Here is a 144179-nt window from a genome sequence, read left to right on the forward strand (position 1 = left end):
AATATTTTCTATAATTACGATACAAGTCATTTTCAAATCGCATGAGATACCCTCCCCCCCCCCCCCCACCCCCCAGAAGGAAGAAAATCTCCTCTTTGTAGATATTTGTTAAAACGACCACTTCGTTTTCCAACAGCACTAAATATCACATTTTGTGCAAAATAAAACAAAAGGTAAATTAAAGTTTGCATAATCATGATGAATGGACGGATTCATGGAGGGAGGGGGGGGGGGGGTTCAGATTTCGTTTGGGCTGGGGCGTACGGCTGGGGCCTCCAGACCCATGTTCCAAGTGTAATATTAGGGCAAAATAGGTGAGGACCTTGAATGAAATAGCGCAATTAAAGTTTTCAATTACTTTTGCATATTTTGGGATCACACTGCAGCGAGAATATTGGTGATGTATGAAGAAAATATTTTTCAGCATTATTTTCGAACGTATGCAGCTCCAGGAAAAAGAGTATATAACTACATGTATAATAATTGTATATAATGCTTCGAATCTGTTTTGCAAATGTAATTCGTGCGTCACAATAATGTATCTAATTCGTTCACCACTCAAGAAGTTTAGAAGCTTCTTCTTCCAGGGTGTCATTTTTCACTCCAAAACTTCGCTGTAGACCAGAAAGTCTGTCAAACTTACACTGACAATACCGAGCTTATTGAAAGGCACTCTGTTTTCGTCAAGTCGGAGAAAGACACAATTTTCCGCCCAGGAATTCGAACAATGGAGAACACAAATTGAAAAGAGGGCATACACATTCTTTCAGGGCCTCGACAAAACGCGTTACGTAACTCACCCTTTTACTCGTTAGCGGTTTACTAATAAGCACTAATGCATTTCAACAAGTACCAAGGATTGGTGGATGGGGGGGGGGGGGGTGGTTACACAAGTAGGGCCTCGGTGAGGGAGGGTGTGGGGTTGGTGGGCAAGAGAAAACAAGACACAGACAAAGTTACATAAATTGATTGAATCGATGATTGGTACATTGGACATAACTGGCTGGTAATCACTAATCAAAATATGAGTTTGCTTACATATAGGAAGGCAGATATACTTTTTGTATGGGGCGGGGGGTTCAAATTTTACTTCCGCAAACAAATAATGTGTTCAAAAGTGCATTATACTAAATATATAGAAATACAGTATTGGGAAATGTAAAAATTCATATTTCCCCCAAACGTTACAATTTCCGACTGCTCACTGGCAATTTGAAAAAAATGTTGAAAATTATTGTCTGTTGACGTTTGAACTTTTTGATGAACAGATTACACAAGTTTTTATCACGATATTATGGAAATACAGGATACATTTCTAACAAAATACAATTCATTCTGATCATCGAATTGAACATTACTAGAGCTTCGAAGGGAGGTAAATATTTTTTTTTAAAACAGACAACTTGAGTAATAAGAAAGTAATTCGTAAAGCTTGAAAACAGTTTCGACCAAAGAACTTCGATCATAGAAGTATGATCTCCGAAGGCACGTCGCCCTCTTGTGGCCGCAGAGTGTCAAGGGGGCCGATATTAAGTGTCATTGCTTTGCTAGGAGGTTGAAACTAGTGAAACACTAATGTTCTATTGCAAAAGGATGAAAGGAGTTACCAAAATATGACTATTTGCTAGGATAAGAGCAAACCAAAGTGACTTTTACCTTAATCTGTATTGTCAGAGAGTTCAACATTTTCAACAAAACAATCGAAAGACTTTCCAAAAAATAATCACACGCCAATTTCATTAGCCTTGTCCATCACCTACCGAAAAATGCGTCCGTTACAATGACGTATTATGTAACCCGAACATGATCATATACTGGGAAATTAAATTGCGCGTGATTTGATTTCTCGAAAGTCTTCGAGATCGCGTCCATTTTAAAAGTGATATGTATTTCACTACTGTAGATAGTTCACAGTTTCTGCCTCAACTCGTCCCATTCAGCTGTGGATCTTCTATAATTTTGTCCCTCCATTTGAGGCTTCGAATCTCTTTGGTCTGACGTAACTTGTTGCCTTTCGGAATCCGTGAATAGGTCGCGAAAACCAATTTCGTTTTCAAAGAAAAGGTGCTAAGCTTCTCTTAAAGGACAACAAGAAACATAATGTTACATAGAAGACTAGACTTTTCATTATTCTGTCCAGACGCCGTGATTATTTGCTGTCGACTATCGAAAGTCATGAAAAGAAAATAACGTTTACAGTTCCTTTTATTACAGGAGAGCATGCCTGCAAGATAACGAATTTAGCGAGTCATTGAATGGGAGTGGTTTGTCATTGAGAGAAAGTACGCATTCATGTTTTTGTATTTTCACAAGCCTTTTATTGAATGATGGAACGAGGAAATTGGGCGAAACAATTATTATTCTGGAAACCGTTATAAAAAGTCGGCAATTCAGTTTACAGAAAGGGAAAGCAATAAAAGACATAAAGTCTACAAGATAATAATAACAGATTGTTAATGACCAAAAGCGCAACTTTTTCAGTATACCGCTGGTAGTAGTAGGCCTACTGTGACAGAAGATATTATATATCAAGTTATAAATTGCAGTATACTAATCTCAATTAGTTGCTGCTACCCCTCAATATCGTTAGGAACTCGTCTTTAAAATTTAAATTATACAATAAAATTATGTTTACAACATAATTATTGTTAATCATAACATTTTAAATGGAAATTAAGAAATCCTTGGTCATTAAAATACTTTTGCTTTTCAATGTTATTAATTAGAAATAAATAAACATAACCATATTGTTATATACAAACACAATATAATCTTTCTATTACGTCTATGTCAAATGAAGCAAAATCGACTTTAACAACAAGGAATATAATAATAGTCATCATCAGCACATCCATAATTGTAATTGTCCCAACTTTCTTTTGGGGTATATATACAAATCATAGCTGATCATGTATGATCGCTCACCACTAATTATTTGAAAATGAAAAGTCAAATGTTAAATTCGGTCAATGACCTCATTTGACCTCTCAAGAGTAATTCATGACATGTGTCTTCTTAGAGTTGGGTGAGTGTGTAGGTGAATATCATAAAAATTAATCATATCTAATATGATGAAAACAACTCAACAACATTTTGAGATTTGAGTTCCTTTTCACCTTCCTTTTTTTTGGGGGGGGGGGCGAGGGGACATCTCGGGGAAGAAACCTGATTTCGATTAGACAACTTAAGCCTAAGTATGAATCTAACTAAAAGATACTCAATATTTAGTTTACAAATAAATTTACCTGAAAATTCACTTCATATTTTGAACATTGTAGATGATGAACAGATAATCTAGAGGAGGGGGGGGGGGGGGGGATTTCGAATTTTGTGTAACAAGGCTCTCTTATGTTTTGTTGGTCATCAGTCTGACCACCTGCAGTGCTAATAGTCACGGGCCATTTCGGCTTGCCTGACCCACCGAACAGTGACCTCTGTTTCGACTCTTCGAGCTCCATGTCACCCATAACGACATCGTCGGTAATTACAATGTTTAAAAATATTAAAGCATTTTTCATGATTTTTCTGTTTTAATACAAGGAGTAGCTGGAAGGAGGAGGAGGAGGATGAGGAGGAGGAGGAAGAGGAGGAGAAGGACAATAAGTACATTCCGTTTTTAATTTCTCAATCACTAATAATACATGTTCGCACCATGCAATAGATAGACATAACAATTACTCAGCATTCATACAATATCGTTGCTGTTTATCATGGAAATTTTAATGTGGAAAACATTTATAGTGCTGTCATCTATAAAGCATAAGTTCTTTGAAGGTTCATAATTCCTAAACTCCTCTGTCTATCTACTATACTAGCCGCAACGTCACGAAGAAGCCCTTTTAAAGGTAAAGACCAGTATTGGAAACGCCCCAATTTCAAAAAATGAAATGGAAGCTCTCATTACCAATCATGTAAAAGAATATGTTTTGACTAATACATGATGATAAAAAATTTGCCGGGAAACCGCCTACTAATTCATATATTTGGTAAAATTGTTTCTCTCATGGTCTGTGAGAGATATAGGGTAGTCCCATATACATCTTTCTGTGTATAGTGCTTGTAACTTTACGAAGAATGGGCCAAATTTCTTATCATTTTGATGATTCCAGAACCTTACAGATGCTAGATGCTAGATGATCAACCTTTTCTGATGGATTCCACAACGTTTCTTTCACAATGCAATCGCATGACCATAACTGGTCTTTACCTTTAATTCATAATCCGTTTTTGGTCATATCGTCCCATTGGTTCAGAATTATGATGAATTCTAGTATTAATCTGTACCATCTCTTTAGGCTAAAATAATCTGCATATTTCAGAGTTTCTTCACCTTGGGATTGTTTCGCACGGTATCGATGCTTCGTGACCCTTGCCTGAGGAAATCAGATGCAAAAACAGGAGAACGATACCTACACGTAGTCTAAAATGATATTAATATCTTATAGCATAATATCACATGTTTTGTTGAGAACCAGAAGGGCGTTAATGCTATGTCAAATTATGGAATTTACAACGTAATATGAATTAAAGGTAAAGACCAGTATTGGAATCGCCCCAATTTCAAAACATGAAATGGAAGCTCTCATTACCAATCATGTGAAAGAATATGTTTTGACTAATACATGATGATAAAAAAATTGCCGGGAAACCGCCTACTAATTCATATATTTGGTAAATTTGTTTCCCTCATGGACTGTGAGAGATATAGGGTAGTCCCATATACATCTTTCTGTGTATAGTGCTTGTAACTTTACGAAGAATGGGCCAAATTTCTTATCATTTTGATGATTCCAGAACCTTGCAGATGCTAGATGATCAACCTTTTCTGATCGATTCTACAACGTTTCTTTCACAATGCAATCGCATGACCATAATTGGTCTTTACCTTTAACATCCTTCTTACTCTCAGCAGAGTACTGGTCGTACAATCGCACTTTGACAGAAACTGTGTTTTTTAACAACAAACACAAGATGGGCGAATTCAAACAAAGAGAAGGAGACTTCTCACGAAGAAATCACGAAGAAAGAGAATTACAAATTAAAGATCTATAAACAAAAATTGATTTTTAAAATATATCTAAGAACTAGAGGAAGGCGTAGAACTATATCAGAAGTAAAAGAAGAACTTAAAACGAAGAAAGGTGGACAACCCATCAAGTCCTTTCGTCTGAAGTCTGGAGATGGATGTTTGACGTGCGTGCACTGATCATGGACCGGGTCAGTGCCCCGACAAGAAAAATACGGTGAGAGGTCCCTGAGGAAGTGTTGGTATCGTGTCTATCCAGTCATCGTGTATACGCCCCACCGACGACGTCAATATTTGGACTTGTATTCTTGACAGATGTGTCTGATTGGAGGTAGAAGAGCATTAACTCTAGGGTGGCTAGGGTGGGGAGGGGGGGGGGGGGGTGTAGTATGTAGGTACAGGCTCTAGTTTGACATTTTTCCACAATATTGCTTCTAAAGCCTTGAAGGTCTATCGCAATATTTTGTTTCAGAGGGAGTTTGGCGCAGGGTATACAGTTTCAGTTTGAATGAATCAGTCAGATTTATTGTTTCGCGTAAAAATAAACTAAATAAATAAATAAGAAATAAAAATAAAAGATAAAATAATAAAACACTATCTGATTATTTTGATATGAGTCCTCTTTTTTTCCTTCACTTGATCTCGATGGGCTATTTGGCATAATAACGTACTGCTTTGCTGTCAAGTTTTGTTCATGGTTGAAAGACTACATGCTTTCTTATTCCATATTTCAAGTCAGCAAAAATGGTTAATTCCCCAATATAGACTCCTACCAGATAGTGTTTGTTGAGTGTTACAATAGAGTCATCTTAGATTCTGAAATCATCTTCGAATTAACAATAGTATGATTAATAAAAAGAGACCTACAACTCAAATGAGGAAGAAAAAAAAATGAAAAAGATATCGTAATCGGCAGGGATCGAACCTGCGCGGGAAGATCCCAATAGATTTCTAGTCTATCGCCTTAACCACTCGGCCACGATTACTTGATAGGAAATGGAGAACAAATTACATATTTATTATCCACGTTACTCACTGCTTTCATCATTTGCGTTTTTAAATGATTTTTTAATGAGTATAACACTATATTCCCTGTTCTTCTTACTTAATGACACAAAATAACGACTCGATACTTATTTAAAGACACAAAATATCAACAATAGATCCACATTCTGTGTGGAAATTGTGTTAGGCCAAGCGCCATCTATCGTCAACAATTTCCATAATATATTACAAGCGCCCTCTATCGCCAACTTCCACAATATATATACTGTATACATAACGCATTTTCCAGTTTTGTGTGATTCATCCGGATCATAGAGATATATACTACTAACTTATTAAGTATATATCTCTATGATCCAGATGTATTATGCGTCTGGAAAGTTTGTGTATCCGGATAATTTATTAAAATCGGTGATTTAAAGAAGTTTACATTACATGCAATATCTTATCAATCTTTTAACCCTTTAATTTGTAAGACATTATCATAATAGACAAATATGATGGTTGATGCTATTTTATGAACATTTTTTGCTAAATACAAAGACAAAAATGACAGCCGCTGTAAGGCTTTCAGATTTTCACCCCCCCCCCCCCCCCCCCCCCCGTAGTGCCAGCAAAATCAGAAGGTCACATTTCCTGAAAATTAAGAACCCGACCCCTAAAAATTAACTCTTGAACGCCAAACTTTATTACATGTTTATTTATGATTTTCAGAATATATCCGTCATAGACTAGATTCTGACGTGATCACACAGTTGCTTTGTCAGGGTTAGTGAAAGTTGGAGGAAATTCCAATGAACAAAAAAGAAATGCATTTCTTACTTCTAGTTTGTAATCGCTCAGATACAAGCTGGTATCTTTCATCTTTCTTTCTGCAGTGTATTAAAATTGAAGTTCTAGTTCTGTACTGATGATCATAATTTCATAACAATTGGATTAATAACATCCCATTTTTTTCTAGAAGGATCAAAACATCCAATCATATATTACTAGTACTAGTAGGCCTATAAAGGGCACGGTTCGGTAATAGTTTTGAGAAAAATTCGAATTCATGACATTTAAATAGTGAGTGAAAAGCTATGGTGGCCCTGAAGGGACATCGCGAATAGACTAAATCGTGAAAAATATGCGATAAAATTCACGATATCGTCAATTTTATCGCATATTTTTCATGAAGAAATTCACGAAATTGACGATATCGTGAACTTTATCGTGAACTTTTCACGATGAAATTGACGATATCGTGAATTTTATCGTGAAAAGTTCACGATATAAAGTTCACGATATCGTCAATTTTATCGTGTACTCTATCGTGTACTCTATCGTGTACTCTCCTGACGGGCGCTTCGTAAACAAAACCAGCCCTAGCTGGGGGAGACAGAGAGAAGGAAAAAGGGAAAGGGAAAGAGAAGATAAAAGGAAAGAAAGAATAATAAGAAGAAAAGAGGGAAACGGGGGGGGGGGCGAAGGGCTCTTGCCTCCTCCTCACTCCCCCCCCCCCTCCCCGCCAAAAAATAAATCAGAGAGAGAGAGAGAGAAGGGAAAGGGAAAGGGAAAGAGAAGATAAAAGGAAAGAAAGAAGAGGAAGAAGAAGGAAAGAGGGAAACGGGGGAAGGGCGAAAGGCTCTTACCTCCCCCCCCCCCCCCCCCGCCAAAAAATAAATCAGAGAGAGAGAGAGAAGGGAAAGGGAAAGGGAAAGAGAAGATAAAAGGAAAGAAAGAAGAGGAAGAAGAAGAAAAGAGGGAAACGGGGGCAAAGGGCTTTTGCCTCGTCCCCCCGCCCCCCGCCAAAAAATAAATAAGAGAGAGAGAGAAGGAAAGGGAAAGAGAAGAAAGAAAGAGAAAAACGAAAAAGAGGGAGAATAGGAAAGAAAGGAAAAGAAAGAAAAGAAAGGAGGCAAGAGCCCTTTATATCGTGAACTTTTCACGATAAAATTCACGATATCGTCAATTTCATCTTGAAAAGTTCACGATAAAGTTCACAATATATCGTCAATTTCGTGAATTTCTTCGTGAAAAATAGGCGATAAAATTGACGATATCGTGAATTTTATCGCATATTTTTCACGATTTAGTCTATTCGCGATGTCCCTTCAGGGCCACCATAAAAAGCTAATGGAGAGCTTGGGATAATAACTAACTTTTGATTCAGTATATTTCAAATTAAAGACTTCAATTTCTTTTTATCAGATTTTCCTTTGTTCGTCACTTCGGTGACAAGTAAAAATGTCTGATGTAAAAATGTTGCAGTTAAATATGTCAAAGGTAAAATGTCTTCCTTATGTAAATGAATCCCCAAGACATAAAGAATATCACATATATTACGCTTGTATTCTCGATTTATCTGCATCTTTTATTTTTTACGAATATGCGACAGACAATGCCATGACAATGGCAAAGAAGCCGTCTCACATGTACATCATTATCTATGTACACAAATAGTAGTTCATTCATTGTTCATACATATATTATTATTTACAAACAAAAGACAAATTTTCTGCTCATTATTTGCAGCTTAACAAAAATAATGCTTTTAAACAACAATAACAAAAATTCACATTAACATGCCAGTTCATCACAAACATACCGAAGACACTACATATCAAGGCAAATAACGAGAGAACATACTCGAGTATAAATCATAGCATCTAATTCCTTTTTACAGAATACTGTACACAAATATTACATCCATCTGTACAAGTGCTTCATAAAACTCGCTGGAGTTGCTACAGTGTTATCTTTACATAAATTTGTTACAAATTACAAATGACAATACCATCGGTATCCACACATACATTTTCACCAAATAAATACACATCTGTTAAAGACTAGTTCAACCAACTTTCTGCCACCTAATGCTGTTCACTATGTTCTGTATAGATGCTACATTTGATATGAATGTTATAAAAAATTCTCTCTGGACTCGTCAGTGAGTGATGAAAACCATACTTGTTATATACAGTCAACTCTGAATGTAACAAAATATTATTCTGCACAATATTCAATGACCTGATTCTGTCTGTGATCCGCCAAATATAAACTGGAGAATGAAACCAAGGTCTCCAGATAAAATAGAATTGCAAATTCATCATCAATTTTTTTTCCATTGACACAACCAGACATATTCCTCAATATAGTTATTTGCTCCTTCATGGGGTAAAAAAAGAACCTTTTCATAGTGCGAGCATTGCAATACAAGGGTGACAAATAATGATTGCATTTCACATACAAAACTAATCTTTCCAATGAGAATTTTGGCCGCTGATGAAGTTTCGTCGACAGTTTGTCAAGTGAAAATGTTGACAATTTAGGAGTGTCTTCTTTCCTTAGCCATTATATACACCTACGCTAAATCAGAACTCATGTAGCAAATTATCTTTCTTGTGAATTTACTCACAAATAGGAAAATTTGTAATGTATGGAGATGTCTTTAAGCTTGATAAAGCACAACTGCAAAAAGGTTTGAAGTTCAATAGATTTCTACAAAATATATAATTTTATTAGTGGAATGTGGAAGCATTTGGCATTAAAAGGAACTTTGTAGACACAAAATTCATAGTAGGGAAATTTAATTTTTGTTAATAATAAGGTTTTTTCTTCTTCTCGTTTTATTTATGTAGTAAATGAGATTAAATGTTTTAAACCAAACATAAGCACCATTATTCTCTTAAAGAATGTAGACCTAATACATATAGTCGGCTGGAATAGGCAAATTCTTTTAACTGCAGAGTAATTTGGTTTGTTCCGGGACTTTGCCAAAACAAGAGCAATACATCATTTTGAAACACCTGCAATTCTTTAAACACAGCTTGTATGGTAAGCTTCTGTGTTCAACAGTTGTAGGAAATTTATTACCATTTCGTATGATATCAAATATTTCTTCTTTACCTAATTGAACGCATGACCTTCATCGTAAAAAAAGTAGAGTCCTTTACATTGCTGTACCTTATTTGTCTACTACCATTTGTTTCATGTTTAAGTGAGAAAAGATCCTGAACAAAATCTGCCATTTTTATTCAAAAATTTCTGCAATAGCATATAATAATTATTAGATATTCAGAAAACTTGTAATTGATTCATGTTCTAAACACTGATACATACTGAACACCACATGTTTCTTTCTTGGCGTAGCAATGTTTGATTGAAAATACCTAATCTGTTTGTCACATAAACAAGACATCGGCACAGCAAGAGTGGAGTACAACACTTCACGTTTTGCATTCCCAAACAACATTACTATTGCCATAGTCTGGGAGTTCACTTAAAAGGCAGATTTAGGGTGTTTATTTTAAGTGTGCTGAAAAAGGCACATTTTCCCTTGAGCACGACAAGCCCTGCAAGGTCTAATTGCACAACTGTATTTTCTATATCGTGCTTCAAGAAATTGCAATAGCTCAACATGATTCACTTTGCTTTCCTTATCAAAATTAAAATTTAGTTTAATATCATTCCAATGTCAATAAGTTAATATATGAAAATAATTACCATGGCATTATATTTGGCTTGTTTTTCAAACTCCAATCTGTTGAACACACAGCATATCGTTTTGGCATTGATTTTCCATTTTTCATTGTATGGCAAGTGAAATCTCTTCTTCCCCACAAATGTACGATACATGTATAATATCCTTCCCAGAAAAGAACACTTTTTGTTTCCATCATAAATTTTCTCTCCCTGGTTATTTAAAAATCATGGGCAACTTCAAGTCTGTCCAAAGAAGTAATTTTGTTATTGGTTCCATTTTGTGACAGATTTTTTTTCTTCTTCTGATACGAATTGATTTATATATTTTCTCTTAAATCATCTTATTAAACATTAACCAATATGAATTGTAATACTGATAAATTGCTGCTTCAAATGATTGAACGAGTCATTTTTTACCTTACCACCAGTCTATAATTACAATTCTTGTTAGTTATCATTTTGTTTTAAATAACATACCAATAATAAGTAGGATTTGTGCATCTGTCACCTGTTCAATTAATTCCTTCATGCATAGAGTACATTGCAATATAAATTTGATAATGGTCAAAAACATTTTGCTTATTCTAATAACAGTACTAATTAAATCATCAAAGGTCATGTTGAATACAACAAAAGAGGGCAAATTATTGAACTACCGGTAGATAATTGTTCTGATAATGAACCTCCATTGAAATAGAAAAAAGGGCTGTTGTCATATATCATCTTCAAGGGATTACAGTAATCTTCAAACAACTTCTTTTAAGTATGAGATCTAAAATTCTCTGTTTTCAGAGACATTAGGAGCTAGGTAGATTGGCAAGTACACAACACTAGGGGGATGCAACAAACTAAACATGGCCATACACACGACATTCTCATCTTTGCTTATGCTATTTCATCGCTTCAAGTTACTGTCAATATCATTTCTGAACAAACACCAACTCCCAAAAAGGTATACCTGCATTTTCTTTAAGAATAGTTTCACTGTCACAAAGAAATATTGCTGTTCCACTGTCAGCTTCTGTGTATTGATTGAAATATCATTGCATGAATGTTATTAAAATTTAATCAGTATCTTTAAAACAATCAGATTGCCAGATATTTCAGTGTTGACAGTCTTTATTGTTTGCGTTTAAAATGCATATTAAAATGAATCTCATCGATAGCAAATGAATCTTGACCAAGCATGGGGAACAAGTGGTACACTCCACAAAAGACATACACTTGAATCGGGCTTTGAAACATCTGGCCAGGGGTGGCATAGCAAATTCAATCATTTACAAATGTTTGAGTGACAGAGTTCGACAATTATTTGATAAACACTATCTGTACAAATGTCCTCTTGTCATAGGTTATATTCAGGTCTGTACAACACAAGATGTCCTGGGCCCCATTTCACAAAACTTGTCATTAGTGACAAATGACATTTTTTGTTATAAGCTACTGAAATCCTTGCTTCTGATTGGTTATCAGCAGATTTGTCACTGATTTTTGTCATTTGTCATTGAAGAAAAAAAGGCTTTGTGAAACGGGTCCCTGGTGAGATAGTCTATCCTGTCCATAGAGTTATTTTCTGAGTATGATGATTTCTATTATTTGTACACTACATCGATTGAGACCAGATAATTACCCGGTCTCTTATCCCCATCTGTTACCTGGGGAGGTCTCCACCAGACCACAAGTCCCCCCTCCCCGCCTCCCTTCGATGGTGGTCGCCCCCTCCCCGGTCCACCCGATGCTGCTCCAGCTTTCTCTTCTTGGACTCGGCCGACTGTGACCTCTGGAAGTGGGGTGCCTGTTCCTCGTGGGCGTTGCCAGCGTCTGGCTTGTCGTTGGCGTGACGGCGGTGTTCATCCCCTCCTCCTCCTCGGTGGTAATGTCTGTTGTGATTGGACCCCTGAGACCCGTGCTCCCATTTGTGATCATATCTGTATCAGGTTTGTGGGGTAGATTGATGGGGAAAAATACAAATGAGGTTTGGGATATAACCTTTAAAAAAAAATATATTTTCATAGATATAACTGTTACACCTACAAATATGAGATTGTGTCGTAATTCTCTTTAATGCTCATTAAATTTTGTTCCATAGGCATATTTTATCAAATAATCACTTCAAGCAGTTTGTGTTAAAGCCTATCTGCACTGGTTTGGCCAGGAGGGATTAGACCTCCTTGCATGGTCACTGAGAAGTGGTTATCTCGTCAAATCAGCTCTCAATTAACATAAGGAAAAGAGGATCATGTGGAACCAACGGGTACCGCTTGACATTGTTTGCTATAAGGAGGGCGCAATTAGCTATAAGTAGTGCAGAGGGGCTTTAACTGAATGAGTAGATAACGGGCTGATGAGTTATGACTGCGTCCGAGCATCCTCACCTTCCATGTGAATCTTCTCTGTCCCTCGAATACCTGCTGTCACCCCCAGCACCGGAGTTGTACGTTCCACTAAACCTGTGGTTCTCATAGTGCTGGCGATTGTAACTACCCCCTCCGTCACTGGACCCATACCTGGAGACAAGGTACGTTTACATGACAAAGAGAGAGAGAGATAGATAGAGATAGATAGAAAGATAGATAGAGAGAGAGAGAGAGATAGACAGAGACATAGACAGATAGAGACACACACAGAGAAAGACAGATATATATATATATATATATATATATACAGAGAGAGAGAGAGAGAGAAAAAAAGAGGAAAATGTGAGAGAATCGAGAGTGAAAGATATGGACACAAAAGTGACGCAGAAGGGAAAGAGGAGAGAAAGAGAAAGAAAAACAAAATGAAAATGGGATACAAAAAGAGAACCAAACAAGGAAAAAGGGAGGGAAAAACTTGGTTAGATTACAATTACCAACTCTAAGACAATAAATCACTTGGTCAGTCGACATTTTTATGGCCACCCTGCACAAAGGTGTAGAAAGTAAATCAGATTTAATGATTACCAATGATTGATTGTTTGTATATGGCGATAAAAAACACTGTTGTTTTGCCCTTCACATGTGGGTTTGAACTTGAATGCGACCTTACAAACAAAGAACAAGTAGAAGTTTAGTGTGTTGCCTTGACACGCTTGATCTCTGCTGTTAAAGTAATAGTTCAAAGAGCTTCACGCAGAGGTGTGGCATTGGCAAGCTAACAGCGAGATGGCTATTCTCTTTAATAGCCTCATCCATGGGGTATGATGGTGCCTTATTAAAAACAAGCTCCTGTGGATTGTAGGAGTAATAAAATTACCTTGTTTTATTGACACCTTGTCATGTCAGAGAAAAATACAATTGGTTGTCACAGAACTGAACTTTTAATTAGGATTTGTTGTTTGTATGTTATCTATAACCAGGTTCCACCACGCATAACTCTGAAGGGAAAAACAATTAATTGACAACAGAAATGAAGCCCCTCTTATCTTTAAATCCGATTTCTCAACCATAGTATCCAAACTTCAACCAAACAAAAACTTGGAGTAGGTAAAATGAAAATCCATCTTCCATAATGTGAAGTGCAATGTGTCAAATCACCAAAATTCAGATAGTCCATCAGCTCCCATAATCTATTATCAGTACGATGCAATAGATCACAATAAACCATTCTTTGAGTGGCACTTTGAACAAGCTACACATACTCTCAACCATAAATTTTTATTTACATACAACAAATAAATAAAGAGTTTGAACAAAGTGACCCTTTCACTTAGCCTTCATCTCTTTGCTTGTCAACACAACACTTAATGTACAGTACCACATACATCCAGATTCCCACATACCACCATGCAATGTACGGGCCAGAGTGACTAGACTTGTACCTCTACAATCTCAACATGTTTGTTTGCATTTCAAAATCATATCTTCCCATAAAATATACATAAATAAATCCATGAAAGATAAGTGTTTATGGCAATGAGGAATGTGCTTTTCGTGAAAATCCATGTACCACAAGCAGAGATAGATGTTTTTGTGAAAAAGACACCATGAAAAATACAAAGCTGGCAGACGCCCAAGTAACCTCGTCATAATCAGATTATAAGGATCAAGTATCATTTCAATGGGAACATATCTTTCTGCTTTGTCATATTCATGGAAAACAAAGCATTCCAACACTTGTTGATCTCCATATTTGTTGTACATGGTTGTTAAATTGTAACAAGATTTTCATTGCAGTAGTTCATTACATACATGTACATATTCAAGTCCCAATAAGACCTTAAAAGGTGAATCCAACCTTGATAGCAAACTTCTCTATAGATCATAACAACAAAATCAGAGATGTAGTAGTCTGGTATAAGTTTGAATAAAATCAGACACAAAATGAGAAAGTTACGAATTTTTCAAAACTGCAATCACTATTCATATGGGCCCTTCAAATTGGCTGTCTCTGTGAATTAGTGGTGGACAACTTTCCCATTTCATCCAATACACAAAATAACTAAAATTTCAATTTAAAAAAAATTTATGACTCAAAGGAGGATCTTTTCTTTAAAGGACCTATACTATATATTTTGAGTAATGCCCCTAGGGAGAAGGCACTAAGGAGAAAAACAGAAATCAATGATATTTTTGTACACGACAACAGATGAGTTATGTATGCCGTTATGTCACATTCCACTGACCAATTTTGAAATTCGCATGGACGTAGTGATCTCCATAAAACATCCATAACGTTCTTATTATGGGTCCAATTTATTTCAAACTTTCACGGTTTCACCGTTCTGTTTATCATATTCTTCTGCTTTCATACAAATGAACTTAAAGGTAAAGACCAGTTATGGTCATGCGATTGCATTGTGAAAGAAACGTTGTGGAATCGATCAGAAAAGGTTGATCATCTAGCATCTAGCATCTGCAAGGTTCTGGAATCATCAAAATGATAAGAAATTTGGCCCATTCTTCGTAAAGTTACAAGCACTATACACAAAAAGATGTATATGGGACTACCCTATATCTCTCACAGACTATGAGAGAAACAAATTTACCAAATATATGAATTAGTAGGCGGTTTCCCGGCAATTTTTTTATCATCATGTATTAGTCAAAACATATTCTTTCACATGATTGGTAATGAGAGCTTCCATTTCATTTTTTGAAATTGGGGCGTTTCCAATACTGGTCTTTACCTTTAAGGGTTGGATTGCCCTTAAATATTTCTGTTTCCCATTCAAATTTTCTCAAATCATTAATTTCAGATGTTCATCTACCGGTAGTTAAAAGCTTCCACTTTGAGATTAAGAGTCTGTAAGTAATTCCCAAAAGAAATATGGACATCTGTCTCATTTAATCAATAACTGACTATAACTTTCTAATCTAATAAAATTAAGGACGATGCTAAATTTGAATTAGACACACTCAGCTACATGTATGATTTATCACAAACTGTTCCTTTAACGTGGGATGATAAATCTCTGAGCATTTCTCAACAAGGTGCTAACATTCTTGAACTGCACTTGATAGCCGAACCCCCCATATATCTGACATCTTAAATGGGGAAGGTGAGGGTTATAAAAACGGGCGTCAGATCAAGATGAGACCCTAAACCAAACCCCATAAACTAGGTGAAAGGAGGAGACTGGTTTTGTTTATTCAAAGAACATAAACACGGTTCCAATCCTTCACAACACTTTAAATCTCTGTGGCAGTATAAACCTTGTAGAACAAGATGGTAACTAGGAGAAACAAATGGGCGACGCAGAGAGATAAAAAAGTGCAATAAAGATGTTTACGGTGACAGGTTAAATGTGCAAAACTATAGAAATTTTTCAGAAGAAGATTTATCGTTGCATGGCATATATTGTTACAAGCCAGTGTGGTACCAAATACAACTGCTTGCGATTCCCATCATACTACATGTCTACACATTACAGTTCCCATAAAATACTAAAAAAATGTAAGGATGGCTAAAAAAAAACACCACACATCACTTTAATGAGGTGAAAATAGGCAGAGTACTTGATTTGTGTAAAATTGTTAAACTTGTTAAAATAGTTGTATAACAACCTCATATAGGTACAAAAAGATGGTGGATTTGTTTTATACAGACTGTAGCACCAGAGTGCATGTAAATCACTCGCTCATAGACCAATAATATATTTTGTTCTGAGCTTATAATTGTAGATTATCTTTTAGCCTCTACCTTATGGGTTATAACACCAGCGTTTTTATCACACACTATTAGAATGTTAATGACATAGTAACATCCCATAATGCATTCAATTAGTGATTACTTATCTCCACATTTGGACTCTTTAAAGAGTAATAATCCTTATTTACCTCCATTTTACATTCAAGTGCAATACACAATATTGATATACACCTAAACAATGTTTCTAATCAACCATATTTTCATGCTTGTGGGGAAAACCGGCAACACTTATCTTTACATGTGACATGCAAATATCCATTTAAAAATACCGAGGCAGGCTAGGAAACGAATGCAAAACATTTTGTGAAAGATATCCCTAATACCATATTGAGAGGAAACAACAAATTTCATTCATTACGAGACAGGTATGGGATTCATCAGAAAAAATAATATGTGAAAATTTAAACCTATTAAAACCATATTATAGGATAAACATGCACTGAAAGTAAGAGATACATGTGTATTTTCTATTTAGTTGGTTAAAAGACAGTAGTGCTACAAAATTGTGCATATCCATTATCCACCCCTGAAATATTGTCAATTCATAAGCGGCCTGAAACTTGAAGCCTTTCGGGGCATTAAGGACATTTCCAGATATTAGAAAGAATGTCATGTCATTTGCTGAGTATTATTTGGTATGAAATCTAAAACATAAAATGGAAAGTAATTTTCAAACAAATGAATGATTGTAATTGGTTGAAAGATGGATCCCTAAAATTCATAAGTAACCACCACCACCACCACCCTTAAGAAATGTCTTCTATAATTCATGAGTCTCTCTCCCCACCCCCCCCCCCCCTCCCTCTGCCCCCACAGTGAAAAGCTTGTTCATAATTATAGTCCCGACACCCATGGTCCCACCCTCAAAGAATGATGTGCATGGAATTCAAGAGAACAGATAAAAGAGCCTGAGCTAATTATGACTAGGATGATGTTATGATAGAATGAGTGAAGGGAGAGAGGGAGGGGGAGGAGGTAGGGGTAAAGTAAGTGGGAGAGCCTTACCTGTCTCGGTAATGCTCTCTACCATGGCCATCGACTGGCCCCCTCCGCTCTTGGGACCAGTCATTAAAACTGTGCCGTTGCTGACCAAAACTGTGCCACAATAAGTGGATGAAAAATAAATTGGGAACAAAAAATATTCAACAAACAGACACACAATGAGAAATAATAAGGCTGGCAACAAAGAAACAAGTCCATGGGGAGCAGGGTCTAAAACTCATCTGTTCCACAGTGTGTTTGTGAATAGAAGCCAGCTTGTATTAACCATTGTTTATGTGGTAATTACAAGGAGCTCAAAAAAGTGACATTGAATTTGTTGGAATCAGCAGCACTTTTCTAATAATGCAACCGGAGCACAAAACTACATGCAATTTAACACAAGTTGTACACAAATTGATCATGAAATTACCATATTTTCTTTTATCCATTTTGAAATGCAGATAAACCTGTCTTTCCCTGTACGCTGTATATTCTAAATTAACCTCTGCATGCATATTTTTCTTCTTCCTTTTGTGACCACTTTACCAGAAGTCAAAATTTGTAAAGAAAGCTTGGGATATACCGTATTGTACTGTCAACTGAAATGCCCAAGCTTGACATTGATATCAAATGAGGAAGACTACTTGATAAACCTTGGCAACGAATAGGAAGGACAGAGGGAAGAAAAACTGACTGATATATCAGTTCTTCTTTCTTTCCACATGCTTCTGACTATGAAATCACACATACGGTATAAAGCATAATACAGTCAAACCTGCTTTAGTGACCACCTGTCTACAAAGACCACATTTTTTGTTTCCCTTGAAAATGGTTTCTCATTGAAGCATGTACTGAAGGAACCTGTCTACAAAGACCTTTTATGTGTTTCTCCTGGGCGGTCGATACAGCAGGTTTGACTCTACCAATATTTCTTTACTCGACATCTAACATATAATTCCATATTGACACAAAAACATAATCACTTTCTAGTTTCTACAGCTAGTGCAACTGCTAGTGCACATGCCTCTTTTCTGACAACAGCTGATTCACCCCTACAAATGCCTGGAGAACATGGCTTCTCAGTAGGCCTGTCTTCATCAGCTTGGTATATTATCCCGTAACTCAAAACTGCATCTTCATCAGACCGATACGCTCATCACAAACTAGCTCGGACGGGCGCAAAGCAGCCCGCTATTTCCCAAGTCGCGAGTATTTTGGAAACAAGACCAAGATTTCTCGGGATATATTCTCGACCAAATATCCCGCTAATTGTAACTGTGGGCTGATGAAGACGCAAATTAACTGGCTTATTTACAATCGGGATAGTTAAAATAGCATGTTATTTGGCAAACTCGAGCTGACAAAGACAGGCCTAGGTTTCACATGACACAACATTTCCTCCAGTCTTTATTTCATCAAAAGTACAGGACTAGGGTTAGGGTTGCACTTGAGTGTTTGGTTAGGTTTAAGGTTAGGTAAGGGTTAGGGTTAGTTACAGTGTTGGGTCTAGGGTCCAAGTTTGAAGCGTCATCAATCAGCCCATAGTGTTTACACAATTACTTGCTTATAATATTGAAATACCACACAACTGTAGAAAACTCACTACCCTAAATTTCAATCTGTTACTTTATACCAGTCATCCAATACATTCTATAACGTACTGGAAAATATATATATATTTTTTTTGATGGTTTATAATTTATATAGTGCACTGTGTTGTTGCTGATGCATATATTTTGGAAAAGGACTTCCAAGTGTGCTTGGAATTCAACGTGGCTGAAACACAGAAAACACAAGAAATACTTGCTAAACTTGGGGTATGGTGCTTATAATAAAGACATACACCATTCCGGTATTTAACATTTATCACAAAAATAATGCACTAACCATTTCAAATATACAAGGGATGAATAACACAATTAATATCACAAATAATCAACAACAAACAAGGGTCAAATATCTTTGAGCACATGAAAAAGATAAGAGAGGGTATAACGTCACATACAGAAATTGGTGCCCAAAACGCAGGCGACTTTTTAGACGAAAAGAAAGAGACTTACCTGTCCCTTCCTCTGTCGCTATGACCATCAGCAGCCATTTGCGGTCTTCTGACGTTGCCTGGTCCACCCTGGTGATGCGGAGCTCCGTCTCGACCCCGCTGAATGCCTCCATCAGCCTGTCGCTTTTTGGAGGGAGCAGAATTGTGTGATTTTGCCTGTCGTCCATGCATGTTTGTTTTTTGTTTTGTTTTGTTTAATCCATTGCACATCACATATGACAAGGGGAGGGGACAAAATACAATAACAAAAAGAAGCTAAGCAACTGATGACACAGACACATATCAAATAATATATTCATGCTGGGAACTATACTAGTGCTGTATTTCAAAGGTTAACATAACTCTAAGTAATTGGATCCTTCATACTTTTCATATATAAATTTCTTTCAAATATAGAATATTATCGCTCTATTCTGAATATTATCGCTCTTTTCTGAATACTTTTGGGGTGATAATGAGCACTAAAAAATAAAAGGTTTTAAATATCTGAGCGTTTGCACGAGGCGTTAAAGCAAGTCATGGAAAAGGGGCACCTCACCCCCCCCCCCCCCCCCTCTACATTTTAACCCGATTTACATTGATCTCAGGGACTGCCTATTTTATTAAAGAAACAATCATGACTTGCTAACCACACACACACAACAAAAATCTGGAAATTATCAGGCCTGATAAGTATTGCCACCATAATTGGTGGAAATAACCAAAGTAATACAGCACTAATCTACATGAAAGGTTACAACTAATTTCATTACAACTTCTAAGACATTAAGCTTCTACATGTACATGCTAGGTCAGGTGCACACAAATATATACAATAAATGTATATGAACTTGTTTTTAAACGGTTCTCATATGATAAATATATATTGAATTAAAACAGCTTGTTAAATACATCTTTATTATATCGCTTTTTGTTGATTAGAATGGTATGCAGCAGAATACCCTCTTTAATAACATTGTAACATGATCCTTTCATTGTAATAGAAGGAAGGTTTCAATTATTTATCCTAAATCTTGGCCAATAGAACTTGGCATTAAAGGTTAGATTTTAACACAGAAAATGCAAACATCAATACTTCCAACTAGATCTATATCAGTCATGCTAAACACTGATAGTCAAATCATGAAATTATAAAAGTGAAGAATATACAACATTTTATACAAGCAATTTCAATCTCTATTTGTATGCACATAGTTGGGCATCAGTCTTATTTAGGCATCCAGTTCACTCTCTATTTATCATTATAAATCACAACAGAACGTGGTGACAAACTGATGAAGTTTTATTTTTTAACAAATTGGTAAAGAAAGCAATTTTTTTCTTCTGGCTTTATAATCTTTCTTATTTTCTATAATATTAACATCAATAAAAAATGAAAAGTCAGGAACTCTGTGCCGTACTAATGAGCTATACAGCACACACATAGAACACAACAGCGATAGAGTAAGATTTGTTAGTTACAAAACAAACAAAAAGGTCTGTATTCACATAGCCGTTCAGGTTCACTTCTTGTGTGATACATAATTACAACAAAGGAAAAAAATTCTTGTGGAAACTAAAGTGAATTTTGGCTTAAGTCCAATTTTAGAATTTGCTAAAAGAAATTAGTAGTAGCATTTGAAGTCTAGGTATGAGATGGGCTTCCTTTAAATACTCCACATGATTTTATTGATAGTGTTTTCAAATTTGTAAACTATCAGCCTTTATAGTACCATATAATACCACAGGAATAATCAGGTACCTCTTTTTTCCATATATTTCAAAAAATAGACTGAATAATTCTTCATATGAGCATTCAATAATCATAATGTTGTGGTCTCACATGTTCTTGTGAATTTCAAATGTTGTTTTTGTGAGTAAAGGAGGGTGGGGCAATTGTTAATGAAGCCAATTTTTAAATGTTTTGCTACAGACGTTTTAATACAAATCCATATATCATAAATTGACAATTTAAACCCCCAAGGAATTAACTAATTTGTGTGAATGCAGACAAATCTATGCTCATGCTGAAATGGACTTCTTAAATGAAACAGGATTTTCATGTCATTTCATTTTTTCCCTCAAAACTACTTTGTCAATACAAGCCACGAGGTTTAAAGTTAGCACACACTTCATTGATAAATCTTAGCATCTTTTTCCAAAATAGTGTACTGAACGAATCGAACTCCATTCCAAGAATTCTTTAAAAAAAGTTTAATGACTTATTAATTGGGGGAGGGGGGGGGGGGGGGCTAAATTTGGTCTTGAATTAAATATCTATTCATCCTAGTCTTACGTCTCTTCCTCTTATGACTTCAGCACGCATGAAATATAAAATAATATGCAACATTAGACAGTTTTGAAATGCATGAACGTAAATCAAACAACAGAAGTTCCAAGAGTCGGTACAAGCACACACATGCAGGAAGAAAGTTAGTCGACAGATAAGACAGTAATACTTTACCTCATCTTCCTCCCTCTTCTTATGTGCATGGCGATATAACCGGTAGAGCTTCTTAGCATCAAACTCTGTAAACATGGCTACAAACGTCCACAGGTCTCTGTCAGGAGAAAGATAATAGAAAGAACAATAAGTTATATTATGGTGTAAAATACATTGGGTACACTTCATCTTGAAAATTTTAAGATACAAGACTGATATGCAGTAAAAGGATTGAACTGAAATTTCTGTATTATTTGATAGTGACATTAAAAAAGTATATCTAAACTGGAGTCACTGGACCTTAGCTGTCTTTCTCTGGTCAGAACTGACTAGGGAGATAAGTTTGTACTCGAAAAGCCCGAATATTGAAGAAAAGACCTGAAGACATTCCTCTAGAAAATGGTGACAAGTCAGTTGCTCCCATGACAGCTGCTCTGGGCTTCATTTTGTCAAAGATACAGGGTTAAGGTAACAAATGGGTTTCACTTTAGTTTTAGGTTTAGGATTTTGGTAAGGTATAGACTTAGGTCCAGGGTTGAATACAGTTAGGGTAGGAAATTGAACCCGAAGCAATTGTCGCAGTAGCATGTATCGTACTAACCTAGGAAACACATCTGGGACCCGTTTCACCAAGCACTTTTTTCAATGACAAATGACAAAAATCAGTGACAAATCTGCTGATAACCAATCAGAAGCAAGGATTTCAGTAGCTTAAAACAAAAACTGTCATTTGTCACTGATGACAAGTTTTGTGAAAAGGGGCCCCACGTGATACACAACAACTCTAAAAGAGTTCTGTACTGATCTACCTTTAACAATCGCACAAAGGGAACAGCCATCAAACATTTTACTCGGCCCAAAACAACCATCTTCTTTCACAGCGCCCAACATTTTGCAGTGGACCTGGTGATTTTGTTCTTCTAGTCCTTCCCCATTCTAGCTTACCCTTTCCATTCTTGGATCTTGTCGGGGTCGTTGAACTCTTGGATGCATTCATTGATGCGGTCTCCAATCTTGAGGAGGCATTGTCTGGTGTGGTTGAGTTGCTCTTTCTCTGAGACATCTTCTGGAGGGTTGTCCAACAGCTTGAGAGCCCTCTTGACTGGTCTCATCCTCTCCTTGCACTGAAGATGAAAGGAGACAAAGGGAAAATGAAGAATGATCAAAACAAAATAATCCCTTTTTCCTTTTACGTGGGTTGTTCAAAGGTATTCAGAATGATTATCGTCTATTTTCCAATAATGGCTAGAGTATAAGCTGGTTTAGACAACTGGGAGTCTAAACCACATCTTCAACAATGCTAGGTCATAAACAGTCTGCATAATAATTAGGCTTACATTTCAATGTTTTACATACACTAATCAGAAGGAGACTATATTATTTTAGGCTCATTCCACAGCATTTTCAATAAGTCTACATCACTGTCATGCCATATTCAAGTTCAAAAACATATTTCCGAGATCTGTACAAATTTATAATTTTAAACATTATAAATCAGGGTCAATTACTTTGATCCAGTAAATGTAACTGCCAAATTTATCTCATGTCACAGGTGATGACCAGCACAATTTATCTTTATGAAAAATGTCTCCTAAATTGCAATATCTTCAGCTTGGTAAACTGTGAACGATCTGTCTGACATAATGTATACTTACAGCACTGAATGTCTGATCATCCAGCTCTCCGGTTGGATTGAAGACAACGGGCGTTTGCATGGACTGGATATTTCTCTTGGCAGCACCTTTCTTGTTTCCTTTGCTCTGTGAGTTAACATATAAAAAACGTGATATGGATTGAAAGTACAGGGGTCTTCATTCCTTAGAACTAAAAAAATGTAGGCATAATGATCATGGTAATGTGTTGAAGTTTCTAGGATGCCTGACACAAGCAGATTTGCATGTTGCAACTCGAAACATTCTATAGTGAATTTCTCGTGATAATGACAAGTGTATGTAGAATGCTTGAAGAAAATAAACTGCATATGACCATGGAAAATAATTGCCGCTCATTGTATGGAAAAGACTAATTTATCTGTTTGTGATGTACATTTGTATGCAAGTAGATTGAAATGCTAGAATCACCCAAAAATTTAACAGTTTTGAAAACCACTTCATTTTTTTAAAAAACTTTTTCTGCAACAACGTCCGGTTTAATCAAAAGCATATCCTAAAATGCCAGGCCTATCATATAAATCTGTTTGGGCATTGAGGAGAAAGTAGTGCACCTTACCTTCTTTGGTTCTTCAATTTCTCCCTCCTCAATCTCCCTCTCTTCGTCGTCGTCGTCCTCCTTCTCCGACTCCATATCTTCCTCCTCTGATTCCACTTCATCCTTGACTTGCACTTCTTCCTTCTCCTTCTTCGTCTTCCTCTCTCCCTTTTTCTTTGGTTCCTTTTTGTTCTCCTTGCCTTTCTCCTTCTCTTTCTCTCTCTCCTTTTTTCTCCTCTCCTTCTCCTTCTCGTCCATAGGTTTGCGGCCCCTCTTCTTTGGCCCCTTATCAGAGTCATTTTTGTTTGTGACTTCGCCATTGTCTTTGTTTTCACCCTTTTTCCTTCTGCCAGGCTTTTGTTTCTCCTCCGTTTCATCTTTCGCTTTGGTCCCTTTCCTTGGTCTGGCATTGTGTGTGACCTGCAGATTGTAATGAAATATTATAAAATGAAAGAAAATATCTTACAAAACTGCAATTTCATGACATATCCTTTAGAAAAATACACCATTTGAGAAACAGCATATGTAAATGTAAGAAATACTGTAACAATCAAACACATTACTTGGGGCTAACTTAAAGATACTATGTCCCTTTTGCAGCCAACATCAAATTCTGTAGAACTTTGCAGGAATTATGAATATGTCATGTATCTTTGAAATTTAAACGTTAGCAGTGTCCTAATATTCAAACTAGATGGAACTTCGACTGCGCGCAGTCGAAATGATGCCTCCGTCATAGAGCAATTTTACAAACCAAAACAGAAGAAATTGTTCAAATTCAAGTTCAATTGTAATCCATTAACAGGTTCTCAGAATATCGTGATTACAAGCAATTTCTCATATACATATATGACCCTTTGATCTTTGACCACATGACCCTAACATCTACTCAGTTAATTGGCTCTGCAAGATGTCCCGAGTTAAAAGTAATCCATCTGTCAGTTCTAATGAGAATGCGTTCACAAGCTATTTTTGCATGCATAATGAGCCCATGACCTTTGACCTTTGACCTCATGACCCAAGAATCTACTCAGTTCATTGGCTCTGCAAGATACATACATGATCTAAGTTTGGGAGGAATCCATCAATCTGTTCTAATGATAATGCGATCACAAGCTATTTTTGCATGCATAATGAGCCGCATGACCTTTGACCTTGACCTCATGACCCAAAAATTTAATCGGTTCATCGGCTCTGCAAGTAACATACATGACCTAAGTTTGGCAGGAATCCATCAATCGGTTCTTGAGATAACGCGATCACAAGCTGTTTCAGCATACATAATGAGCCCTGTGACCTTTGACCTTTGACCTCGTGACCCCAAAATCTAATAAGTTCATCGTCTCTGCAAGATACATACATGACCTAAGTTTGGCAGGAATCCATCAATTGGTTAATCAGATAATGCGATCACGAGCTGTTTTTGCATACATAATGAGCCCTGTGACCTTTGACCTTTGACCTCGTGACCCCAAAATCTAATCAGTTCATCGGCTCTGCAAGATACATACATGACCAAAGTTTGGCAGGAATCCATCAATCGGTTCTTCAGATAACGCGATCACGAGAACGGGACGTACGGACGGACGGACAACCCGAAAACATAATGCCTCCGGCTACTTCGTAACGGAGGCATAATTATGCAAGGAAACCCGTTTACTTGCTAGACCTAACTGTCAGACACTATCGAGTGACTAAATTTTTTTTTTTCTTCTTTGGTAATAACATACATAAAATGAGCTGCAAAGGGTACATGAGCATTTGTCTACATCAATAACCCACTTCTTGTAATGGCCAAAATAAAATGATTGATTCTTTGCGCAGCATGAAACATACGACCATTCGGTACAATGGTCTGAAAATCAGACTTACTTACTGGCTCTATAGCTCTTAAGTCGATTTGACAACTAATAGTCGTTATTTTCCCACTTTAAGACATTTTCAAGCCCCCATTTTTTTAGGGAAGTTCTAAATTAGTATTATCTCTCAAATGCTGTTGGAATTTATCCTTTTCATTTTTTTGGCCTGCAAATGGGACATAGTACCTTTAATTGTGACAAAAAAGATATCATCGATTAGGTAATATGACTTGTTCACAAGTATAGCGGCCCATAAATCATGCTTTGTTCAGGATCCATGAAGACTGCAAAACCAGGGACCTGTTTCACAAAGCCTTTTTTCAATGACAAATGACAAAAATCAGTAACAAATCTGTTGATAACAAATCAGAAGTAAGGATTTCAGTAGTTTATAACAAAAACTGTCATTTGTCATCAAGTTTTGTGAAAGGCCCCCTTGGCAGGAGTATTTTGGAAAGCCATCTATCATCATATCATTACCTTTTCAGCTGCTTTGTTTGCTGACGTTTCTTTCCTCAGCACCTTGACCAGGTTCTCAGCTCTGGTCTGTAGTTGCTTGGCTTGGGGCTTTTTGGTTGGGTCTGCTAACAAGATCTGCACAAAAAATGAAACAGGACATTTGAACAATCAACACTCAATTATATATAAAAGCCTGTCTGTACTAGTTTGGCCAGGGGGGATAAAACCTCCCTGCAAGGTCACTGACAGGTGGTTGTCTCATCAAATTAGCTCTCAATTAACATGAGAAAAAGGGGATCATGGGAGACCAACATGCACTGATTAGGCATTGTTTGCTCTCTAGAGGGTGCAAGTAGCTATAAGTAGTGCAGTGGGGCTTAAGGGATCTGTTTGGAAAGAAGTATTGCTCAAACTCCCAGTGTACTGTGTTTGTATCTCCCTAGAAGGTTCCTATAGTTCCTAACATTCAGGGATTTTATACATGGCGTATGTTCAATGGTAGCTTCGTCAGATGGTTGATAATCCTACAAGATTCATGAGCGGGAGGTAAAGGATATCGCTAAGATGACACTTTCTCATGAAGCTTAAAAAGGATAAGTTAGCATACGATTTGCAGTAATATACATAGTTAGGTAATATATCAATAGCACTTGATTCCTTCGAAAATAATAACACAATAGCTAAATATAGAAAGTTGTTACTTGAACTTATCTGTGCCATTTCCCCTCCATGCTATCTCATCCACTTCATATTACTTCCAATTAACTTATCCTTTCCTCCATTAAAATCTTTACCATGATTTTTCTCCACACACATGACATAAGGGCTGAAGTGGCTTGCATTATTAAGGCCTCAAAGTATCTGAATCAAGACGTCTAGGACCGGTTTTACTAAGCCTTTTTTCAATGACAAATGATAAAAATCAGTGACAAATCTGCTGATAACCAATCAGAAGCAAGGATTTCAGTAGCTTATAACAAAAACTGTCATTTGTCACTGATGACAAGTTCCGTGAAACGCCCCCCTGTTACATACCTTATCATGTAGGTTGAGAGATGGGTCCATCTTGATTGCTTCCCAGCTTCCCAGGCCGTACTCGTAGATCCCGATGAGAAGATTGTGATCATCATCCTCATCCCACTCCACGTCCCAGTGGACGATGCGTAATCTGGAATGCAGCTGAAATCTATGTCGATGAATCGAAGGAGGACAACAAGAAGAACATGAATAAACCATTTTGATATAGCACTGTTCACAAGTAGTTGCGTCGTAGTGAAGCGGTTAAAAACACTAGTCCTGGAGATGCCAAAGACGTGGGTTTGAGCCAAGGGGTATCCAATTTACGTAAAAAGACCAGGTTATTTGGTTGGTTTTCCAGCTGGGGAAGGGGGCAGGGAGGAAACAGCCCCCCCCCCCCCCCCACCCCAGAGTTTCACCAGGGGGTGGAGGGGTGAAAAATGTTAAACTTGGCATATACATAGAGCATCTTATAATGTATAAGCCTATGAAGTATATGTCAATATCTCAAACAGCTCATTAATTAATCATGCATGGACACCTATTTACCTGTTTAGCCGATGGTTATTACACCATTACCAAGCTCTTTGCTCAAATAAATTCATGTTTCTAAGAAGCAAATTAAAATGTGAAGAAAGTGTTTCATGTGTTCTATTACTGTAAAATCATCCACTCACTTTTTCCTCTTCTCTTTGCTGGCAGGTATTGAGGCAAGGGGTTCGTTCTCTTCTTCGTGCTTGAGCACTGAAGGTGCATTGATGGTCACGTTGGACAGCTTGAAAGTAGCTCCTCGTTTCTTACCTAATAAAAGAAAAATATCAAGACAAAAAGAAGACAATGTTATCACCACAGAATTCATTTGATTTTGATTATACAAGCATGGAAACATGATAAAGGCAGGCAAAATAAAAATAAGTGATGTGACAGATATGGTCCCTGAATATGACAGCTTTATGGACAGCAAACCATGATTTAAATGACAAAATACAAATTATCCAAAGTTTTAATAGGTTATGATCAAGAATAAATTCTATGAAAATGCATCAAAAACTATCACAACATAATTACACGTGGAAGTAAATAGCATCTGCATACTGAATCTGTATGAAAATGTGTAATTGCTGAATACCTCAACATTTCAGGTCATGCATATTTTGCTATTTAGTTTACATCTGACTAGCTTAAACTTTATCACAAAGTATAGTTACTGCATAATAACAATGGCGATGATTGTTTTACCTGACTGCTAAGAAAGCATGTACATGCTTGTAAGTAAACAACCTGGGAACGGACGGCTTTAAGTCCTCTCTGAGGGACTTGGCAATGAGAATTTATGCCTTACAAAAGGGCACGAGCACATTGAGGTGTCGTGGTATAGTGGATATGTCACCGGACTGTGGATCACAAGGTCCGCGGGTCAAGTCCCACCGCAGCACTAATGTCCTTTGGCAAGACATTGATCTACATTTGCCACTCTCCACCCAGGTGTTAAATGGGTACCCGGTAGGATGCGAAAGCTAATGTCGTTGGATTAGCAAGTGTGCGCTTGTAAAAATGACACCTGGCTGGAATGCTCCCCAGGGAGTGGAGAATGTGCATACATTGTATGCAGGTAAGCGTGAATCCAATGACCGGGGTAATAATATACTTATCTGTAAAGCGCTTTGAGAGGGCCTCCGGTCCTGAAAAGCGCTATATAAGAACGAGCTATTATTATTATTATTGACTTGGTTTCGAACCCGGTTATGAGACCACTGCTCTACCACTTAGCCATCGTGCCTCCTCTCTGCACAATGAATTTCTAAAACTCTGTGAGCTTCACTCAAGTAATCAAAATTGGCGTTGCGACTAGACTGGCTGGATCACTCACCATCAAAGTCATTGTCAGCCTTGAGCCTTTCGTTGTAGTCCTCCACAGCCTTGACACAGCTGTCATGGAGTAGGGTGCCTAATCTCTTCAGGTCTGCTTGGGCCTTCTCCTGAAGCTCTGCATCTCCTGCTATTGCCTCTAACCTGGAGTGAGCAAAAGAAGTAATGTAACTTCGTCCACAAATCAATGTATGGAAAGTCGATTGACTTTTCTGTTTCCTCTAGAGTAGTGTGCTATCAAAGTTGGATTTCCCTTCAAGATACTTGTGATAGTTTTAAATAATTTGAAATGAGTCATAATGTAACCTTTAATTCATGTTACACCACAATGCACCATGCATTTGAACTTCTAACATCATTTATATGTCATTATAGTTTCCTACGTTGGGCCCCAAAATCCCCTTTCTAACACAAGGAAATGGACTGTGGACTCTACAGAGTGCAATGTACTTTTGGTTAAAATGGTCGAGATAGCAACAAACTTCGCTTTAGGAGTCAAATTTTTGTAAGGAAGATTTATGATGTCCATCACCTTTTAAATTCAAGAAAATGATGCTAAATTGCAATGAAGCATGGATGAGAACTCCATACAGATGTGCATGAAAATGAAATCGAAAACTATTCGGAAGTAAATTGGGACATTATTACATTGTTAACTGTATGAGACTTACCTTGTAAGTGGTGCTCCGAACTTCTTGTAACTTTTGACAAACCTACAATAAAAAAAAAGATAGCAAGGCAGTAAAATAATCGTTCATATGAAGAAAGTTAACTTGTAAGTACACACAAAGAATCACAAATTATTTTGATTGTAAATAACGAGGGAAGTTTGTATCAAGATGTAGTGCTAATTTTTTCATGCAATAATGATAACTGTATCTATTTAAAGGTAAAGACCAGTATTGGAAACGCTCCAATTTCAAAAAATGAAATGCAAGCGCTTATTACCAATCATGTGAAAGAATATGTTTTGAATAATACATGATGATAAAAATGTTGACGGGAAACCGCCTACTAATTGATATATTTGGTAAATTAGTGTATCTCTCGCCTGTTGAGAGATACAAATGCACGTGTCGCGCACGTGTGTGTAGTCCCATATACATCTTTCTGTGTACAGTGATTCTAACTTTATGAAGACTTGGCCAAATTTCTTATCATTTAGATGATTCCAGAACCTTGCAGTACATCTATGCTAGATGATCAACCTTTTCTGATCGATTTCACAATGTTTCTTACACAATGCAATCACATGACCATAACTGGTCTTTAGCTTTAAGCCTTGAACACTGTGAGATCTTTTACACAAGCATCCTTAATATACACATCTCCACAAACCACAATGTCTTCCCTAATACATTAGATCCCTGGAATTCTCAATACTATGCGATCATATACAAATAATACACCTTCGAAACAGTCCAAACACCCTCGGCTGTCGCCTTGGGTGTGATAGACTGTTTGAAAGGTACCATGTGTGGGTAATTCTTACTAATGCCTGAACAACATGATGTGTATTATTTGTTTCATAAGATGTTTTATTTCTTTAATAAAATGATGTTTTATGACATGATTTTACTTACAACCGGTCATAAGTATTTACTAATGACTGGTCATTAGTAAAATTATGTGTTAGGCAAAATAAATGCTTGGTCATGTGTACGCTCTCAACCAATCACTCGATTAGGATCCACTTCATATCTTATGATCACTACTATCTCACCTTCTAATATCACTATCAGAGAATCCTTGCACAGTATCTCTTGGTACTGTCCGAGGTCTGTTAAGACTTGCGGTTGTCATATATACAAAGTACTAGGCACTGCTTTCCCTGCTTTAAGATTTAAAAATTACTCAATACCACCCGACCATTACTACCATCTCACCTTCTAATATCACTATCAGAGAATCCTTGCACAGTATCTCTTGGTACTGTCCGAGGTCTCCCCCTAGGTCTCTTTGACTTGCGGTTGTCATTGTCGCTGTCATCAGAGTCACTGCTTGCACTGGACACCATGTCACGCTTCCGCTTTCTACTGAACGAGGCTTCAGAATCGCTGTCATGATACGTCATCTGAAACAGGGAAATTAGCAAACTTGAGAATTGGTATTTTGCTGCATGATTATACATTTAAAAATTGTATAATTGCATGACTCAGTTGTACCACTTTATTTTCAATTGTATAGATATTACTGATTTTGTGACTTGATGACTTGGGGCCTACATCTTTTCCTTTAAACTCTCTTGCCCATGCTCATCTAAACTTAAGGTAATTTCATCTAGTGATGATACAGACTATGTCTTTCCCTGTTATGGTCTTTGTTTTGACCTGTGAACGCAAACCACATCCATTTCCCTTTCACTCAATGTTCAAATGTTCATCCAAACCTGGGGCCCATACATGCCAACATTTGAAAATCAGAAATCTGTACAAATTATGCTATTTTTAAAAAAAAGAGTAACAATCCTAACTCTCCTATTCAATACTACAGACAAATTTGTACAGGAAGAGGAACACCTGCATTAAAATGATAATTATCTTCTCCCAAAAAGAGGAATGTTCCTCTTTAATCTGAACAGTTGGCATGTATGGGGGCCTGTTTCATGAAAGTTTTCATCAATAACCAGTTAAACTGACTGTTATGAGCTGCTGAAATAGTGGTATTTGATTGGCTGAGAGGAGATTTGATAACGAGTTTCTTGAAACAGGGCCCTGGTTAACAAAATTAATTCCAATCATCTCAAAAGTACAATGGTATCAACAAAAATATTCAAGATATAATAGACATAAATAAACATTAATCCCTAAGCAATAACAAGTTTGAAAGATTTTCAAATATAATGAAAAAAGCTCTGTGGTAGAGGCATTTCCAAAAAATTCAATAACTTTCATACAGAAATCATCCTTGACAACAATGACATAGCAGTACCACACAGACAGACAAAGACTAGACTAGGCTAACCCCCTGTCTGTCTGTCTGTCTCTCTCTCTCTCTCTCTCTAAGAGCCATATCGATTGACTTTGGCGATCACGCTGTTCCACAACCCTCGGTTCCTTGTCTTCTCTATTAGCACCACTCCCAGTTTTTTCACTCCTCTCTCTCTTCCAACAATCTCTTCAGACTGTCGATCCAAAGTATCCTCCTTCTTCTCCTACTCCTTCTTCCCACAATTTTCCTTGTCAAAGCAAGATTCTCTAGGCCTTTTTTTACGTATAATGTGACCTGTGAACTTCAACTGCCTAATCAACATCTCACATATCATTTTCCTTTGCACTCTAGCTTGTCTAAGGCTTACCCTATTGACTTGTTTTCTTATCCTAGGTGGTAGATAGAGAGCCATCTCTTCCTTCTGTTTCTCTTCCTCCTCCATCTTACTCCTCTCTGATGCTGGGATGATGTCCTCCCAGTCCTTGCCCTCATCCTCCTCATCGGGTTCTTCCGTTGCATTGAAGTTGGCCACCTGTTTGTTATTCCATAAAACATGCAGATAAAGCTCATTGATATTGAGATTAAACCATGATTGTTCATATCTATAATGAGTCTATATGCCACAACATTATTTGTTATATTTCAAGTGGAGATTGCTTTAAAAATGCCCTCAAAACTCTATGTTTAAAACGACTTTCCAGTAGATTTACTTTCACATTGTTGTTGTTCCATTTTTGTGTACTTGTAGTTTTTCTTCACCACTGCGCCTCAAACATATTAGTCATGTGGACTTGGCGCATTACAAATACTCTATATTATCATTATAATTATATCATTTGTCTTCCAGCAACATGCATATTACATATTACTATTTAAGCAATAGCTATTTTTATTATGACTAGGAAATATGGATTTGAAAAAAGTAGAAGTTAATTTATTGAATTTTATGATCTTTGTTCCAGGACTCCCCCACTTTTTATTTATTTATTAATTTTTTGGCAAAGATATAAGCAGATCTTCCAAAATAATATGCTCTGCAAAGATGAGAAGAGAATGCTGTAATTAATTGTGTAGTTCATTTTCACTATCTATCTTTAAGAAAGAAATTGTACTATTCAGCTTAACAGCTTAACAGATTTTCAATGAGCGTTCCATTATTATTATTGTTACTCATGAATTTTTCCTTCTTTGGACACATAGATGTACAGAACATATCACAACCATAGTCCATGAAGTGTCAAACAAAACCGCTACTCTCTGTGTCCCTCACAAACAACAACTCTTAATCAACGACTTGGTGTTGGTCCCTCGGCATTGTTTGCTATATAGAGGGCACAAGCAGCTATAAGTAGTGCAGTGGGGCTTTAAAGTGTGTATTTTCTAACCTTGAACTGTGAGAGAAGCTCTTCTCCTGCACCACCAGGCTCTTCCTGTTCTCTCGTCTCTGCTCTCTCTAGGATTGCATCAATGTCCATCTCCTGCTCATAAAAATAAAAACAAGAGTAGTTCATGATAAAGAATGGAAAATATAATTAAATGTTATGATCTTCATATAGGTAGTGAAATAAAAAGAAATTCTTTATGAACGATGCCACACTTATTACTTAACAGCTTGAAACTTTGAACGATACTAGAATGCATTAGAAATTATGAGAACAATACTTCTGTGGTGGGAAAAGTCACACAAAAACTAAACAAATGTAGTATCAGTGAAGACTATTAAATCAAAACTAAATCAAGCCTTTAGTTAAATTGACGAGATTGTGCTGGATTGAAATAAATTGAAATGTACAATGAAACACCATTATTCTTGTGTAGAATCACAAATCCCTATCAGACAATACTATCTTTGGAAATGTCACAACTCTTTGCATCTCATTGTTGTTTCCATTTAAAATAAGCTCCCTCCCATCTCTTGCAAATTTTTCGATGAATAGCAGAATGTTTGGAATTCTGTATATCGTTAAGTTCACACTTGCCTAGACAATAAAACAAAGGTATCGGACTGAAAAGATTGAAGGTGAATCTTACCGGAAGTTCCGTCTCCTCTCCGTCTGGTTCCTTGAAGAGTTCCTCGGCCCTGAACTTGAGGATAGCTGTCAGTTCTTCCTTGCTGAACGGGGCATCTCTACTGATGGAGTAGTTGAAGCATAGATATCAAAGTTACTCCCGATAGTTAACAGGAAAATACCTGGGTGCCACATTCATTACCAGACGGAATCATCATCCAACAGGTAGTTAAACAGACATGCAGATATTTTCGTAGGAACATTATATGTATATTTTGTAGGAAAATTGTATGTGTCAATGGCATTGCAACGTTGAACTGTTAAGAAAGAATGATAATTTCATGCAAAAATGGATTCTCAAAAATGGGAGTTTTTTTTTTTCAATCTGAATTGATGCATAGATACAACACTTTATGTCTTTCAATCGATGAGATACCTTACATTGTTTATGCAATATTTCATGACATGAAATAATCATCACAGAAGGGTGCAACTTAAATAAATCTTAAAATATTTATTTCTCAGGGAAGAATATATTCTTAAACTAATAAACTGCATGAACAGTCATCTCAAACGTGTGTATGTTTATTCTTGATATTATCGTTTAGCAGCCATGCAAAAGCCGGGGTAACAGCAGTGGAACACCAGGAGTGCCTAGTGTGACAGACATGAGCATTATACAAGAACTCACACCACTACTACTCTACTACTACAACTTACTACTACTACTGCTACTACAACTACTACTACCATCACCACCACTACCACTACTACTACTACCCCACTACTACCTGTATTATTACTACCACCAACACTATTACTACTACTACCAACAACGGTGGGTATAATCTATCCTGTATGTCCAAACCATCCTATTCCAAACCATCTGTATTCCTAACCTCAAGCAAGTTTATCCTAAGTACAGATAATATGAAAAAGAATTTACCTTGCTTGAGATGATGACTTTGATAAGACTGTTCTTCCGGTAGTGTCCATCCTTTGTATCACCAAGTGATCTAGCACCATCTTCCTCTTGGCTCTCTCTATGATCTCCTCCTCTATGGTATCCTTGGTAACCAATCTGTAGATGTTCACCTGAATGAAAATTGAGAGATTGAGAGTTAGTTGGTAATGTATTCCAAGGACTGGAAATGTCATTGAAACAGAAGAGGAATAATCATCATTTTTAATAGTTTGCTCAAGATTTGCAGAATAATAAACTAGATGTCCACATCATGATAGATTATTTCTCACACCATTTGTCTCTATTTCCCAATTTGTAAAGTTCAGGATAGTTCCTAATCATTATGGGGATCCAATTTTTTACCCTGGAGACATTACTCTGGATACGATTTCATCAAACATATAGGAGTTTATGCAAGCAAGTGATCAAACCAAGCCTCTGCAACATTTACTCTCTCGATATAAATCAAACATATTGTGACCATTTTATAGAAAGATACAATTCATTTCAAACTATTCAACTAAGTGTGAGTCATTGGTTATGATACAAAGCCCAAGACAGTTAGCAGGTATACATCAGTGTGGCAAGCAGCATTCTAAACAAGGACCAATCCCCTGCAACATAAATTGTATATAATTTGTCATCAACAATATGAACCGGCGAATTTGTACAGTAATATATGAGCCGGATTCGTCAGTTCATAATGATGCAGATATGAATCAATCATATCTTTACCATACTTTAATTATCACATTTATGTTATAGAAAGATACAATGATACAGAGCCCACGATAGTGATCAAGATAGTTAGCAGGTATACATCATTGAGTGTGGCAAGCAGCCTTTCAACCGAGGACCACCTGCCATCTGTCTCTTAACCCATCGAGCAGGGTGGACCCTGTATTAAGCCTATGGGAATGAAAGAATCTAGTAGTCAAGGGGTTAACATGACGGCTCACCTGTCTCCTCTGCCCTATCCTATGTGCCCTGGCCATGGCTTGGATATCATTCTGAGGATTCCAGTCAGAGTCAAAGATGATGACAGTGTCTGCTGAAGCAAGGTTCAGGCCGAGACCTCCTGCTCTCGTGGACAGCAAGAAGCAGAAGTCCTAGACAGAAGAAAAGACACTGCCAATGTTAGGGTATGATTAAAAATCATATTATCTATATACAGAGATAACAACCTTATAGGATGGTTGTCAGGAATATTTACCACATTTCCCGGAACAAATGGGGGTCTTTCCGGAATACAAGACAACACAGCATATTTTTTAGCACAAAAGACGCACACACACACCCAATCACTGTTATTACTGCATTTCAAACCTAATGGAGCCCCGTAATCCCGTAATCTATTAGTTTTTTACTGTAACGCCGGAAAAAGAGCAATAAAACTGGAACAAATACGGCAAAACCTTAACGGTTGGCACAACTGTATATAATCAACTTACTAGCATGGTATTAAAGACACAACATTTTGATACAGAGACATGATGTATGGATATTGAGAACCCTTATAAGAAATAAATTTTGTAATATATTTGCACATCGGATATTGAAATTCCATCTCTCAAAATTAACATTCTCAATGTAATGAAACTAAAGTGCACAATGTGCATATTATATATGTATTTAGCCAAATGCAGGAACACACAATCATCTTACATTTCAATTCTTCTTTTCTTCCCAACAAAATCAGTTTCTACTGAACAGTGATCTGAATTAACACCTAGGTTCCAACATGTGCTATCCTGTGTTCCCTTTGAATATCTCTACATTAACTAGTTCTGTGCACAACAGCTTGCGTTCAATCAACTAGTTGAGAAACATGGACTTACCTGAGATCCTTCTGCATTGAAGTGATCCAAAGCCTGCTTTCTGATCTCACCGCGAATCGATCCGTCCAATCTCTGTAAGAAAGAGGTACGACATGTTATCATGCTCATCTATCTGTTTTAAATATTATGCAGGTTGTAATGGCTACATTTCAGGCATTAAGGCTATCATCACTTTACACAATTCTACTGCCTCAGTCATTTACATCTCCATTCGGTGGAAATTTTATATTGTGTTAAGCCTTAGATTTTAATCAGGACATTTTCAGGATATTTTATGGAAACAAGTACTTGTTATTCCTTGCTCTTTATCCCATTATTCCTAATAACCACTTCTGTTTACAACTTGTGCTAATTGTGAAAAAAAAAATAACATTCTCTCAGGACAGATGTCAACAAGAAGATGAAACGATGAGAACATGCTTTTACCTGAGCATTTTCTCATATTATGCATTTTAAAAGATTTTCTGCTATGGTATGGCACAATAGAGCATGATGCTAACTTTAATTTTCTCTCTTTTTCTAATCCTCCATGGACCATGTGGCAGATTGGCCCTGTGCTAAACAAGTTATCCATTAAAGTCCACCACCACCACTACTACTTCATAAAAAAACTGTTACATGAATATAGATAACACGAACATTTTCAAAAAAGAGCCCTCCTATTCCTCTCAAATAATTTTTTAGACAGAGGAGTTCTAAGATAGCACCTACCTGATGCTGGAAATGTCTGTACTGGAGGTATTCTGAGAGGATGTCCAGCATACGGACCATCTGAGAGAAGATGAGCACCCGATGACCCCTCTCCTGGAGTCTGGTCAGAAGCTTGTCCAGCAACACCAGCTTACCACTACCTCGGATGATGTACTGTAGAGAGAGAGAGAGAGAGAGAGTCAGTTAAGGAATTAGAAGGCAAGAATAAGTGAGAAAGAAAGGGGGTCACAGGGAGAGAGAGAGAGAGAGAAAGAGAGAAGGGGAGGAAGAGGTAATGAGGAAAGGGAGAAAGAAAAGGAGAGCGAGAGAAAAAGGTAGACAGAGAGAGATAGAGAGAGAGAGAAGGGGAGGAAGAGGGAATGAGGAAAGGGAGAAAGAAAAAGAGAGCGAGAGAAAAAGGTAGACAGAGAGATAGAGAGAGAGAGAGAGAAGGGGAGGAAGAGGGAATGAGGAAAGGGAGAAAGAAAAAGAGAGCGAGAGAAAAAGGTAGACAGAGAGATAGAGAGAGAGAGAAGGGGAGGAAGAGGGAATGAGGAAAGGGAGAAAGAAAAAGAGAGCGAGAGAAAAAGGTAGACAGAGAGAGAGAGAGAGAGAAGGGGAGGAAGAGGGAATGAGGAAAGGGAGAAAGAAAAAGAGAGCGAGAGAAAAAGGTAGACAGAGAGATAGAGAGAGAGAAGGGGAGGAAGAGGGAATGAGGAAAGGGAGAAAGAAAAAGAGAGCGAGAGAAAAAGGTAGACAGAGAGAGAGAGAGAGAGAGAGAGAAGGGGAGGAAGAGGGAATGAGGAAAGGGAGAAAGAAAAAGAGAGCGAGAGAAAAAGGTAGACAGAGAGTTAGAGAGAGAGAGAGAGAGAAGGGGAGGAAGAGGGAATGAGGAAAGGGAGAAAGAAAAAGAGAGCGAGAGAAAAAGGTAGACAGAGAGAGAGAGAGAGAGAGAGAGAGAAGGGGAGGAAGAGGGAATGAGGAAGGGGAGAAAGAAAAAGGCAGACAGAGACAGAGAAAGAAGCATGCGAGCACATGGACAAACAGATGGAGACATAAAAGGGGGAATATGTTTCTTGCTCAGTATCACATCTGTGGGTGCCAAAAGCAAGTTTCAACCTAATTATCTTTGGCATATTGACATATTTACTGTGTTTTATCCTAATATTATGGCTGGACTGTGCAAAATAGGAATAAGGATCATAAATAGAGAAATAAATTGCAATTGTTATTCATAAAATAGAGAAGTATCACTTATACCAGGAGCACATGCATCCAAATCACCACAAACTGGGAAGTTCTTAATTTCAAATATCTTAAATGGGTGTGTGCTGATTTCTGTCTGATAATGGTATGGTATTTCTAGAGTATCCAGTAGGCTTACGTTTGTACCATATGAGAGAGGGGGAGGATTGGGGAGTCTTGAAAAGGACTGTCGGTAATCTTTCTTTCTTGAGTGTGTGAAGAAAGATTACAGAAAGTTCTTTTCAGGACTCCCAAATCCTTCCCCTCTCTCACATGGTGCAACCAAAAGTCTACTGTATATCTAAATCACCATGCAAGCCGATATTTATAAGCAGCATCTATTTCCAGAGTGTTCATTCACCTTGAGGTCTGGATCAGACTCATCTTCTGGAGGTCTAATGAGTAGCGAGTGATTGCAGCATTTCTTCAGTTCCATCATGATGTTGATGAAGGAGCTTGTATTCCCCTTCAAACCTTTGCACAGGGCCTTGAAGTTCCTTGTCAAGATAAACCTATGGAATACAAGATGAAATACAAGATGAAATTCCATTGAAAGAATTAGAGTAATAAAAGACAGAAACTCATTCCTTCTAATAAAAACTACTATAAATTATAATTGCAGCAATAGAAAGTGCGGCTTTAGACATGAATCGATAATATAACATAACACTAGATACAATTACAGACATGATGCTGCTGTTAATATGAGATCCCGTACATTTGATCTACAGTTGCTCCTTTTTCCTTTCTCCTTCTGCTTCAACACTTGTATATGTGTATTGTGTATTTCCCACATCATAGCCTGGATAAAGTGTTTCAAAATCTACAGCTTATTAAAAATTGGAACATTCTTGTATTGCTGTTTCTGTGAGGAGCTCTATTCAAATGTTAAAATCTTCAAGATGCGGTGCCTTAAATTAACAGCGAAATTTAAATGACAGACATAGTTGTATAGGAGCTTATCATATCTATCAAAATAACCTACATGCAGTGTACTTAATGAAAGACTAAATACAGTCAAACCTGCTTCAGTGACCACCTGTCTACAACAAGCACATTTTTTGTTTATCATGAAAATGGTCTCTCATTGAAACATGTACTAAAGGAACCTGTCTACAAAGACCCATTTTTGTATCTCCCTTGGGCAATCGCTGTAGACAGGTTTGACTGTACAAAAGATAACCTACTTGTAGTACTGTTTCTGTAAAGAGCTCATCTCAACTCTCAAGATCCTCTCCACCTTGGCAGGAAGTGATTTCTCCACATCCTTCTTGACTCTCCTCAGCAGGAACGGCTCCAGCTCCTGGTGGAGACTGGCGTAACCGTTCTTGTCTGCTTGTGAAAACTCCTCCTCAAAGATCTCCCAAGTTGGAAACCTGGAAAGAAATGTAATTAAAATCAATGTTGTTACAGACAAGTCTAGTTATGATAAAGGAGCTTATAACAAAAATGAGATATATAGCAAACAAAATGTTGTCTCAAATTGCCAGATATTCTACTATTCAAGAGATTTACAAGATTTTATAGAATGTGGTTCTGTGATTATTCCTATGACTCAAATCTACCCTATCCCCTGCTGTGATCAGTCTTGTACACACAGTAATGGTATTTCCACCAAGTCTGGTGTCAGCAAAATATGGCCTTGTGCACATGGAAACTGATGACCCACTCCCTATAAGTTTTCTTGACACCAACTTGGTCATTTTTTACAATTTGCCAAAAGATCTACGACACATGTTGTGCTTCCATACCTGCCAACATTTGAAAATAAGAATTAAGAATTTTTAGCACGGTATGCCTTCAAAAATAAGAAATCGCACTTGTAGCGGCAGTGTAACTGGCAATAGCAATACGCGGTAAATCTGTACCAAAGAGCAAATACAAATTCACTGCTCGATCATGCAACTATTCAACGCATGCAATACGTGAACTCTCAAATCGCGGCACATGATAAAACAAGCTTATTTTGGCTTAAGCACCAGCAAAAAAACACAAAAAATCTTAATATTGTGAATTTTCAGGTCCTTAAAAATCCAGAAAATCAGAATATTCTGGATTATTCGGAAGGATTGGCGGGTATGTGCTTCTCTCACCTCTCTGGCATGATGAAGTGAAGTAAGGACCAGAGTTCCTTGAGTGAGTTCTGCAGAGGCGTCCCGGTGATGAGGAGTCTGTGGTTGGTTTCAAACTCTTTGAGTGACTTGTAGAGCAGGGAATCATCGTTCTTCAGCCTGTGGGCTTCATCGACCACCAGCACGGCCCAAGGCACGGCTCCAAGGAATGCCTGGTAGGAAGGGAAATTTGATACATTGATTAATTATTGCTTAATCCCAGACTTATCTTCTTGATAATATTTCTTCTTACATACCGGAAGAAATCTCCGCTCCTCAACAAAGAATTTTCTGATTGTCCCTACCACATCAACCAAAACGTATAGTTCTCGTGCTTTTTCAACGGCAGCGCCCGTCTCGTGGAACCAACTTCTTGACCAGCTTCGGATTGTTGGGAGCACTGACGGCTTTGGAAGAGCCCTGAAAACTTTTTTTTCTCGAGGGTTTCCTAGAGCTGCTTTATCCTTTTGCTGGTTAGGAGGTTGGTTCAACATAATGGGTATCTGTTTGTTGAATTTGTAATATGTAATGTCAAATAGTTTTACTAAGGTGTAATTATAGGGTAATTGGTTTACTTTCCCATAAATATTTTTTGTTATTTGGTAATCTACTTTGTTATTTATTATGTTGTTTATATATTCAAATGTGTCATGATTGTAAAGCGCAAAGAGAAATTTTCAATTTGATATGCCCTTGATAAATATTCTCTATTATTATTATTAATCATTTTGCAATACACTCTAATATACAAGAAAGTTGTTACTGCCACTTGACAATACACAGCTCATATGGCCTTTTTGCAGACAGCCGACAATTTACCGATGTAAATGTATGGTGATATTTTGGTAATTATAAATGTACGCAAATTGCATGCTGTTTAAAAATTGATATAAAAGCTAACAATGCATCATCTATGAGTACCTTTACAAGGACATTTTTTGTATATCAAAGATATTTTGTCTTACCTTCCATCCAAAACAATATGGGAACCATTGCATAAAACTTACCATCAATGGCAACTACCATGGTAACAGGGCTCAACAGCCAATCAAAATCAAGGTTTCCATGGTAGTTACCATTCATGGCAAAGTTACCATCAATGGTAATTGTTGTGCAACAGGGCCCTGGGTTCTATTATATTTGATGTTACTTCCTAAACCAATAGATAATGGACAAATTTATGTATACTGGATCTTTAATTAATTACCCCAAAATGAATCACCTCCCTGTGAGAATAAAGAAGATTGATCACACCAACATTTATTTTTTTCTCTGTGCTCTACTATTGGTTGGTGAAAGAAATAGTTCCAATCCCCCCCCCCCCCATACATCATAAATTATGTAAACCAAAACACGAACTAGGTCAGAGACAACGATGGAATATACTTACTTTGTCTTTAAGTAGAATTTCATAAGTTGTGAGGATTGCATTGAGTTTGAGTTTGTTCCTGTTTCCATGGACACACCACTCATACTCCCGGATCTGAAACAAAACAAAAGTAAAGAAATTAATGACATCAAGTGTACAATAAATACATATAGCAGTTGACAGAAATCAATTCAGCTAATAAACCTTGATCAGAGACTCAACAGCATTACAACATTTGATTGACTTTTTATCCGTTATGGATTGAAATCCAAAACTGCTACATTGTTGATGAGCACATGTTACACAAACATTAAACATGTGACAGAAGTCAACTATGATGGTCCGCTTGTTTCCATCTATTACTTTACCAAAGGAGGTACAGAGTTAAAGATAAAGTTGAGTTCTGGTCATGCGATTGCATTGTGAGAGAAACGTTGTGAAATCGATCAGAAAAGGTTGATCATCTAGCATTTAAGAATTGGTAGGTACTGCAAGGTTCTAGAATCATCAAAATGATCAGAAATTTGGCCCAGTCTTAGTAAAGTTACAAGCACTGTACACAGAAAGATGTATATGGGACTACACAAGCATGTGGCATACAAATCTGTCCCAATTTTTATGATGTTACATGCAATATTTAGAATATTAAGGCATTTGAAGAGCCATGCTTTTTAGGGAGCATTTTTTTTTATCTGATAACGCTCACAAATTATTTTTCACCTCTTCCCAGAACTCAACCATCTCTTTAATTCAAAACACAAACTTACACTGTTTCTACTGTTGATGTCTCCTATGTACACCACCACATTCATCTTGCTGTCCCAGGCTTCAAACTCCCTCTGCCACGACGTCATGGTGGAGAGCGGAACCACGATGAGGAATGGACCGTAGAGTTGATGGACATTGAAGAGATAGGAGAGGAAAGAGATGACTTGGATGGTCTTCCCCAATCCCATCTCGTCGGCAAGAATCACGCTGTTTCGCCTACAAAGAAAAAAAAAATTAAAAGCAGAAAATATAGATTGTATAAAAATGTCACCTTCCTCTGTTGTAAGTAACCATTCCTGTTTTCTTATTTAGAGATGTGATGTATCTAAAATGATAGCAAGTCTTCTAATCAAAAGCAAAGATACAATTGCCCATCTTTTATGTACATTTCAAATGATATCAAAGCGAATTGAGTTGTGATTGATTTGGAGAAATTGAAACTCTTTATAAGACAGAGTCCTATCATCAAAATGCGATGCACAAGTCAGTAATATTATAAATTATATACCTCACTTAAGTAATCCAGCAATCTGATTGGTCGAAATTGCATTCATAAACTTTAACTGTTCCCGAAAATTCCCGGTAACCATGGTTAAAAAACAGTTCAAAATCTCCATGGTTACCCCATAGGTTTACATGTTAAAAAATGGTCTGAGCGATCAAGGATACCGTACGTGTGCGAAGAATTGGTCGGTAATTTCAATACAATTGAATCTCGATCGATCTTACCGACAATTTTATCTTGCATTGTTGACATTAAGACGAAAATAAACTTCCAAAAACAAAAAAACAACATCTGCCGATAGATCTTGATCTAAATTCGTGCCAATATGCATTGCAAAAGAAGGGCCTGTTTAATGGAGCAGCCGCGAAGCTTCCACCACGCGAAGCCGTTTTCAATCCATTTTAATGTATATATAAGAAAAAACTGCAGTGCATGGGAACAGAGCGCGATAGCCGAGCGGTTTAAGGCGGCGGTTTAACGTTACGTCACCTTTGGTACGCAAGAGTTCGAATCCCATCTTCGACAAATTTTTTTTTTTTTTTAATTTTTTTATTTGGCATATAAAAGTATTAATGACTGCTTTAATATTCGAGAAATAGTTGTTTTTATACGCTCTCGGGAAGGTTACAATTGGGCTATTGCCCTCGGCACGCCTCGGGGCAATAGCACCATTCTAACCTTCCCTTGAGCTTATAAAAACAACTATTTCTCTCAAAGCAGTCATTAATACTATACTATGAAAACATGATACACAGTTGATAATTTGCATATAAGATACATGTTTTGTTTCTACTGTTCATGACAAATATTGGCAACATCTTGTAGCTATTGTGGTGTAGAGTGAACTAAGATTTTTACTTTAGGAAGCTACATCAGTACATTCTCACATCAGAAATAGTCAGAATTACGTCCCTTGAGAATGATTTAATCATCAAATGCAACACCATCCTTGCCAAATAACGACTAGGCACGATGCCATGCATTGGGTAAGACATCTTCATTTGACCTTTGACCTTTTCTACTTACTTGCACCAGGAGTGTGCAAGCCAGTTGAGGCCATCCAATTGGTAGTCCCTCAGTTCAAGCTCGTCTGTGCCTATGTACGTAGGCTGTTTCTTCAGAGCAGCAAACCGGGGTCTACTTTTTAGCACCTGGAAAAGATAGCAAAGAGACAATATTGAGGCTGCTGCCGGAAAAAATGACCCCCAAAACAACAGCAAAAGAAACATGAAAATTCCTACACCCTGCTATACCTTACATTTTAATTGATGAAGATGGGCACAACAATTTTCAATACCTGATTCTATTTTGAAAACATTTTCTCGATATTGCATGGTTTCTGAGTAGTTTGTGCATCTTTGGGGCAATGTACATTCTATTGGATGCGATTTCATACTGCTTACAGCATAGCAAGAAGTTCTTTTTCTCATGATTGCAATTATCATCAAATGCCAGGTCTGTTACAGACATCAGCAGTCAAGGCCCTCCATTTCTGTCTATTATCTGCTATTCTTAAAAAGCTGGTATTGCTGATTTCATTTTTGGTTCCCATTTGTTCTGGGAAAAATGATGCAAATGCAAAATGATGGGCATTCCCTTCCCCTGCTTCTCTTTCCAACTATAGATTATCCTTTATGTATATATGACCGACAAATTGAATTTGCCTCTTTCTTACTGTGTTGATGAGTGATGGTCTTACCCTTTGCTTTTCTTAACACTTTTCCATTTATTAATCTTTTCTGTCCATGATACATTCATAACCATTATAAAAAACCAGGGCCCCGTCTTACAAAGAGTTGATATCACAACTTATTTGCGATTGATATCAATCACAATTTTGTTCATAAGAGATGGGAGACTGCAAATTTGCAATTGACTGGAGGACTTGCGATTGATTTGGATAAATTGTAACTCTTTGTAAGACGGGGCTCAAGTCTCTTTAGCGTCAAATCTTCTTTAAAGCTCTTCTTTTTTTTTTGTCCGATTATAAGGGACCAAATTATTCACCTTTGCACTCCTGGCAGGTATCTTCTGTGACTTGCTGCGTATTGTGTAGTCCTCGATACAGTGCTGGAAGTCTCTGGAGATGAGCTCTCCATCCTCCCACGTGCAGTCGGCATAGGGAAGCCCCTGCCACTTCACAAAGTAGTCTGGGTAACCTGACTGGTAGTCACCAGGCTGCTTCTGGTTCGTGTGAGCTGAAACACAAATTTCATTCATTCAATAATTTTCATTAATTATTAAATATTCAAGATTCCGTTGAATCGCATCATGACAGGAAGTATGCATTCAGTAATAGGAGCCAACAAATTAAAGCCACACTGTCCTACTTGTAGCTACTTGCTCCCTCTATATAGAAAGCAATGCGTAATCGATGACTGTTGGTCCCCCACGGTTCCCTTTTTCTTATGTTAATTGAGAGCTGATTTGATGAAATAACCACCTGTCAGTGACCATGCAGGGAGGTCTAATCTCTCCTGGTCAAACTAGTGCAGACAGGCTTTAATTTTCATTTTTTAATAAAATATTCAAGGTTCCATTGAATCACATCATGACAGTGTAAGTATACGTTAATATATGGAACCAACAAATTAGATTTAGGTATCATTTCACTCGCTATTCTTACAGATGAAATGTGAATGCAGACTGTTCTAATGAAAACCTAAAGACTAATTTAGGCCTAGATTTCAAATATATCTTAAACATGTTCATAAGGTGGATTTCCTTACTCAAATTATAATATAGATCAACACTGCTATAAATCAACCTATTTGAATGTCATTCACTTCACATTGCTACTGTCAATGAGATATGAGGAATGGATGTTTCTTACACCAGTGCTTCATTATTCTCCTTTGTATGAAATGCACATCAAAAGATGGGACATGGAAGGGGATAGAAACTTTTGAACCAACTCTTTTTTTCCCTCTCTTCTAAATACAACTGCATATAAACCAACAAGTCAAAGTAAATGTATCAACAGTAGCAGACATTTTAGGCAATTCAAATAATGTCACAAGATGAATGTGCCAACCAAGAATGTAAATTTCATCCATTTGTCAGCAATGACAATACTCCAGTTCTATAGGGTACTCACCTATGACTCTCTCGACCCTCTGGCATTGGTCAAAGAGTTGCATGGTCATCTCATATTGACATTCAAAGTACTCTATGTCCTCTGGAGATGCAATGCGTTTCCTGCACAACAAAAAGATACAAAGAATTCCATGTAAGAAGGTCTCCTGATATCACTGCTGAAAGTCAGTCCTTTTCACTAACATATATTTAATAATAATAATAAATTGTAGAATAATTATAATAATAATACTCAGTTTTTATAAAGCGCTTATTACAATCACTAAGCGCTTCCAAACTTGGAGATTATTACCCCAGCTTTAGTTGAAGCGTCGTGGTCTAGTGGATAAGTCATCAGACGATGAATCCCATGGTCCGCGGTTCAAGTCCTGCCACGTCACTAATGTCCTTTGGCAAGACATTAATCTACATTTGTCACACTCGACCCAGGTGAGGTAAATGGGTAGCTGGTAGGAATAAATTCCTTGAAATGCTAGAGCGCCCGAATGGCAGTCACGCTGAAGCCAGGGAAATAATCGTGCAGCGCCAGAAGTGTCAAGTTTGAGTTTGACAGACATGAGCGCTCTACAAGAACCCACACTATCATTATCATTATTATATTCTCCTCAGTTTAATAGACATACTGTATGATGCGTGTATATGACATACATATTTTCAACTTTAAGAAGTCCTGACAACATACAAGTGTACTCCTCTGCATTAAAAAATATCCTTACACAACTACATAAGAAAATGGACTCATCTGGCTAATAATGCTGCCCCCCTCCCCACCCTAAATCAGCCACAGTGGACACTTACCATTGCTCTATCTCATCTTCCCTCTGAATAAAGTTCTCCAACTTCTTCATCCCTCGGACCTTCTGTGTTCTTAGTCCAGCCTCGGACTCCCAGGTATTGTGAATGTGAGCCCAAGACTTCCACTTGATCAGGTACTGTTTCTCCGTCTCTTCCGTCTCAAGGTCTATATCAGCGTTTGGATCACCATCGGTCTCCACAGCGTACACGGTGGTTATGCCTCCAGTTTCTGGGTGAAGAGTAAATTGGGATTGATAAACAGTCATTCACAAAGTCTACAGCGGTACATGGAATGGAGGGAATTCATTTAATCATCACTACTGTATACAATTTTTCTCTCACATTTTTTAAATGCAATTGGACATAATAAATTCTTTATCATATTTTTTTCTTCTTCATTTCATACTTTTGGTTTCTTTTCATTCTTTTTCCTCCCCCTTTTTTGTTGGGAAGGTGAGGGGGGCTTACCCGATTATGAGAAGAAAAAAAATATTTGAAAAGACCTATATTACTACTATTCATAAAATGGTGCAGAATGTATCCAATGATGATGTTGTGGCACATCATGTTACATTTATTTTGGCATTACTTTTAGGTTATGTCAAGTTAGAATAATATCAAACTCATCCATGATGAATTTATTGCACTAGTTATGAGATTCAATCAACTAGATAGTAATATCTATTTCTATTTCTATCTATGTGACTCGTATTGTAAGGCAAACAAGGAGTTAACTCAAGATTAAAAGTTAATTCAGTATAAAGTACTGTATACTCACTTCCTAGTCTTCCAATACGTTGACAAAGCACTCTCTCGATCATCTCACTGTTGTCATCGACTAGCTCCTGACCAGGGACTGCTTCAATGATCTCATCAGAATCAGTTGCTTGGTCACTGTCCTCTTTGTAACTGCTCATATTTTGAAATCAGAACAACATTTATTTATTTATTTATATATTTGAACATATTTCATCAGGAAAACAAGATCAGAGAGGACTGCTTTACATCCTGGTCCTAACAATTGCTAACTAAACTTTGGAGAAACACCGGTGTTGGTCACTGGATTAATATTTTCTTTGTGACTGTTTGTATGGCAAAGGAAAGATGCAACAATCAAAGAGATGACAGAAAACCAGTGCTGGTCAATGTCAAGGATATGGAGTTAATGTTTCTCAAGTGGTGCTTTTGAATTAAGGGCATTGTTTCACAAATCATCAAAGTATGAGTTTGCTGATACCCCACTTAACTGGTAAAACATTTCAAAACAGGCGCCTAAAAAATTCAAGGATAATGAAGACTTGTGAGAAATATAAATGCATCAGTACATTCTCACATCAGAGATATCAGAATTACGTCCCTTGAGAATGATTTAGTCATCACATGTATATTCATAAGTCTCATACGCAATTCCAAACAACAAAAGGAGCCCTGAAACAAAACTTACACTTCCAAATTTGTTTATAATGACTTGGGTGTAAATGATATCTTATATTATTATTGTTATTTCACCAGTGCTCTAGTAGAGCATTTCCTAGCTAATTGCCCATTGCTCTGTTGTATTTTCATTACTGATCAACATGTTATCTTACCTCACACCAGCAGCCGCCTTCCGCCTTGATGCTGCCCTCTTGATATCCTCACTGTCGGTATCGTCTTCACTTGACAGGCTTTTGTGTTTATGTTTTAAAGGTTTTTTGGATGATGAATTTTGCCTCCCTGTGATAACAGCAAACAGATATATTGTGTGGTCAGACAGAGCATTGCAAGCATTCATTTACAGTATAGCATTACAGCATATCTGTACTTTTACTTCACAAATGATTTTTTCATAGTCAACTTTTAACTTGGTGTGATACCTCTGTCCTCTTTTATTCTATCTTCCAATTGATGGCTAATCTTTAAAGTGGTATAATTTATCCTGAAATAAAACACACCACTGTATACTTATATCTAAAGTTATGCCTGATAACTAAAGTTTTTGGTAGTAATGAACATCTCACTTCTGTGACATATGAGCATTTGGGGAAATTATGTAGACTATCCTACATTACTTGGTATGTACATGAATGTGATGCTATAATATTCCTTTAAACTCTGTGCCGATATTGGTTTGTCTTGAAGTATTTCTGCTTACCCTTTTTCTTCACCGGCCTTTTCTTTCTCATGTTGCCAGCCTTCTTGTTCGAAGGGCTAAAGTCTGATTCTTCGCTTCCCTCCTCGTCTTCGTTGTCATTGTCGTCAGAGGTGTCACTTAACCTGCGTCCACAAAATGAAGAAATATGAGTATGAAATAATATATACACAAATAAACAGAAACGCTGCAAAAACTTTCAAAATAACTTGGGTAATGTGTAACCAAAAGTTTAGTTCTTAGAGGCAAAGAAATTGGACCATCATCCTATTACACTATCTAAAGAAACAAGTGCCAATGCAATGATAACAGAAATTGTTGCTCATGTACGTTACTTCACTCAGCTCTCCCTCTCATTCGCTTCTTTTATAGCTGTTCCCGTAATCATTTACATCAATAGCACAAAAGAATATGCAAGTTGTCTACCTCACTCCTCTAAGCCATACCCAGTTCCATACTTAAAAGCCACACTGTAATACTTGTAGCTACTTGCTCCCTCTATAAAGAAAACTTCCCCAATCGGTGCCTGTTTGTCCCCCATGATCCTCTTTTTTTATGTTAACTGAGAGCTGATTTGATGAGATAACCCCCTGTCCAGTGACCTTGCAGGGCAGACTAATCCCTCCTGTAAACTAGTACAGATAAGCTTTAACACTGACCTTTTGCCAGGCCTTCCTCTTCCTCGGCTTGAGGTACTTGCACTTCTTCGTCGCTTCATAGGTGTCGTCTCATCGTCTTCGTCTGATCCTTGCTGTAACGATATGAAAAATAATGAGCACTTCATCTTTTGATATCACTACACATATTTTAATTGTTTATTTATCTCAGGCTTTATTTTTAAAGCCTGCATGATCCACTTCATATATATATATACTGGGACATACTTGTATACTGCGTTCATCTTGTGTTATTTATCAATGGCGGCAGATTTTAGTGTTTCACAAGATGTATAAAGATTTCTCATTGCACTCTTCACATTTTCATTGTTGCACATGTGCCTTTGCAAGGTAGAAAAACATATTCATGAGTTTGGAGTACTAACCCTAACATGACATCTAATTCTATACTAAAATAACCATCATAAACTCCATATCTTCTTCTTTGTCCATACCTTAATGACTTGAAATCTGTCCACTTCTTTCCTTGACCTTGCTGATCTTCTCACACCGTAGATATCTGGGTACTCCTCCCACATCTGTTAAAGAACAAGCAAATACCACTTAATAACGACCAAACACTGTTATTTCAGGAGCAAATTACTACACTCTTAATCATTGGTCAAGAGTGTACTTCATTTGTCGGAACACATTCCTATTTGCCAAGGGTGACACAACTTGTGTAAGGTTAAAGGGCAATCAAACCTTTGCAATGATTTAATTAGCAACAAAAAAAAGGAACAGAATGGCGGAATTAAAAATTAATCATACCAATAATAAGAAAGTTATGACTACTTGAAATATGAGATCACTAAATATATAAGAATCGCAGGTAATTCGGTCACTGGATTGTGATGTATTCAAGGACAACTCTCCTGTTTGTGATGTAGACAAAAAGTCGTAAATTTATGTTTTTTCTCCAAAGTGCCTTCAATGAAAATGCCAAATTATTTTAAAAGAAAATGAACTAATACCTGAATATGTTCATATCAAGCTAAATAAAATATGTTCAATGAGTGTTAAAATTTTCAGAGTACATGTGTCTCATTTCACAAGAAATTTTAATTGTGTGTTTACATTTTTCCTGGCCAAGCAACTGCATGACCAATATCAATCTCCTGTAATTCGTTCATTCTCATTGTGGTAACTGAAGTTTAAAAAAAATCAAACAAGATTTCAAATTTTCTACATTTACAACTGTCCTTGCTTTTTTCAGTTTTACATGTACATGTACAGTACACGTACTCAGAGATGCCAACCTCTTGACACAAAAAAACAGACTGAGTATCCTAAAAAAAAATTTTTTTAAATCAGATTTTAGATAGAAAAATAAGATTTTCACGAAAACTCGGCACTTGTCGGCCCGGGCCAGTAAAATTTCAGAAAAATGTTTTACTGGTAAGTACGGTCAAGTAAAATGTTTGCTCTTTCATAAAATTTACTGAGAAAATTGTTAAGCAAAGTTTTTGATGGAGTTGCGGGGCTTTACTCGTACATGTTTCTATGCGATTCCGCTGTTTTTATGGGTTTAAAAAAAAAAAAAAAAAAAAATTTAAATCATATTTTAGGTGATATCGTATTATCGTATTTCACTCTTATTATCGTACTAAATACGATTTAATCCTACTGGTCGGTATCTCTGTGTACTGTATATATCAAATTATTATTTTCCACACCAAATTTTCCATGATCAATCATTACTGGTCATGGTTAAATAAAAGAGAGTCATGAAATAGAGAAGTTGTTTGTCACAAGAGAGACTTGCAGGTAAGGCTGTGCACAACAGTGTAATGAGGTACCAGAGTACACTCCCAGGCTTACAAGCGAATACTCGAATCTTCGCACGCCACGTTTTTTTTTAATTGTTTTTTTTTTTAAACTTTTGATTTTTGATCTTTTTGATTTTTTTTTGCCACCACCATATCACTGGATCAGTATCCCAGGTCCGTCGCCGAAAACGCATGCAATTTTACTTTGAGCTGCAGTTGAAGGCGCTGATTTAATAATAATAATAACAGTAAACAATGCTGTTTTAAAAACCAAAGATGGCAGAATAATCCATTTTCCTCCGTGTCCAAACGGAAATCCGGACATTTGGTCCCAGTTTCTGAGTGGTGAGTTTGACAGTGCTTGAGTTGGGAAACATTTTTACCGAAGGTACCATGCCAGCGGCTGCCGCTCTCCCTGGCACAGGTAAGCGTCGGCCTGGACAGTGCTAGGTGCTGGGATTTTTTTGCGGCCGAATATTCGAGTATGAAAAATCGTACGAGTAGTTGTCAACAATGCGGGTACTCGAGCATTCGACTACTTGTCGCAGCCCTACTTGCAGGTTAACTTTACATGTACATACCTGTATGACCTCAAAAAACCTTTGACCTTAGCATGTGACCCTCAACAACACTATAACGTTAATGTCCTCCAAAAATGTCTGACACAAGTTTGGTCACAACAGGATCAAGGTTACCTAGTTATTTTTTGACAATAGGTTTTTATGGTAAACTCTAAAATATGACCTTTGACCTTAGCATTTGACCCTTGACAGCACCATAACATCCTCAAGTGCATATCGGACCTAAGTATGGTCACTATCTAGGATGAACTGTTGCCAAGTTATTTTGTCACAAGAGAGTCTTTCAGGTAAACTTTAAAATTAAGAAAGAAAACAGATGCCCCTTTTTCTCAACTCCATGTTTGACTACCGGTAGATAAAAAAATATGAAAATAAAAAAATAAATAAAACATCTACTTGTATGTTAATTGACCTCAGTGACTGTCAAGGTTTTAAAATTCAATCATTAAAATTACAGTTGAAAGCAAAACTGTTAATAACTTAATAACATTTCATTAAAAGATTTGAATAATTATATATATATTTTTAAAATATATATAAAATATTCACTACATGTACATGTACAGAGTTATAAGTGGAATATCAGTTGATGTTCATTTGGAAAGCAGCAAATAGCAACAAGAATAGGTCAAGAATTAAGATCCTAATATTATATCAGAAAATAAAAAATAAACTTTGCAATGGGAAATTACTACACATAGGACTACTGTAACATCCTACAAATGTGCTCATCCCAGGAAGAGTTTCATTAGCAATTTGCAGATCATCAAGAAATACAATCGGAAATCATGGTCTCAAATCAGCAACACCTTTGAATCCAAGCCACAACACGACAAACAATCCTTCTTAGGCCAGCACGCCAGTAATGCATTATCGACAGGCATAGTAACACACAGTATAATCCCAAAGAGACTTACCATCTTCAGTTCTTCCATGCTATCTTTTCGACTGAGCCGACGTCCACCTAACTTGTGATCACTTCCTGAATCATCTGATCCATCATCGTTGCTACCTTCCTCGTCTTCCGCTTCACCGTCTTCATCCTCTTCCTCTTCCTCCTCGTCTTCATCTTGATTCTCATCCTCATCTTCTTCTTCCTCCTCTTCCCCATCCCCTTCTTCCTCTTCTTCTTCTTCTTGCTCTTCTTGATCATCATCATCGTCGTCACCATCTCCTTCTTCCTCCTCTTCTTCTTCCTCTTCCTCCTCCTCCTCCATATTATTGTCTGAACCAGAGGCAGAATGTGCCTCTGAATGACTGACAGCCTCTGCCTCAGAGTGCTCTTCTGATTCAGAGGCAGAGCCAGAGTGGTTCACCTCATCGCTACTATCCCGCTGCGGTGAAGCATTTTCATCAGCACTAGAAGTAAATGAAGGAAAGTTAGTTACTGACTGATTCACAATGCATCTACATGTAATGGTATTTGTACAGCAACCAAAGTGTAGAATCAAAGTTGGGTCAAAAGTTACTTTCCAAGATGGGCCAATTGCAAAGTAATTTATAGAAAAGTTCAGAAAACAAACAATACGTAACTCATGAAAGCAAGTAGATATTTAGAGGAAACACACGAACAAAAAAAAAATAAGAAAGATAAGGAAGAATTAATAAAAAAATACAGAAGTGAAAGGAGAAGAACAGAAAGAAAATTAAGAAAAAGAAAAAAATTAAGAAGAAAGAAAAAAATACAAAACTTCAGAAAAAACGGAAAGTAAATCTTCAATAACATGCATATTTGCAAGCCCATAAAATCTTGAATTTTTGTTTTAGAAATATTATGTAGCAGCTAGACTTGCATCCCCATCCAAAAAGGTACATCAAATTTATTACCCAAATTATGAAATACAATTTTGCAAACTTTTCCAAAGTGCTGACAATTTCCAAAGTGTTGTGATTTTAAAATTTCAAGTTTCAACAACAATATTTAACAATTGAATAGTTTGTTTATTGCAAGTGCATACGGACATACATATAGGCCTACATAATATCATTTGAAGAATTTTTTGGTGTAGATCTAATTCTCGATCAATTATAACAGCTAAGCAATATTGCATGGCAAAGTCAATTTCCCAGAAGAAAAGGAAAAGGAGTGAAAAGAAATTGTTAACGATAGCACACTCCCAACTTATATCTTGTGTAAATAGTGTTTTATCAAACATGCACTTTAATCTGGTCTATGCAAGGCCCTCTACACGGACATGTAGCATCAGCACTCAGAATAATAATGCCACACATATAAGAATGATCAAATTATAAATAAACTGGTACTGGTGAAAGTGATCAGCATTCTTTCAGCTTATAAACTATCTTCTAAATAGTTTTAAAATAAATTCCACTTGGGAAAAAAGTGGTACTTGGCTATAGGGTCCAGTACCATAAATGCTATACATGACTCTTTGAAACTGTAAAGATTTGCAAAGCAATATATACAGTACTAGTAATATAGGAATTGGATCTGTAGCTCCAGATAAAATGATGTAGTGTTCAGACTCCACGATATCTTGTTCTTCACAAAAAAATTACCTTCATATCACTAGTAGAATATACATGTAGCTTTAAGCCCTAACCATGACATCATAAGTACCAAACAAATATAACTGTACAACATGTTAAGATAACAGGGTGAAACAAAATCTTCTATGAATTAGACCCTAGATTTTCTGGAAAGAGCCTACAAAAAATGATGAGGAAAACATATTGATCAACTTTTTACTCACCTTGAGTTATCCTCTTCTGCTGAGGAATTGCTGTCCATGATGTGTGGAACTTGAGCAGAGTTGTTTGGGGGCTGAATTTAGCACGTATGCAATGAAAATTATGACATTTCATGCCAATAGTCCACTGCAAAATAGAAACAAGGTGAACACAAAGAAAATTATTTTATGATTCAAGTGCAAAATTGCAAAGAGAAGAGTAAAATCATACAAAAATGTAAAAAATAGGTATAAAATGCTATTTTTAACCAAGCAAAGTTTTAAAATGAATTATTTTATACAGAATAGTACTACAGAAAGCTGGTTTTAGTGACTTTTTAGTACAGTCCCATACATTAAGAAAACTGTCGCTAGAACTTTCCAAAGCCATTTCTGTGAAAAGAAAGAATAACCACTTCATGTGCAAAAGAACCAATGGACCAAATTTTCACCTCAACATAATAAGTATTAACCAAGGAACACTGTGGGAACAAGGTTTAATAATTTTATAAAGAAATACAGTGAAAAAACAGATGAATAACATAAACATTTGTGCAAGCAAATTCAACAAGTCAGGTCATTTCAAATCCTTGAAAAGGATGTCTTTCGTCTTTTAAAACAAAGCGATACAAATAAAAATCACACCACTGAATTTTCATAAAAGCTTACAAATCACAGGACTACAGCTCATATACTGAGATTGTCACATTTGATGAAAAAAATGGTTCAAAACACACCCACAGGAAAACTCCGTACAGAATCGACAGTTACGTGCATTACAACATGTCTTCCCATTCTCGTCTCTCGCAAAAAAATGGCTTCCCACTCTCTCGCTCGGTCAAAATACAAGCTCGTACGGCACTAATAACTGTTAAAATGTGAGATGTTGAAGAGCTTAGAAACAATAAATCTGATCATCACTAATAACTAAGAACACGGCTGACTCAAACTTAACTGAACTGAGTGCTTAAAGTGCAAGAGGAATGGTATAAAAATCACCTCTTTGGGATAAGTGAAGCTTGGTCTGGAAAAGACGCCATGCTAGATGATCCCTTGTATATTTTTTTCTTCAGCCCAATGTTTATTGCATTCTGGGTAATGCGCAGTAACAAAGAGCTGAGTGTACAGAGCAGGAAAGAGCAATTTAGAGTACTCTTTATGTTATATGACGTTATTATTTCCCAGAAACAGACGTGAAGGTTTTCGTAGTGTAGTGGTTATCACGTGCGCCTCACACGCGCAAGGTCCCCGGTTCGAGCCCGGGCGGAAACATTTTTTTTACCCTATTAATAAGTTCCACAATCTTCTTTCTACTCTTTGAGTTACATACTAAATATATACCCATGAACATTCAACAACTCGAGTACAAATGAAGAAAAACTTGAAGGTATTCGCTTTTTTCCCATCGTTGCTAACGATGCCCTCAGGAAATGTTATATCTTATCTTGCGAGGTTGCATAGCGACCGAGATGGAATACTTCACGAGTTCTAAATACTGAACTTTGCATTTTTTCTCTTAAGTCTTCTCATCATTAATATTAGACAGTTTTTGCGTCTCCCAAATATTTCGCGTATTACCCTCATTCAACATTTGCTAGGAAGAGGCTGACTTCTTGAATGGCCGACCACAGTTTGGTATTAAAGCAAAAGTAATGATCACTTAGACAAATTTTGAGAAGTCTCAAAATTTCGGAAAAATTTAGAAAAACAAATTTCGGTAAAAAAAATAGTTTCGTGAAAAAATTATTTCCTCCCAAAAAAAAGTTTTCTGAGTGTCTTTGTTCAGTTTGCTTGTTTGTTTCGTTATGTTATAGAATTGGTGTGCACATTATATTTTGTCAAGTTTGAAAAGTTATGCGCGAATCTGTAACTGTTGACCAGGTGGTGAGATAAAAGAGCGCATTAAATTTCAGGATTTAGAATTCCTATCATCAGAAATGGTATCACAGCAACTGTTCGCTGTCCCTTCCAATGATTTCTCATCATTATTGTTAAATGTGTAATGAGTAGAACAAGCGAACACAAACTTGTGTAATTTCATCCTTTTTCCAACTGCAAAAATACAGAAAACACGCCAAAACACGTCAAAACACGCATTAGCCAACATAATAGTTATCGAAGGTTGTATATCATGGATTAAATAACGGGGCATGACACTCACAAATTAGCGCATTATCCTAAAATATTGAGTTTTTGTCAGGATCTAATTTTTCTTTTACCAACTCTGGTACACAAATTATAGGAAGGGCGGAGTACTAAATTGGAAAAATTGTTTGATGCACTATTCCCATTACATTCCCCAAATAAAGTTTATAATTTACACTGAAATTTTGCCGGTAATTTGATATTTTGTAATAAATGTGAAACTGGTGCATGGCCTCCGAAATTCCCCGCAGTGGAAGCGCGGTTCGGAGCATGGAACTTCAAAGCCAAGTGGATTGTTACGCTTTAGAACTCACGAAAGCGTTTGAATAAATTTCAAGAATTACCACTCCTTTCTTTCACCTCCCAGCTTAAAATTTTAATGTCACCTTGTGGCCGGCGTTATTTTGTAACATTTTATTCTTTGTACATATGAAAAGTCATGGAATGCATGTATCGATCTTTTGTGAATTAAATAGATAATTAATAAGGAACCATGTGGAAGGGTAAATAGAAAGAAGGAGAAAAGAAAGGGGGGGTTCTATAAGCTAACTTTATTAGTTTTTTAATGTTGGCATAGATACCCCCCCGCCCCCCTAAAAATAAAGAGACACATTATAATCTCTGTAGGTTATAATATACACGATCTATATTAATACGCCGCAATATAATAAGCGTGCATAAATTATGTCTTGATGGTATACACGACCGTGATACATTTTTCTTTTGTCTCTCCCTTTTTCTTCTTTCTCTCCCCATTTTTTTAAGGGGGAGGGGGCGTTTAAATTTGTCTAGAGAATGGAGCTGTAGCCCCAAAGTCTCAACAGTATGCATGCGGGAGAGGGGGTTTACTAAACAGTTATCCTCCCCTCTCTCTTCTTCTTCTCTCTGCCCTCTCTTTCCCTTTCTTACCCATTTCACTCAGGATATCCAAGTATGTTTGATCTCGACAGCTGGTTTCTAGACTCCCACGTTCTCGCTCCCTCTCTCCCTCTCTCCCTCCCCTTCCTTCAACCTTTCACTATTCATTTTTATTATTATAAGTAGGATTATATACTTATTATTGTAATCGTTCCTGTTTTCCTTTAAATATTTTTTATATATTTTTGATGTATACATGCATTTTTTTTAATTTTTTTTTTTTTGGGGGGGGGGGGGGGGGGGGGGGGTCTTAAGCTTATTAAATAGCCCACGCATTAGAATTTATTTAAGTACAATTTCGCATGACTGCTTTCTTTCATCATGATTGTCAAGTATGCTGTAAAGCATTCCTTGTGTTCAGTTGTTTGATGTTTTATTCCATATGCAAGTTACAATAAGCAACAACCTGAATAAATAAACAAAGTTGAAACAATTAAATATAAATGAGAACATGTTTGAAAAACACACACAATAGAGATAAACATACATTATTTTCATTTGCGACCCCAAGATAAAGATTCCAAAAATATGGCGTCAAGAAGACTCATGATATTAATGATAAACAGGTTGTTTATATTCCATTGATTAAAACGTTATCAGTATTTCATGGAAATAACCAGTATCTAATCACAAATTAAGTTCTTCCATCGTTATGAATAACTCACCCAACACATAAATGAATACAACCATAATCTCCCATTAAAATTTCATTGAATTAGTGGTTTATATGAAAACCACACACCCTGGCAATCTGGCCTAGAGGACCGTTTCCTCTTATGGTACTCTCCTTCATACATGTTGTTTGACAACACTTAAAGGAATAATAATTACAAATCATTGTAATTTAACTCTAAAACACAAAACTGAAGACCATTCAATGACTATAACCGCAAATGATTAACTCTCAGAATATTATTCTACAACTGTTTTGCTAAATGTGATTATAAAGAGTTAACCTCAACAACACATTCTAAAACTATACCTCCTAAAGAATACAAATATCCTAGCAGATAACATAGTAACATCCAAATCATCTCGATCAAGTGACCGTTACGTACGTCATAGAACTTTCTCATTATAGCTGTGGAATGTTTAGGCTAAAATGACAAGTGCAGTGTGTTAAAGCTTTTACTCAGAATATGTGTGAATAATACTTCCTAGAACTACAAAGAAAGAGAATTTAACAGACTTTACATAATAAAACAATTTAACATAATAACGGTATTTATGCAATGGTAATTTCTGGGTGATGTATCTGTTTCTTTAGTAATCTGCAATGTATTAAAAACATGATCCCATCATCATCATCTTCAAACCAACCTAATTAAATAATGTTAAAAAAAATATTCATGAGAGTTTAGCGTACACAAAAGAGAGGAAAAGAACACTGTTCTGTAAATGCAATGTCGTTGAGATACGATTAATTCTATTTTTAGGGGAAAATATCCTAACGAAATTTTGGTATAATGTAAAGCAGAAATATTGATAAGCTGCATTGGACAGTATTTACAGGTATCAAAACTCCAACAACCTATTTCTCTTTTTATCTTTTTGGCTTTTTCTTAGGTCGCGCCTGTCGAGAAGTTTTGGATTTTCGTGTTTTGGGTTGTTTAGCTTTAGGAGGTTTCTTTTGTGTTACTTTGGGCTTTTTCGCTGTCTTTGGCGCCTTCTTCTTGGGTGCCTTAGTTTTCTTCGGTTTTGAGGTGGTCCCCTTCGGTTTTGAGGTGGTCCCTTTCGGTTTCGAGGGGGTCCCCTTCGGTTTTGAGGTGGTTCCTTTTGGATTTGAGGTGGTCCCCTTCGGTTTTGAGGTGGTCCCCTTCGGTTTTGAGTTGGTCCCTTTCGGTTTTGAGGTGGTCCCCTTCGGTTTTGAGTTGGTCCCCTTCGGTTTTGAGGTGGTCTTCTTCGGTTTTGAAGTGGTCCCCTTCGGTTTTGCGGTGGTCCCCTTCGATGTAGACTTTCTTGATGCCGTCAGCTTTTGTCGTTTCGTAGCTGGACCAGGAATGGTGTTAGCCTGTCGTTTTGGAGCTGCTGGGCGAGGATTGTAAACCAGCCTAGCTGGAGCTGAAGAGGCTCGATTCACGTTGGTTGTGATATGATGATGATGCACGGCCGGTACTGAAGGGGCGCTTCAACAGAGAAAAAAGTGAAGGGAAAAAACAGAATGCATCAAGGTTCTGAGTATTGGCATTACTCTCAGTAATTAGGTAGTGAAATCCGTTTGAAACTTGTAGTAAGATATAACTATAATACTCTGAATGCCTCTATGAAACCTTTGCTTTCAGAAATCCTCTCTGTTTGAAATAAACATAACGTGAATGGAAGCATTCTTGGTGAAAGCTGACATTATATATTTTTTTTAATTAAGTACATGATTGTAATGAGGCCTATACCTGTTGTAATTGTTTGTCTGTTGACCAATCACATTGTTCCCTGACACATTACTGGCCCCTGAAGCATTAATGGTGTTAGTGCCGCCAGTCTGAGTCAGTGTACGCGGTTGCTCTATTGTTGATAAAAGTGTTAGAAAATCAGAAACATTCATATTATCTTATTGTATCATATCAAACTTAAAATTTAAACTTAAAATCTTTAAGGCGAATTTAAAACCCAAATCCCAAGTAAAATCGGTTCCTTGGAGATTAAGTCAAGATGTGCGAATCCTCTGTTAACAAACTTCGTGTTTATTAGGTAATACTATATATTATATATTATTGCAAGAGAGTAGTTCATTTTATTTAACTAAATTACTGACTTCAAAACAAGTATTTGCAAATCTCCTTACATCAGATTCCACACTTTCTTCATGAAATTCATCTACAGGTTGAATTGAATGAATTGAATGAATTGAATGAACTGAATTTAATTGGAAAAAATGATATACATGTACGTATAAACCCTAAATCACGATATCAAAAGTCCTATGCATATCTAATTTTCTGTGAAAATCAATCTAAAAGGGGTCATGAACAATAAAATCGTGGAGAACCGACTGTAGGTAAGCGCTGCTGGTTTGTCAACGCCTATATATTTTGTAAAATGGGCGCAGATCAAAAATGAATACAAATCTTGATTAAGATACTAAATGATAAATGCTTGGCTTGAAACAGTCTAACTGACTCATAAAAATGACATTTTTAAAACCACAAAGATATGAATATATTAATTTTAAGAGCAGTTAATATTTAATTTACACTTCTGATTTGAACTAATACCTTGTGTGGTGGATACCAAAGTTCTTGCTGAAAATTAGTCTACACCTACATATATTGCAAGAGATTAATTCATTTAACTTGATAACTGAATTCAGAACAACTTGTCTAATCACCTTCATCAGATTCGTCCTCTTCTTCTTCAGATTCGTCCTGCTCTTCATCAGATTCGTCTACAGGGTGAATTGAATGAATTGAATTGAAAAGAAGGTGATATATGTATAAGCTTTAATCACGATATCAAATGTCCTATGCAGTATGCATATCTAATTTTCTGTGAAAATTACGATAAATCAATTCAAAGTGCGCCATGATCAGTAACATCATGGAGAACCGACTGTAGGTATCCATTGCAGGTTTGTCAATGTGCATATATTTTGTAAAATGGGCGCAAAAAAAAGATGCAGAACCTGCAAAGATGAATAAAAATCTTGATTAAAATACTAAATGATAAATGCTTGACTTGAAACGTTCTAACTGACTGATAAAAATGACAATTCTAAAATCATAAAGATATGAATATATTTACGTACAGTTATTATTTCATTTTACACTTGTGATTCGAAAAAAAACCATGGGTTGTTGAACTTAAAGTTGGTGCTGAAAATTAGTCTAAACCTAGATATAATTTCAAGAGATTAATTCATTTAACTGAATAACTGAATTCAAAACAATTATTTGTCTAATCACCTTCATCAAATTCGTCCTCTTCTTCCGCTTCTTCATCAGATTCATCTACAGGGAGAAATTGAAAGAATTGAATGAAAAGGAAATTGATATTTGTATAAGCTCTAATCACGATAAATGTCCTATGCATATCTCATTTTCTTTTTAAAATGTCGATAAAATAATTTTGAAGTGCGTCATGAACAGTGAAATCGTGGAGAACTGATTGTAGGTAAGCCCTGCAGGTTTGTTAATGTCCATATACTTTGTACAATGGGTGCAAAACAAAAACGAATACAAATTTTGAATAAGATACTTAAAGGGAAATCTCACCCAAATAGACAACTACTTCAAAAGAAAGCAGACAAATCATAGAAGCAAACTAATGAAAGTTTCAATTAAATCTGACTAAATATAAGAAGGTTATACTTTTTTGAAAGTTGTAATCACTACAAGTATATGGGCACTTCAAATTGGCTGAAGCGGTAATGTCAATGTGATGTAGTGCCGGACTACTCTCCCATCTGTTCCATCATAATTATATACATTTTTCAAAAAATTCATTGCTCAGGAGGTCTTTTCTTTTTAGAGGACTTATGATAATAGGCTATCTATAATACATTTTGAGTATAGTGCCCCAAGGGAAAAGGAACTTACTAGAAAAAAGAAGAAATTAATGATATTTTTGTACATGGCAAATAGGAGAGTTATCCACGTGATACATCAAAATACACTGACCGCACTACCAATTTGAGATTCGCATAGACTAAGATAGTGATCTCATACTTAAAACATTCATAACTTCCTTATTACTATTGGTCTGATCATTTCAAACTTTTGCCATTCTGTTCCTCTTATTTTTCTGCTTGCATACAAATCAACTTAATACCAGAGTTCAGTCCTTTAATGATAAATGCTTGAAACGTTTTAACTGACTCCCGTTATAAATTACAATGTTGAAATCATAAAGATAGGGATACATACGGAGCAGTTATCATTTAATTTACACTTGTGATTTGAAATTATAATTAAACAAATCAAAAAATTAAAATACATGAGATAGGCCTACTTCATTTTATCATTACAAAATTTTAATATATACAAAGGGTTTCAAATTAATGATCGGACAGAACACCCGTGCTGTTAGAGTTACAATTTCAACGTTTTTGGAGGGTAAAACGATTACCGATTTACCATCGTGATAATCAATTTATATTTTTTCGAAAATTTACGCAAAAACATCATCATCAGGAATCATAATAAAATTTTAATGATTTTCATGCTATTTTTGACACAGAATGATGAGCCTTACAAAATTGTTTCTTTCTCAATCTATTTCATTTCAGAGAGGAACAAAATCAATGCATCTTTCTTTTCTTTTTTACCTGAGAGTATTCCAGTTTGACTTCTGCCAGCTTGCCCCGAGTCCGTTGACGCTTCGCCTGCATACAAATGAAATATGTGATTGAGTATAGTCCAAAGATATAATCATGATAATTCTCAATGCAATATCCCAGAATGTGAATTACAATGTGTATATTGTAGACCTAAATTTGAGCAGAACCTTGGGTTTTTTTCTCCTCTCTCCTATTTTTTCCCTGACAGGTTCTGGTTCTGGATTTTACTCCGACATAGCGGGATCCCGCATGGCGTCAGAGGGTTCAATTTAGCATGGTAGAAGTTTCAAAGATTTAGCTTAATGATACTTAAAGGTACTATATGTCCCATTTGCAGGCCAACAAAAAATAAAAAGGTTAAATTCCAACGGCATTTGAAAGATAATACTTATTTAGAACTTCCCTAAAAAAAAAGTGGGCTTGAAAATGTCTTTAAGTAGGAAAATAACGACTATTAGTTGTCAAATCGATTTAAGTGCTACCAAGTCAGTAAGTAATAGTCTGATTTTCAGACCATTGTATCAAATGATCGTACGTTTTGTGCTGCACAAAGATTCAATCAGTTTAATTTGGCAATTACAAGAAATAGTTTATTGATGTAGACAAATGCTCACAGGCGCGTACGCAGGGGGGGGGGGTTGAACCCCCCCCCCTTTGGTATTTTTATGTGTGTAAACCCCCCTAACCCCCCCCCCCCTTGGGTTTTTTTTTTTAAATTATAAAAAAAAATATAAAAAAAATATGCCCGCCATGACTGACCTAAAAAGCGGTGACCTTACCCCCCCCCCCAACGAAGAAAAATGTCAATTTTTCAAATTGTGAGCCCCCCCCCCCTTGAAAAAATCCTGCGTACGCCACTGAATACTCAGGTACCCTTTACAGCTCTTTTACAGTATTTACAGTATTTTTTTGAAATTCAAATGTCACGTTTTATATAAATCAATTATAGTATATACAAATATTGTTTTTTTTTTTTAATATTTTGTATTTGATTTTTCAATAACTGCAGAAACATCTGCAAAAAATGCACAATACGATTATAATAAATGATATAGCACACAAAATAATCCAATCATGCTACCTTATTTCAAAATAATTTTATCACTCTAAATATTATTTTTATTAACAAATCTTTAGGAAAATTACATAACAGTTAAGGGCGTATTAATCAACGTATATTCCAGAGTATATTTTTTACAATATTATTTCCTTCTTTTTTGGTTTAAAATGCGTACCACATGCAGTTTGACAATAGTTTAATAATCATTGACCTACCTCCCAAATGCTTTTCAGCTAGCCTGACTAAGCCTGCTTCTTTCAGCGCTTTCTTCAGGATTGGCCGTTGTTGTTCTTTGGAGGTCTTATCACGCCAATCATTTAGCATTTGCTTGGTTCCCTGATTCGTCACAATGGCACCCGAATAGTTGTTAGCCTTATAGATATTCATTTCTGCAGGTATATAACCTAGCTTAAGACCCAGTCCGTCTAATTTTTGGTTGATGCCAATACCTCTGGCAAGGGCTTCTATTTCCATATCAGTGATGGCCGACGCCATGTTTTACTCTGCCATGAATAGAAGGAATTTTTTTTTTTTTGTCTTCTTCTTCTGGGAATAAATCACAATAATGATTAGCATTAGCATATGCTATCCATCAAAAGTCAGCAAAATATGTTCGGAGAAATGCAATGGAAAAATAGGTGACCACTATATGGTGACAATGAAAACTGATAATTTCATGAATCTTCTATACTGCTATTCATCATAAAATTTCGAAGAAAAAATTAGTTCATTGCACCGCCACTGGCATGTGGAAAATGCTTAAAATATCAACTTAAGAAGACAGGTAATCTGACCTTTTATGATTTATTTTATTATTCACACCATTATCTTTTGTCTCTGTCTTTGAAGCGTTATGGGAAATTAAATTCTAAAATGGTTACTCGTCCCCCCCCCCCCCCCCTCTCTCTCTCTCTCCTGTGCTTTTTTTTTTTTTTTTAATTGTGAACATCAATACTAATTATGCTTCGTATTCTCGTCATAAAAGGAGGGACATTCTCACTTAGAAGTCTTAGATGGTATCACACATAGATGTCACTGCAATCATGCCGATTCCTAACAAGGCAGATATATTTGCATTATAACCTGTACTGCATCCGCCACTAGCTATACCAGTTATACCACCACCAACAGCGACAGTACGGTGCACTATTTTCGAATTTCATTCAAGTTTTGCCAATTTTGCAAACATAAGATTATAACAATTGTAATTAATTGATCTTATTCCACTTACCTTAGAAGATAATTTAAGTAGATTGAGTAAGAAACTGAACAGGTTGTCGATGTACGCCGTACGCCGTTAAGTATATACGATTACAACACATTAATAATTCAAATCATGCGTATTCCATTTATATCTCGACCATGCAAATTATGGTTCAAAGTTCACGTGATAACAAGGCGGGAAAAACAGTTGCTCTGGGGAAAACCCAAGAGTAGCGTAGGAATATAATAAGCGGTACATGCATACATATAAATTGAATTTTCAAAGCAACATTATGTTACAAAATCAATTTTGATATACGGTATAGCTCGTTCCCATTATATCCAAGCACAAAACTTGCACTCATACACCCATTGGAAGGAATTTTAAAGTGGTACGGTTTCAGTGGGGTCGACGGGTTCGAAATGAAATGACAATTTCCATGGTAAGTTGATACAAGTGGAAATTCAGTGACGTAATGAAAAAAACGTTTGGGGGACAGTGAAAAAGAATCCGCTTTACCAGTATCCTCTAACATGTTACATGCAGGCCCCGCGGAACATTCTTCAAAGTGGGTGGGGGGCTATTTTCGATCAGTTAAGGTCAGGTAGAGCGTAGTGTGCGAAGTGAGTGGAGCGTAAATTGGTGTGGGTTCGCCTTAGGGCCTTTAGTGGGGTCCTGAGGGGGCAGAACACCCGTATATTAAGCATTGAATCACGGTCACATGAGCATATTTTTATACCTCATTTGTGAAACTGGCAGGTCACTATTCTTTCTTTCTTTCTTTCTACTTCTCTTTAACATATTATATATTGATATTCATAGGATTCAGTATACGAGTAAATTTCTACACTCACTCAATATTCCGGAAGTACATGTAAATCTGAAAAATGGCTTGAGGACAACTCCTTGGCCTTGGGGAAGATTTTATCCCTAGGTATCGGGCGACGGCTGAGGACACATCGGGGGAAAAGGGGTGGCAGTGACGGATTTGAAGACCATCTTAAATTGTGGTCTATCAATGCACGCTCCCTTCGAAATAAATCCACAATTTTTCATGACTTTGTTAGGGATAACAAATGTGATATCGCTGCTATCAGTGAGACATGGCTGTCTGCATTTATAGACCACCAGGTTATCAATCTTTTTCACTGTTCATTAATGAACTCTCAGATCTGTTGGATGAGAAATTGTATAAATTAGCTCCTCTGGTTATCACAGGAGTTCTTAATGTACATTTTTATAATCATTCTGGTCATTCTGGTCAGGAACTCCGATAGAATGTTGTACTCTCGCCTACGAGTCATACCCGGTATCTCTGATCACTCTGCTGTTACCTGTTTGCTCCGTTTCGACAAGCCCAAACGGAAAGATGCAACTTTCTCCTCTCTTAATATTAAGGGCATCAACAGGACTGATTTCGGCAACGATGTTACTAACAGTAGCATCATGTCTTCATCAACATAGAGCGTCGATGCTGCCGTTATCCGCTACAACTCAGAACTCTGCAGGTTACAGAACTCCCAAGCTCCAGCCAGGACTCGGAAAGTAAGATCTCATCAAGACAGTCCTTGCCACCATGACATCACCGAAGCGAAGAAAGATTGACCGAGAGATGTTTTGTGCTCAGAGGGACCGGGTGAGCCAGGCGCGGATCCAGGATTTCTTAGGGGGGGGGGGCCCAAATTTGAAATTATGCGAGCCAAATATTGGTACGTTATGGTGGCCAACGGTGACGTAATGCGGGGGGGGGGGCGAGTTTCCCCCTCCCAGGCTTTGACGTTTCATTATATTGTTAGAGAAAGAAGACGATTCGTTGTACCGTTCTCGAAAATAATTCTCGTGTGAATTAAGTTTTTCCCCTCCCGCGCGAAGCGCGGAAAATTTTACGATTTATTAAATTATTAGAGAAAGAAGACGATTCGTTGTAGAGTTCTCGACTATTAATCCTTGTCTAAATTCAGTCCCCCCCCCTCCCCCCTCCTGCGCGAAGCGCGGAAGCTTTGATGTTTTATTAAACTATTAAAGAAAGAAGACGATTCGTTGTAACGTTCTCGACCCTTTATATTCGTCTGATTTCAGCAGTTCCCCCCCCCCCTCCCGCGCGAAGCGCGAAAGCTTTTACGTTTCATTAAATCATAAGAGAAAGAAAACGATTCGTTGTACAGTTCTCGACTATTAATCCTTGTCTAAATTCAGTCCCCCCCCCCCTCCCCCTCCTGCGCGAAGCGCGGAAACTTTGACGTTTTATTAAACTATTAAAGAAAGAAGACGATTCGTTGTACCGTTCTCGACCCTTTATCCTCGTCTGATTTCAGTTCCCCCCCCCCCCTCCCGCGCGAAGCGCGGAAGCTTTTACGTTTCATTAAATCATTAGAGAAAGAAAACGATTCGTTGTACTGTTCTCGACTCTTAATCCTTGTCTAAATTCAGTCCTCCCCCTCCCCCTCCTGCGCGAAGCGCGGAAACTTTGACGTTTTATTAAACAATTAAAGAAAGAAGACGATTCGTTGTACCGTTCTCGACTCTTAATCCTCGTATGAATTCAGTTCCCCCCCCCCTCCCGCGCGACGCGCGGAAGCTTTTACGTTTCATTAAATCATTAGATAAAGAAGACGATTCGTTGTACTGTTCTCGACTCTTAATCCTTGTCTAAATTCAGTCCCCCCCTCCCCCTCCTGCGCGAAGCGCGTAAGCTTTGACGTTTTATTAAACTATTAAAGAAAGAAGACAATTCGTTTAACCGTCCTCGACTCTTTACCCTCGTCTGATTTCAGTTCCCCCCTTTTCCGCGCGAAGCGCAGAAGCTTTTACGTTTCATTAAATCATTAAAGATTCGTATTACCGTTCTCGCCTCTGAATGCTCGTCTGAATTCAGCCCCCCCCCCCCACCTCCCCTCCTGCGCGATGCTTTGACGTAGTATTATTAGAGAAAGAAAACGAAGCGTTGTACCGTTCTCTATACCCTTAATCCTTGTCTGAATATCAAATATGTTCTTTGTCTGCTCCTTTTTCTTCCTACGTCCTCTTCCGATTGGGGGGACCGCCCCCCCCCCCAACCGCCCCCCCCCCCCTGGCTACGCGCCTGCGGTCAGATAAACACATCTTGATACCTTGTCCGACCCCGCAAGCTCAAGGGTTTAAGGCGATAAATTACAGTCAGATATGCATTCAGGGGCCGCCTTAGGGCCCCTGGTGGGGTCGAGGCGGCGGAGCCGGCCCCGGAAGCTCAGGGGTTTTAGGCGTTTAATTAAGGTCAGTTGAGCATATTTTTGTGTATACCTTATTATTTTGTGACACTGGCAAGTCACTATTTGGCGTGGGGTCCGGGGGGCGGAGCCCCAAAAAATCAGGGGTTTTAGGTATTAAATTACCGCCAGATGATCATCTAAGGGTCCGCCGTAGGGCCCTAAATGGAATCCAGGGGGCATAGCCCCCGGAAGCTTAGGGGTTTTAGGCATTTAATCACGGTCAGATGAGCATATTTTGATGCCTCATTATTTTGTTAACACTGGCAGTTAACTATTCTTACTTTCTTGCTCTCATTCTATTTCATTTCTCTTTAAAATACTTTTTCAAGAAAAGTGGGGGGGGGGGGGGGCTCGAGGCTCTCGGTCCCCGCCGTACCTCGGGCCTAGACATGTAGGAATCTCAAGAATCATATTTTTTGCCTGGTTGTAAATTTAGGAATTTGTCATTTTCCAACAAACACATACAAACGTATAATTTACTAAACAGTGAGGAAAAATTTCGGAAATTATGTCATTTCAGCAGTATTTGTAATCCACCGTTGTGGAATTAGAAATAAACCACTATTGAATATGATTTCCCCCAAGCCCCCCCCCCCTATCAGTACGCCAGTATCTCCTCTTTTCCCTTTTTCTTTCCCTTTCCTTCCTTCTCTCTTATTTTTTTTTTGATTGGGGGGGGTGGGGGGTGGGGGGGGGGGGGTTAACAGCCTGGGAGGCAAGGCCCTTTCGGCCCCCCGATCTCCTTCTTCCCCCTTTTCTTTTCTTCTTCCTCTTCTTTCTTTCCCTTTTTCTCCTTTTTCCCTTTCTCCCTTCTTTTTCTTTCTTCTCTCTTTTTTTTTTTTTTTTTTCTGCGGGGGGGGGGGGGGGCCAAGGCCCGCTCGGCCCCCCCTGGATCCGCGCCTGGGGTGAGCTACCTTGTCTTCTAGGCGAAACGTTCGTATAACACTAGACTCATCGAGGACTGCGGCGATGATCACAAGAAACTTTACAATGTCGCCAATCGACTCTTGAACCGCAAACAGCCTTCTCCATTGCCCTCATAATTATGTTGACGGCAAATCCATGGCCGAAACGTTTATTCAGTTCTTTTGTATAAAAGTTTAAAAAATCCAAGATAGTCTTAATCCAAATGTTATACCACTTGAACCTGTCACCTCTTCCACACTAAGGACCTTTCAACATACAACCGCACATGAAATTCTTTCCCTTCTTCGTAATTTGCATCATAAATCTTGTCCATTAGATCCTGTTTCTACCATCCTTTTAAAAGATTGCTATCCGATATTTGCCCCGATTATTTCTCACATTGTTAATCTAAGTATGAATCAAGCCATTGTACCCTCAGTCTTAAAAAACAGCTAGGGGCGGATCTAGGGGGAGGGGGCACAGGGGGCAAGTGCACCCCGGCAAAAAAAATAAAAAATTAGTACTCACCATTGGTTGCCTGTAAAAGAACGTATAATTTCAAAAATCCTTCTTTTAGTTCATCAAATCATGAACAGAACAGCTCCTGAATACAACCAGTCTTTATACCAGGTCCCCTAGTTAATATGCATAATAGCATACACCTGCCTTTAATAGCAGTTACGCTAAAACATACACCCGCAAATTATTATTCATTAAAATATGAGGATGTTAACTATTATCTAGATCTATTAGGAATAAATCATTCCATAAATTGGGGTAAAAAAATTATTTCACCTTTATGACTAACAGTGTATATAGATTCGCATTTCGATAGGAAGTGATACCGGTATATCATTGAATCCAGGTCTCTTATTATTTACACTTGGCTGGTTAATGAATCTCTTATACAAAATAAACAACTAGGGTCAATCTTGAGGGATGGGGGGGGGGGGTGACAAACCTTCCCATGAAATTTTAGCTATAACATTTTAGATGTATTGTGAAGATGCCTTTATTTTTTATTTATGTGAAGATTCCTTAGAGCTAAAATACTGGACCAAATTTTCGATTGCAATGTACTTTATGAATAATCGCTTCTCACAAGTTACTCTAAAATTGTTCTAGGAGAGGGGGGTCACAGAAGGGGAAGGGTGCAAATTCTGAAACCTATCACCCTAACTTCATGATTCAGACTGAAAATTATGACTATCACCTGGACCAGAACTCATGGAATGGGTAGGGTAAATTTTGACCAACGCTATGTACTTAAAGGTAATGCAAAATTGTTTCCTTAAAAAAAAGGTTTCTGAGTGTCTTTGTTCAGTTTGCTTGTTTGTTTCGTTATGTTATGGCATTGGAGTGCACATTATATTTTGTCAAGTTTGAAAAGTTATGCGCTAATCTGCAACTGTTGACCAGGTGGTGAGATAAAAGAGCGCATTAAATTTCAGGATTTAGAATTCTTACATCAGAATTGGTATCACAGCAAAAAGTCCGGTGTCCCTTTTAATGATTTCTCATCAATTGTTAAATGTGTAATGAGTAGAACAAGCGAACACAAACTTGTGTAATTTCATCCTTTTTCCAACTGCAAAAATACAGAAAACACGCCAAATATTAGCCAACTTATAGTTAGGCCCCCCAAAAAATCATTTGGTTGTCCTCGACCGCCCGCTCGTCATTTTCGGGCGGCTCGCATTTTTTTTTTTTTCTTAATATTTTTTTATTTTATTCATTTATTTATTTATTTATTTATTTTTTTTGGGGGGGGGGGGGGGGAGCAATCTTAAATGCCAAACATACCATTTTATGCATTTGCAAGGATCAAAATGCGTCCCGTTGCCAGTTTTGTCTTTTCAGTACGCAATTAGGTATTTATTAAACTTGCCATTTTTATTTTTTTTATGTCAAAATGCCGTTCATTCAAATCAGGTTCTGAGCATTCTTAAACTCATTTTAAAGCCAATCTGTACTAGTTTACAGGAAGGATTAGACCACCCTTCAAGGTCACTGGGCAGATGGTTATCTCATCAAATCAGCTCTCAGTTAGTATAAGATAAAGAGGATCATGGGGGACCAATGGTCACCGATTAGGCATTGTTTGCTACATAGAGGGCGCAAGTAGCTATAAGTAGTACAATGGAGATTTAAAAGGTGCTGTATTTCAAAGCCCAAAATACTTTCTGTGTTGGTCTTGATATTCAGTGTACATTAAACTAGTCTTTTACCATATTAAAGTGTTTTATAGACTGTGTTTGTTTAAATGCTTGACAATCCCAATGATTTTTTTTTTTTTTATGGAAAAACAAAAAACAAACACAAAAAAAAACACAAAAAAAAAACACTAAAAATGAAGTAAAAAAAAAAAAAAATAATAATAATTTAAAAAAAATCCGCCCGCCCGCTCCTACTCCAGAAAAGCAATCGAGGACAACCAAACAATTTTTTTTTTGGCCTTATCGAAGGTTGTATATCATGGATTAAATAAAGGGGCATGACACGCACAAATTAGCGCGCATTATCCTAAAATATAGAGTTTTTGTCAGGATCTAATTTTTCTTTTACCAACTCTGGCACACAAATTATAGGAAGAGCGGAGTACTAAATTGAAAAAATTGCTTGATGCACTATTCCCATTACATTCCCCAAATAAAGTTTATAATTTACACTGAAATTTTGCCGGTAATTTGATATTTTGTAATAAATGTGAAACTGGTGCATTGCCTCCGAAATTCCCCGCAGTGGAAGCGCGGTTCGGAGCATGGAATTTCAAAGCCAAGTGGAATGTTACACAATTCATTGTTACGCCTTAGAACTCATGAATGCGTTTGAATAAATTACAAGAGTTATTACTCCTTTCTTTCACCTCCCTGCTTATATTATGTCACCTTGTGGCCGGCGTTATTTTGTAACATTTATTCTTTGATCACCTATATGACAAGTCATGGAATGCATGTATCGATCGTTTATGAAAATGATTATATGAACCATGTGGTAGGGTTAATAGAAAGAAGGAAGAAAAAAAAAAGGGGGGGGGGGCTCTATAAGCTAACTTTATTAGTTTTTGAATTTTGGCATAGATATCCCCTCCCCCTCAAAAAAGAGACACATTATAATCTCTGTAGGCTATAATTATATACGATCTATATTAAGAAGCCGCAATAGACCCTAAAAGCATGCATAAATAATGTCTTGATGGTATACACGTGATACAACATTTCTCTTTTGTCTCTCCCTTCAGTTTCTTCTTTCTCTCCTCATTTTTTTCAAGGGGAGAGGGCGTTTAAGTTTGTTTAGGGAATGGAGCTGTAGCCCCAAAGCCTCAACCGTATGCATGCTGGAGAGGGGGTTTACCTTTTTAGTAAACAGTTATCCTCCCCTCTCTCTTCTTCTTCTCTCTGCCCTCTCTTTCCCTTTCTTACCCATTTCACTTAGGATATCCAAGTATGTTTGATCTCGACAGCTGGTTTCTACTCCCACGTTCTCGCTCCCTCTCTCCCTCTCTCCCTCTCCTTTCTTCAACGACTCACTATTCATTTTCATTATTATAAGTAGGATTATATACTTATTATTGTAATCGTTCCTGTTTTCCTTTAAATATTTGTTTATAAACATACATTATTTTCATTTGCGACTCCAAGATAAAGATTCCAAAAATATGACGTCAAGAAGACTCATGATAATAGATAAAAAACAGGTAGTTTATATTCAATTCATTAAAAATTAATCAATATTGCATGAAAATAACCAGTATCTAATCACAAATTAAGTTCTTCCATCGTTATGAATAACTCTCCCAACAAAAAAATGAATACAATCATCAAGTGAATTTCATCAAATAATTAAACATAATCTCCCATTAAAATTGCATTGAATTAGTGGTTTATATGAAAACCACACACACCCACACTGGCAATCTGGTCTAGAGGACTTAGAGGAATAATAATTTCAAATTATTGTAAATTTTACTCTAAAACACAAAACTGAAGACCATTCAATGACTATAACCGCAAATGATTAACTCTCAAAATATTGTTTTACAACTGTTTCGCCAAACATGATTATCAAGAGTTAACCTCAACACATTTTAAAACTATAAATCCTAAAGAAAAAATATAACCTAACAAATAACATAGTACTATCCAAATCATCTCAAATTACTGATTACTTAAAACTGAATGCATATTAATTCAACACAACTCATCATTCAAAAACAATACCAAAGTTATAAACTAACAACAGAATACATCTTTAAAAAATTACTAATTATCTAAATAAATATCAAACTTGACAAAAGGGTAATCTTCTAATGTAACCCCAAAGCCTGCCGAGACTTCTACCTCTCTGTCTGCCCCTTGAATGGGGAGCAGTGCAGGAGTGAATATGGCTAATACCTCTGCCCCCTTAAAAAAACGGTTATACTCTCTATTGGAAGAGGCTGACCCTTGACTAAGTGACCAGTATGTACGTCATAAAATATTTCATACCTGTGGGATGTCATGTATAGGCTAAAATGAAGTGTGTTATAGTTTGTTAATATGTGTGAATCATACTTCTTAGAAGTACGAAGTTTGTAACAGATTAACTCCTTTGGTTCTTCCTGTTTACTTCCTGACGAGTGATTGATTATTTATTGACAACAACAGATAGATATTGAATTGGTCTTTTCACCATAAAACAGTCCAATTTTGACTTCTTACACAAGCAAGAATAAAATATGTGGGAGGTAAAGGGCATATTTAACTGAGTCATTTACCGTTGCTCCAGACGTTGGTGCAGTATTCTGAAACGAGGTTGTTCTATGTCTAGGAATATGGATGCGTCTTACAGACCTTTTAACAAAATTAAAGGAATATATAGGCTAATTAAATCATACATGTTTATGTTGTTTGTTCAACAACAAAAAAGACAAAAGGAATACACATTCATAATATCACAAATGATGAGTGAGCTGTTTAAATAAATGTATATATTTATACATACTAGTTTTATCTAAAAAGGTTAATGCTCTCTCAGTGAAAACGTTCCTCTGAGAGGCCCTGTACAATAATACAAAGATCACATAAAAAAGGAGAATTTAACAGACTTTACATAATAAAACAACTAAACATAACGATAACGGTATATATGCAATGGTAATTTCTGTGTGATATATCTGTTTCTTTAGTAATCTACAATGTATTAAAAACATGATCTCATCATCATCATCTCTAAACCAACCAAATTAAATTATGTAAAAGACATTCATGAGAGATTTACCGGACACAAAAGAGATGAAAAGAACACTGTTCTGTAAATGCAATGTCTTTGAGATACGATTAATTCTATTTTTAAGAAAAAATCCTAACGAGATTTTGGTATAATGTAAAGCAGAAATATTGATAAGCTGAATTGAACAGTATTGTCAGGTATCAAAACTCCAAAAACCTATTTCTCCTTTTTTTTTTTTTTTTTTTTTTTTTTTTTTATCTTTTTGACTTTTTCTGAGGTCGCGCCTGTCGAGAAGCAGTTTTCTTCGGTTTTGAGGTGGTCCCCTTCGGTTTTGAGGTGGTCCGCTTCGGTTTTGAGGTGGTCCCCTTCGGTTTTGAGGTGGTCCCCTTCGATTTTGAGGGAGTCCCCTTCGGTTTTGAGGTGGTCCCCTTCGATTTTGAGGGAGTCCCCTTCGGTTTTGAGGTGGTCCCCTTCGGTTTTGAGGTGGTCCCCTTCGGTTTTGAGGTGGTCCCCTTCGGTTTCGAGGTGGTCTCCTTCGGTGTTGAGGTGGTCCTCTTCGGTTTTGAGGTGGTCCCCTTCGGTTTTGAGGTGGTCCCCTTCGGTTTTGAGGTGGTCCCCTTCGATTTTGAGGGAGTCCCCTTCGGTTTTGAGGTGGTCCCCTTCGGTTTTGAGGTGGTCCCCTTCGGTTTTGAGGTGGTCCCCTTCGGTTTCGAGGTGGTCTCCTTCGGTGTTGAGGTGGTCCTCTTCGGTTTTGAGGTGGTCCCCTTCGGTTTTGAGGTGGTCCCCTTCGGTTTTGAGGTGGTCCCCTTCGATTTTGAGGGAGTCCCCTTCGGTTTTGAGGTGGTCCCCTTCGGTTTTGAGGTGGTCCCCTTCGGTTTTGAGGTGGTCCCCTTCGGTTTCGAGGTGGTCTCCTTCGGTGTTGAGGTGGTCCTCTTCGGTTTTGAGGTGGTCCCCTTCGGTTTTGAGGTGGTCCCCTTCGGTTTTGAGGTGGTCCCCTTCGATTTTGAGGGAGTCCCCTTCGGTTTTGAGGTGGTCCCCTTCGGTTTTGAGGTGGTCCCCTTCGGTTTTGAGGTGGTCCCCTTCGGTTTCGAGGTGGTCTCCTTCGGTGTTGAGGTGGTCCCCTTCGGTTTTGAGGTGGTCCCCTTCGGTTTTGAGGTGGTCCCCTTCGGTTTTGAGGTGGTCCCTTTCAATGTAGATGCTATTGATGCCGTCACCTTTGCTCGTTTCGGAGCTGGACCAGCAATGGTGTTAGCTTGTCGTTTTGGAGCTGCTTGGAAAGGAATGTAAACCGGCCAATCCGGAGAGGCTCGATTCACGTTGGTTGTGATATGATGATGATGCACAGCTGGTGCTGATGGGGCGCTTCAAAAGAAAAAAAACGAAGGGAAAAAACAGAATGCATCAAGGGTATGAAAAATATTGGCATTACTTACAGTAATTAGGCTGTAAAATCCGTTTGAAACTTGTAGTAAGATATAGCTATAATACTCTGAATGCCTCTATAGAAAACCTTTGCTTTCAGAAAACCTCTCTGTTTGAAATAAACATAACGTGAATGGAAGCATTCTTAGTGAAAGCTGACATTATATATTTGTTTTAATTAAGTACATGATTGTAATGAGGTCTATACCTGTTGTAATTGTTTGTCTGTTGACCAATCACATTGTTCCCTGACACATTACTGGCCCCTGAAGCATTAATGGTGTTAGTGCCGCCAGTCTGAGTCAGTGTACGCGGTTGCTCTATTGTTGACAAAAGTGTTAGAAAATCAGAAACATTCATATTTTTTTATTGTATCATATTAAACTTTAAATTTTAACTTAAAATCTTTAAGGCGAATTTGATACTTCAATCCCAAGTAAAATCGGTTCCTTGGAGATTAAGTCAAGATGTGCGAATCATCTGTTAACAAACTTCGTGTTTATTAGGTACTACTATACATTATATATATATTATTTAGATTTAACTAAATTACTGACTTCAAAACAAGTATTTGCTAAGCTCCTTCATTAGATTCCACATTTTCTTCATGAAAGTCATTTACAGGGTGAATTGAATGAACTGAATTTAATTGGAAAAAAATGATATACATGTTTTTATAAACCTTAAATCACGATATCAAAATTTCTATGCATATCTAATTTTCTGTGAAAATGATATATAAATCAATTTAAAGGGGTCATGAACAGTAAAATCGTGGAGAAACGACTGTGGGTAAGCGCTGCTGGTTTGTCAAAGTCTATATATTTTGTAAAATGGGCGCAAATAAAAAATGAATACAAATCTTGATTAAGAATAAGATACTAAATGATAAATGCTTGGCTTGAAACGGTCTAACTGACTCATAAAAATGACAATTATAAAACCACAAAGATATGAATATATCAATTTTAAGAGCAGTTATTATTTAATTTACACTTCTGATTTGAACTAATACCTTGTGTGGTTGACACCAAAGTTCTTGCTGAAAATTAGTCTACACCTAGATATTATTGCAAGAGCTTAATTAATTTAACTGAATAACTGAATTCAGAACAAATATTTGTCTAATCACCTTCATCAGATTCGTCCTCTTCTTCTTCTTCAGATTCGTCCTCTTCTTCATCAGATTCGTCTACAGGGTGAATTGAATTGAAAAGAAAGTGATAAAGCTTTAATCACGATATCAGATGTCCTATGCAGTATACATATCTAATTTTCTGTGAAAATTACGATAAATCAATTCAAAGTGCGCCATGAACAGTGAAATCGTGGAGAACCGAGTGTAGGTAAGCCCTGTAGGTTTGTTAATGTGCATATATTTTGTAAAATGGGCGCAAAACAAAGTTGAATAAAAACCTTGATTAAAATACTAAATGATAATGCTTGACTTGAAACGTTCTAACTGACTGATAAAAATGGCAATTTTAAAATCATAAAGATATGAATATATTTACGTACAGTTATTATTCCATTTTACACTTGTGATTTGAGATAATACATACGGTTGTTGATATTAAAGTTGGTGGTGAAAATGAGTCTACACCTAGATATTATTGGAAGAGATTAATTAATTTAACTTGATAACTGAATTCAGAACAAAATATTTGCCTAATCACCTTCATCAGATTCGTCCTCTTCTTCTTCAGATTCGTCCGCTTCTTCATCAGATTCGTCTACAGGGAGAAATTGAATGAATTGAATTAAAAGGAAATTGATATTTGTATCAAGTTTTAATCACGGTATCAAATGTCATGTGTATATCTATTTTTTTTTTAATGACGACAAAATAATTTTGAAGTGCGTCATGAACAGTGCAATCGTGGAGAACTAATTGTAGGTAAGCCCTGCAGGTCTGTTAATGTCCATATACTTTGTACAATGGGTGCAAAACAAAAACGAATACAAATTTTGAATAAGATAGGAAATCTCACCCAAATACACAACTACTTCAAAAGAAAGCAGACAAATCATAGAAGCAAACTAATGAAAGTTTCAATTAAATCTGACTAAATATAAGAAGGTTATACATTTTGGAAAGTTGGAATCACTACAAGTATATGGGCACTTCAAATTGGCTGAAGCGGTAATGTCAATGTGATGTAGCCGTGCCGGACTACTCTCCCATCTGTTCCAACATAATTACTAATTTTACATTTTTCAAAAAATTCATTGCTCAGGAGGTCTATTATTTTTAGAGGACTTATGATGATATGCTATCTATAAGTAGTGACCCAAGGGAGAAAGAACTTACGAGAAAAAGAAAAAAATTAATGATATTTTTGTACACGGCAAATAGGAGAGTTATCCACGTGATAGGCCTACGTCAAAATCGTAGAGATATATATCTCTATGGTCAAAATACACTGACCGCACTACCAATTTGAGATTCGCATAGACTAAGACAGTGATCTCATACTTAAAACATTCATAACTTCCTTACTATTGGTCCGATCATTTCAAACTTTTGCCGTTCTGTTCCTCTTATTTTTTTGCTTGCATACAAATCAACTTAATACCAAGGTTGGATTGTCCTTTAATGATAAATGCTTGGCTTGAAACATTTTAACTGACTCCTATAAATTACAATTTTGAAATCATAAAGATAGGGATACATTTACGGAGCAGTTATCATTTCATTTCACTTGTGATTTGAAATTATAATTAAAACAAATAAAAAATGAAAATATATGATATACCTCCTTTTATCATTAAAAAATGTTAATATATATACAGAGGGTTTCAAATTAATGATCGGACAGAACACCCGTGCTGTTGGAGTTACAATTTCAACGTTTTTGTAGGGTAAAACCATTACCGATTTACCATCATGATAATCAATTTATTTTTTTCGGAAATTTACGCAAAAACATCACATCGTCAGGAATCATAATAACATTTTCGTAATTTTCATGGTATTTTTGACACAGAATGACGAGCCTTACGAATTTGTTTCTTTCTCAATCTATTTCATTTCAGAGAGGAACAAAATCAATGCATCTTTCTTTTCTTTTTTACCTGAGAGTATTCCAGTTTGACTTCTGCCAGCTTGCCCCGAGTCCGTTGACGCTTCGCCTGCATACAAATGAAATATGTGATTGAGTATAGTCCAAAGATATAATCATGATAATTCTCAATGCAATATCCCAGAATGTGAATTACAATGTGTATGTTGTAGACTAGACAGAAATAACCATCTGATATGGGTAATTTCTTTAATAAAACTGACATTTGTTGACATTCCCCATATACAATACTAATAATAATAATAATAATAATCGGAGGTCTAGTGGAGCCAGACGTAGTCTCAGTGGAACAACCGACGATATAGAGAGACTGAAGCTTTTGGTCTAGTTGTAGACCTAAATTATATCAGAACCGTGGGTTTTTTTTCTCCTCTTTCCAATTGTTTCCCTGATAGGTTCAATTTAGCATGGTAGAAGTGTTCATATGACTTTTGAAAAAGGGGTCACTCCTCTAACCTTTCAAAGATTTAGTATATCGGTACTTTAAGGTACTATGTCCTATTTGCAGGCCAAAACAAATGGAGAGTTTAAATTCCAACGGCATTTGAAAGATAATACTAATTTAGAACTTCCCTTAAAAAAAGAGGGCTTGAAAATGTCTTTAAGTCAGAAAATAAGACTATTAGTTGTCAAATCGACTTAAGTGCTACCAAGTCAGTAAGTAGTCTGATTTTCTGACCAATTTACCGAATGGTCGTACGTTTTGTGCTGCACAAAGATTCAATCAGTGGGCTATTGATGTAGACAAATCCTTTACAGCTCATTTTATGTATGTTATTACCAAAGAAGAAAAAAAGCCAGTCAGTCACTCAATACTGACAAAAGTGTCTGACAGTGAAGGCTAGCAAGTAAACGGGTTTCCTTGCATAATTTGAATATTAGGATACTGCTAACGTTTAAATTTTACAGATAGGACATACATGACATATTCATAATTCCTGCAAAGTTCTACAGAATTTTAGGTTGGCTGCAAAAGGGACATAGTATCTTTAATACACTAAAATGATAAATGCTTGGCTTGAAACGTTCTAACAGAGCATGAAAAAATGACAATCTAAAAATCGTAAAGATATGAATATAGTTACGAACAGTTATCATTTCATTTACACTTTTGATTTGAAATAAAATCTTAGGTGGCTGATACTATAGTTGGTGCTGAAAATCAGTCTACAGTGAGCATTGACCTCGGATGAAAATAATAGTTAATATGAGTAGTTGCTGAATATTCCTCAAGGTTTTTTTTTGTTTTTTTGAGTAAATAAAGTTGTGTTGTCCTTACATCTTTAGTATTTACATATTTTAATATCAAGATTTACCATTTGCAAAGTGCTCCTTTACTATGGTACATAGTGCACCAGTTTCAGCCTTCTTCAGAGCAGACTCCAGTTTAGCTCTGGTCGCATTTCCTTTGTCTTCCCAAGTATTCAAAACCTCTTTCACGGCTTTCTTATAATCTAAGAGATGCCTTTTCAAAATGCCCTCTGATTGAGCAAACCTAACGTCGAATTGATTGCACAACTGTGTATAATTATTTGACGGATAATTTGTAGCGATCTCATTGTATAGGTCACCAGTATTTTTCAGGATTTTTCCATCTGAAAGAAAAAAGAGAGAAACAAATGTGGTTAAAAATCAATATGCATGTTTTTACAATGTGCTATGAACCATATTTACTGTCACTTTTAGTTGACTATATTCGCATTTATTAAAAAAAAAAAAAAAAAAGTTTTCGGGGTCAAATACCAAAAAAAAATTATGCATACCCCCCCCCCCCCCACTGAGCGAGATATTGGTGGGCGCAATTTTCACATTTTAGGCCCCCCCCCCCCCTATCGGCAAATCCTGGATCCGCCCCTGGTAGAGAATGTATATATAGATTTTGCGTTGGCAAGCCCGATGAGCGCTTATAGACACCATCGATGAATTAAGCGCAATTTAAAACCAAAATATTATCTTCATTATCATCTAAGCAGCACATGCAGTAGCAGTCTTTGATCAGTAATTACATTCTATATTGTCATGAAACATAATTCAAGAGTGTTTACTTGTCTTTTATAAAAAAAGAATATTTCTGGTATTGCTACTTATCAGGTCTCACCATTTGTATCTGTGAGTCCAACCATGGCTACGAGTCTTTTTCTTGAATGGAACTGTAAAGATGAAAGCATTTGAAAGAAAAGACGGAAAGTAAGCTGAAGATGATATTACACAATATAGAAAACGGTGTAAATGTTCATTTATTTTAGGAAAAACAATTTCACAAGGTGGAAAGAATTAGGTTACAGTTTACTTCATTTATTTATAACATTTAGGACAAACCAGAAATATTGTCCCTTTTAAATCTCAGATAATTCGCTTTGTCAGACCCGCATGCACGTGACCAATGTCATCGTTGGCGGGAACTCAGCTCATGTCAAGAGGCGGTATGGTAACATACTAACCTGGGCAGCGTCTCACGAAACCGTCATAAAACAAGTTCACCGACATATTAAGGTTAACACGCGTTTCAATGAGATGTCGGTGAACTTGTACTTATGACGGTTTCATTAAACGCTGACCTGGTCCTTTGGATATTTCAATTATTGATAGTGATGCGTATTGTTGCCCTCGCGACTAGGAATAACAATTATGCCAAGTTTGTACCCTTTTATATTACTATCAGTATCAGTGGATACATGCACTTGTGGTGAAGGTGCGATCGATAAAATCTCTGTTGATCTAACCATGGACCTACTACGATCTTACGAACGACTCAATAAAAAGCCATCTGCTTTTCAAATCAATTTTTTTTATTCATCCAAATTCACAGGAATACATGGAAATTTGTTTTGGTCACACATTGTAAAAAAAACGTAAGATATATAATTATGAAAAACCATATCGTTGTGTTTATAATCACAGAAGAACCATCAATATAAAAGATAGACAACATAGCAATATTCTTATTATTACACATTGAAAATGATGAAAAGGATAGAACATCAGTGTAAAGGAAGGAAGGAAAACCACACCAAACCGATACTTGGGCCCTCACGCTCCTCACTCCACGAACGGGGATTACCCGATCCACTATGGTAAGATACTATTGACAACACGCAGAAGGAGGCAAAATAAGTGACCACTACAAGAAAAACTGTGATAATGCCATTACGAACATGAGCTCGCGCACAGTTTTTCCTTCATAATCATTTTGCCTTCGGCGTAGACTAGAAGGGATGAGATTTAGATGCTTCATGCGCAGCGAGAGTTAAAATACGTCTTGCAAGATTTTCAACATGGATTTCGATTTTGACCCATAATTTCCTAAAAAGGGACCATTAAACGGATTTTTTCAGTCAAGTTGGTAAGTGGAACCGATTTATTATAGCCTAGGCCTAATTTACAATATAACATGCACGAGGTAAAATGACATTTGATTTGGGGGGATTTTCGGGTCATAAAAATATGGCCATAAATGGCCATGGCGTTAGCAAGGGAATGCGTATCTAAACGGTTTCCGTCTCTAAAGAGAGAGCCGACCCTACCCCAATAAGAGGCTAACGAACGAAAGAGACGGAAAATTCGGTCTAAATTATGCTATGCATCAAAAGTGGGCAAACTATGTTCGGCAAAATGTAATGGCAATTGGTGACCACTACATAGCGACAATGAAAACTGATGATTTCATAAATTTTCTAGGGTCTACTGCTATTCATCATAAAATCTCGAAGAAAACATGCCTAAAATATCAACTTAAGAAGACAGGTAATCTGACCTTTTATTATACCTGTAGACTATATTTCATTCACACCACATTATCTTTTCGCTCTGTCTTTGAAGCGTTATGAGGAAATGAGATTCTAAATTGGCTACAGTTACACGACCCCCTCTCTCTCTCTCTCTCTCTTTCTTCCTCTGGTTTCTTTTTTATTTTCAAATTGTGAACATTAACACTCGTTATGCTTCGTATTCTCGTCATACACACATACACGTCACTGAAATCATGCCAGGCAGATATAGATCTATTTGTATCATACATTATAACCAACAGCGACAGGACAGTAGATACAGTGCACTATTTTCGAATTTCATTCACGTTTTGTCAATTTTGCAAAAGTTAGAATATAACAATTGTAACTAATTGATCTTATTCCACTTACCTTAGAAGATAATTTCAGTAGGTAAAGTAGAAGACTGAACAGATTGTCGATATACGATTACCACAAAAGTGATTCAAATCCCGACCATGAACATAATAGGATAGGGTCATAGATCACGTGATAACAACGCGGGGAAACAGTTCTATTTATTGCGCTGGGGAAAACCCAAGATAAGAGAAGCGTGGGTATTATAGTAAGCGGTACATGTAAACATATGGATTGAATTCTCAATGCATCATTATGGTACAAAATCTATTTTTGATCTATACGTACGGTATAGCTCATCCGCGTATGCTTGTTCGCTCCCTTTGAAAGCAACCCCTATCTCATGACTGCCAACATTTCTGAACCTCCCCTTTCGCCTGCTTTTCCTGCCTTGGAGCCCCCCCCCCCCCCCATATACACTGCTCAATATAACCCCCTATAAATGATATTCAAGATATTTATAACCCCCTTTCAAATTTTTCAGGAGTCCAAATAGAAAGAGAGAGAGAGAGAGAAAAAAACGTTTTAAAATCTTATAGGCCTAACCCTTTTTTAAATTTCTCAGGAATCCAAAGAGAGAAATAGAACAGACACCCCCGTTTTAAAGAAATCTCCGTTTTACATGTTCATCCACCCTAGTTAAGAGCACTTTTTTTTTTTTGCCCCGGAAATTGGAAAATTAAGTCGTCAGATATTTCGTTCAGTGGCTGGGGGAGGGGGGGGGGGGCACTATTTTTCCCCCTCATTTAACTTTTTTTTTTTTAGCCCCGGAAATTGGAAAATTACGTCGTCAGATATTTCGTTCAGTTGCTAGAGGGGGGGAGGGACACTTTTTTTTAAATGTTTTTTTTTTTACAATTAAACATTTTTAGGGGGTTAACCCCACCCCCTCCCCTCCTGCGTACGCACCTGCATGACACGACATCCTTTATGAACAACTTAAAGCCTTCTGATTTGTTGAAATCGAAGCTTTATGATCGTATATGATGTTGCATTCAATCGACTTTTGGATGAGCTGGAAGTTCCTCTCATTTATGACCTGCTAGGATTGCTAGTGAAATCACTTCGTGACAGGTACAAAAAAGGTGTTAAAGAACTTGGTGTAAAAATGACAGATCAATACCAGACGACTATACACCATTAAAAATGGGAGTTACAGAGTATTCCAATCCTAGATCAGAGAAGTGGTTCAGGACTTATATGTGGTCTCGGATCGTTTGCACCCACAGTATCAGTGGTACCCCGGAGAAGCTGGATCGCTTTACAGAGAAGATAATCAATATTAATGGTTAGGAGCCAAATCATATAACACTGAGTTCCTATATGAAATATATTTATGCAGATGGTCATATCTCAGCCAATACTTAACATATTTTATCTGTTTTCGACATTTGAACATTATTTTTGATGCTCTTTCGGAAAATGAATAAAAAATTGAGAAATTCTAAAAATAGATTTTTATGACGACACAGCTTCGGTACTCTAACGTCAAGGGTGTTCACCGAGAAATTTAACTGCAGGCGTCGGAGCTCCCTGGAGTTACTAGAAATTGTTCAGGAAGGTGCCCTGAACACATTGGTGTACCCAACAACTTTGACTTTTATAAAATTCCATGTATCAAGAACCCAGCGGCGGATTCAGGGGGGGGGGGGCTGGGAGCCCTGGCCCCCTCCCCTGGGAAAAAAAACGTGTAAGAAAACGTTAATGTTACCTTTTTTGGCAGATGGGCCCCCTCCCCTGGCGCTCAAGGGGGGGGGGGGGTGGGTGAAATTTTTCGAATTTCGAGGGCCCCCCCCAAAAAAAAAAAAAATAGTGCTCACTACCCCCCCCCCCCCCCCCCCATTTGAGCGAATTATCGGCCAGCTGTTCGCAGCTAAACATATTCTCACGAATTGGGCCCCTCCCCCTGCCGCCGTCTGGATCCGCCCCTGCAAGAACCTGCTTTGCCCCCTTTGGGTAACACACACACTCACGGTAACGCTCTCGGATCGGAGAGTACTGTTATGTCCATTGACTCAATTGAGTGAGCGGATGGCCGTGACATCAGTAACCTTAATCTTTGACGAGCGCATTACTATATGACTCAGCCCCCCCCCCCCATCTCTCTCTCTCTCTCTCTCACACACACACAAATAAACACACACATACGCTATCCTTTCCCCTGTCTTTTCATTTCACTCCCATCTATTGATCTATTGAGTGTATAGTGGCGGATCCAGACAGCGGCAAGAGGAGGAGGAGGGGGGGGGGGGGGGTAAGAATTTAGGGTAAGAGGCACTAATTTTTTTTTCCTTCCCAATTCGTGAGATTTTTAATTTTTTTTTGCCAGGGGGAGGGTGGCGGGCTCGTCGGCCCCCCCCCCCCCCCCCGTGGATCCGCGCCTGACACCAGCATACATATGTTAAGATCTCTTCTTTTAACTCACTTCATATTTAGATCTCGCTCTTGTTATAGAGGTGAAACCAACTAGGTATCGAATATTTGTACGTCAATTTATTACTAAAACGGTTAAAAATGCTTGCTGGAAAAATTGGCATAAAAAAAATGTTCACATACTATCTAAATTTTATTTCACATTACATCGTACCACTTAAATGTGCATTCAAAATGAAGCATTGTTTTTCCTTGAAAATACAGTGACTGCATATGTGAGATATGTAACAATCTCATTTTCTTGTTCATTACGTGTATTCAATAACAGAAGAAAAAAAGATACATGGTTAACATAATTATAATATAGAATGGAGTTGTAAAATTTACTTGCCATTGCGATCTCTGATCTATTTAACCATAATATATGATTACACGTGACTTGTACAGCAAGGAATGGCAAATAAGATCATAGGAAGACAAAGAAAAATAGTATCTCATGAATGTCTAAAATAAATGAAAGACTGTTATGAATATTACAGAAGCATATACATATCGTTATTTCATTAACATGATTGATAAGATTGAAGGTGAAAGGTTTTAAATCAAAACAGATTAAGCTACTAACTTGGTGAAGAGGCATCGTAAGTTTTGGTTGTAATGAAATAAATGTATAAAACCTTAGGAATATCGCATTTTTCATCGGATCATTTCCAATTTATATCAATATTTTTGTAATTTTTTTTCACAGTCTTACCTTTTACTAAATTCTTAGCATCTTACATCAGAATTTTTCCATTTACAATTTTATAAAATTTATCAACTTTTTACACGAAAAGAAACCCGATGTAATTACTATAAACGATAGACGAGGTTTCAATATGGAACGTTCCTCATATACAAATTCTACAAACTAACACACGAGCTTGATAAATTCCCTAAATATTAACCATTTTCAGATAAAAAAATAATTTCGTTTCCATCTTTAATTTTTCTTACATCAAATATAATCTACTTCATTTCGTTGACGGAATCATTTTGTTTAACTACTCTGTACATGTTATAAACATTAAAGCCATTTTAAAAAGACTATTTGTTAAGCATAACAACATATTTATAAGATTAAACATCTGTCAGGCTTTTCTTTGTAGCTCGAAATAAGAAAATAAATAAGTTCAAAGCGGGTCCAAAGCAATAATGACCAATGGTGCTTTACTAAGTGTATTCTTAACTCAGAGGGAATTTTAAGAAAGTGACATTCAAAAACTTTTGTTGACTATTTTTCGTCTCCTTTTCTGGCATTGAGGGAATTCTATATGTCTTCGTTCATAATTGCGAAACCCACAAGCGACTGTTCTCTATCAAAATGCTTGCTGAATATAAACAAAAATACAATTTCAATCTATTTAAAACTCATAGGAACAGAGTAACAAAAGCAGAAATCCCAAACACCAGATTACGATAAGGCGATCTTTTGTAGACACGTTCGAACAACAGTAAACACCAGTCTACACCAGTACTCTTCTATACCATAAAAGAATGGTACAGATGAATATGTTTAAGCATCAAGAGAAACAAATGATCTTATATCGCCCATTTCCGTTCCGTCTTGCCACTTGAGGATCCAGCAGCCTTCCTTTTACTACCTTGACTTTGACTTGTAGATGCCCTTGATTAGAGGAATAGAAAGGTAAAACAAAATTGAAACATATTACAAATAGAAAAAGTACTAGAATATGAATTTAACCCCCCCCCCCCCCACACTTGCCTTTCATTTACAATAGTAACGTGATTCAACTAAGCCTTTTTATTAACTAATGATCTTACTAATGCCCCGACCAGTGGCGTAGATTTAGGGCACGTGCGCCCTCCCATCGAAAGGGGGGTAAATTATACCCCGAAGAGGGGATAAAGGCTGGGCAAGGAAATTTGAAAAGGAGATGAAGAGTCCTCCTCACACACTCTTCCATCCGGAAACTCCCCCATAGCATTGTTCTCTCGTATTTCACCTACCTTGTTCCCACTATAGATATCAGCGCTTTCAATAGCTAAACTAATGCCACGCCACTGTTCCTTACCATTTCAAATGACCAATTTCTCAGTTCAAATATTTTCGAGGACGACAAAAATGTCCTTAGATATTATATTCCTTTTATTTTTCCTTGAGAGGATTATTTCCATTTGAGTCATATTTTTTTCCTTTTTTTTTCTACATAATTATTTTTCCCTCCACAGGGATTTTATTGATTTTCATTTGAAACAAATTAACAAATATATATTCAAGGTAATTTACATTTATAACATAAATAAAATTGGCTTCTCAAGATACAAGTATTGTTGAACTGTTGAGTTAACAGAAAACTAACAAATCAATTATTCATTTTTGATATTCATGAAAGAAAAAAAGAATACAGAAAAAACATCATTTTATGTAAACAAATTCCTGAATTGAAACCATTTTCGTGTGAATTTATTATTTCTACAATTCGAATTTGCAATATACTTTTCGTTTTTGAAGTCATTTATAATCGAAACTCTAATATTATCAAAGTCGGTCAATTGTTTCTTTATAAGAACTTACCTCCTCCATACCCCGTTTTTTTTTTACTTAGATGGATGATTGTGGATGGTCATATTTGTCACCGGTCCAGTCATTGTGTTGCCTTCGACCCTTGAACTTCCAGAGGCATTGATAGTTTGAGCTCCTCCACTCTGATGAACTGTAACAGGTTCTGCAAAATGATAAGAAGGATATTATCTTTTATAATTAGAAACGTAGGCATCTTCATCACCATCATTTAAATCATCACTTTTATCATCATTATCTTACAACATGCAGCACTTGTACAGAAGCGCTCGTTTCAAGTACTACAATTCAAAATATCGTCTTTAAGAAAGTGGATATTGTGACTATAGTCCTTTTTGTTCTGTATAGTTATGGTTTAAATAATTGCAAGTGGATCGTTGTCGTGATTTAATATGATATCGGAAAATTTCAGGGATATAAATAGTATTCAATTATACTTTTAATTGATTAGGGGGGATTTCTCTAATAATTGAGAAGACAGTGGAATTCAACGGGAAATTACACGCTAGATGATGAGGTTGATTGGGGCAGGCCTATCAAACGTAGGGAGTCGATGTATTTCCTTGTCTCAAGGCCTAGGAAAAGAATACGTTTAATATTCTTTCTCAGTATGGGCATTTCGTGAAAAGTAACAGACAATTTGTCTTTCACAGGTTGAAAGTTAAAAGTCTTTTCATACTTTCTGTTAAAATCTCCTTGTTAGAATCGCTACATTAAATGATAATTGTCTAACATACGATCGTGACATAAACGAGTTCTATGTAGACTAGCTTTACATGATGAATTTCATGTAAATGGCCTTTTTTAAATTGCTGATTGGACGACTACCCGACGGTGAAGCTGAGAGTTTACGACATTAAATGATGAAATAGTTGTCCTGTTAACTATGGATTAGGAAGTGTCTTTTGAAACAGATTACCCATAAAGTATAGTATAGGCAGAGGGAGAGAGTGAGTGTAAGAGAGAGAGAGAGAGAGAGAGAACTAACGTTAGCCATAGAACTTGAAGACCGCCCTTCCCCCTCCCCCCAACTGAAAAGCCATTTCCACATCCCCCTCCCAATTTAAGGGTGCGTCGAATGAACTGAACTGAGAAGAGAATTATATATACATATTAAAGCTTAAATCATGATATAAAATGTCCTATGGATATCTAATCATCTGTGAAATGACGATAAATCGATTTAGAGTTTGTCATGAACAGCAACATCGTGGAGAGCTGATTGTAGGTAAGCGCTGCAGGTTTGTCAATGTAAATATATTTTGTACAATCGGTGCAAAACATAAATGAATACAAATCTCGATTAAGACACTAAAGGATAAATGATTGGCCCGAAACGTTCTGACTCATAATAATGATTTTGTTTCAAATCATAAAGATATGCATGTATTTACGAATTTTCACTTGTGATTTGAAATTATCATAAAAATATTAATTTTGAAAGAAGGTTAATGTTGACAGGGGGTTTTAAATACTGATCGGTAAACAAAAACACCCGTTTCTGTTAGATTTATACTTTGAATGTTTCTGTAGGATAAAGGGATTACCGATTTACCATCATGCCAATCAATATACATTTTTTGGAATATATATGCAAGATCATCATCATCAGGAATCATAATTTCATTTTCGTAATTTTCAGGATATTGTTGACACAGAATTATGAGCCTTACTAATTTTTTTCCCTTTCAATCTATTTCATTTCAGAGGGAAGAGATTCATTGCTCTCTTTTTTTTTTTTTTTTTTTTTTACCTGAATGTGTTTCAGTTCCACTTCTGCCAGCTTGCCCCGTGCCCGTAGCCGCTTCACCTGTAGCATATACGAATTAAATGTGCAATATCCCAGAATGTGAATTACAATGATATATATTGTAGACCTAAATTATATCAGAACCTTGGGTTTCTTCTCCTCTCTGCTATTTTTACTCTGATAGTTGTGGGCTCCACACTTTTTTGTTTCATGTATAAGAAATGCTCTGTTACTCTCTAAAAACTAAAATGCTAAATCACCACTTGAATCACTAACAAGCTAAAAATGAACCTATATCGAGTTGGATCAAACATTTTGAAAGTGTTAATCTACCATGTTGGAAAGTGGTCACTCCTCTACCCCTTTTATATGATTTTATATTTTGGTATTTAGAGCGCAGTTTATATCAAGAATAAATGTTGGTACCTAAAGAGGCTGGTATTCGCAGTTGCCATACTAATATAACAATTTAAATTCAAATTGGTTTGAAAATGTTTACATGCTTTACATATTTGTATCCTAATAATAAACAATGTGTAATAGCATGAACTAGAAATTCAAAATCATTCCATTAGACTTAAAGCAGCAGTGAGATAATTTAGATGTTTCTTTTAATTCATATCTAATTAAACCTTAGATCCGTAGGTAATTATATTCCGTGTTCCAAAAATGTAAATAGGCTATTCAAGAAGATCAAAATAGCCACCAACCCCTCGCCCGGTAGGTACATGCATGCATATAAAAAAAATGATTGCCATCATATATATATATATATATATATATATATATATTTCGCTCACCCCCCCCCCCCCACTTGTTTCGTTTCAGTATACAGAACAAGTGGAGGAGAGATGAGAAAGATAGTCAATTAGGATGACAATAGTAGTTGAACAATATAATGAAATTAGGGAGACAGGGGAGAAAGGGAAAAGGAAGGGAGAAAGATCGAGAGGGGGTACGAGAGACAAGGGTGAATGTGGAGGCGAGATGAGATAAGCATGATCCTGAATAATCATACTTCCTAATAATATAAGCCTGAATAAGATTATGATAACATATATAGAACATGCAACCTAATTTTAAAAATAGTTTCAACACTCTATACATTTCGTTTTTACTCGTTAAGAATCTGACATAACAGGTAATGACATATTTATTTAATGAATATTCCAGTTCTTGGTTTAAAATGCGTATCACATGCAGTATATGAATATAGTTTCTTAATCATACCTCCCAAATATTTTTCAGCTAGCCTGACTAAGCCTGCGTCTTTCAGCGCTTTCTTCAGGATTGGCCGTTGTTGTTCTTGAGAGGTGTTATCACGCCAATCCTTAAGCATTTCCTTGGTTCCCTGATGCGACACAATGGCACCTGAATGGTTGCTAGCCTTATAGATATCTATGGCTGAATATTCATAACCGAGCTGAAGACCCAGTCCGTCGAATTTATTGTTGATGCCAATACCTTTGGCAAGGTCTTCTATTTCCGTATTAGTTATGGCCGACGCCATTTTTTAATCTGCCCTGAATGACAAAAAAGGTAACGTTATTTTATTCTATTTTCTTCTCAGAATAAATCACAATAATGATTAATATAAAATCATAAGCACAGTCATGCTTTGCATCAAAAGTGAGCCAATTTCTTGTTTTAAAGGTTTTGACAAGAGAAACTAATAATTTCATGAATTTCTATACTGCTATTCATCATGAAATCTCGAACAAAATAGCAGTCCAAAGCACCGCCCCTGGCTTGTGGAAATGTGCTTAAAATATCAACTTAAAGGTACTATGTCGAATTTGCAGGCCCAAAAAATAATAAGGGTAAATTCCAACGGCATTTGAAAGATAATATTTAGAACTTCCCACAAAAATTAAAGGACTTGAAAATGTCTTTTTGCGGGAAAATAACGGTCGTTAGTTGTCGAACCGACTTTAGTCATTGCAATCCTTTTAGTAATAATCTGATTTTCAGACCCTTGTACGAAATAGTGAATTATTCTGTGCTACACAAAGATTCAATCACTATAATTTTGGCCATTACAAGAAGTGGGGTATTGGTGTAGACAAATGCTCATGTACCATATACATTTCATTTTATGTATTACCAAAGAAAAGAATATGTCAGTCACTCAATAGTGTCTGACAGTGAAGTCTAGAAAGTAAACGAGCTTCCTTGCATATTTCGAATACTAGGACACTGCTAACGTTTAAATTTCACAGATAGGAAATACGTGACATATTCATAATTCCTGCAAAGTTCAACAGAATATGGTGTTGGCTGCAAATGGGACATTCTGTAGTACCTTTAAAGGCATTGTTTTACAATGTTTCCAGTTTTACAAATCTGAGATGCGGCCTTACGTGTTACCAGTGTCTGTGATATGGTATAATATTAAAGCCTTAAAAAATTGCGCTTTAAAATTACCATGTAGTACCTAAAAAATCAAAAATCGTTGAGTGACCGGTTTTACCATACTCATTTTCCCCAATAAACTCCAATTTGTTTGTTTGGTTGCCGTCATATTAAACATAACATATAAACTTATCTTCCTGCACCTGAGGCGTAATGGGTAGATTAAATGTGAAAGGCTACATTATAGTCAGGTCAAGATATGGTTTGACCCCAAAAAATTGCAACAAAAGGTTTTTCAACGGTTTCTAGTAGTATTCGACCTCAGGAATAACATACTAAAAGTATACCAAAATCGAAGGTTCAGAAAGCTGATATTTTCAAGATGGCCGCCGCTACCTAGATTTATGGCCATAAATCACTTATTATCCATCCTAGAGACATAATTTTAGTGTCTATCCCATGGTTTCGGGGATCAGAGAATCCATTGAGACAAGTAAGAATGGTTTGTAATGGTCTAGGAAACCCCCAAGTCCAAGATGGCGTCCAAAATGGCCGCCATTACATAAAAATGGCCATAAGTCACTTATTATCCATCCAAAAACATAATTGGGGTGTCTATGCTATGGTTTTCGGGGTCATAGAATCCATTAGGTTAAGTTAGAACGTTAAGCAGTGGTTCAGGGAACCACGAAATCCAATATGGCGTCCCAATGGCTACAAAACCACTAATATTTCTCAATAGAGGGCGCACTTTATAAACAGGAAATGAACTTATAATGTTTCTCTCACCCTTAGGGTGTCATCGACCCCACCCCCACCCCCCTCCCCAGCAAGAGGGTCAATTCAATTTTTGACAGGTCATTGTGAACACTGGGGGAGTGGCCGAGGGGGGGGGGGGGGTGGGTGGGGGGGGGGGGGGGAGGGGAGTGACAAAGACAAAGTAACAGCTTAATAATAATATCTAGACACACATTCATAATACCTACCATACAATTACAAAATTTTAAAACCTTGTGTTATTCATGTCATCTTATAGTGAATACACATGCAGATCTAGCTGCATGTTCCTTCATTTTGATGAGGAATGTATCAAGTATCAAGTATCAAGTTTATTTGTCTTCCAGAAAACACATGTGACAAAATATAATAGAGTATAATCATAACAGTACAATGTAGAACAAAGGAAGACGAGGAGACCTTGGTTGAAGCACAGCTTGTTAAGTTAAGCCCCCCTCATATGATGTGACAAAGATAACTTATTTATGAATACAACAACAAATATGGAATATATAAAACTATTTACAAAATACTCTCAGAGAACAACTACCCAACGTTGCATCTAATATGATCTAATATGGACAAATCCAAGCCGACACCAAGTCGAGACATCAATGAGTTATTGCTCTCTGAGTGCAGAGGTCAAGTAGGAATATATGGTATATGTAGTATGTACAGATGAGAAAGAAGAAGAAAAAAGAAAAGGGATAAAGGGGGTTATATGTCAAAGTCAAGAATTAACAAAAAAAGATCAAGAGTAGAGTTAAATATGCTACAGTACACTAACAATAAAGCTTGATAACACATTCGTGTGTCATCGACATACTTGTCAAGAAAATATGACTTAAGTCTACGTTTAAAAACTGAGATACTTGAAGCATTTGTTATGGTAGTATCAAGTGAATTCCAGAACCTGGGGCCAGTGGACATTAGTGTATTCAAAGTGAAGGTTGTCCTTGCATATGGTAAATGGAGAGCAGAAGCCTGTCTAGTATTATAGCTGTGAATTTGGTTATTTCTTCTAAAGATTTGAGCAAGGGCAGGAGGGAGGTCTCCAGAGTGAATGCTAAACATGAGCATTCCAAGTTGCATTGAATAGAGATCTTCTAGTTTTTGATTTGATTTGATTTGATTTGATTTGATTTATTGGTTTCTGCATCTTTTTTCTTTTTCATCATACATTTTCATGAACATAATATGGTTTGATACAATATAATTTTATACAGATAATAAACGAATTTAAGCAAATATATTGAAGGCATAATTAACATACATTAGATGCAGGAGGGCTACAGAAATAAGCAAAGTCGCTTGACGTGCCCGCAGCCCTCAACTTAGATACAACAACAATAATAATAATAATAATAATAATAATAACAAATACAAATAGAAAAGACTGACTTGCAGAGAAGAAAAGGAAAGGGGAGAGAAGGAGCGTTGGTAATAATACAATAAATCTCGTACATCTGCTGATTGAATGCAGGTTCATTCATGAATGGCTTAACGATGCTAGGTCATGGACGATTACACATCATTGTTAAATATACAGTCAATGTACACATGAACATGAATATAGTACAATTACACACGACATGATCAATACTTAGACAATAACATAGTTTTAACTGCCTTCTTAAATGAATACAATGTCCTAAGGTTTCTTATTACAATGGGCAGAGAGTTCCAGATGTCTGGGCCGGCGTGTCTTATGGATTTGAGAGCCAATGCGGTTTTTGGATTTCTTAAATGGAATTTTTCAGTTTGCCTTGTAGGGTAAGAGTGGATGGTTTTATTTAAATTAAACAATGGGGGGAAATAAGAAGGTAGTAAACCATTTTGTAAGCGAAACATGAAAAGTGCTATTTGTAGAATATATATATCATCAGCTTTTAGAGTTTTTAGTTTCGAAAACAAGGGATTGGTGTGGTCGCGATAGGAAGAATCAGTACATATACGCATTGCTTTCTTTTGTAACAGTAAAATGGTGTCAACGTTACTTTTCGAATTTGCCCATATAATGTTACAATATGAAATATATGGCAGTATTAATGAATTATATAACATAAACAAGATATTTGAAGGGACATAATATTTCAATTTACAGAGAATACCAATATTACGTGAAATAGTATTAGAAATATATTGCACATGATTATTTAGAATACTGTTTTCATAATAAAGTAGATTTGTATGGGCACGATAATTTGCTTTACAAATTATTCTAATAACCCGCTTCTGCACAACAAAAAGCCTGTGGATTTGAGTTTTGGATGATTTGCCCCATGCCAACATACCATAATTAATATATGATAAAATAAGAGTAGAGTACAAAATGAACAATACCTCTTGAGGTATACATGATCTCAACTTATAAATAACACCAGTATTTTTTGACACCACTTTACTTAATTTGTCCACATGAGTTTTCCAATTCAGTTTCTCGTCTATGTATATTCCAAGAAATTTCGTTGAAGTTACTCTCTCAATTGGGTTATTATTGAATGCCACTTCGCCTGGCAAAATATTAACTGAATTACTGAACAGTATATAATTAGTTTTCTGAAGATTCAAGGATAACTTATTAGCATTAATCCACTTCATTACTTTTCGAAACTCTTCATTAACAGTTTTCAACAATGATTGTGGACATTTATGAGAAAAAAAATACACTTGAGTCATCAGCAAAAAATATGAATGATAATACACTTGATGAGCGTTGAAAATCATTAATATACAAGATGAATAAAAGTGGTCCCAAAATGGATCCCTGGGGAACACCACATGTTACTTTTTGGGGACTAGAGTCAATTCCATTTAAGGACACATATTGCTTTCTATCAATTAGATAACTTCTAAACCAATCCAAGGCGACTCCCCTGACACCATAATGAAATAATTTACTTAAGAGAATTTCATGGTCTACAGTATCAAAGGCCTTGGAAAAGTCTAAAAATGTACCAATGGTGTGTAAGCGACTATCTAAGGCAGAAGCAAGTTTATCTATAAGGTGTAAGATTGCATGTGTTGTTGTATGCTTCTCCCGAAAACCAAACTGATAATTACTGAAGACACATGTTTTGTTTAAAAAATTTATAGTTCTTACATAAATAATTTTTTCCAGAATTTTTGAAAAACAGGTTAACAAAGAAATCGGACGATAATTTGTTAGTAATTGAGAGTCACCTTTTTTAAAAATTGGTACAACTTTTGCGATCTTCATGTTTATCGGTACAACTCCGCTTGACATAGACAAATTAAAAATATGAACTAGTGGTTGAAGGATACCGACAATAACTTGCTTAATAAGTTCGTTCCCAATATGATCATACCCAGGACTTTTCTTGTTCTTGAGGGCTCTAACAATACCAAGCAATTCTTCTTCATTTGTGGGCACCAGAAATAAACTTTGCATGTTAGGTTCTACTAAGTAATCATGAAAATCAGTTTGACTGTTAGGAATATTTTTTTTCAGATTCGGACCAATATTACAAAAATATTCATTAAACTTTTCCACTATAATATTTTTATCTTCAACCATTTGGTCATCTATATTCATTTGTATTATACTTGTTACTTTAGATGCTTTTTGAAATACATTTCTTATCATCTTCCACGTGTCCTTGATATTATTGTAAGTTGCTTTAAACTGTGCTAAATAGTATTGTTTTTTGGCTGCACGCAGCAAGGAAGTCAGAGTATTTCTGTAAACGGAATATTTCCTTTTTAGAGCTACCGTCCCTGCTTTCTTATACTTATAAAACAGCTCATTTTTCTTATTTATTGATTTCAGCATAGCATTGGTGACCCACGGCGTACGTGGAGTTCTTCTACGGTTGTTTTTACTCTTTACTACTGGAATATTAGCATCATACAACGATAAAAACCTATTCATGAAAATATCGAAGGCACTCTCATCACACTGATTCAAAAGAACATCACTCCAGTTTGTCGCCAATAATGCCTCTCTAAACTGATTAATATTTTCTGGGGTGTTTCTTCTAACATAAATGTTCTTATGGGTGACTACAAGTTTTTTTCCCAAAGGAATTACAGTATACACAGGAAAATGGTCAGATAAGTCCGACACAACAATAGTAGATAAGGGAAAAGGTTGTAAGTTACTAAAGATATTGTCAATTAGAGTAGCAGAGGATTCAGTTACTCTTGTTGGTTTTGTTATCAAGGGCAACAAAGAAAACGACAACATCAAATTCAGGAAATCATCAACATGAGCATCAACATTGTGCTGTAAAAGGTTTATATTATAATCTCCAACCAAAAATAAGGATTTACCGTTAAGTGACTGGCTTACCAAAACTCTCTTCATTTCGTCCAAAAAAATGTTCAAAATACCATTGGGAGGTCTGTACACGACTCCAATTACGATATTATTTTTACCAGAAATAAAGACTTCAACAAATAAAGCTTCTAGATTTTCAGTCATAACATTAAGCTCGTGACATACTCGATAATTGAGCCCAGACGGAACATAAAGGGCAACACCACCACCACGTCTGTCTACTCTACTATTGCTTAACAAGTTATAACCTGGAATAACAAACAAATTTGCATCATTTTCATTGGTGAACCAAGTTTCAGTGACACCAATGGCAGTTAAGCTTGAGCTGATTTTGTTCACAAATGATGTCACATGTTCAAAATTTCTATTCATGCTGCGGATATTAAAATGAAGAAGGGAAAGCTCTTTATCTGTGGCATTTTTAACTGACTCAAAGAACTGTTGTTCTGTAGAATAATTACATCTTAAAGAAATATTTTCAATGCTGTCACTGATATCACTCAAGCTAGCTTCAAGAAAATTGCAAATATTATGGTCATCTATTTGAGCCATGATCGGTCAAGATAGGTGACAGGATAAACACGAGTACTGATAACATAGACATAAGGAAACGGCTAGGTAACTTAAATACAACTAGAAAGATAAACACTTGAGACATATAGAATATGAGACAGCAAGTTGGAGAGGAAAAAGGAAGGTATAAACAGGGAAAGGAAGACAAAAAAGAACAGAATGGAAAACACATATATAATTGCGCACAGGATACATTGCGCAGATAAGTAAAAAGACAATTCATATGAAGAAAAAACAAAACAACAACAACAGTACCAATAGTGTAGTAAATAAAAAGAGATGTTTTAAATATCATGTGGCAAGAGCTATCAAGTTATTTATAGACAAAGGTTGAATTTAGAGCCTGGCCAAGTCCGCTTCAGAAAAGATGGTTTTCTTCATTTCTTTGCCATCGGTTGCTGGCAACAAGGCGATGACTCGACCATCCCGTGTCCAAGCAGCTTTCACCCGTTGATGGTCACGGGTCATCTTGAGGAGCTTGGCGTTATCGCGCGTGAGGTCCTCCTGGATGGATTTTCTCGTACCCGCGAGCTTGCGTCGACTCCCGAGGACCTCGTTCCTCTTCTTGAACGACAGGAACTTGACAATTATGGTGCTTGGACCCTTTGGACCAGGCTTAATAGCGGAATTCACCCGTTGAATATGGTCTATGTCCCCCTTCTGGAGGTGAACGCCAAGGGAGGTGTTCACCAGATCAACTATTACATCCTCTGAAGGCACCCCTTCAACCTCGGGATACCAAAAAATCTGAGAGAGTTTCTCCTACTATATTGCTCTTAGGAGTTTACATCCCTTCTCAGCAGACTGAATTGTTGACCTGTGCCATCATGGCTTTCCTTCAGCAGCTTAATTTCCTTTCTATTTCTTTCTTCAGAAAGCTCAAGGTCAAGGATCCTTGCCTCCTGCCTTCCTATTGACTCCTCGAGCTTTCTCTCCCTCTCGGTGGAAGCATCCTGAAGATGTAGAATCATGGCCGCTTGCTCATCAATCTGTTTTTGAAATTTAGCTAGACTTGAGTCAACATGTGCTGAGACTAGCTGCATAAATTTCTCATCATGAAGTATATCGGTCATGACTGCCTGAATGAGAGAGGCAGTTTCCTTCTTCTCCCTAGCCGATCTTGTTTTGTCAGCCATAGTTGTAACAGGTTGATGGTAGAAGTAGAAGTAGAGGTGAAGTAGAGGTTGAAGTATAAATACAATAGCTGCATACACAAAGCCCAGAGTGGAGTCACAGATCCACTACTTTGCACACATTACACACGAGTTACAACAAAATATTGAGTTAGTGGGGCTGAAGATAAGATTCTTACCACATGGCTCAATACAAAAGTTGAAACAGTCCGTTAATTCCTCAGTTTCCTCGTTTTTTAACACATTCCTCTCATGGTACCACTATTAACTAGTATGTACTTTAGTAAGGAAAAATCATCATATATAACCATGGGATAGACACCAAAATTATGTCTCTAGGATGGATAAGTGATTTATGGCCATTTCTAGGTGTCGGCGGCCATCTTGGACGCCATCTTGAAAATAATAGCTTCTGAACCTTCGATTTTGGTCTACTTTTAGTATGTTATTCCTGAGGTCGAATACTACTAGAAACCGTTGAAAAACCTTTTGTTGCAATTTTTGGGGGTTGGGGTGTTTTTTACCGTATATTGACCTGACTAGTTAACCCCCCCCCCCCCTCTCTCTCTCTCTCTCTCTCTCTCTCTTTCTCTCCTCCTCTCCCTGCTTTCAGTTTATTTTGTACATTGTGAACATAAAACTGATTATGCTTCGTATTCCCGTCGTACAGGGGGTGACACTCTCACCTAACTGGTATCACATACATCTCACTGGAATCATGTAGATTCCTAACAAGGCAGATATACATGTATTTGCATTATAACCTGTACTGTATCCACCACCAACAGCTACACCATAGTACACTATTTTCGATTTTCATTCACGTTTTCGTCAATTTTGCTAAAATAAGATTATAACTATCGTAATTTAATGATCTTATTCCACTTACCTTAGATGACAGGTAAGGAAGGAAATTGAACAGGTAATCGATGTTCTTAGAGTACGCCGTTAAGTATATATACGATTCCCACAAATGTAATTCAGCTTGTTCGTATACCATTCATTTTTCTATGTAATCCATGAAATACGAATTCGGTCAAAGTCCATAAACGGGGAAACGGTTCTATTATTGCTCCGGGGAAAACCCAAGAGTAGCTTAGGGACATAGAGCTATATAGCTCTATGCGTAGGAATACTCATAGTACGCGGTACGTGTAAACATATGAATCGAATTCTCAATGCAACACGATGGTACCCTATTAATTTTGATCTACGGTATATAGATCATTCCTATTATATCCAAGCAAAGAACTGTCAGTCACACTCAGCTTGAACATCCTTAGGACGCTAGAATTTAAATTTTATGTAGATTTTATACCTTGGAAAATGATAAGTATGATTTGTGGACGATGATCAAACGAATACAAGTACTGATCATGGGCGGGGTGTTGACGCCCGAATTTCGGCTTTCCATCGCGCTTAGTAGAATAAAGTTCGACATCGATCAACAAATTATTTTAATAACCATCTCCCTTCCTGATCAAATAATGGCAAGGTTGTGAATAAAATGGCGGTATTTCTGAGTGGTTAAGTGTCCTGCGAGCTTTTAAAATAATCAATATTGCTAACCCTTTTACCATTTCTCTAAATTCATAAGCAATTACAATCACTGGACACAGATATAGGCAGAAAAGGGGATTCTTAATCGGTGCCTTCGCCGTGCATTTTTTCAACTGTGGTCGAACATTATAATTTATTTCTTGTCATATTAGAAATGGGAGAACAGGCACGTATCAACGGAAGGGGGGGGGGGCACGTGCCCCCCAGAAAATTCCAAGATCGGTTGAACTTGTTTAGACCCCTCTCCAGGATGTCGATCAATTACATGTTTGTGCCCCCCTGCTACACCCACAAATGTAATAACACTTTACCCAAAAATGTAATAACACCCACAAAAGTAATAACCACTGTACCCACAAATGTAATAACACCCACAAAAGTAATAACCACTGTACCCACAAATGTAATAATTTTGAATCACCCACAAATGTAATAATGACTTTACCCACAAATGTAATAAATTTGAAGGGATGTTTTGTCGAATTTGTTCAAAACTAAAGCCCTGTAATAAAGCATGGGTATAGCGCGCAGTCTTTACTCCAGACCCGGTTATTTCAAAAATTTAAAAAATCTTCAAAACTAAGACCCCATAATCCTTTTCCTGTGGAATAACATGAGAATCGAGAGTAGCCTTTTCTCCAGACCCGGTTATTCAAAAGTAAAAAAAAAAAAAAAAAAAAAATTAAACTAAGACCCCACCATCTTCCAAACTAAGACCCGGTAATAAAGCATGGGTTTAGGGCGTAGTTTTTCTTCCAGACCCGGTTATTTCAAAACTTTTTAAAAATCTTCAAAACTAAGACCCCATCATCTTATTCCTGTAGAAGAACTTCTTCTTCTTCTTGATTTGTTTTTGTTTGGCAATCAGTCACAGTTGACTATTTTTGCCACACACTATTTTATGAATTATTTATATATATACATATATGTACAATTTCATGTCATAAATGACTATTTTTAGGATTCTTTCTCCTTCCATCCTCTTTCCTTCCTCTTTTTTTCTTTTTAGACTCTATAACTTTTTTTAGAGAGAAAATTCAATAAATTAATAATTTTGGAAAGAGACGACGGCCTAGCAAGTTGTGAATAGAAAACGCCTATAAACTAAAACTAAACGTACGTACTTGTGTTTACGCGCACGTGCGCGTTCAAATATCACCTCACGTATGCACATGTGTACTTCGCACTTACCCCCACCCTTTTCAAAATGCCATCTTACCAGTCTTTGAGGTATATTTCGCAGACTTTCGGTTTTAACCTAGGTCACTCCGGCATAGGTGAGGGGGTGCCAGCTAGCATGTGATGTTGGAGGTGATCACCGAATTGTTAGAAAAGTAAATGGTCAAATTAGTTACAAGTATCGTGGGCTTTATTGGTGCAAGAAAAAGGAAAAGAGAAGATAAGAAGAAAAAAAAAAAAAAAAAAAAAAAAAAAAAAAAAAAAAAAAAAAAAAAAAAAAAAAAAAAAAAAAAACTCAACAATAATTTAATTGTTTTGATACAGCCGCTTTGTTCTTAAAACGAAGCGAACTATTGCTTTTTGTTTAACTATTTCTGAAAGTTTAAGTAGTGTCATGATTTCCTGTGGATGTGTTAAATCAGTTTCTACGAGTAACATAGCTCTTTCTATTATGTACTTTGGGCATTCAGTGAGAAAGTGGTTTACAGTTTCAGTACGTCCTATGCAGTTATTGCAATGGCCTGTCGAGTGTATATTCAATCTGAAGAGATCTAAGTTCAAACCTATCACTCCTATTCTTAATCTATGGAGAATACTTTCTTCAAATCTGTTCAACTTACATTCATATGGTTGATTTACTGTAGGCAGTATATGTCTAAGAGATCTATCAGAATTATTCCATCTGTCTTGCCAGAGTTTTATATACTTGCTGGTAATAATACTCTTTATTTCAGAAAAGGATAATTTATTACAAATTTCAATGTTATTTTGTAAAGCAGATTTTGCATAAAAATCTGCCATTTCATTTCCGTGTACACCACAATGGCTAGGAATCCATTCTAAGTGTATGTGTTTTCCTTGATACGATAATTTTGTACTTAATGTAATAATTTCAGTTACAAATGTAATATCTTTTTCATCCTTTATGGCGAGCAGGGCGCTTACGGAATCACAAAAATAACAATGCCAACATACACATTAATGTTCTCTAGCCAATTAAGCGCAAGGACAATTGCAGCCAATTCGGCTCTGAAAGATGAGGTGTGATCCGCCAATCGTTTGGCTTGTTGAAAGGAGAATGCTGGTACATAAAAAGAAGCAGAACTTATTCCAAAACTTGAAACCTTTGACCCATCTGTATAGATGTGTAGTTGTATTGGCCATTTGGTACTGATCAATTCTAAACTGCGTTGACGTAAATAAGATGGGTTTTCATGTTTGTTCACTATTTCGCTTAATTCTATCGACACTTTTGGAGCATTAATTTTCCAAGGGGGGAAACTAGGTATAGTGTAAGGTTCGATAGTACAATGTTTCATTAGTTCTGTTCTGCATCCAAATGGCTTGTTATTCTTTTGGAGCTTCAAAAGTTCCATTTGCCAGCTGGGCTTAACGTTTAATATGACAGGGTGATCTCGATGCATTTCAATCTTTTGTCTGAATCTGTCCGCCAGCATCTGTCTTCTTAAGTCTAAGGGCATTTCACCTAGTTCAACTTGTAGTGAATCTAATGATGTAAGAGGAAGAGCTCCCGCACAAATTCTCAAGGCTTGATATTGAATGGAGTCAAGTGATTTCTTTATACTTTGAGCCGCACTGTCATAGGCTTCACAACCAAAATCTAATAACGATCTTATCAATGCTCTATATACCATTAGCAGGGATTTCGAGGAGCTTCCCCATGTAGTCCCAGTAAGGCACCTAAGAATGTTCAGTTTCTTTTTACATCTAAGGACTACGGCATCTATGTGCGTCTTCCATGAAAGTCTTTTGTCAAATATAAGTCCTAGGAAATGCTTCTTTGATAAGTATTGAGCGTAGTCTTTCCTCCAGACCCGGTTATTCAAAAGTTAATATTTGTGACGTGTTGTATCCACATATGTAATAATGTAATTTATTTTTAAATGAAAAAAAAGAGGAATAAGATGGTGGGTCTTAGTCTCAAAGATTTGTTCAAATTTCTATTTCTTTTGAAATAACCAGGTCTGGAGGAAAGACTACGCTCTATACCCATGCGTAAATATTCATAATTGAATGACACACGCCCTTAAAACTAAAACAACAACAACAACGTTATTCCACAGGAATGAGATGGTGAGGTCTTAGTTTGAAGATTTTTTTTTAAATAACCGAGTCTGAAGTAAAGACTACGCTCTAATCCCATGTTATTCCACATTTTTGTTTTGTTGTTGTTGTTTTAGTCTTAAGGGCGCGTGTCATTCAGTTATGAATATTTACACAGGAATGAGATGGTGAGGTCTTAGTTTGAAGATTTTTTTTTTTAAATAACTGAGTCTGAAGTAAAGACTACGCTCTAATCCCATGAAATATCAGAAGTCCGAGAAGTCCGAGCGGATGAGCGGACGTGCTTTTCAGAAGCTCTCTAGGAGCTTGTAGATTTCTTGTAGAATTTTGCCAATATTGTTAAAAATTGCCTCAATACCGGATAATTTGGGACTGTTTTGCTTCTTTATACTGTTGAACTTTGGATTGAAACTATAGTGGATTCATACAAGCCTATACTTAGGATCAGAGTCAAAAGGTAAGCAAGTCTTGTGGGCTACTAACACATACCGCACCCTTAATTACACGGTAGACTGCACACAACTGAATTTCCCGCCCTTTTCAGGCAACCAACCACGTCATGGCCGGAGTGACAAACACCGGCCAGGGCGAAGAGCCACCTCTTTTACAACCCAATGAAGAAGATGAATTTCGAACTGTAAAATACTCTCGTAGGGAGCAAAAACCGAGAAATAAACGCAGGCGCGAAGGAAGCATTGCAATTGAAAATCTTTCAATGAGAACAGAATCCTCTTCCTCAGAAGACCAAAATACAACCCAGAACCGCCAATCGGAACTCAAAGTCTTAATTACCCCCATAGATAAATCAAAATCGCTAAAGAATGTGAATCCCATTACTATAGCTAGAAATATCCGTGAAGCTTGTCCGAACCCTGTGGAATTTATCAAACCCACAGCACAAGGTCTCCTTATCAAATGCAAAAACCAGAAACAAGTAAAAGCACTATCTCAAATTAGTAACATAGGAACCATCCCAGTAAAAGTTGCAGAAAAGCAGCAAGTTGTGAGAGGGGTCATATATGGAGTACCTACAGAAATGACTGATGACGAAATTCTCAATGAATTGAAACACCAAGGAGTAATTGATGTAAAAAGAATCATGAAAAGGTCCAAATCAAATGTAAAATCAATTGAAATTGAAGAAAGCAGACCCAATTTTATCCCAATGAGGAGTGTTATTATAGCATTCAACCGTACAAACCTCCCCAGCAACATAACAATGTGCTATCAACATTTTGAGGTTAAACTATACATTCCCCCCGTTTTGAGGTGCTTTCAATGCCAACGCTACGGCCACGGCATAGCTCAATGCAGAACAAAGATGAGATGCGTCAGATGCGGGGAAGACCACAAATTTGAGGAATGTAACCGAAAAGAAAGACCGATATGTATAAATTGTGGTGGGAACCATTCAGCAGCCTTTGACGGCTGTCTTGAAGCTAAGAAAGCCAAAAAGATACAAATAGTAAAAGTAAAAAACAATCTTTCATACGCACAAGCTGCAAAAATACAGTCGGAGCAAGAAAAAGCACAGCAGAAACCACAAGCCAACCTCCCTGAATCACATCCCTCCCTCGATGTCAACTCAGATAACCTCCCTCTTCCTCCCCGACCAGTGAGGTCATCCACAGCAATCCGCCCTGAAAACGCCACCCCGCAACTTGATCCCCAGCCCTGGAACACCCCGCTGCAAAAAAACGCACAGAGCAGTAAATTAATAGATAAGGATGGAAAAACTGAAGTAGAACTAGAAGCCCTCCCTCGAGGTAACCTAGTAACATTAATGAGTGATGAGCAAATAATCTCTTTCATTACGCAACTTGTTCTCACTTTTACGGATGGAAAATCCGAGAAGGAGATTTCATCCTTAGTGAAAGTGGCAGCTGAGAGACTGCTCAAACAAAGAGTAAAACATGACGCTAAAGATGTACTGGTATAGCATAGTAATGATGATGACAGCGCTAACCATATTACAATGGAACGCGCAGGGACTTCTTAATCACGGTCCTGAACTTATAAAATACTTAGATTCATATAAAGATGTAAAGTACCATTTAATTTGTGTTCAGGAAACATGGTTCAATGATGATAGAATATTGCAAATCCCTGAATATACATGTTTTATTAGAAACAGGGAAAATCAATCTAAAGGAGGGTGTGCCATTTATGTACATGATTCCATCAACTATGAATATCCTGTCAATGACGAAGAATTCGAAATACAACATATTAAAGTTCATGTTGCTGGATCAAAAATCTCCATAATCAATTTCTATAACCCTTGCAAAAAATTAAACGAGATTGTTTTGAACAGGATGATTAACAAACTAGAATTCAATCTATTCCTTATAGTTGGGGATTTCAACTCACATAATCCTGTGTGGGGTAGTGCAAAGATAGACCAAAATGGGCACACAATTGAAAATTTCACACATGACAATAACTTTATAATTTTAAACGACGGAAGAGGAACCAGAATAGATCCACGCACTGGGAAAATGTCATGTTTGGATCTTAGCATCACCTCCCCCAAACTATCTTGCCTATGCTCGTGAGAAGTTTTGCGGCACACCCTTGGTAGTGACCATTTTCCCATCTCCACCCAGATATTATTGGACCGAGCAGGGAAAGTAAACAGCAACAGCGAGAAGATAAATGAGGAAACAACTTGGTCTTTTAAAAATTTTGATTGGAACACTTTTGCCGAAAAATGTGAACATAAAATTGAACATAGTGGCAACTATTCCGACCCTACGAAAATGTATAAATGTTTTATGAAAAGTTTGTCAGAGACTATTAAAGAAATAATGCCCCAGAGGGGAAAGAAAAAACATGACCCTGTACCTTGGTGGACAAAAGACTGTACACAAAGTATCAAAGAAAGAAACAGGGCTAATAATAGATTAAAAAGACACATTTCAATAGAAAATCTAAATACATATTTGAAGAAAAAATCAGAGGTACAAAAAACTCTACGCCAAGCAGAACGAAATTACTGGCAAGAATTTTGCTCAAGACTCAACCGCTTTGTACCAGAATCAGCGGTATGGTCTACCATTAAACGGTTAAAGGGGGTATCTGTCAAAAAAACAAAAAACATGTCAGTCCTGATAGAAAATGAAAAGAAATCACATGTAACAGTGAAAAGACTGAGGCTTTCTCTAAGTTCTTCCAATCAATTAGTAATGTTAAAGAATGTCCAGAAATAAAAGAAAACAAAAATGTTGAGCAACAAGTCACGAAATCACTGAAGCGGGGAATGGAGCATATCTTGAATGAACCATTCACTCTTTTTGAATTGCAAAAAACTCTAAACACATGTAAACAATCAGCTCCTGGAAAAGACAAGATCCCTTATCAGGTTTACCAAAAACTTCCTCAGAAAGCAAAACAATATATGCTAAAGGTCATGAACTTGATATGGGATACGGGTAGCATACCTCCCAGTCTGAAACACTCTATCCTAATACCTGTGTTAAAACAGAATAAAGACCCCCGAAAGGTATCGTCGTACCGACCCATAGCACTTTCCTCATGTTTTGCCAAGATACTAGAACGGATTGTGAAGAATAGACTCCAATGGTATGTAGAAAAGAACAATATACTTCCTCCCCTCATGACTGGCTTTCGTAGTAAACGTGGGGTCACGGATAACATTGTACTTTTAGAGAATGCCATCCAAAGAAGCATTAATGTTGGTTAATATACTTTAGCAATCTTTCTCGATATTGAAAAGGCATATGATAGACTTTGTATCAAAGGCCTTATTTACAAACTATCAGTACATGGTATTACAGGTAATATGCTCGAGTTTCTCTATAACTATCTGAAAGAGCGGACTTTCCAAGTAAAGATTGGTAAAGAAGAATCAAAATTATATGAAATGTACAACAGCCTCCCCCAGGGGAGTGTCTTAAGTCCTATATTGTATAATATCATGATGAGTGATATTCCAACAGATGAATTAATCACCACATCTATTTATGCTGATGACTGTGTCATCTGGATGTCAGGTAATAACATAGAAATTATTTCAAACAGAATACAGTGCTATCTGAACACATTGAGTGAATGGTTTACTAAATGGGGCTTTCGCCTTTCACAGAGTAAATCCTTTCCAGTGTTATTTACTAAAAACAATAAAGCAAAATACCCAGAACTAAAATTAAACAACGACGCACTTTTATTCCAATCAAAGAAGCATTTCCTAGGACTTATATTTGACAAAAGACTTTCATGGAAGACGCACATAGATGCCGTAGTCCTTAGATGTAAAAAGAAACTGAACATTCTTAGGTGCCTTACTGGGACTACATGGGGAAGCTCCTCGAAATCCCTGCTAATGGTATATAGAGCATTGATAAGATCGTTATTAGATTTTGGTTGTGAAGCCTATGACAGTGCGGCTCAAAGTATAAAGAAATCACTTGACTCCATTCAATATCAAGCCTTGAGAATTTGTGCGGGAGCTCTTCCTCTTACATCATTAGATTCACTACAAGTTGAACTAGGTGAAATGCCCTTAGACTTAAGAAGACAGATGCTGGCGGACAGATTCAGACAAAAGATTGAAATGCATCGAGATCACCCTGTCATATTAAACGTTAAGCCCAGCTGGCAAATGGAACTTTTGAAGCTCCAAAAGAATAACAAGCCATTTGGATGCAGAACAGAACTAATGAAACATTGTACTATCGAACCTTACACTATACCTAGTTTCCCCCCTTGGAAAATTAATGCTCCAAAAGTGTCGATAGAATTAAGCGAAATAGTGAACAAACATGAAAACCCATCTTATTTACGTCAACGCAGTTTAGAATTGATCAGTACCAAATGGCCAATACAACTACACATCTATACAGATGGGTCAAAGGTTCCAAGTTTTGGAATAAGTTCTGCTTCTTTTTATGTACCAGCATTCTCCTTTCAACAAGCCAAACGATTGGCGGATCACACCTCATCTTTCAGAGCCGAATTGGCTGCAATTGTCCTTGCGCTTAATTGGCTAGAGAACATTAATGTGTATGTTGGCATTGTTATTTTTTGTGATTCCGTAAGCGCCCTGCTCGCCATAAAGGATGAAAAAGATATTACATTTGTAACTGAAATTATTACATTAAGTACAAAATTATCGTATCAAGGAAAACACATACACTTAGAATGGATTCCTAGCCATTGTGGTGTACACGGAAATGAAATGGCAGATTTTTATGCAAAATCTGCTTTACAAAATAACATTGAAATTTGTAATAAATTATCCTTTTCTGAAATAAAGAGTATTATTACCAGCAAGTATATAAAACTCTGGCAAGACAGATGGAATAATTCTGATAGATCTCTTAGACATATACTGCCTACAGTAAATCAACCATATGAATGTAAGTTGAACAGATTTGAAGAAAGTATTCTCCATAGATTAAGAATAGGAGTGATAGGTTTGAACTTAGATCTCTTCAGATTGAATATACACTCGACAGGCCATTGCAATAACTGCATAGGACGTACTGAAACTGTAAACCACTTTCTCACTGAATGCCCAAAGTACATAATAGAAAGAGCTATGTTACTTGTAGAAACTGATTTATCACATCCACAGGAAATCATGACACTACTTAAACTTTCAGAAATAGTTAAACAAAAAGCAATAGTTCGCTTCGTTTTAAGAACAAAGCGGCTGTATCAAAACAATTAAATTGTTGTTGAGGTTTTTTTTTTTTTTTTTTTTTTTTTTTTTTTTAAATCTTCTCTTTTCCTTTTTCTTGCACCAATAAAGCCCACAATACTTGTAACTAATTTGACCATTTACTTTTTCTAACAATTCGGTGATCACCTCTAACATCACATGCTAGCTGGCACCCCCTCACCTATGCCGGAGTGACCTAGGTTAAAACCGAAAGTCTGCGAAATATACCTCAAAGACTGGTAAGATGGCATTTTAAAAAGGGTGGGGGTAAGTGCGAAGTACACATGTGCATACGTGAGGTGATATTTGAACGCGCACGTGCGCGTAAACACAAGTACGTACGTTTAGTTTTAGTTTATAGGCGTTTTTCATTCACAACTTGCTAGGCCGTCGTCTCTTTCCAAAATTATTAATTTATTGAATTTTCTCTCTAAAAAAAAGTTATAGAGTCTAAAAAGAAAAAAGAGGAAGGAAAGAGGATGGAAAGAGAAAGAATCCTAAAAATAGTCATTTATGACATGAAATTGTACATATATGTATATATATAAATAATTCATAAAATAGTGTGTGGCAAAAATAGTCAACTGTGACTGATTGCCAAACAAAAACAAATCAAGAAGAAGAAGAAGAAAAGCTTTATTACCGGGCCTTAATTTGGAAGATGGAGGGGTCTTAGTTTAAAAGTTTTTTTTTATTTTTTATTTTTTTAAAAACTTTTGAACAACCGGGTCTGGAGGAAAGACTACGCTCAATACTCGTGTTCTTCCACAGGAATAAGATGATGGGGTCTTAGTTTTGAAGATTTTTTAAATAGTTTTGAAATAACCGGGTCTGGAAATAAAAATACGCTCTAAACCCATGCTTTATTACCGGGTCTTAGTTTGGAAGATGGTGGGGTCTTAGTTTGGAAGATGGTGGGGTCTAAGTTTAAAAGTTTTTTTGTTTTTTTTAACTTTTGAATAACCGGGTCTGGAAGAAAGACTACGCTCAATTCTCATGTTATTCCTCAGGAAAAGGATTATGGGGTCTTAGTTTTGAAGATTTTTTAAAAGTTTTTAAATAACCGGGTCTGGAGTAAAGACTGCGCGCTATACCCATGCTTTATTACAGGGCTTTAGTTTTGAACAAATTCGACAAAACATCCCTTCAAATTTATTACATTTGTGGGTAAAGTCATTATTACATTTGTGGGTGATTCAAATTATTACATTTGTGGGTAAAATGGTTATTACATTTGTGGGTGAAATTATTACATTTGTGGGTAAAGTGTTATTACATTTGTGGGTGTTATTACATTTGTGGGTTAAGTGTTATTACATTTGTGGGCGTTATTACGTTTGTGGGTGTAACACCCCCCCCCCAAAAAAAAAAAAAAACAAAAACAACAAAAACAAAAACAAAAACAAAAAACACAAACAAACAAACAAACAAACAAACAAAAAACATCAAACTCTGGCTACGGGCCTGTGGGAGAACAATCCTTTCGGGGGGACTCGGACAATGCTGCTATTACATTGGAAGAAAAACGATGAAAATTAAAACTCCCAGATTTGTTCTTTAAAGCTAATCTGCTCTGGTATTGGTATTGTATTTTGAGAGAAACTTGCACATTTCCGACTGAATTTTACTCGTCATCGTAGGGATGGTGTTTTTGTCCGTTAAGAGTTATGACTTTGAGTAAGGCCTACATGAATACGTTTTCATCTTCTCCCTTCTCTTCGTTTTGTGTACATATATTTATATGTATGTTTGTGTGTGTGTGTGTGTGTGTGTATTTGTAAACTCAGGGGCTCCGATTGAAATCGTGAGTTATCTTTTTGTGACTTCCATAGTACTATAGAACAGAGATACTATGGAAGTGACCGAAGAGAATCCATCTAAAAAAGTGTTTGGTAAATTTATATATACATTGAACTTCACACAAACACTTACGTTAACGCGCTCGGCGATGGGTGAAACATCAATAACTTTAATCTGTTGCGAGCGCATTCCTATGGCTCAGCCCCCCCCCCCCCCCCTCCATCGTGCTCTCTCTCTCTCTCTCTCTCTCTCTCTCTCACACACACACTCTCTCTCTCACACACAAACACACACGCATATACGCCCCCCCCCCCCACGCACACACGAACGAAAATCCCTCTCTCTGTCTTTTCCTTTCACTCCCAGATTACCAATAAAAGATAGCATACCTTCGTTAAGATCCCTTCTTTTAATTCTCCACATATCTTAGTAGATCTCCATCTTATTATAGAGGTAAAACTAAATAAAGTAAACAAATATTTATTCGTCAATTCATTACTAAAAAGGTTTACAAATCAATTTTATTCGAAATTAAACCAACCGGCTGGCTGATTCGGCGTTAAATACTTCCTCGTAATTTAGGAGAAGAAAAAATAGTGCTCCTCCCCCATCCCCGCTTATTCGCCATTATACATTTTCTCATGAATTGGGCCCTCTATATGGCCCCTCCCCTGCAGCCGGCTGGATCCGCCCCTGAACGACACATTATATTTACTGGAAAATATAGTGATTGTGGGATATGTAACCATGTCATTTTCTCGTTTATGACGTGTATTCAAAATATAAAAAAGAAAGAATAAATGGGTAAAATATCTAAATATAGAATGGAATTGTAAAATTTACGCAGCCATTGCGATCACTGATCTATTTTATTATAAAAATCATGACATATGATTAAAAAATGACTAGTACTACAAGGAATGGCAAATAAGATAATAGAACGACATAGAAAAATAGTACCTCATGAATTATTAAGTTGGCATATAAATGTTTCAAAAATGAAAGACTGTTATGTTTATTACTGAGGTTTATGCATGTTTGATAAGGTTGAAGGTTAAAAGTTTTAAATAAAAACAGATTCAGCTACTAACTCGGGGAAGGGACATCGTAATGTTTGCTTGTCATGATATAAAACCTTAAAAATATCGTATTTTGTTTTCAGATAATTTTCAATTCATATCAATATTTTTGTTAGATGTTTTTTCAGTGTAACACCTTACTAACATATTAGCATATAGCATTAGAATTATTTTAATTTACAATCTTATACAATAATTTAATCGACTTTTTACATGAAAAGAACCCCAATGAGATTACTTTAAACGATAGACTAGATTTCAATATCGAATGCTCCTAATTTAATATTTTACAAAATAACATGCGAGCTTGATACATTTCCGGGATATTAACCATTTTCAGAAGAAAAACAAATTAAATTTCGTTTCCATCTTTACATTTTCTTGCATCAAATACATTCTACTTAATAACTATGCACGTTTGCAACAAATTTCAGAGCATTTTGTTGACGAACTTATTTATTTACCTACTTTATACAAGTTTTAAATCAAAATCATTTAAAAAAGAATATTCGTTAAGCATTACAAAATATTTACAAGATTATATTAACCTAGTACAACAGTAAACACCACTCTGCACTAGAACCGATGAATATTTGTAATAGTCAAGACAAATAAATTATCGTTTACCGCCCATTTTCGCCCTTTTCTTGCCACTAGAGGATCCAGCAGCCTTCCTTTTTCTACCTTGCCTTTGACTAGTAGATGCCCTTTATTAGAAGAAAAGAAATAAACAAATTACAATACACAACAGTTGACCGAGCTCTCGGTGGTTGAAACATATTAAAAATAGAAAAAAATACTAAAATATGCAAATAAAAACAGCCCTGCGCGCCCCCCCCCCTCCCCCCCCCCCCCCCCAAAAAAAACACCCTTTTACCTTCCCTTTACAATAGTAACGTGATTCAGCCAAGCTGTTTTTACTAATGCCCCAACCAGTAGCGTAGTTATACTTAGGGTATGTCCGAACGCACACGCTCCCATCGGAAAAGGGGTAGATTACACCCAAAAGAGGGGATAGAGGCTGGGCAAGGAAATTTAAAAGGGAAAATATCGTCCCCCTCAGCCAAATTAGAGAGAGGGGTAAGATTTAAGCTAGGCAAGGACATTTGAAAAGCATTGTTTTCTCGTATTTCACCCACCTTGTATTAACAGTTCCCACTATAAAATCGGTGCTTTCAATAGCTAGGATAATGCTACGCAAGCATTCTTAACCATTTCAGATGACCAATGTCTTAGTTCCTATGTTTATGGGGAAAATAATTTCCTTAGATATTATATTTCTTTTATTTTGCCTTGAGGGGATTTTTCCAATTTGAGTCATATTGAGAAACATATCTTCAAACCCGTTTTCTTACTCAGCTGGATGATTGTGCGTCGTCATATTTGTCACCGGTCCAGTCATTGTGGAGCCTTCGACCCTTGACCTTCCAGAGGCATTGATAGTTTGATCACCTCCACTCTGACGAACTGTTGCAGGTTCTATAAAATGAAAGAAGGATGTTATCTATTATAGTTGGAAACATAAGCATCATCATCATCATCACCATCATTACCACCACTACCTTCGTCATCATCATGTTACATCAATCAGCAATTGTAAAGAAGCACTCGTTAAATGTAAACAATTTAAAATAACGTCTTTAAAAAAGTGGGCATTAAGACTATAGTTCTTTTTGTTGCAAGGGGAAAGTAGTGGCTCGTGCAAGTAGATCGTTGTCGTGGCTGTGATATCGGAAAATTTTAATATAAAAAGGATATAAATATAAATCAATTATATTTTGAGTTAATTTGGGGGAATCACTCTTATAATTGAAAAGACAGTGGAATTCAAAGGGAAATTACAAGTTAGAATCGCCACATTAAAGATGAAGTTGAGTTCTGGTCATGCGATTGCATTGTGAAAGAAACGGTGTGGAACCGACCAGAAAAGGTTGATCATCTAGCATATAAGAATTTGTGTGTATTGCAAGGTTCTGGAATCATCAAAATGATAAGAAATTTGGCCAACAATGAAGTCTTGGTAAAGTTACAAACACTTGCACAGAAAGATGTATATGGGACTACACGAACACGTGGCGTAAAAAGCCGGCCCCCCCGATTTTTACGATGTTACATGCATATTTAGAATATGAAGGCATTTGAAGAGCCATGCTTTTCAGGGAACATGTCTTAACTGATGTTCTTCCACACTTGCATAATAAGAAAGAGTAATGCTCACCAGGGGCGTAGACAACGGGGGGGATGAGGGGGATGGCATGTACAATCATCCCCCCCAGGTTTTGGGGAATGATATTTGCTTACTTAATAAGTCATAATGATGATAATAATAGTAATAATAATAATGATAACAATTATAATATTAATAATAATAATAATAATTATGATGATAATAATAATCCTCATCATTATTGTAATTGTGTTTATTGTTATTAGCCGCATTCACACGGTGAAAGCCAATTCAGACGGTAAAAAAAAAAAAAAATCTTACAAGTATTTTGTGGTTATCTTGTGGTTTGGAAACCACAAGATAACCACAAGATTAAACAGGCGCGGATCTACGGGGGGGGGGGGGGTTAGGGGGTTTAAACCCCCCCCCCCTTGGGCGGCCCAAAAAAACAAACAAAACAAAAAAAGGGAAAAAAGAAAAAAAAAAGAAAAAAAGAAAGAAAAAAGAACGCACGCTGGAGAGAAACCCTTTCAAGTGCAAATATTGTGAGAAGATATTCAACTCATCTGGTAACTTAACCAAACACATGATAACTCTGGATATAACTGTGTATTTAACTGTTACTTGATTTAAAAAGACGTTATCATGCACTGCTTTTTATGGTCTCCATTGTGTTAATAGATGCCAGGAAAACATCACTTATGGGGTTCAAATAAACACCCCCAAAAAAATCGGCTCGCCGCTTCGCGGCTCGTGGACGATGCTCCGCATCGTCATTATTTTGGTCAACCCCCCCTTAGCAAAAAGCTAGATCCGCCCCTGAGTCATCCCCCCCAGGTGTACGAACCTGTCTACGCCACTGATGCTCACAAATTATTTTTCACCTCTTCCCAGAACTCAACCTTCTCTTTAAATGATAAATATCTAACACACGATCGTGCCATGAAAGAGATCTATTTGGACTTGCTTTACATGTTGAATTCTATGTTAATAGTCTTTTATTCTTAAATTGATTATTACCCGTTCCAAGAAAGAAAAAAAATACTTACTGCGCTTTCTTTTTGGACGACTACCCGACGGTGCAGCTGCGAATTTACGAAATTAAAACATAATAAACAATTAGCTGTCATGCCGAGTATTGATTACAAAGTGTCTTTTACACAAGTTTTCCATGGAAATTGTATAGAGAGAAAGAGGGAGAGAGGGAGAGTGAAAGAGGGAGAGAGAGAGAGGGAGAGAGAGAGAGAGAGAGAGAAATGAAGTTAGGCATACAAGTCAAAGACCGCCTAACCCCCTCCAACTAAAAGGTACCTTCCACATCCCCCTCCGAGTTTTAAGGACTAAGAAATTAACCTTCGATATCAGCACATCACCGTATAGCCCTAGCCTTATCAAGAGGATGTTTTCTTCTTCAAATACATTTATTGTTCCATTCTAATCAAATCAAAGTATTTACAAAAATGTTGACTTTAGTACAAAAATAGACACCAGTATACACCAGTACGTTACTACCACAATAGAATGATTTAGCTGATTATTTGTAATTATCGAGACAAATAAATTGTTGTTTACCGCCCATTTTCGCCCTTTTCTTGCCACCAGAGGATCCAGCAGCCTTCCTTTTTCTACCTTGCCTTTGACTAGTAGATGCCCTTTATTAGAAGAAAAGAAATACACAAATTAGGGATACATGTCAATGACAACAGTTGACCGCGCTCTCGGTGGTTGAAACATATTACAAATAGAAAACATACTAAAATATGTAGTTATACTTAGGGCATGTCCGAACGCGCACGCTCCCATCGAAAAAGGGGTAGATTACACTCAAAAGAGGGGCAAGGAAATTTAAAAGGAAATTTAAAAGGAAGATGAATCGTCCCCCTGCCCAAATTAGACAGAGGGGTAAGATAGAGGCTAGGCAAGGACATATGAAAAGGAGACGAATCGTCCCTCACCCAAAAGCATTGTTCTCTCGTATTTCACCCACCATGTATTAACAGTGCCCACTATGAAATCAGATTCAATAGCTAGGATAATGCTACGCCAGTATTCTTAACCATTTCAGATGACCAACTTCTTAGTTCCTAAATTTTTTGGGAAAAATAATGTCCTTAAAAATCATATTCCTTTTATTTTGCCTTGAGAGGATTATTTCCACTTGAGTCATAATGAGAAACATAATTTATCTACAAACTCGTTTTCTTACTCAGCTGGATGATTGTGGATGTTCACATTTGTCACCGGTCCAGTCATTGTGGAGCCTTTGACCTTTGACCTTCCAGAGGCATTGATAGTTTGAGCACCTCCTCTCTGATGAACTATTGCAGGTTCTATAAAATGAAAGAAGGATGTTATCTATAATAATTAGATACATAAGCATCATCATCATCATCACCATCATCACCATCGTTACCACCATCACCTTCGTCATCATCATGTTACATCAAGCAGCACTTGTAAAGAAGCGCTTTAAAAAAATGTCGTCTTTAATAAAGTGGGCATTGTGACTAGTTCTTTTGATCCTGTATATTTATTATGGTATAAGCATTTGCATGGGGAATATTGTGGCTGATGCAAGTTATTAAACATTGATCGTTGCCGCAGTTGTGATATAGGCAAATTTCATGAATGGATTGATAGTTAATTATACTCAAACGTAGGGAGGAGTCGTCATATTTCTTTGGCTGCAGGCTTAGGAAAAGAATTCGTTAACAAATGAAGAATTTTTTGCTCAGTATGGTCATTTCGTGGTAAGTTACAGATAATTTGTCTTTCACAGGTTGAAATTAAATTAAATTAAATTAAATTAAATTCATATCATTTATTTCTGAATTCCAACATCAATTAAAAACAATGTGTAAAACACAGTCAATGGGCAATGAAAACATTATAAAACTATGACATTTCAATCAAACGATTAAGAAGATTAAAAAACAAACAAGTATCGCATTCAATGAGAAAACTGGTACAGACTACATAAAAAACAAAACATAAATGGATAATTGGAAAATGGTTAACAGAATGAAAGCCAGGTTTTTGGCTTTTTAGGTTACGTGTTCACTTTTAAGTTTGTGTATTTGTTTGTTTTACATTATTATAATAAAAATTAGACATTGGTCAAAAAATACATAAAACATAGAATATGAGAACATAAACATGAACAAAATTATACAACAAACATATAAGAGCATCAAACAGTATGGTATGGTTCTACAGGATAATTTAAATATCCTTTTTTTAATTATCCTGTAGAACCATACCAGAGAATAATTGATTTAACTAGATTAATGAATTAAAAACAAGTGTTTGTCTAATCACCTTCATCTGAGTCCTCCTCTTCTTCTTCTTCAGATTCATCTGCCGGGTGAATTGAGTGAATTTGAAATCGAAAAGAAAATGATTTATGTATATAAATGATAACAAACGTCCTATAAATATCTGATTGTTTGTGTGAAAATGACGACAAATCAATTTAAAGGGAAATCCAACCGATATAGACAACTACTCTAAAGGAAGCAGACAAATCGGAGAAGCAAACTGATGAAAGTTTCAATTAAATTAGACTAACACAAGAAAGTTATGAATTTTTGAACGTTTTAATCACTATACCTATGGGCACTTAAAATTGACTGAAGCAGTAATGTCATTGTGATGTACTGCCGGACTAATTTCCAATCTGTTCCAACATATGAAATGAGTAAAATTCAAATTTTCAAAAATATATTGCTCAGGATGGTCTCTTCTTTTTAGAGGACCTATACTAATATGCTATATATACAATATTTTGAGTAGTTCCCCATGCAAGAGAGAAGGAACTTACGAGAAAAATAGAAATTAATGATATTTTTGTACACGGCGATTGAAGAGTTATCCACGTCCTACATCACAATCAACTGACCGAACTACTAGTTTGAGATTCGCATAAACTTAGTTATCTCATATTCCAAACATTCATAACTTGCTTACTATTGGTCCGATTCATTTGAAACTTTTGCCATGCAGTTTCTATTATTTTTCTGCTTTCATACATATCAACTTATTACAAGGGTTGGATTGCCATTTAAAGTGCGTCATGAACAGTTACATCTTGGGATCCCGGTTGTAGGTTGAAGGCCAATGTGTATATATTTTGTAAAAAAACAAAATCGTGATTAAGACGCTAAATTATAAATGCTGGACTTGAAACGTTCTGACTCATTTCAATAACAATGAAAAAATCATGAAGATATGAATGTATTTATGAACATTTGTCACTTCATTTACACTTGTGATCTTAAGTAATACCTTTGGTGGCTGATAGTATAGTTGGTGCTGACAATCAGTCTACACTTAGCTATTGTTCCAATAGATTAATTGATCTAACTAACTACTGAATTAAACAAATATTTGCATGATCACCTTCATCTGACTCCTCTTCTTCTTCGTTAACTTCATCTAGGGGGAGGGGGGGGGGGGTGAGTTGAATGAATTAAATTGAAAGGACAATGATATTTGTATAAAGCTTAAATCATGATACATGTAAATTTTTGCGAAAATGACGATAAGTTAAAGTGCGTCATGAACAGTACCAGCGTGGTGAAGTGATTATAGGTAAGTGCTGCAGGTTTGTCAATATGTATACATTTTGTTTAAATTGACGCAAAACAAGAATACAAATCTTGATTAACAAATTAAGTGATGACTGCTTATCTTTAAAAGATTTAAAATTGTCGCTGATGCAAGTGCTCACAGACTGACTGTTGTCGTCTCCGTCTAAAATGTACCTTTCAAATTTCCCTTCCATCTCAAGGACCAGAAATTTACATTTAGTAGAACTATATTGCCAAAGAGCCCTAGCTTCTTTGATAGAAAGTTGTTTTTACTGCTTATTCAATACTGTGTAGATCAATGGAAAATTATTCTAGAATCTTATGATCAATTCTGGCGAAATGAGTATTAATACTTTCGATTAATACTTTTACTATTTATAAGTATCAATTGATGTAGTTTTTCTAGAAACATAGCTTCTTTCATCTTTTGTATAAGATATTATTGTAAAAGATTAATTGATGTAACTGAATTATTGAATTCAAAGAAAATGTTGCTTTATTACCTTCATCAGATTCCTCCCCTTCTTCATGAACTTCATCTATAACGTGAATTGAATGAATTTGGAATTGAAAATAAAACTATATATAAATGACTTATATGCTTAAATCATGAAAGCAAATGTCCTTTGAATATCTGATTTCTTTGGGAAAATGACGATAAATCAATTTAAAGTGCGTCATGAGCAGTAACATCGGTGAGAACTGATCGTAAGCGCTGCATGTTTGTCAATGTGCATTTTTTTTTGTAAAATGGGCGCAAACGAAAATTAATAAAAAAATCTTGATAAAGATACTTAATGATATGAAATGAAATGATTGACTTGAAACGTTCTGACTAAAAAAAAATTACAATTAAAAATTATGAAGATATGAATACATTTACTCACAGTTATCATTTCATTTACACTTGTGATTTGAAATGATACCTTGGGTGGTTCACATTATATTTGGCACTGAAAATAAGTCTACACTTAGACAATTCGTCCTTGTTTTCACGAAGTGACGGTAGCGAGGAAAATCGTAACGCAAAGTGAATGCAATTTTTTTTCCCTACCGTCACTTCGTGAAAACAGCGACGAATTATTGCACAAGATTAATTTATTTAACTAATTTACTAAATTAAAAACAAATATTTGCATAATGACCTTCATCCGATTCCTCCTCTTCTTCACGAACTTCATCTGTAGGGAAAATTTGATGAATTGAATTGAAAAGAAAAGAAAATAATACATGCATAATGCTTAATTCACGATATTGAAGGTCCTTTGTATTTCTACTTTTCTTTGAAAACTGCGATAAATCAATTTAAAGTGGATCATGAAAGAATCATCGTTGAGAACTGATTATAGAAAAGTGCTGAGGTTTTGTCAATGTGCATATATTTTATAAATGGGCGCGAACTAAAATCTTGATTAACACACTAAATGATAACTGCTTATCTGGTAACAATCTAAAATTGTCGCTTGTTTTGATAAAAAGTTGTTTGCACTGGTTATTCAATACTGTGTAAATCAATAACAATTATTCTGGAATATTATGATCAAATTAGGCAAAATAAATCGATTAATATTCTTACTATTCATCAGTAGCAAATTATAAAGTTGTTTTTAGATACATCGCCTATTTCTTTCTTTTTTGTATTAGATATCATTACAAGAGATTAATTGATTTAACTGAATTACTGAATTCAAAACAAATATTTGCCTAATCACCTTCATCAGATTCATCAGATTCCTCCTCTTCTTCATGAACTTCAACTATAGGGTGAATTGAATGAATTTGAAATTAAAACATAAATCTTGATTAACACACTAAATGATAAATGCTTGGCTTGGAACGTTCTAAGTGAACATGAAAAATGACATTAAAAATCGTAAAGATATGAATTTAGTTACTCTCTAAAAAAAAAATCGAGTGATCAGTGAAGTCACTCCTCTGGAGAGTGAAAATGTAGTAAAAATAGAGTGAACATTTACTCTTTTCTTCTTAGAGAGCACTCTAAAATCAATCGATATTCACTCCTAAACAAGTGTTCCCTGACGTCACTCCCGAGAAAGTGAAATAGAGTGAAAATTCACTCTCTTTTTGAGAGAGAGTATACGAACAGTTATCATTTCATTTACACGTTTGATTTGAAATAATATCTTGGGTGGCTGATACTATCGTTGGTGCTGAAAATCAGTCTACAGTGAGCATTGACCTCGGATGAAAATAGTCTTAAATAATATCTATGAGTAGTTGCTGTATATTCCTCAAGGTTTTTTTGTTTTTGTTGTTTTTGAGTAAATAAGGTTTTGTTGTCCTTACATCTTTAATATTTACATATTTGGATATCAAGATTTACCATTTGCAAAGTGCTTCGCTACTATGGAACATAGTGCACCGGTTTCAGCCTTCTTCAGAGCAGACTCCAGTTTAGCTCTGGTCGCATTTCCTTTCGCATTTCCTTTCGCTTCCCAAATATTGAAAACCTCTTTCAAGGCTTTCTTAGAATTTAAAAGGTGCCTTTGTAAAATGCTCTGTGATTCAGCAAACCTAACGCCCAGTTCATTGCACAACTGTGTATAATTATTTGATGGATAATTTGTAGCGATCTCATTGTAAAGGTAGCCAGTATTTTCCAGAATTTTTCCATCTGAAAAAAAAGAGAGAAACAAACGTGGTTAATAATCAATATACATGTTTTTTTAATGTACTTTGAACCATATTTACTGTCAATTTTAGTTGACTATATTCGCTAATTAATTTCGTTGAAAATGCAGATTTACAGTCATTAGTCTCATTATTTGAAATACAATATGAAATTTCTTTGTACACACTTAGAATGTAGGCCTCTATATAATACTTGTAAATATGTCTTCTTTATATTGTACTCTCAAACCCCGAGAGGGGGTCGATAGAGTTAATAAATATTATACTACTGTACTATTATTTACCTCATTGGGGCTGGGGGAACAACCCCCTCTCCCGTCCCCCTAATTTAGAAACTGAATGCAAGAACGCCAAACCCTTAAACTACCCCAGAAGGCCCCACCCCCACCGAATAGGCCTATATGTATTTATATATTTATCCGGTTCCGCCTCTGGCTCAGGCGTAAATCCATTAACGTCATGAAATAAACTGTTAATATTGGCTGATTGGAATGTTCCCTAGGGAGTAGAGAATGTACATAGATTGTGAGTTGGCAAGCCTGATGAGCGCTTAGAGACACCATCGATGAATTTAGCGCAATTTAAAACCAAAGTATTATCTTCATTATCATCTAAGCAGCACAGTAGCAGTCTTTGCTCAGTAATTAAATTCTATATTGTCATGAAACATAATTAAAGAGTGTTCACTTGTGTTTTATAAGAGAAATATTTCTGTCATTGCTACTTATCAGGTCTCACCATTTGTATCTGTGATTCCAACCATGGCTACGAGTCTTTTTCTTGAATGGAACTGTAAAGATGAAAGCATTTGAAAGAAAAGACGGAAAGTAAGCTGAAGATGATATTACACAACATAGAAAACGGTGTATATGTTCATTTATTTTAGGAAATACAATTTCACAAGGTGGACAGAATTAGGTCACAGTTTTCTTCATTTATTTATAACATTTAGGATAAAACCATAAATACTGTCCCTTTAAATCTCAGATGAATCGCTTTGTCAGACCCTGCATGCACGTGACCAATTTCATCGTTGGCGGGAACTCAGCTCATGGCAAGAGGCGGCATCATCATAATAACCTGGGCAGCGTCTCACGAAACCGTCATACGAACAAGTTCACCGACATCCCATTAAAATGCGTGTATAGGTTAACACGCGTTTCAATGGGATGTCGGTGAACCTGTATTATTTATGACGGTTTCATTAAACGTTGCCCTGGTCCTTTGGATATTAAAATTATTGATAGTGATGATTATTGTTGTTCTCGCGACTTTGCGGTGAGGAATAAGTATTATGCCATCGCAGATTGTACCCCTTCATACAATTAGTGAATACATGCACTTGTGATGAATCGAGTATAGCGAGGATTCCTCGATCCACTTTGGTAAGATACTATGGAAAACACGCAGAAGGAGGAAAAATAAGTGACCACTACATAGTTCATGTGGCCTTTATAGAGAGGTGGCCACTAAGACGGACTTGGCGTTGACCACAAATCGACCCTTTTGGGTTTTACTGATGAACGATCATTACGCGTCCATGACTCTTCAGCATACAATCAGAACTAGAAGCGTAATAATACACACAAAACATTACACTACAATTTCTCAAAATAACGTACTTCCTTGTTCTATAAGGTCTCGAAAATGAAGTCGTAACTTCAGAACAAATCAGGTTCAAGAAAAAAAATCCTTACCTTGAGAATAGAAGAAAGGAAGCTACCGTATCTTCAGGTTATAACCGTCACCTAAACTTGAGCAATCGTGCCTTTGTCGGACCCTGCTTGCATTCAACGAATTTCATCGTTGGCGGGAACTCAGCTCGTGTCAAAGGTGGCATATATATAGTGACGTCATATTGTCCTATTGATATTATAATTATTGATATTGATCTTGGACCTAGAGATACTGTAGGCGTATGATCAAAGAGGGACAGAAGCGACGTAAGCCTATAAATAGAAGAACGACATTTCTTTACAAAATCGTTGAAAAGCAAGTTTTTTGTTAACGGCAAATAGCCAAATTCACTGCTTACATTAAAAAATAAATATGTATAATGACAAGTTTTCGATAGACGCAGCGAAGATGGACGATCGGCAGACGGTAAATATCGTCAGAAATCTTGTTCAACAGAGCGCCATCACACGAGCGCTGCTACCTTGTTACTGATATCCTCTATACAGTAGTTAGGATTGGTCAATTAATGTATATAGTATGTACTTATTAATTCATGCATGACTGATCATAACCATTTGAAAATAAATAAGTCTCTGTAAGAAATTTGCAAAAATGAGTTACCTGCCGATTTAAATGTTCATGAGGCATCGTACGGCTCGTCAACCATCTCGGGTGAAAATGATATAGGTATTCATGCAGTCCTTGGACTGCAATTGACATCCAGAGCTCAACCCTCCTCCTTGTCAGGGGCGGATCCAGGAATTTCTTGCCGGGGGGGGGGGGACACACGGTAGGAAAGAGAACATATATATATATATATATATTAGTCCCCAACGACTCAGCCACCGGCTGAATAAGCGGGAGAGGGGGGAGGGGTAAGAGGACACTTTTTTTTTTTGGTCCAAAAAATATCGCAACGACTCAGCCAGTCGCTGAATAAGCGGGGGGGGGGGGGGGGGTAAGGTCACCTTTTTAGGTCAGCCATAGGCATATTTTTTTATTTTTTTATTTTTTTGGCCGGGGGGGGGGGGGCACGCCCCTGTTTTTCAGTACATTTTGGGCGAATTTAGGGCTGATTTTAACATATTTTATTTGGCCGGGGGCACGTGCCCCCTGTGCCTCCCTGGATCCGCCATTGCTTGTTTCCCATTCTTTTGTTTTAATTGTTGAACAAGAATGTCTTGCAGATGCACACTTATGTCTTAACATTTGAATGGCTACTTGCTCTATTTTTGCAATTTTCTTAATCAGACCTTCTAATAATTGAAATAATTACCCATGTAATGCTATGGTCACATTACCCAAAAGTAGCCTACTCGGCGGCCGAGCGGCGAGTTTTTAACCAATTCTGCCCGGCGGCTGCCCGGCCACCGAGCGGCGACCGGCCAGTCACCGCTCGTTGTTATGGAGCTCTCACACTCTGCCGTGTAGGCCTACCGTCCACCTGCTGGGCTATTAAAACAACAACAGTGTCCAGAACGTTAGGTTTTGAGCGAACTTGTCCCCGGCCGCAAAAAAAAATTCATAAAATTAATCTTTTCACCGTTTCGTTGCCATCTTCTGACCGTTCTCACCGGGCGCATACCGGGTGATGAACGTGCTTCTACCGTCTTCACCGCCCAGATTGACTTTTGTTGAAAATTTTGGCCGTTTCCATACCGGGCCCATACCGGGTCTCGAACGTGTGCACCGGCTTTGTAGCAGCCACCTACCAGTCACTTAGCGTCCCCTCACCGCTCGGAGCGTCCTGTGAGCGAGTCCCCGGACTGCTGACGTCATGACACGACTGCCATAAATACCCCGATTTGAACGGCAACGGTCAGTCCGCTCTCCATTTTTCATCACCGTTCTGTAACGGGTTATGAGCGTGTTGTGAACGTGTCCATACAGTGTGACCGTTTTCATAACGTATTCATACCGTCCTCATACCGTTCAACACCGTCCTCTTGCCGCTTACTTGCGGCCGGTGCCAGCCGGCCAAAGTTTTGAACATGCCCAAAACTTTCGCCGGGTCCCACCGGGTGTAAATAAGCGCCAACGCCCTATTAACGTGTTGCCCGCTTTGATAACGAACCACCGTGTGCCCTCGCCGTTCTCCACCGTCCGCAGACATTTTCGCGCACGGTGGCACACGGTAGGCCTACACGGCAGAGTGTGAGAGTCACTTTAGGGCATCGCTCGGTCGCCGCTGAAGTTTTAGCGCGGAGTTAAAATTTGGGCGGCGCCTGCCCACTTTTCACTCGCCGCCCAAAATACGCTCGGTGCCTGGGCGGTCGCCGCCCGGGCACCGAACTAATCGCTGGGCGATGCCTAATTCCAGCAGCGACCGAGCAGGCTACTGATCGGTCGGTCGCTGCTCTAATTTGTGACCATAGCTTAAGCGTGAAAGTTCGAAACTTGATCTTAATCAATGTTGGCAGAGTATTAATCTTTCTTCATGTTCATGTTAGCATTTCTAATAACCGGCCACCTTGCTACATCAATGTGAGTCGATGGGATGAAAGGCAACTTGTCAAATTGGAAGGATCATCGTCATCCATGAAATAACAAAATACAATTATAAACTGATATATTGGGACATAATTAAATACAACCCTGTATACTTTACTTTCGAAACAGTAACTAAAGCATGCAATTGTTATCGCAATGGATGTCGGACTGCTCCCTGCTCTTAAGCTACGGTCACAAATCTGAGCAGCGACCGACCGATCAGTAGCCTGCTCGGTCGCTGCTGGAATTTAGGCATCGCCCAGCAATTAGGTCGGTGCCGGGCGGCGACCGCCCAGACACCGAGCGTATTTTGGACGCCGTGTGAAAAGTGAGCAGGCGCCGCCCAAATTTTAACTCCGCGCTAAAACTTCAGCGGTGACCAAGCGATGCCCTAAAAACGAGCGGTGTCTGGGCGGGCGCCGCTCGGTGGCCGGGCAGCCGCCGGGCAGAATTGGTTAAAAACTCGCCGCTCGGCCGCCGAGCAGGCTACTTTTGGGTAATGTGACCATAGCATTATATGGATAGTTCTTACTAGCGCCCTCACTTTAATGTATGGTTTATCATAATATTGCCGCCATTCATTACAAAGCTGTCTATGACTCGTACGCTATAGAAAAGGAAGAATGCATTACGGAATGGGGATTCCCCTTAATTTGACGTACGAACGTTTGACGGTATAACAATTTGAGGCTCATCCAATCAAGTTTATTGATCTAAACCCTAGGAAGTGGAAAAGAATGACAGCTTCTGAAGCCTTCCCACAAACAGGCGGCTTACCGTTCGTTCATTGAGTGTATTGATGGAGCACGCATCTAGAAATATTACAGCACTGTGGTATGGGTCACAGAGTAGCCAATTTGTGTTTGCTTGGTTACACCTTCGAAAATTCAACTTTCCTATTTTTAATCGGGTTTTACTCAACCATTAACTGTCCTGTTTCTCTCATTTTCTGCTTCTATTAAACCAACTAAATATATCAGGGAAGATTTCCGCTTTAAAATATTAGAGGACTGTGGCATGGGTCTACAGGTAAAGGCTCTTGACTCCCATTATGACAGGTCCTGGGTTCGATCCTTAGTAAGTGATTACATCATTCGACAAGGTGTTTAGTCACATTTGCCCCTCTCAATCCAGGTGTATTAAATTGATACCTGGCTATGATGTGGTAATTATAATTACACGAACCCCAGGGAGAGCATAATGATGCTATCCTGGTTGAATTAGACAATTATACATAAACACTAATATATGTTTCATCTTTATTCAGCGTAATAAACAAAGGAGTATAAACATTTGAACCCAGGTCCATGACACAATGTAGTATACAATACACAACTGTGTCACTGGCAGGGTATACAAGACAAGTACAACATGTACAACATAGGAAACATATAAAGCATATATAGAAAGTGGTTAACAACATAATGGAAAGAGAAGTACGAAGTTGAGATTTCTCAACGGTAATAGGCAATCCGATTCTATCTTTGGCGATCTTAAATACCAGTATAAAGGCAGTATAAATAGTAGAAATGTAACCATGAATAAGTGCATTACGCTTGATTTTGCGACAATGCACTAGTTTCTCTGGCATGTATTTTATTACCATGATTTTGATAATAATACTAGTTTGTTTTACGAATGTGGGTCATGATTATTTACATCATCATTTTGTGGCTTGCTTGTTTTTCTAAATACTCGGATAAATATTATTTACACCGAACGTAAAATGATATACATGGAGTATTTAAATACTAAATGGTTTCTTAAATATAAACATTTTTAGATTTGTTCATAGTAAAATTGCATGATATATATGTTCATAACATGTATTGCATCGTTGTAAACATCATTCGAGCATTGTCGTATTATAGTTATACATATTTTGAAGAAAAATAATGAAATGAAAGTACCTCTTCTTCGTACATGCACTGTTATTCCTCCTTGTATGATTAATTATATACAAAATGCAATGACCCTCTAAATAGGATGGGTTCTTCAACATGTTCAGGGGAGGGGGTGACTATTTAAGCACCTGGGAGTCAGAGACTTATATTATTTACACTGAACGAAGAGTGATATACATGGAGTATTTAAATATTAAATGGTTTCTTAAATATAAACATTTTTAGATTTGTTCATAGTAGAATTGCATGATATATAAGTTCATAACAGGTATTGCATCGTTGTAAACATCATTCGAGCATTGTCGTATTATAGTTATACATATTTTGAAGAAAAGTAAATAAATGAAAGTACATCTTCTTCGTACATGCACTGTTATTCCTCCTTGTAAGGTTAATTGTATACAAAATGCAATGACCCTCTAAATAGGACGGGTTCTTCAACATGTTCAGGGGAGGGGGTGACTATTTAAGCACCTGGGAGTCAGGGACGGACATGTACCCCGTGTCAGTCCACTGTGGTTCATTTCTGAGCTTGTAGATTCCGTAAGATGTAACTAAGGCTAGTCGGCTAAGCGTCTGACAGACATGCTTAATTTGTTTTGATACCATTATCAGTTTTAACATTCCTTTTAATGCTGCTCTATTTTCTTCAGAAATGTATCCCCTTGATCCAATTTCTACGCACCATAGTGTACAACTATAACCTGAGCGTTTCAGGTTATTAACCAGGGGTGTGTACTTAGTAACCTTGTACCTATGGCTATTCGTCATGTTATTCTCAAATGGAACTGTCAATTCAAAGATGAATATTTCTTTTTCATGTGGGCGAAAAAGGACCATGTCAGGGCGGTCTGATGTTGGTAGTATGTTTACGGGAATAGTACTTCTGTTACTTGTCATGCTACCTGGTAAATCGACGTTTACACGTATGCTCTCGTTTGATACCAGTTCAGATGATTGCACTACTTGCCATATGTAGCTCAAAATACTATCATGCCGCCATTTATACCGGCCTTGAGTTAACATCGTTTGACAATGGTTTAATACATGATGTAGGGTTTGCGTATTATTGCAAAGATCATTTATTTCCACATTGCACATTGATATTCATTCAAGTAGGCCTAGTAAAAGAAAAAGATCAACAACAGCATGGGTTTTCCCAATGGGGAATTCATTCCCAAACCATCTTTACCTCTCTCAAGAAGCAGCTATTAATATCAAACAGATCTTTGAATTTACAGACTTTACACAACACATGCACCCGCTATCCTCAATTGACTGGTGTTTTTAAATATTTGTTTTGGTTGATTGTGACATTTAATGGTTTCGTTTTCGTTTTAGTAGTTGTACACATGCACCCCCTCTTGATTGTGACATTTAATGGTATCGTTTTCGTTTTAGTAGTTGTACACATGCACCCCTCCCCCTAAATGCAATTCAATGCAATTCAAATGATTTTATTTCCACAACTCAATCGAAACATGAAAAAAGAAAACATGCTGACATAAAAATGATTACCAAACGACATTTGCGATATAACGTAGACTATTAAACACTTAAAAGTCGATCAAAGCATTTAAAGACACAAAGTATAAAAGTCAAATTTTAAAAGAAAAGAGAAATCTATTACAAAACAGAGCTTATGTTTGTGTGGATGACTCAAATAAGAAGAAAAAAGGGAAAGAAGAAAGAAAGAAAGAAAGAAAATACATAGATGCTCTGCTCGGAAGTATGATGGTCTAGTTTGTTGGGCATCCCCAACTGTTATTTCTCAGAAACAGTTTTATTTAGGCTTACCCACCCCATATATTACACCGGCGAGGAAATTCCCCATCAATGGGAGCGTGTTATGTGTTATGATTGTGTGTGTGTTGTAAATAGAAATTTATCACAGCGGCTCGGGGAATCCCCGCTATACTTTGATCTTTGATCCGCTCTCGAAAAGGAGAAGCTACTCATTGGACGAGTTTGTTAGATCAACAGACAGTTTATCGATCGCACCTTCGCAACGAGTGCATGCAGTCACTGATTGTATAAAGAGATGCAGATGCGTTGGCATAATTATTATCATTCCTAACCGCAAAGTCGAGAGGGTTACAAAACATTACTCATCAGCGGCTAGCCTGGATGGAGAACCTAACACCTGCACCCCTATCTTGTATGAGTCAGCGCGGGAGGAGAAGAGATGCTGCCCTGGTATTCAGTTGGATCTTTGTTTGGATCTTTGTGCCAGCCCTCTTTGGTGGAGGTACATATCATAAAGCGATGTTGTTTGCGTATGTGTGTGTGTGTGTGTGTGTGTGTGTGATCCATAGATGAGATCATCCCCACAAAATTGCTTTGGAGAACGTTTGAAATAGTGCCCCCCCCCCCCCGTGAAATAATATTTTGGCAAAATCGATTTACGTTTTTTCTAGATTCACATTTTTTGTTCAGAAAGACAAGGGTATCGCAGTTAGTTTAGAGTACGGTATGTATGGAAAAAGGTTTAGTTATCAACATAAACATTTGGGAAAACGGTAAGGAAAAGATGAGGTAAAGAATTAGAATACAACGAGCTGAAATTATTTGGTAGGAAATAAAAGAAGAAAAAATTCGGATGAGATGGGGTTTAAAACAAAAACGGCAGACATGGAAGACATGGACAGTAACAATCTAAAAGAGGTGGGACCAGAGAAGGTAAGAGACAAGTAATCATTAGACGAGGTGGGTAAGACGATGTTAAAAACCGAAGAAGGAGATGATGTCAGATCATTTTTCTCGCTGAGAGGCGGTTAAAATAATTTTAAAAAGTGCGATAAAAGCGTTTCACAGGGTTGTTGAAATTTTCGTTTTGTTACATGCAGCAGATCATCCATTCGGTTTATCCTTAACTCTCTCTCTCCCTCTCTCTTTCTTTCTTCAGCGTTTTCTCAGCCCCTCAACCAGACCTACATTCTCCAGCCATGTCCGATAAACAAATCCCTTGTAATTGTGTCTGTCACGTGGGGGAAGGGGTCAGCATACCCAAGAGATGAAACGGTGATCGCCGAAAGAAACCGCAAAGACAAGGATGAACATACAAATGAACACTTTTCAGTAGACAAAGAGTACCAACTTGTCATCCAGAATGCTACTCCGAACGACATGGGAATATACTGGTGTCAGGTAGGCCTTAGTAGTGTGGTTATATAACTTGTGTGGTCTAGTGGATAAGTCTGTGAACTGTGAACTACAGGTCACAGGATTCGAATCCCTGCCGTAGCACTAATGTCTTTTGACAATACAATAATCTACATAATTTTATGATAGGCCACACTTGGCCCAGGTGAGGTATATAGGTACCATGTGGGATCCATTCCTTGAATGCACTCAGCGTTATACCAGCACGGGTGGAGCTAAAGCCAGGGTAATAATTATCCAAATAATTGGCAGCTAGCGCATAGAGAAGTATGTAATTTTATTTGCGCTGTTCAAGAACGTCATACTATAATCATTATTATGATACCTCATTCACACCGACAAACCAATACTCTACATTGATCGATTCTTTTCAGTTTGGGAAAATTGTGTTTATCATTCTGTCCTTTGTCAGTCTAGTACATGTATCGGTTTTGCCGCTGTGAAAGTAAGATAATGGTCAAAATGGTTAATGAAAGTTAAATGGTTAAATGTTTTAATCAAAATAAAAACATTAATGAAATTTAAAATTAAATGGTTAATTAAAGTTGTATGATTAAATGGTTAATTATAGTACCTAAGGATAATTGTTTTAGAATTATCAAACTGAGAAGAAAAAAATACCAATTCGTTTCCCAAATTAATATCAGAGTCCATGTTTGAAATTACTACATACATTACAAATTCTATGGATCATACATTGCTTCTACATAGAAATAAAAACAGTAACTAAATTCACAGTGAAAAAATTGTATGCCGTTTCCAGCACTCGTCCTTTTCCAACAAATCATAACAGAAGCAACTTGATATTCAACTGAACAGAATCACTCATGTCTAGCACTGTCAACAGAAAAATTATTGTAACAGCGATATACAGTAATCGGCAGAAGCAACCAAAGTTCAGAGAATATTAGGGGAACATATATATACGAGGCATTTAACAATAGATTATGTGCGTCGACCGGGGCACATCTACACCGTATTTATGAATTATCTATTGCTCTTAATACAATGGCGTAAACGTCACTACCAACTCAACTCAGTAAAGGAGAGAAATCTGTTTATTTTGTCACCTTGAGTATTCACACCGTTCTACAATATATATATACGAGGCATTGCGAAAATTATAATTATGTGGTACAGATAGCAATAATACACATAGGCCGGGGCTGTTAATACTATTTGTTGAAAGGTCAACTGATTTGGCTGTGGATACTCTTCCATTTCAAGATGTCCTCATAGTCTCAAAAGATCTGAGTAATTTTGTAATCATATTGGGTTTTAAAAAAGAGAGAATATATATTTGTTGAGTATTACCAATTAGTGAGTGAAATGCATTACTAAATTGGGGAATATTTACCCAGTTTCGCCTAAATTTTACCCACCACACATGCATGTTTCATTTCTACCCAAAATTCGAGTAAAATTTATTCAACTCTTTTTAGAGTTCTGTTGATCACACCTCACATATATGCCATGGATTTTTCATAGGACTCTGGATTGGTAGTCGACTAATTATCTACCTGTATGCGTTATCATTAGGCTATGCATTCCATGTAGTACGTGTATTCACACTGTCTTGACGAATTAATTAAATCGAAAAATTTCCCTGGCTATTTTCTAACAGGTGACACCAAGGGACACAACAGGTTTCAGTTGCTGGAAGATCCTTCACGTCGAGCCAGAGACGACGAGTAAACCAGTGACGAGTAAGCCGGTATACAGGAGTGTTAAACCAATCCAGTTGAAATCAACATCATCGGCTGAACAAACATTCATCCAATGTCAAGGTATTTATCACACTTTTTAGACCACTGCATGAAATTAAGACCTGACTATAGTGCTTTTTTCGAATGGTTTTCATTTCCAGACATTTCAAAAATTACAGACACAGTACTTTCTTCTCGAATGCAAAGAGCATGATCACGTCTTTCAACTGAAGGGCCAATTTTGACACCTTATCATATTATCAATACAGAATCATGTTCGGATTGTGAGACGTGCTGTTATGATCTTTGTATTTTACAAAAGGCCATGCACTATGTTTTTGAAATTATCATCAAATTGATTTTCCAGTCTTTTCAATCGTGTTTACTATCATAATGCGTGTTATTACAATGATTTAGAGCCCTCCACTTCGAGAAAAGACCAAGGCATATTTCATAAAACGCGTTTTCAACAGCAAGTTACAATCATAAAACGTGTTATTAACAGCAAGTTACAATACCTGTTAATAGCTACTGAATTCATGGCATCTGATTGGCTGAGAGCAAATTTGTCATAGAATTTTAAGCATTATTGATGACAAGTTTGAGAAAATAATAAGCCTACCCAGGGGGCGTTTCACAAAGCCTTTTTCAATGACAAATGACAAAAAGCAGTGAAAAATCTGCTGATAACCAATCAGAAGCAAGGATTTCAGTAGCTTATAACAAAAACTCTCAGTTGTCACTGATGACAGGTTTTGTGAAACGCCCCCCTGATTGGTCGCGAATCAAAGTGGTGTGAGACAAGTGGAATGATTGTATATGGAGAGGATCAGGGCCCTGTTTCATGAAACTTGTTATCAACAACGAATTCTAAATTTCTGTGGCAAATTTGCTCTCAGCCAATCAGATGACACGATTTCAGTAGCTTATAACAGTTATTGTTACTTGTTATTGATAACAAGTTTTATGAAACAAGGCCCTGACAATGCCCTTTTTTCGGATGTAAACTCGAATGCAACAAGAAATGCAACAGTGGTCTACATATAAGACATAAAATGAAAATAGAATAAAACAAGATTTTTTTTTAAAAAATTAGCTGCATGCTACTGCGCGTACCTTGAACTGAATTACGTAAATACCAGTAAATGTTACGTTTGGATACAAGGACAAGTAGCGATGACCTAAGAGGTATAAATATAGATATACACACCAACAATGATTTTTTAAAAATGAGAAGCAGAAATAAATTATGATGACAGGATTTGCATCATATTCTTCGGTCGTTTTTATTCTCATGAGAACACACCATTGACCATAGCAATCTGTTTATTGTCCAGATGTGGTTCAAAAATCACCATTTACAGTAATACAAATGTTTTTAATACTTATATTTTCCTTTCTCCAATTGCAGTTCTCAGGAACTTGTGCTTGCTGAGCGGAGTCCTTACAATTTGGCTGACGAACGTTGGGGGCGTGGGGTAGAGGTTTTTCAAGAAAATTCGAATGCATGACCTTTTCTTCTTATTTTTGTCATTATTATTATTATTATTATTTTGTAATTCATTGTGCCTTATGGATGATTTAAAAAGAAAGACAAACCGTGCATGAATCTGTATTTCTACATGAAATTTAACCATAGTAGATTGCCCTAGGGCGTTTGTCCTTGTACTCGGCATTATTTCCAACGATTGTGTGAATACATGATTAATTATTAATCTCAGAAGGGGTGTCACAGATGAATATCTAAAGATTCCCAATACTGCATATATAAGAAAATAGCGAAATGAAAATGTGTTTCAATAATATATTTATAAATATTTGATATATTTATGTTTGTATTTTGGGCGTTGTTTGACGAGAAATCTTGTGGACGGCTGAAAATCGCTTCCTTCCAACAGAGGCAACACTGTGTGTGAAGAATATGCAGGGATTCTTCTATATGTATATGTTCTTAATACGTTAATGAAAAAGAAAACAATCGCTGTGTGAGATATAATGTTTTGACCAATACGATCACTTAATACAAACAAATACGCGGGGATTATTTTAAACACAACATTTACTATTAAAGTAAAAAATTCATCTTGATGTAAATTATTCTTCAATAACTGCAGAAAATTAAAGAGAAACGGGTCAGAGAACCTTGATAAACCGAAAGGGAATTTAAAGAGTTTTTTATTTTTACTGAATAATAATAGACAAATTGACAACGTTGTGGTTTCCTAGGCAAGTTACTCTCTGTTTTGTGCAAAAGATTTCAAATGGGAAGAAAGTGTCTTCTCAATCATAATATCATAACCTAATTATTTTATTCTAGGCATGCTCTGATAAGTCATTTTGTATAAAATACTTCTTGACTGAAACCAAAGAAGAGGGATACTTTATTTTGTATAAATGAATAGATAAAGAGTTAAAATTAAGAGTTGCTCACAGAAAAAAATCATAAAGATGTCAGTTCGAGCAATATGCAACGTAGTAGAACTTCACGTTCTATTATTTTATTTTTTTTCCCAACCTGTTGAAAAAGATATTCTCTCTTGTTTTCTACGTTTTGTCAAATAATTTTGATGTCATGACTTCCCATTTTATATTTGTCATCATGTTTTAAGTCATTGGCTGGTTTTGATATCACCAAAATAATATTGGATTTCTTGATGGGTAATTTTGTTTGTTTAAATACCATAATACAATTTGATTCGTGTTTTAATGCTGGTTTCACCAATTCACGGATATGAGGATACAAAGTGAACACCTTATTTTAATGTATGACAAAGGATTTTTTAATTTGAATTGTTAATATGTATATATATATATATATATATGTATAAAGTATATTGATATTATAGTTATATACAGTGGTGATAATCCAATAATTGTATGTCTAAGTATATTTTATTTGATAATAAGAGATCGTGATTATTGAAACAATGTGAATTTCAGAGGAGAATTTTATTTCATGTAACTAAAAGTATGTTTTTCGTTAATATTTGAAATCACGATATATGTTACATAACTTTTGGATGACTTTGTGAAGTGTAAAGAAATTAGAGTTTCAAAATTGTCCTTGATATATTTTCTAGATGTTAAGAAAGTAAAGACTGTGCAAGAGCTGCTACTTTATAAACGGTACAATTCTCCAAATTAATATAGTCTCTGTGGTCTAGTGGTTAAGACTCGAGAAATCCGTAACCCGGGTTCGAATCCCGGCGGGGACATGTTTCTTTTACGTTTGGAGTCATTTTTGCTTGAAGAATAAGCAGTAAAGACGTCTTTCCTTTCTTTCCATTTCCCATATTATGTATAATTCCAGAGAAATGTTTTTTTATTGAAATTATATGGTAAAGGATGGTAAAATTGATATTCAATTAATTTATACTCAACAAAACAATTAGTTCAAGGCCTTCTATGCATTAAAAGTTGTACTCAACACAACTCACAAAATTAAATGCAACAAAAAAAGTTGATTTCTAACCAAACAAAATTGAAAAGAGGCCAGAATTGGAAGGAAATCTTTCTTTTATATTTGAATAATAAAGATTATAACTTTTTTAAAGCCGTAAAACCTCGAAGAATATGTGCCTATGCGTATATAGTGTAATACCTAACCGCACTTAAATTATTTTCTATAACTGACTGAATGGAATTCGAATTGAATTGCATAAAGGTTTTATTGTCATGAATTGAAGGTTTTAATTATTATTTAATCTGTAAATGTATAATTTTTTATATTATTGACTTCATTCTACCTCAACTTATTGTCTTATTTGTATTTGTTATGTTTGATAAAATCTTGTAATATAGAGATGGATGCCACAAATTAACATTTTACTTGTAAAATAGTGTATTTATATATTTTGTAATGCTTTCTAGACTCGATGAAATGAAATGCTTTGTAAAAGTGCAACTTGAATTTCTTTTATTATATATCAGAATCGGTATTTGGGACCTGTACACTTTATACGTTATACTTTATGTTTACGTTATACGTTTGATCAAATGTAGAGAGAAATTTTATAGCAAAAAATGAAAATGCAATATCTATCTTTTAATTTGTATAAAAAATGCATAAGAAAATAAAGCGATTTCAACACATATACATAATGTATTATCCTATTGAGTTTTCTTTAGTGCTGTACATGTCTGTACCGTCAGTTGAAAATCATTAAAGCTTCATTTTCTCTCTCTTTCTACCATTCCCACCTTCTCTTTCCCTCTCTTCCCCCCTCTCTCTCTCTCTCTTACGCTCTCTCTCTCCCTCTTTTTCTCTTTTATTTTAATGTTTAATGTGTTGGTCGGCATTTAAAGTACACTTTTTGGAAGTTAATTGAAGACAGCAACGCTTTTAGAAAATATAATATTAATCGAATAATGATAATTTTTTTATACGAAATATGTATCAAATCTCGGCCTCTAAGTTTAATAGTACACTAGTATTATTTATTGTAAATAAATTTATACATGATGAAATTTACTCGAAATAATATCATAAACATGATGCGAGAGATTATTGATTGATACATGAATATAACAAGTTTTAAGTTTACTTATATTGAAACTGACGACAAAGATAGTTGCTAGTGAGTGATATTATTCGAAAGTATCGAGAAAAAAAATCTGATCCGCTCTGAGGCACTTTCATCATTTAAAAAAAAATCGTTAAATTTATAATAGTGTTCTTCTGAATTTGTGATCAAAATATTTTTACATCATTGACTTGTTATATAATGATGTTTTTAGTATTGCTTTACCTGACTGCAAAGAAAGCATGTATTACGCTTGTAAGTAGGCGGTTTTAAGTCCTCTCTGAGAGACTTTGTAATGAGGGTTAAAGCCTTACCAAATGGCACGAGCGCATTGACTTGGCTTCGAACCCGAGGCTTTCCTGTTACGAGACCACTGTTCTACCACTGAGCCATAATTAGTATTAGTATTATTTATATACCAGGCGCGGATCCAGGATTTTCCATTAGGGGGGGGGGGGCCGGAAATTTGAAAATTGCGCTGACCGTTTCATATTAGAAGCACCATACCGGTACAATTTTTGACATTTTCATCGGGGGGGGGGGGGGCTATAGCTTCTTACCCGAAAAAGTAATTTTCTGGTTTCACAATCCGGCTAGTGAGCGAAGCGAGTGAGCAACAATTTGAGCATAATATGTATTTTATGAAAGTGTTATTTATCACCAAAATAAACGAGAAAAGATATCAAAAACTCATATTCGGGCAGCTCGCTGTCCCTCCCCTCCCATTACGCGCGAAGCGCGGAAGCTTTGACCTTTCATTAATTATTAGAGAAAGAAGACGATTTGTATTCCTTGTCTGTATTCAGTTTCCCCCCTCCCGTGCAAAGCGCGGAAGCTTTGACCTTTTATAGTTTAATGAAATTATTAGAGAAAGAAGACGATTCGTTGTTCTATTCTCGACTCTTAATCCTTCTCTGAATTCAGTTTTCCCCCTCTCGCGCAAAGCGCAGAAGCTTATCGTTTCATTAAATTATTAGAGAAAGAAGACTATTCGTTGTACCGTTCTCGACTTTTAATCCTTGTCTGAATCCAGTTTTCCCCCTCCCGCACAAAGCGCGGAAGCTTAGACGTTTCATTTAAGTATTAGAGAAAGAAGACGATTCGTTGTAACATTCTCGACTCTTAATCCTTGTTTGAATGCAGTTCCCCCCCCCCTCTCGCGCGAAGCGTGGAAGCTTTGACCTTTCATTACATTATTAGAGAAAGAAGACGATTTGTTGAACCATTCTCGACTCTTAATTCTTGTCTGAATTCAGTTTCCTCCCGCCCGCGCGAAGCGCGGAAGCTTTGCCCTTTCATTAATTATTAGAGAAAGAAGATTTGTTGTACCATTCTCGTCTCTTATTACTTGACTGAATTCAGCCCCCCCCCCCCGCGCGAAGCACGGAAGCTTTGGCCTTTCACAGTTTAATCATGGACCTACTACATGGTTTAATGAAATTTTTAGAGAAAGAAGATGATTCGTTGTTCAATTCTCGACTCCTAATCCTTGTCAGTTTCCCCCTCCTGCGCTTTGCGCGGAAGCTTAACGTTTCATTAAATTATTAGAGAAAGAAGACGATTCGTTGTACCGTCATCGACTCTTTATTATTATTATGATTAATAATAATAATAATAATAATAATAATAATAATAATAATAATAATAATAATAATAATAATAATAATAATATTAATAATAATCTTTTAAAGCCCAATCCAAATTTTATTAAACCGAAACGGAAATTATTTTTGCCCAATTGATGGTGAGCCCGGCAGCCACTGAGCAGCGCCAGATCGACGTTGCTCTATCCCTTATTGTTGAACGCCAAACGAGGTAGCAACAACTCCCATCTTTTAACGTCTTTGGTATGAGGCTGCCGGGGTTCAAACCCATGACCTCCCGGTTGTGAGGCAGACGCTCTACTGACTGAGCCAACACTCCTTGTCTGAATTGAGCCCCCCCCCCCTCCTTCGCGAAGCGCGGAAGTTTTGACGTTTCATTAAATTATTAGAGAAAGAAGACGATTCGTTGTACCGTTCTCGACTCTTAATCCTTGTCTGAATTGAGTTCCCGCCGCCCCCCTTCCCGCGCCCGCGCAAAGCGCGGAAGCTTTGATGTTTCATTAAATTATAAGGGAAAGGAGACGATTCTTTGTAGCATTCTCGACTCTTAATCCTTGTCTGAATTCAGTTTTCCCCTGCCCGCGCGTAGCGCGTAAGCTTTGACGGTTCATTAAATTGTTAGAGAAAGAAGACGATTCGTTGTACCGTTCTCGACTCTTAATCCTTGTCTGAATTGAGTTGACGGTTCATTAAATTGTTAGAGAAAGAAGACGATTCGTTGAACCTTTCTCGACTTGTCAGAATTTTCAAAAATGTTTCTTTGTCTGCTCCTTTTTCGTCCTATGTCCTCTTACTGCCCCTACCGCCCCTGGCTACGCGCCTGCTTTAAAGGGAAAATGAAGCAATCATGATTGTGCTAGCACACAATTAGGTTAGTAGAAATGAAAGGGGGAAAAGATATATTACACCAACCATGGATAAATCACGGTCGGGAGCGTCATATCATAGTTTTGTTTATCGAGCGAGGGCCGGGGCGTAGCGACCAAGCGAGATTTTGCAATGTTGATTGCTGAAATTATGCATTCTAGAAAATCCTTAAGCCCAATATGTACGTTCTTTCCGCTATATTTCTTTTTAGCTATATTTCTAATTTTTTCTGGGGGACGTGTCCCCCTATCGGGCCCAGTATTGCCGCCCCTGTCCATAATAATGTCCATAATTTATGCGGCCGGCCCGGCGCCCATCCCCCCACCCCCCTCCCCCCCCCCCCTCTATTCAATAACGTTTGCCAAGCCTTCTGGGATGACCCCAAATCTCCCGATTACAGTTTTCCCTTATTCGTCGTTACTGCCACTTAGCGCCATTACCTTGTCTTTCCCCCTTTCTCACCCGACTTTTCGTTTCCCTACCCCCCCCCCCCCACCCGCTCAGTGTTATCTAGGGTACGCACATGTATGTTCCCTCTCTTTGAAAGCACCCCTCTATCTCCGGTGTGTAAAGTCAGTACGGGCCGGATTTTTGTGTATTACGGGCCGGACTTTGTTACGTGAAAAGTAACTCTTTATCGGAAATTTTGGGAACACAAATTCTGTCCTCCGACCCCGGAGTGGGAGGGAGAGGGGGGGGGGGTGGGATGGGGGGTGGGAGGCTTTTTTCTTTATTTTTTCTCTTCTCTTTTCTTTTCTCTTCTTTTTTCCTTTCTCTTCTCCTTTCTTTTCTCTTCTCCTTTTTTTCTCCTCTTCTCCTTTTTTTTTCTCTTCTTTTCTTCCTCTTTTTTTTTCTTCCTTTTTTTGCGCCGCCGATAGGGGGGGGGGGGGGCCGCGGCCGTTCGGCCACCCCTGGATCCGCCACTGTATATACTATGTTTTTCCCAGAGCGGCCCAAATTGCTTAAAAAAAGAATCCTACAAAAAATGAAAATGAAACTTACAGAATCCTAAAAATCTGGATTACAAAAAATAAATGTTTTAAATGAAGAGACAGATGGTGATTGCCTGAGTATTATTCTAATATTTAGATGCAGTTATAGTGAAAGTCCTATCTCCGGCTATTTTCCGTGTGATATTGTATGTAGTAAAACGGAGTGGGTCACTGGAGGCTCGTAAGATTCCTGTGAGGGTTGTATAGGGTCAAACAATCACGTAAGTATTGAGGTGCCTGTTTATTAACAGATTTATAGACTAAAACTAGTAATTTAAAACAATACGATGTCTTACAGGAAGCCAGTACATCGAGTCAAGGAGTGGCAAATCATTGCCAGGCAGGCGCGGATCCAGACGGCGGCAGGGGAGGGGGCCAAAGAGTGGACCCAATTCGTGAGAAAATATTGAGCGGCGAAACAGCCAGCCGGTGAATAAGTGGGTGGGGGTGGGGGAGCAATAAGGGAGGGGCCCCACCCCCTGGATCCGCCACTGTTGCCAGGTGTGTATCATTGGAAAATTTTGATTTCGTGTTATGTTTGGACATTACGCCCCATAAAATTAATAGTAATTTAAACACTATACGATGTCTTACCGGAAGCCAGTGAAACGAGTCAAGGAGTGGCAAATCATTGCCAGGTGATCATTCGAACATTTTGATTTTGTGTTATGTTTGAACATAACGCCCCATGTATTTTGCCGTACCGTGCCTTCCTCTCAAACTGATAAAGGCCACCGTAACACCCGATCGACAACACCTATATGTTGGTAGAAATTGCAAGGGTAATACGAATATTTAACAGTGGTTGGCGACACGCGCTCCTTCGACAATAATTAATACGCCGCGGTAATTTCCTAACACGTTATACTTTATGGATCTTATGGTCATTGAGAGCTGATTTGATGAAAAATTAAAACGTGCAGATAGGCTTTAATCTAATTCTAAAAAAACTATTGCAACCCTAACCCTTTGTTGCCAGAGAAACTGTTGGATCACCTTAATAATTATATTTTCTCATTGAGGTCCCTAACGGTCATCATAAAAACGGAAGAATAGAATTGTGGAAAGTTGTGAGCCTTTTATTCAGAGGAGAGACCAGATTGCCTGCGAATCGTAATATCTGTTTTCATTTTTCATATTCATGCCTCGCTTAAATTAATCTATTATCTCATTAAAAAATTGAGGGGCTCGAAGAATTAAAAGAGTAATTTTTAAGGTAGCTGAAGGTGAAGTTTGCTCATATTCTAAGGAAGACAAATGATATCTTAAAAATCACCCCTTGACACCAAACTCCTAAATTTATGATCACTGTCAAAAAATACGTTTTCTACTTTGACGTGTTAGAGGTGTTTTTTATGTTTTAGTTTTACCTGGCTTATAAAAGAAGTGGGAATTTTCAGGCATTATAATTATTACAGACAAACAGGTGCGGACTGAATTGATCTATAGAGGAAGGATGAACCAGAGATTCCAGATGTTGTCTGGTGGAATTCCCCAGATTCGATCGTTTTATTCTATACTGTTCCCATTTGATATCAAACAATAAATTTGGCTGGATATCCTTGATAATCCCACACCTAGTGACTATATCTCAACTTTAATGAAAATGTTTGGCATGCATTGCAGAAATGACAGGTACACGCTTTTGTACACGCTAAAAATTGCATGTGTTTACAGAAACAGTAATAACTTTGTAGCTTCAGCTTTAAAATCCTTGTGAAATTCACAAAAAGGGTAGGAGATATTACCTACAAAATATCATTGAGGATTGTTTTTACATTTAAAGATTTTGCCAATCAAACTCTCGTTGCATTTCTTTTATTGGAGACATCCTGTACCCGCCCCCCCCCCCCCCACTCCGAGAACGGACGGACCCCATGCGTGTTGCCAAAATGTCCTTTTCGTAACAAAAGAAAAAGGTCGACCCGTATTGACTTTACACACCGGACTTTTGCTGAAAAGGGGGGGGGGGTGCTGAAAAAGGCTCGTATACAAAAGAAAAAGGTCGAGCCGTATTGACTTTACACACCGGACTTTTGCTGAAAAGGGGGGGGGGGGGTCGGTTGGAACACGCATATGCGTACCCTAAATAATACTGAGTGGGGGGGGGGGGGGGGCCGGGATCCTGTATAAGCTATAGGAGGAAATCGATGTGGAAATAGAGTGATATATTGAAAAATGGCTTGTAGATGGAATGAAAATACCCCTGTTTGCATAATAATAATTTCTGTAGTCTCTAAGTATATCAACGGGGAATGCTAATTATGACAAAATACGTTTTAAAGGGGTTAGGGTAAAGACCGAGAAAGGGAAGGAGGGGCAAATTAAAACAGACAGGCAGATACAGTTACGAGTACAGATAAATGTTTATTGGGATAA

General features: G+C 36.9%; 6 protein-coding genes, 1 long non-coding RNA gene and 2 other non-coding genes across 16 annotated transcripts; 2 read left to right on the forward strand and 7 right to left on the reverse strand.

The window, feature by feature from the left end:
- Nucleotides 1–5930: 5930 nt before the first annotated feature.
- On the reverse strand, nt 5931–6012 carry TRNAS-AGA. Its single transcript has one exon. It is a non-coding gene; the product is annotated as a tRNA-Ser (tRNA).
- Nucleotides 6013–8363: 2351 nt separating this feature from the next.
- LOC575959 (chromodomain-helicase-DNA-binding protein 1) lies at nt 8364–56720 on the reverse strand. Of its 8 annotated transcripts, none has more exons than XM_030976877.1 (38): nt 56646–56720; nt 55671–55794; nt 53874–54315; nt 51062–51145; nt 50610–50701; nt 49954–50075; nt 49409–49535; nt 48598–48728; nt 47823–48048; nt 47026–47126; nt 45936–46126; nt 44955–45079; nt 43423–43639; nt 42677–42769; nt 41269–41459; nt 40363–40551; nt 39537–39687; nt 37952–38104; nt 37241–37312; nt 36362–36511; nt 35385–35533; nt 34461–34557; nt 33815–33907; nt 32797–32961; nt 31385–31572; nt 30170–30211; nt 29500–29642; nt 28307–28430; nt 27648–27798; nt 26634–26747; nt 24316–24714; nt 23742–23846; nt 23032–23210; nt 22108–22204; nt 19666–19820; nt 17630–17719; nt 12871–13002; nt 8364–12423 (listed from the first exon to the last, which is right to left on the reverse strand). In XM_030976877.1, the coding sequence occupies exons 2-38, from the start codon at nt 55706–55708 to the stop codon at nt 12147–12149; spliced, it is 5595 nt and encodes a 1864-aa protein (XP_030832737.1). In that variant the 5' UTR covers nt 55709–55794; nt 56646–56720; the 3' UTR covers nt 8364–12146. The 8 variants fall into 8 exon arrangements, with proteins under 8 accessions (XP_030832737.1, XP_030832734.1, XP_030832735.1 ...); XM_030976874.1 differs by having other exon boundaries at nt 34461–34560; XM_030976875.1 differs by having other exon boundaries at nt 48598–48731.
- A 125-nt stretch (nt 56721–56845) lies between these two features.
- Nucleotides 56846–56918, forward strand: TRNAV-CAC. The gene has a single exon. It is a non-coding gene; the product is annotated as a tRNA-Val (tRNA).
- Nucleotides 56919–59882: 2964 nt separating this feature from the next.
- LOC105437728 (salivary glue protein Sgs-3-like) lies at nt 59883–63383 on the reverse strand. The gene is made up of 5 exons (XM_030976394.1): nt 63371–63383; nt 62609–62653; nt 62035–62091; nt 61100–61211; nt 59883–60835 (listed from the first exon to the last, which is right to left on the reverse strand). The coding sequence occupies exons 1-5, from the start codon at nt 63381–63383 to the stop codon at nt 60253–60255; spliced, it is 810 nt and encodes a 269-aa protein (XP_030832254.1). The 3' UTR covers nt 59883–60252.
- A 12481-nt stretch (nt 63384–75864) lies between these two features.
- On the reverse strand, nt 75865–77036 carry LOC115920528 (salivary glue protein Sgs-3-like). The gene is made up of 2 exons (XM_030976396.1): nt 77011–77036; nt 75865–76972 (listed from the first exon to the last, which is right to left on the reverse strand). The coding sequence occupies exons 1-2, from the start codon at nt 77034–77036 to the stop codon at nt 75865–75867; spliced, it is 1134 nt and encodes a 377-aa protein (XP_030832256.1).
- A 13889-nt stretch (nt 77037–90925) lies between these two features.
- LOC105442644 lies at nt 90926–92352 on the reverse strand. The gene is made up of 2 exons (XR_004062506.1): nt 92177–92352; nt 90926–91006 (listed from the first exon to the last, which is right to left on the reverse strand). It is a non-coding gene; the product is annotated as an uncharacterized LOC105442644 (long non-coding RNA).
- Nucleotides 92353–112712: 20360 nt separating this feature from the next.
- On the reverse strand, nt 112713–117960 carry LOC105436627. The gene is made up of 5 exons (XM_030976959.1): nt 117841–117960; nt 117207–117286; nt 116684–116719; nt 114823–114946; nt 112713–114174 (listed from the first exon to the last, which is right to left on the reverse strand). Exons 1-5 carry the CDS (start codon nt 117885–117887, stop codon nt 114084–114086), a joined length of 378 nt encoding a protein of 125 aa, XP_030832819.1. The 5' UTR covers nt 117888–117960; the 3' UTR covers nt 112713–114083.
- Nucleotides 117961–118944: 984 nt separating this feature from the next.
- On the reverse strand, nt 118945–124690 carry LOC100892354 (histone H3.v1). Its single transcript, XM_011662446.2, has 6 exons — nt 124573–124690; nt 123614–123665; nt 122568–122858; nt 121936–121980; nt 121369–121404; nt 118945–118991 (listed from the first exon to the last, which is right to left on the reverse strand). Exons 2-6 carry the CDS (start codon nt 123636–123638, stop codon nt 118945–118947), a joined length of 444 nt encoding a protein of 147 aa, XP_011660748.2. The 5' UTR covers nt 123639–123665; nt 124573–124690.
- Nucleotides 124691–130934: 6244 nt separating this feature from the next.
- Nucleotides 130935–133620, forward strand: LOC105443871. Its single transcript, XM_011677524.1, has 3 exons — nt 130935–131194; nt 131852–132093; nt 133597–133620. The coding sequence occupies exons 1-3, from the start codon at nt 131074–131076 to the stop codon at nt 133618–133620; spliced, it is 387 nt and encodes a 128-aa protein (XP_011675826.1). The 5' UTR covers nt 130935–131073.
- Nucleotides 133621–144179: the final 10559 nt, after the last annotated feature.

The sequence above is a fragment of the Strongylocentrotus purpuratus genome, unplaced genomic scaffold (assembly GCF_000002235.5).
Source record: "Strongylocentrotus purpuratus isolate Spur 01 unplaced genomic scaffold, Spur_5.0 spur5_scaffold_9, whole genome shotgun sequence".
Taxonomy (NCBI): domain Eukaryota; kingdom Metazoa; phylum Echinodermata; class Echinoidea; order Camarodonta; family Strongylocentrotidae; genus Strongylocentrotus; species Strongylocentrotus purpuratus.

Coding starts and splice junctions, on each gene's coding strand:
- LOC575959 (XM_030976870.1), bottom strand. CDS start 55,708: ATGGACAGCAATTCCTCAGCAGAAGAGGATAACTCAAG. Junction 50,076..50,609: donor AGAGGAAGGCCTGGCAAAAG/GTCAGTGTTAAA, acceptor TTGTGGACGCAG/GTTAAGTGACACCTCTGACG. Junction 34,561..35,384: donor AAGTCATCATCTCAAGCAAG/GTAAATTCTTTT, acceptor CTACTCCATCAG/TAGAGATGCCCCGTTCAGCA.
- LOC105437728 (XM_030976394.1), bottom strand. Junction 61,212..62,034: donor AGAGGACGAATCTGATGAAG/GTGATTAGACAA, acceptor TATCAACAATAG/AGCAACCGCGTACACTGACT. Junction 60,836..61,099: donor CAGACAAACAATTACAACAG/GTATAGGCCTCA, acceptor TCTCTGTTGAAG/CGCCCCTTCAGTACCGGCCG.
- LOC115920528 (XM_030976396.1), bottom strand. CDS start 77,036: ATGCCAATATTTTTCATACCCTTGAT. Junction 76,973..77,010: donor ATATTTTTCATACCCTTGAT/GCATTCTGTTTT, acceptor TTTCTTTTGAAG/CGCCCCATCAGCACCAGCTG.
- LOC105436627 (XM_030976959.1), bottom strand. CDS start 117,887: ATGACTGGACCGGTGACAAATGTGAACATCCACAATCATCCAGCTGA. Junction 117,287..117,840: donor ATCCACAATCATCCAGCTGA/GTAAGAAAACGA, acceptor CTTCTAATAAAG/GGCATCTACTAGTCAAAGGC. Junction 114,947..116,683: donor TCGTCCAAAAAGAAAGCGCA/GTAAGTATTTTT, acceptor TTCATTTTATAG/AACCTGCAACAGTTCGTCAG.
- LOC100892354 (XM_011662446.2), bottom strand. CDS start 123,638: ATGGTTGGAATCACAGATACAAATG. Junction 121,981..122,567: donor AGCGAAGCACTTTGCAAATG/GTAAATCTTGAT, acceptor TTCACCCTATAG/TTGAAGTTCATGAAGAAGAG. Junction 121,405..121,935: donor ATCTGATGAATCTGATGAAG/GTGATTAGGCAA, acceptor TTTTCCCTACAG/ATGAAGTTCGTGAAGAAGAG.
- LOC105443871 (XM_011677524.1), top strand. CDS start 131,074: ATGGAGAACCTAACACCTGCACCCCTATCTTGTATGAGTCAGCGCGGG. Junction 131,195..131,851: donor GCCAGCCCTCTTTGGTGGAG/GTACATATCATA, acceptor TTCTTTCTTCAG/CGTTTTCTCAGCCCCTCAAC. Junction 132,094..133,596: donor TGGGAATATACTGGTGTCAG/GTAGGCCTTAGT, acceptor GATTTTTCATAG/GACTCTGGATTGGTAGTCGA.